Raw genomic sequence first — 105,758 nt, forward strand, 5'->3', positions numbered from 1 at the left:
TTAGGTTAGGGTTTTGGAACGATGGCATCATTGGCTCATTTTTCTTTGAAAATGCTACTGCAAACGCCATTTCACTCAACGGTGAGTGTTACAAGATCGGTAATTGTGTCAGCAGTTGTTTCAGCGATGTTAATTGTCAACATCGCAGCTCTGATCTGACGTCGTTAGATTTTTTTCTTGGTGTTCCGTGAAAGATATATGTATATGAATTCCAGCCCATAGCGTGAATATCGAGCAAGCCATTTGTGCGATAGAGCCAGAAACCGTCCCCAAGGTCTTGAAAAACTGAGTCAACAGGATGCACTACTGTGAAGCCAGTCGAGGCAGCCACATAAATATAATCATGGAAACATTTGGTCTTTCGAATGAACCAGTAATATACCAAAAGAGTTGATTTGGTGAAGCTTGTCAAGTCTTAAACCTGTTCCAATCTTAAACGAATGGAAAAAGAGTATATCTTAATTTGTATTGGTATTTAGACTGGAAGAGTTAAAAGCCATATGAAAACGCATATCAAAAATGCTTATGTGGATTGGATAATAGGGTGATCAAAGTTCTTATCATTTTTCGCTTTATTTCGATGCTGCACGTGACATAGTTACGATTCTTAGATTTATATTACATAAATATACGCCGTTTTTTCCAAAAATGTTTGTCCATTTTGAAGACAATTTCATAATTCCGCAAACGAGGAAGTTATTATTTATATTAGATGAGCCTCTCACGAGGCCAGTTTTGTACCACCAATAAAATTTTGCAAATGCTTGATAAAATTACATACGCTTAGAAACAGGTCTAGAGTATTCCACAGATTATACAGATTTCCCCATCGAAGCGCTCGTAGCTTCGGGTGCGTTCTTAAATATGCTTGCGTTCTGGTGTTGACAGTATAGGCCCGAATTAAGTGCTTGTCTTAGTTACCACAATCTGCTCCCAATCACACCAAATATAGCAAACGTTTCTTGGTTCTTTTTGATTTGAATCGAATTGTTTTTTCTAATGTCGTTCTCATACGTGACCCATTTTTTAACATCAGCTGCTATCCAAATGATTCCAAAGTGTCTTCTGCCTAATCTTCAGACCCTGGGAAATAGAAAAAAAATGCTTAAATTCGATTGGCCTACCACAGCGTACCTCTTTATTCAAAGACCATATTACCAGAACAGAATTCTCGAAACCACTCTTTTTGTAAATAAATAAAAAAATTTCGAGGAAAATAAGAAAGTTACCGTTTTTGTATGTATATATGTATATATGTATATATTCACGCGAATATTATTTTATTAAGCTGTTTGGCCGATCTTCTCCAATTTGTGTTCTGCATGTTGCCCAATTAATGCAGGGTCCTCGAGTTTTAGTACGCTTCCCAAAAATGGATGGTGTTTTTTATGAAAAGCTTTTTCATGGCAGATAGTTATGTATGTATTTTAGAGTTTTTCATCGCTATTAAGAAAAAAATGTTCTATCATTCAATATTTCTTGACTGCAGTGGATTTTGAACTCAATAGAAGTCTCAACAGAATAATAGTCCCGTACAAGTTTGCACGGCTACGGCCGCCGCCTTATGTACATACACAAATATGTAAATATGTATCTACATATGTATATACATATTACAAATTTCTATTGGATGCCGTCACTGTTGACATGACGTAAAATATAGCCGTTTATACTTTTTTTATCTTGTAATATGACGTTTTCGTCACGCGAAATTTAAACTGTTGAACGAATTTCCGCCACCACATCTTTATGGATTACGCCAACAGCGTTTGTTATTCTACCTCATTAATTGATGCGATCACTCTGAATAGTGCTCACTCTGATGAATTTCAAAGCAAAACGTGTTAGGAATGAACACACATACATGCATGTAATGTGTGTGTAAGGTATACGCATGAGGATGAATTTAAAGTAGCTGTGTACATAAACATTCATATTTACCCTCTAGGAAAAAATCCTAGTTGTGAACTACAACAGTTCACTTTTTAGCTTAATTAGTTCGTGTTCTATCTGTTTGCTACCAATTGTTATTTTTAACAGGCCGACGTCCTACGAATTGTCAATTGTCCAGCAGAATACAAAAACCAAAAAAAAAACAAAATTAAAAAAAAAAAATATCCATTCGATTCGAACGTTTTAAAACATTATATCTCATATTAAGAGTGTATACAGAACACAGGTACAGTAATTGATTAAACATTCAAAAATTAGTTCAAACTTACGCAATAAGTAAACCCTAAAAAATTAAACAAAATCTTTGAAAAAAAACAAAGCAATGAAGTTTTAGGTATTCACTTTATATATAACAGGTGGCGCTAAAGTAATCCTCCTATCAGAAAATGCTATAAATTTTGCGATTGCCCCCTAATGTCAGTTCTGTTTTGACATTTGTATAGTAAACACATGTGAAATACACGTTAATAAACAATGTTACGCTACACTGCTCCAGAACGCGGAATATTGCTGACTATTTATTTGACCAATAATCGGTCGGTGACTTTGGCACAACGTGAATTTCGTCGCAGATTTCCTCGCCGTCCATCGCCTACTGGTGAAACACTACGACGTTTAACCGCTCGCCTCGAAGAGACTGGCACAACACGAGATGCTGCCAGGCGTGGCAGACCCTGGAGTAGCCGTTCTGCAGAGAATATTGCTGCTGTAGCCGAGGATGTCATGGAAGCGCCGTCGACATCGACCAGACGACGTGCCACGCAAATGAGTATCAGTCGACGGTCTATAAAGCGAATTTTGGTACAAGATTTGAAGATGTTTCCGTACAAAGTCCAGACGGTGCATCAGCTGTTAGCTGCTGACCGCCAATCGCGTCTAACATACGCTCAAGCCATCCTTAATCACCACCAAGCGGAAGATGATTTTTCATCAAAAATAATCATGAGTGATGAGGCCCATTTCCATCTTAGCGGGTACGTAAATAAGAAAAATTTACGCTTCTGGGGCACTGAAAATCCGCGTGTAACCCACGAAAAGCCATTATACCCGCTCAAAGTCACTGTATTGTGTGCTGTTTTCGCTGGAGGAGTCATCGGACCTTTTTTCTTCGAAGACGTCGCGGGCCAAACGGTTACTGTGAATGGTGAGCGCTATAGAGCAATGATCGACGAGCTCTTTTTGCCGCAACTTGATGAATTGGGATTGGAAAACATGTGGTGCAACGGCACACACTGCGCGTGCCACAACCGATATGCTGAAGGATGCATTTCCCGGGCGCCTAATCTCCCGCTTTGGCGATTTGAACTGGCCAGCAAGATCGCTGATTTGACCGCTTCAGACTTCTTTTTGTGGGGCTTTTTATAGTCGCGGGTTTATGTCAACAAGCCTCAGACTCTTGCAGCTCTTAAAGACAATATCCGTCAAGAATGCGAGGACCTATCGCCGGAAGTTTTGGCCAAAGTGATGGAAAATGCCATAAAAAGGGCTCAAATGGCAATCAACTGTGGCGGCGGCCATTTACATGACATCATATTCTCGACTTGATGTAAAAAAAATTAAAAGACCAAATAAAAATAATCCACAAGAAGAATCAAAGTTTTTCATTTTTTTTAAATCACAGCCAAAAAACATCGCAAGGTTACTTTTGCGCCACCTTGTATAATTGGTGTGTATACCCTTTTTGGGTCTTGATGTTGTTCTACAAATGGAGGGGCCTACAGTTTCAAGCCGACTCCGAACGGCAGACATTTTTTGTGAAGAGCTTTTTCATGGCAAAAATACATTCGTTGGTTTGCCATTGCCTGCCGAGGGCGACCGCTATTAGAAAAAACTTTCTTTATTTTGATCTTTCACCGAAATTTGAACCTACGTTCTCTCTGAATTTCGAATGGTAGCCACGCACCAATCCAATCGATTATGGCGACCGAGGTATTCACTTTAGGAATATAAATAAAACGAATGATATATAGTAAATATCGGATTAACATTTCATGAGTCCAGCTGCTGAAGGATTTTTCTGCGATGGCCCTTTTATTCAATTGAAATGCTTTTCTAAATTGTGTATCTGGTTCACCAGCGCTGAATAGATTGAAAAAGAGATTAATCAAAATACATATTAACATTTACTTTGACATTACGTGAAAGGCCAATACCTAAAACAATATTAAGTAAAGCATTAAGTAAAAGTTTAAAGCATAAAACAACTGCATAGAAATATTTATTTACCTTGTAGCTCTTTTTCCGTGGGTACTGTCTATGTTGTGCTTCATCCTTACATCGGTGATAAATACGCTTTTAAAATGTTTGCTGATGGAATGTTGAAACAGACTTCGTATTGCAGAAATCTGTCAACAATAAATTTAATACTTTACTCTCTTCAGTTTTTTGAGATCGAAGATAATACACTCTTATGATTATGGTTTTCCGGTTTTCATTCATATTAATTAAGCTTCTGTAGAGTTCAGAGGAAAACAAGATTTAAGCGACCCTTCCGCAGAATCTTATCGAATCAATTTTTCTGTAATTATTTTTTGCTTTGTCAGTGCCGATATTAGCGAAGAATAATAATTATTTCTTTTGGCGTTGTAAAGCTTAAACTGAGCTAATGTAGGAAGGTAAGTAGAAGTGTAAGTCGGTCTCTAAATGAACTCACTCAGACCGTTGCCGATCCCTTGTGATACCACAGCAGCAGTTTATCTGCTACTCCTCGTAAAACCATAAAACCAAAGACGAGGCTTAAACTTTTTCGTCTAAAAGAAAAATCAACTAATTTGATTCCAAACTGATCATTTAACTAGTACCATTCTAGTCAATGTCGAACTACTATGAGTCTTATATTAAATACTAGTAACTGAACTAGAAATTTTCCTAGTTTGGCTTTTCCTGCAGGGTACTTACAGATGTACATACATATTTTCTTACATAATATTCCATCATTAGGGCCATTGTCCCTCCGGTATTTACATACACATTAACCAACTGTTAAAAGTAAAAATAGCAGTACTTCCTTCCACGACTGCCCATGCGCAGGATGTGATGCTGTTAAAAACCCCTCAAATGTGTTCTTGCGCGTGAGTTATTTAATTCATATTCCCACAGGCAATATTTTCAAAGATATCCTTTAAAATGGCTATAAATACCACGTACGTAAATGAATGTTATCTATGTGTATCTGAAGTGCTCCTTTGAGGCGTGCAACAGCTGCCAATTTTACAACAGTTTTGCTGATTACCAAATTTAAAGACATCTAAACTCACAGAATTATTTATTGTCTTTTATAAAATCAGGAAGTGTTAATTAGATTACCGTAACTAAATATGCGCGGCCACCTTAGCCGAATGAGTTGGCGGGTGATTATCATTCGGAAGCGTTCTCATTCCAAACCCCAGGCATGAAACACCAATTTACAGAAACAGTGTTTTTAATTGCGGTCAGCCCTCGGAAGGCAATGGCAAAGTTCCGAGTGTATGTCCGTCATGAAAAAACTCCTCACAAAAAACCATCTGCCATTCAGATGCGGCGTAAAACTGTAGGTCCCTGCATTTGCGGAATAACATCAAGACGCACACTACAAATAGGAGGAGGAGCTGTACCAAACACCCAAGAAAGGTGTACGCGCCAATTATATATATATAAATATATTAGGCCGGGTCGATTTGTGGGGAGGCGAAAAAATCGCCCATCGCTCTGTGAAAATCATATTCTTGGGATCAAAATAAGAAACTTTGCCGAAGGAACCATACCTCTAAAACGAATTGTGAAGTCCCCCAATTTGGGTCGAACTGTATAGTTTCTTTTCTATAATTCAATTAATATAAATTTCATTTACATATGTTCTGACAAAATAAATTTCTTAAATATTATTATAAATAAATAAAAATAAAGAAAAAACATAGCCATTTAGCTGATTTTTTCATGTAAAGGCCAAAAATGGTGATATTTTGAAATTGGGGGACATCAGAATTCGTTTTAGAAACTTCGCAACTTCGCCATCGGTTTAAATTTAAGAATTATTCACAAAATATAATTCTAATAAAATATGTTATTTACATTCAAATATTAATTTAAAAATATTTTTTAAAACGTTGGTAGTTTGTTTCCATTTAATTAAAAAAAAAAACATTTTTAACAAATGGGATTTAATTTTTCCACTTTCTTCACCTTTCTTAAATGTAGCCTTTTGTAAGGGAGTATAAAAATTCTAATGTCACAAGTGAGCAAACCTTTATAAATTGAATCATGCATACAATTCTCAGATTCCACGAAAATATGTGAGAATCACTTTGAGGAAGAATAGTTCATTGCTGGCTGCTACGAAGAAGACTGCTAGCAAACTCAACATCTTCAAAAATTTTCTACTCTAATGGAAATTCCAAATTTGAGGAAGTAAATAGTAAATATGAAATAATTTACTGGACTCAAAAATATGTAGACAACAAAATATGTAGACAACAAAATTTAGCTATAGGATATACAGATCGATCCAACTCGATTACGGTAACGAAACTTTGAGTATTTTTAATAGTTCGATGCCTGCACACATTAACAAAAATATGACAACTTTTATTGTGTCTTTCTCCCAACGCACATATGGGTTAAAGCAGTGTTGACTAATCTTTCGCAATACCGTTTTGATATAATAAGGGTCAAGGGCTATCATTACTGAGCACGCTATTTGAATATATTTTAAGCCAGGAAATTAGAAAAATGCTCCTCGACAAACAAAATGTTAGATTTCAGGTGGCAACAGCAACTATTTTATGTTGTTTTCGAGAGCACTTAGCAAATTTCATTATTTTATTTATGATTTGTATTCTACAAAGTTTCACCTCAGCTGAGCTCGAGTTTGAGTAACTCTGATAAATCTGATGAAAGTACAACGCAATGGCCATCAATGCACCTTTTCTTCTTTTTCTCCTAATAGGCGCGATAACCGCTTACGCGATTTTGGCCGAGTTTAACAGAGCGTGCCAGTCGTTTCTTTCTCGTGCTAACCGGCGCCAATTGGACACACCAAGTGAAGCCAAGTCCTTCTCCACCTGATATTTCTAACGCAGAGGAGGCCTGCCTTCCTCTTCCTCTGCTACCACCAGCTGGTACCGCATAGAATACTTTCAAAGCCGGAGCGTTAGTATCCATTCGGACGACATGACCCAGCCAACGTAGCCGCTGGATCTTTATTCGCTGCGCTATGTCTATGCTGTCGTAAAGCTCATACAGCTCATCGTTCCATCGTCTGCGATATTCGCCGTTGCCAATGTGCAAAGATCCAAAAATCTTACGCAGAATCTTTCTCTCAAACACTCCAAGTCTCGCATCATCGGATGTTGTCATCGTCCAAGCTTCTGCGCCATACGTTAGGACGGGCATGATGAGAGTCTTGTAGAGTGTTAGTTTTGTTCGTCGACAGAGGACTTTACTACTCAATTGCCTACTTAGTCCAAAATAGCACTCGTTGGCAAGAGAGATTCTACGTTGGATTTCAAGGCTGACATTGTTATCGGTGTTAATGCTGGGTCCTAAATAAACGAAGTCTTTTACAACCTCGAAATTATATCTGTCTACACTGACGTGGGTGCCGATACGCGAGTGCGCCGACTGTTTGTTTGATGACAGGAGGTACTTCGTTTTGTCCTCGTTCACCACCAGACCCATTCGCTTTGCGTCTTTATCCAGTTCGGAGAATGCAGAACTAACAGCGCGGTTGTTAAGGCCGATGATGTCGATATCTTCGGCATACGCCAACAATTTTGCGCTTTTATAAAATATTTTTACCTTTTACTATATTTAAAATAACTATTCAAGATAGTCCGAGTCTCATTCCATCTACTTTTATGCACACAAGACAACATTTTTTAACAAAATCAACTCCAAAATATATTGTAGTACTGACTGATGTCTATATTTTATATAAATTTTAAGTCATTTATACACACATACATTCATACATGCATATATGTATGCTATTTAGGAACTCCACTTTTGAAAATTTCCAAACACTTTTAGAGCCACTTAAATGTTGTGTCACATCTGATTAGGGCACTAATGTGTTATACAAAACAACAACAAAACTCAAGTAGACACATCCGGATATTGCCAATCAAGTGGGACGCTCAACTCTCTCAAACAAATTTGAGATGGGAATCAAAACAGAGATAGAGCTAGAGCGAGAGAGAGGCACACATATAAATAGTAGGGAAAATGATAAAATTGATGCCACACAGCGCCTTTGAAATTTGATCAGCATTTAATGCTTGAAATGCAACCGACAACAAAACGAGCGGAGCGTGTAAACGTCAGCGAGTACGCGATGGCTCTACTGTTTGACAGCGTTGATCACTCAATTTACGATTTGACATGGGAGCTGTAAAGCGAGTTGGATACAAAAAAGTCACTGAGAAGAAATTATGTTATGTAGGGGCATCAAGGGTGCTGACAAGTCCGCTTGTAACAGCAGCAAATATATTGCATGTACTTGCGCAGATCTCCAAACCTACATATAGGCCTACAAATCAGTGCGTATTATACATATAAACATATATACTTATGTCTGTTCTTTACTTATATATATTACATACATACATACATATTGGCTTTCTAAGTGCCACATCTAGGATGGCTTATACATACAAGTATGCATGACACGGCAGCGCATTCACTGCAAATTGGTCTGACACAATGTGTCAGCTGTTGACAAGATCATGTTGGTGTCGCAGTGATTAGTGATTGCTTTTGGCAACCATCACAACAACAACAAGTCGAAAATGTTGCAACCACCAGGAGAAATGTTGAGTGCTTTCTATACTACGTTTTTGTTTCTGTTTCTGTTTTATGTGCCCAAGGATATCCACACAGCAATCTAAGCAGTCCCCGCGTTGCATTGACCCACCTCTAAAATTCTTTTGACAAGCGACTTGTTATTTCTGCATTTCGCTGCAGACAATATTTATTATTTGGAATAACTCAAAACAAATAATGGAAATATGCTTTGATCTCGCAGACAGTTTGCACACGCAGCAGCTACTTTACGGCACCCTCATACAAGTACGATTACCTTGCAGCGACTCCTCTCTTACTTTGCACAGAATGCGCAGAATGCCTCCAGTGAAGTGCGACGACGACGCATGACTCGTATTTGAGTGTAAATAATATTAATGATGGCTCATTAGCTCCTTCCTATTTCCATGTACATACATACATATGTGTATGTATGAGTGTTCTTGACGACGCTTGTTTTCTTTCAGACGATCACATTGTATGACTGGAGTCGTAGGAGCTCAATTGAAGGGGGTAATTGACACTGCTTGTAAGCATATTCGATTATTTGTTGTTGCTGATACTTTAGTTGTAGTTATTTCTTTATTTTTGTTGTTGCTGCTTCATTGCATATTAAAGTGTTTTAAGATGTTGACAAGTAACATTTACGCTGAGATATATGACTATTGCCGGCGGGCTCCATATGTTGAAGAAATTCCCTTACACAATCAGCGGAAAGATCATCCTATCAACTGCGAAATGCCACCAACGTTTTATGAGTTTTTAAAAGTGGTTTTGGTTTTCTCTCTTTTAATGCTTAAAGGAAACAAAGGATTAATAAATTTATACGAGAATGGAAAATTTCGAGCGTGAAAAATTTCATAATAAGGAAAATCGAATTACGTAGAATTGCTTCCTGCACTTAATAATCTGCATACAAGTTATCAATAATTCTATTGCACCGCTAAAACGTCTTGAAAAACTATTCGCCAAAAGCAATCCCCAACAATAAATATATAAAAGAGAAAATCTTGCAATTGGAAGACCAAACTCATTATCCAAATTCACACATTAATATGCCAATACCGTATTACTTGTAAATTTTGGGTATGGGAATAAGTTTACGACCTTTCTTAGCCAAAGTTACGAATTATTTCAAAAATTAAATTATACATGAAATTATGTGAAGTATGTGCCATTGGAAGCTATAACTTTACTCCATCTTTCAGGCAGCATACGGATTCCTCTGACGAAAAATTCGAGTTCTTTTGACTTTATCTATTCAATGAGCCAGTTTGCGACGCTCTCGTAAGAAGTGCACCGCTCCCCAATTAGACTGTATTCCTCGGAACAGATGGTAATACGAAGGTGCAATGTCTGGGCAAAATGGCGGATGGGGCAAGATTTCCCAACTCAGTCCGTCAGTGTCCTGGCGTTGTCATGCAGCAAAATCAATTTGTCATATCTATCGCTTTTCTTTTAGAGCTCAATTCAAACGCATTCGCTGCAGCCGATAACGATCGCCAGTGATGGTTTCCGATGGTTTAAGGAGTTCATAATAGATGACACCCTTCTGATCCCACTAGATACATAACATAACCTTTGAAGCATGACTTTTTTTTCACTGTCATTGGACCTGGTTCACATGGCAGGCTCCAACATTTTCGACGCTTAGGACTATCATAATAGATCAATTTTTCATCGCGAATTACGATGCGATGTAGTAAACCTTTTCTTTTCTGCCGTTCAGAAAGCATCTTACACGTCAGCGAACGTCTCTCGATATCCCTCTCCTTCAATTGATGTGGCTTCCAGTTACCTGCTTTCTGGACCACTGCCATCACGTTCAAACGTTTACCAACGGTTGATCTGTCAACATCTTTTACAAGGGCGGAAACTTATTCCCATACCCAATATTTACAAATATTCAGCCAAACCTATTAATTCTAAACTACAATTCCACCAGATTTCTTTGCAGTCGAAATAGTTCATCTTCTATCCTTTCTCAATGCTAGAAATTGGTATTTGTACCAACATAATATCACTTAACTAATTTAAATAAATTTGGACAAGTTGAAAAAGCAAGTAAAAATTGATGAATGAAAGTTCCAAAAATTATTTTTTATGAATTGATAGATTATATAAACTTTGTTCTTCCTTTTTATAAAATTTGTTGTTCGCCTTAATATGGTTTTGACTTTAACAATTAGGGAGGCTTTTATTAAAATTTAATAGACAAACTCATAGACAATGAGATTTATAACTTGTATGACCAGATAGGCGGACAGAAATTCATTCTTAACACATAAGAAAATGGGTGTGGTTTTCTCTAATATCAATAATATTTAAAGCGAATTCAAATGAGATGAGAAGCAAATGTACAAATGTACCAAGTTTGGGGGTCATTGAAAGTCCTTATCGTGATAAATGAATTTACGTTCAAGTAGACGTGGCAATACCGATTTTCCAAAATTGCAGTTGTGTCGCATCTCTTTTTTTGGAAGGTGGACGTGGTTGTTGGCCGATTTAGACCATTTTCAGTCCCAGCCTTCCTTGGGCAGGAGTAAAATGTATACCAAGTTTTCTTTTATAGAGCGCACAGAAAGATGCTTGCTCATTCTAAGCATTTTGATATCCCTCCTTGATCAAAAAGCTTCCGGAATATAGTTTAAAAATTCAAAATACAAGTTTACTTTATTACTCAAAAGTGATATTATCGGCTTCAAAGTACTCTCAGTACTCCCCATCAACTGCAACGTACTTATGCCAGCGATGTATTCAGCTCTTAAAACATTTCTGGAACTCTATTTCCGGTATAGCCTCAGAGACGTCTTCGATTTTTCCATTACTTCCTTTCAAATGTTAAAACGCATTCCACGTAGTAGTTTTTGACTCGATCAAACAGAAATAACTCTTTTTTGGCGAATTGCTTCACATAAACGTCTCATAACGCCCAAATAATGCCTTTATTAACTGTCTGACCTTCTTGGGAGAATTCGTGGTGTGTAATACCGTTGTAATCCATAAACACTGTGGTCATCGCTTTCGTTTTTGACTGTCTCACTCGTCACTCGTCTGATGTCTGAATTACGAGTCGTACTCACAAACCCACGTTTCGCCTTCAGTAATGATGTGTTTGATGAATGCGTTCTCGAGTTCGGGAAAAATGCTAGTTAAGTTCGATTTAGAGCTACCGACTTTTTAATTGAAATTCAGATATATTTTTTTCATCGTTGATAGTAATTGACATAGAAAGCATTATTTTAATAAATAAAACAAGTATATTTAAAATTAAAATATATTCAGTTTCTGCAGCAATTTTGTTGGTAGAGGAGGAAAATAAAAAAAGAGGTAATTACGGGATTAGCGCAAAATGTTAAGGGAAACTTGTAATCCCTTTAATTTGGACAATCAAGTATACGCCGTTATAAAAAAATAACAATATCAAATTCACTTGCTTCACATTAAGTTTCATTGAGGATTTTCGATTGAAGACATTTTTTAATTTTTTTTTTAAATTAAACTTGATGTTGTATTCTGTTTATACTTATAATTCATAAAATATCAATTACAAATATTTGTTTTCATTTAATAAGTGGCATTGATTTAAATATTAAAGGTATAGCAAATTTGCGTATAAATGCACTTGGTCCAAGTTATAAATGAGCACTAGGCCTTATAAAGAGTATTCTGCGGTTTCTAGTAGGAATGCCTGGCTATCAATCTCATCATTTCTTCTTTATAAGAAAATTTAAATAAATTATTTTCAATTCATTCTGGTCTTTCTGTCAGCATTTTAATCAACCTCTCTGATCGCTATTGATCGCTGTGTGGTCTAGACTTATGGAAAAAATTAATTGAAAAATGTAAATCATTTAGCATTTTCCTAACATGTTTTTTCACTGTAAACAATTATATAAAACGTTTTAACTATTTTTCTTTATTTCATGTCCCCCCCGACAAAGGAATAGCGTTTTTCCGACATTGCTACGTTGTGATCTCCAACGGAATCAGTAATAGGTCTGTATATTTAAATACTGTCTCGCAGAACATATTCAAAACCAAACCTGCAAACGTGCAAATCCAAACGTTTTGATGTTAAACTCTCATATGTGCATACAAATGTACCGCAAAAACGTATCTGACACTGGAATTCGGGGTAATGAGCATTTTATACGATCTATATGATGTCCAATGCTCCACCAAGAGTTAAAAGAAAAATCATAAAAATTGTTGTTGTTGCATAATGATATTTTAGTCAAAAAAAAGTTCCATTGGAACAGTAGCTCTAAAGAGAATTTCGAGCACCCTAAATTAAACTAGTTTTAATAACTATGAAAAATGAGTGGCAATGAAGATAGAAAGTAGAAAAAATGTGCCTCCAACAAAAAAATTTAAATTAGGATTAGAAAAAATAAAAAACATTATAAACACGTTTTTTTTTTTTCAAAGAAAAAAATTCATACAACTACATTTCCTCTTACAATACTAAAAAATTGCAAATAATTTGCTTTGAAACAACATCATGGGGCTCATTAAATGAAAAATAGATATAAAAAATAAATACTTCGTACCATTAATAATACTTTGGTAAATATTATTGCATATTAACTAGGTATTAATTAAAGTTTGTATCTTTCAAAATTTGTGGAGCTCGAATTTGATTTGCATTGCATTGAACTGATTCCATGTAGAATCTGAATTTGCTCGGAACGATGTCAGAAGAAAATTTGACCGCCATAATGTTCATATGTATATATATATATATTTATATACAGAAATATATATTCATTAAGAAATTCACTATTACATATTTTGTGATTACGGTCCAAATACAAGTTTCTGTTCTGAAATATTGGCTATACTGCCATTCCCTCGAACGCTTGAATGTCGGTCTGAAGAATTTCAAACTTAATTCCGTACAAAGTATTGTCTTTATTTTATTGATGCACGGGCATCAGCTGTATGTTAGTTAGCTAAATGACAGTCCAGAGTATTGTTTACAAGCGCGCGGAAGCATTTTGCCGAGAGTAAAGGCGAAAAAAGACAATCAGTAATAGATTTCAAACGTAATTTTGTGATTGCATTATATTTGGCTGGAAAATCACAACCAGCGATTGTTCGTGACATCACGTGCTCGATGAGAAAGAAAGAAAAGAAAAGAAGAAAGAAAATTAACTTTTTGTTTATCGCACCATTACTCGTTGCAATGACACGTAGCCTAGCGAAATGTCATAGAGGTGGTCATCAAACGACTGCAACATCACGTGAGATGGTTCAAACAGTAAAGAAGCGACTTGAGTGCAGTCCCCGACGAAGTACCAATCAAATGGTAAAAGAAAATATCTAACCGTAGCATCCGCCGCATACTGAAAAATGATCTCAAAGTCAAGCCTTACAAGATCCAAAAGGCGCATGATCTCACACCAAAGCAGCAACAAGTCAGATTTGAGAGAGCGAAGGAGTTGCTTCGCTTGGCCGAAAGCAGGCAATTTCCGAATATTGTATTTTCTGACCAGAAAGTTTTTCAAATTGAGCAATTCGTAAACTCAGAAAACGATGGGGTCATATGATCGATCGTTCATACGAAAATTTGAGTTATCGATTGGCCACCAGGAGGCGGCCCCCGCGCAGGTAATGGCTTGGGCCACTGTAACCGCGGATGAACGCTCCCCAATGGTTTTCATCGAGCCTGACGTCAAGGTAAATGTGAAATATTAGCGGGAAAGTATTCTGGAGGTCGCCTTGAAGCCGTAGGCAGACAAACATTTCGGTGACAGACCATGGACGTTTCAACAGGACTCGGCACCGGCTTATAAAGCTCGAGTGAACCAAGAATAGATAAAAAACAACGTTCCGAGCTTCATAACGCCCACACAACGGCTCTCAAATTCACCAGACGCGAATCCAATGGATTATTCTCTTTGAGCCGTTTTGGAGAGAAAGGTCCGAACTAAAGGATTCACCAGTCTCGAGGCGCTGAAAGAAGCCATTGCCCGCGAGTGGGCCAAAATATCTGCAAGTTACATCAAGATCATAGTCAAGGCAAAAGGTGATCATATCGTAAATTGATTCTTAATTTTGTATTATTTTCAAACATTTTTTACTTTAAATTCCAAACAAAATTCATGGTCCTTTTAATTGGCTACACTTCGAGTGCCGGACCCTGTATTTAAGTGAACAGACCTGTATTGGTCAAACTCGTGACTCAAATAAATGATAGGAGTACACAATTTAATACTCTATTATCCCTCAAAAGAGATATCAAATGAAAATCTATTAACACAAATTAGCTTTTAATGTCCTAACAGTGTAGCTATGCATTTTCAGTTCTAATTGGAAAAAGTGAGGAAGTTTATCAGCGATAATCTCTCAGAATTTTGATTATAGTTATTACTTCATGATGATTCTCCAGATATGCCTGATTGTTATCAAATTGTATTTCAAGTACCTGCCGATTTCTATATACCTATCAACCGTAAAACAAAGAGAGACAATATACAGTGAAAACTCGTATCAAAAATTACACACAAATAGGCTCAACTAACCTACGCGCTATATCCTCTAATTAAATATTCCAGATAATGGATAAAAAATATTTGTATTAATTTCGTATCGGTGTCATCATTTCTGCGGTAAATGAATCACGTATTGTTATCTTTCTATAGACTGAGATCATCTATTTAACAATATATGTATATATTGTACATATATACCAATGTGTACGTATAATCACCAACTCAATAGTACATTAATTAACGAAATTCTTATTTCAAATTAGTTTCAGCCCACTTTCAGTATCGTGCAGACGTGAATTTATTTGATTTATTTAGCAATAATAATCTTCTTTCTCTAACGATGCGTCCTTTGCCACCGGAATTGGCGAAAATTGCACGCGAGGAGTTAAATGAATCACCGGAGCGAGTCAATCAGGATCTGATTATATTGCGCACCTGGATATATCAGCAACGTTATTTGCGGGCACGTACTTCGGCTGATTTCCTGATTGCTTTCCTGAGACGTTGTCGCTATAGTTTGGAAGAAACAAAGAAACGCATTGACGCCTTTTTTAATTTTCATAACAAATTTCCGGAAATTATATCTCATCGCCGTGTGACAGAGAACATCTTAGCAATTAATCAATTGGGGTATGTGAGAGAAGCGCTCAAATATATATTTTTTAAATTTTCTCTTTTCAAAATACAAAGAGTAAGTTGTTGAACCTCCCTTCCCTCTTTACAACTGTTTGTCAGTTTGAGTCGAAGTGGAAATCTTCGCTATTTAGTATTTATAAACTTTTCTTTGTGACGCTTCGCCAACTATTCATACCTAATGACCATCCCGGACAAAATAATAGCACATCAACACTTTCACCAGTTTTAGCTATTTTTCTGTTTGTGTTTAGTATAATTATTTTATTTATAAAATTAGAATTTTCACGTTTTATATAAAAATAAGAATATTAGAAAATTCCACAAACTTTTTTTCCCAATCCCATGGTTTTTAATTACAATTCCTAGAAAGATTTTGGGTAAGGAGTTTTATTCATTTAATTTTTTTTGCAATAAATGGCTAGTCTAAACTCTAAAAAATCTAGTTGAATTTGTATAATTTCTTTCTTCGTCGGTGTTGTGAGCATTTATATAAAGATATATATACATATAATTAGCGCGTACACCTTTTTTGGATGTTTGGCCGAGCTCCTCCTCCTATTTCTGGTGCGCGCCTTGATGTTGTTCCACAAATAGAGGGAGCTACAGTTTCAAGCCGACTCCGAAGATCAATATTTTTATGAGGAGCTTTTTCATGGCAGAACTACACTCGGACGTTTGTCATTATCTGCGGAGAGGCGAACCAAACCACTCAATTCTGGTAAACTCGGTTGCTAAGCAAGAGGTAGGTAGGTAGGTATAGTGGTTGTCGGTTGACACACCTAGGTCTTCTGTAGGCCCATTGTGATACCACCGGGGCTGTCCCCTCTCCTCACTCTACATTGTCGAACCAACCTGTGGCTTTAATATATCTAACAAGACTTGTTATTTTTATATTGACTACTTCTGCCAAGTTATTCAGGGAACCTTTTCTAAAATATTGAACCTTCTTCTATCCAAAGCCAACCCACTTAGCAAGTGTTCTATAGTATCTTCTTCTTCGATGTCGTTACAGCTTCTGCAATAGTCGTTATAGGGCGCTCCCAATCTGCTGGCATGCCTGCCAATCAGACAATGCCCTGTTAGGACCCAGAGAAAATGTCTCATGTTTTTCCTGTTTAGTTTCAACAGTCGGTTTATGCGGCCCAAGTTCCATTCCGACCGCGTCATTCTACTAGTTGCAAAGGCTAGGGATTGAGAGCATAGCCTGTTGGCAGCACTGATAGTGTGTTTATCTATAAGCATCTCACAAGGATCGGTAATGTGGTACCCAATCTCGTTAGTTCATCTACTTTGCAGTTGCCTTCTATGCCTCTATGAGCCGGCACCCAGAGCAGGTTTATTACAAAGTACTGTGATAGTTCTGTCAAAACTTCGATACATTATTTTACAGTATTCGAGTTAATATTAGGCGATTTTGAAGCTTTCAGTACCGATTGGCTATCTGAATATATGTTTATATCTCTTGTTGTGAGCATACTTTTATTTAGGGCTAGCAGGTCTTCTGTTAGTGGCTAAGTTAGAAGATTTTCTTAACCCAAGTGCCGATTTCACCGCCAGCTGTTTGTTGTAGGCCTCAATCGGTGATAGGTGCTGCATGACATTCATCGCTGCCGTGGGCGTAGTCTTTAGTGCCCTGCTTATGCAGAGACTAGCCCCGCTTTGAATACTTTCTAGGGATTTTATTGTTGTTCTTTTCTCGAGTGTTGGCCGCCATACTAAGACACCGTATGTCATGATAGGCCGTACCACTGCTATATATAGCCAGTGTACTATTTTTGGGGTTAGACCCCATTTTATCCCAAGACCACTCGATGCAGCCCCCCGGCCTTCATCGTTCAAAGCATTTTGCATTATTTTGCAGGGGGTATCTGGAAATTTCTCTCTTATTAACATTGCAACATCGTCCACGTAGGCCACTACGTGTTTCCTCCTTTCCTCTAGCCTCTTCAACAATTGATTCATTGCCAGAATCCACAGCAGAGGAGAAAGTACACCGCCCTGAGGGGTGCCCCTCTTGACGAATCTGCGTATCGTCGAGGGGCCCATTGTCGAAATTACAAACATGCCTAGTAGCAACTGTTCTGTAACCTTCACAAGGCCCTCGGCGACACCAAAATTAGTCATTGCGCTTGTTATGGCCCCCGGTAGGAAGTTGTTGAAAGCGCCCTCTATGTCTAGTAAGGCTACCAGAGAATACTCTTTATTCTCTATTTATTTCTCTATCTCTGAAACTAGTGATTTTAATGCTGTCTCTGGGGATCTACCTTTAGAGTATGCATGTTGTGATCTCGCGAGTAGCGACGGTGTCAAGTTTTCCCTTATAAATTCGTCTATTAATCGCTCTAACGTCTTTAATAGAAATGAGGAAAGGCTAATAGGTCTGAAGTCTTTAGGTTTCGTATGCCTAGTCCTACCAGCCTTTGGTATGAAAACAACCCCATCTTCCCTCCACCTTAGGGGGACGTAATTTAGTCGTAATGTTGCTCTGAATATGGTTATCAGCCATTTCATAATGTTGCCCAATGTTTGTTGTAGTTGCGCAGGGATTATCCCATCTGATCCCGGTGTTTTATATGGTTGGTATATTAGTTTTCTATAGCCCAAGTTATCTTGGCTTCTGTGACAATGTTGAGGATGTCGGAACCTAGTACCGCATCCGAAGTTGGGATATGGACGGTTATCTCTTCCTCTGAAATCCCTGGAAGTGAGTATTTAGTAATAAGTCTAATGATACTTCACTGGATTCTATTGAGCAGACTTGGTTAGGATTTTTCTCAGTCGAGATGCCTCTCCCGTAGTCTCGATCTCCCCACAAGAAGTTCTCCATGAAGACTTTTTACTTTCCTTTCTTATATATTTTCAGTTTGTCATAATACAGGTCCCATTCGTTTTCGCTTTGGGAGAGTTTGGCTCTGTTGAATTGTTTCCTGCAATTCTTTTGTAGCTTTTTCAGTTCGGGTGGCTTATTCTTCCCTCTATGCTTAGCTGCTGGACAAGCCTTATGCAGGGCTTGGTTGCAGCAATTAGTCAGTCTATTGACCATGTTATCTAATGTCTCTATAATAGAAGGGTTGAAAGGGGGACCCGTGGGCAAACGTTTTGCTAGTTCTTGAGAATATCTTAGCCAGTTTATTTGCCTAGGGTTCCTGAATTTTCGTGCCTTAGGTTGAATGACCTCTTCCTAGAGCGTGCATTCTATATATCTGTGATCAGAGAATGAATATGCATTGCCATATAAAAAGACCATAGCTGGTGCTAGTTACCACCTGTCTCCCAGCTTATCGCAGTTGTGTCTGTATTGCTATATTTGTGGATCATAAATATGGTTAGTTCTGTTTTTGCCATAATACAAGATCTTGATTTACCTTCACAGTCCGCTGTGTATAACCTATATTTCGGTGTCCTCAATCCGCAAATGCGCCCTTCATTGATCCATGGCTCCTGAATGAGGACAAAATCATGGTTGTCGGCTACCATGCGATCAATTAGGGCTGCTGAGCAAGAGAATCCACATAACTTTTCCCCGTCATATAATTTTTGAAATATCACCAAACAACGGCTTGGGATTAACGAAAAAATGGTAGAAGTTGAAATTAAAATTGGAATTAGAAATTTGCTATTTTATCATAAATAAATTTTATTTATGCAAAAATATTTATATTTTAAAAAAATATGTAAGCAAACGAGTTTCGAAACATTTATTTTACTCATTTCGTAAACTTAACATAACTGGAAAAATTTAAAATATAAGTTGTCCCAAAACTAATCATCCTATCGAAAGGTTTATAATTTTTGCAAATTTTTTTTTTTTTTTTAGTTATTAGTATTTTCATTGCAACTAGTATAACATTACATATATATACTAACGAGCAATTTTTGTGGAGTTTTGTTACAACAAATAATTTGAGTTAATCCTCAGCAAAATACAATTCATACTTTTAACTGATTTTTATTTATTAATTAGTTTAAATCTAGAGGTTTTTTACGTTTGAGCCTTCGTTTCCATTTTGTATTATCGTTAAGAATCAAGGCTTCATTGTTCACATGCTTGCTTAGTCGCTCTGCGTGCGACTTTGCAAATTTCTTTATGGTTGCCGTAACCGAATCAATATTGAGGTCACGTTCTAGATCTTGCGTCCTAATGTACCATGGAGCACAAACTGCATGCTTGAGTGCCTTAGTCTGAAATCTTTGTATATGCGCTGTGTTACTATAGCTGGTGCAACCCCATAGCTGAATCCCATAGGTCCAGATAGGTTTGAGAATTTGTTTGTAAAGCAGTATCTTGTTGAGTGCGGATAACGCTGATTGCTTACCCATTAGCCAATGCATATTTTGGAATTTTAGGTCCAGTTCTTCTCTTTTCTTTTTCACGTGCGCACTCCACCTAAGTTTCGTGTCGAGCGTCATACCTAGATACTTTGCTGTATTAGAGTATGCTACTTTAATGCTGTTTATGTATATTGGCAGGTAGTTGGTCTGTTTGTTTGTAAAGTTGATGTGTACAGGCTTTGTTTCGTTCAGTTTAATGTGCCACTTATCTGTCCAATTGTATATTTTACTGATAGCAAACTGCAGTTGTATAGTAGACTCTATTTCTGTCTTTCCGACGGTTAATATTGCAGTATCATCAGCAAATGTTGCTATAAAGCAATTTCTGCTGTTTGGCAGGTCGTGAGTGAAAAGTAGATAGAGAAGAGGTCCAAGCACACTTCCTTGCGGCACACCAGCTTTTATCTCTTTCACTTCAGAGAACTCATCTTCGTACCTGACGCGAAAATAGCGCTCAAACAGGTAGGTTTTTAAGATATTAAAACATTTTGTTGGCAGTACATTCTTTATTTTCCACAGCAGGCCAGCATGACATACTTTATCGAAAGCTTTAGAGACATCGAGAAATACAGCTGAACAGACATTTTTTTCTTCAAATGTGTTCTCGATGATATGAGTTAATCTGTGAATTTGGTCAAGAGTTGAGTGGCGCGCGCGAAATCCAAATTGGTGTGTTGGTATTATTTGTTTATTTTCTATGATATTGCTCAGGCGCTTTATCAAACATTTTTCCAACAGTTTTGACAAGATGGGCAACAGTGAAATTGGTCGATATGATGCTACATCGTTTGGAGGCTTTCCTGGTTTCAGAATCATGATGACATCAGCTATTTTCCAATAGATTGGAAAGTATTGCAGCTTAAAGCAAGCATTCATTATGATTGTTAGCTTAGTAACGATGTTTCGTGGAACTTGTTTGAGGACTTCGGCAGTTATTAAATCAAACCCTGGAGATTTTTTCGACTTCAACTTTAGTATCTCGGCGCACATCTCATCTTCAGTTATGGGTACTATATCGCCATAATTATCATTGGCTATGCCATCATTATTTAGTATTGGTGATGTGTCGCTATTGGGTGTAAAGATTTTTGCTAGATAATCTGAAAATATGTTTGCTTTTTCTATGTTGGTTTTCGCCCATCCATTATTGCCTATTTTGATTGGTGGATTATGGTTAGCTGGCTGTTTAAGCTTTTTGGTGCATTTCCATAGTGAGTAGTTTGTGTCTCTTTTATTATTTAATTGCTGTGCGTAGTTTGTAAATGATTGATTTTTGTATTCTTTAATTTTATGGCTGAGATCTTTCGCTGCTTTGTTCAAAGCTGCTTTATCAACAGGGGATCTTGTTTGATGCCACCTACGCCGCAATTTTCGCTGCTTTAGCACCATTTCTTTTATATCTTTTGTGTATTTGTGGTCAGCGGAAATTTTCATTAAAGGAGGTGTGCTCGACCAAGCAGAGTGTTGTATTTCTCTCGTCAGTTTTAAAACTTCGTCATCTATCTTTGTTGTTGATTCCATTGGAAACGTATTGTCTTCAGATTCTTCTAACATTTTGCGGAAATAATCCCAGTCGGTAAATTGACTAGTTAATTTGAGAACTGGATCACGTAACACTACCGTTTCGCTGAGAGTTAGATAGATTGGCGAGTGATCTGAATTCATGTCTAGCCCATTTTCAATATTAAGATAAGCACTGGAGACTTTTCTGGTGATGAAGAAATCGATAAGGTCCTGATTTTTTTGTGGATCAGATGACCAATACGTTGGTATCCATGAAGATGCAGTGTTACAGTTTGTTTGTTGAAGCGCTTTGAAGAGCTCCCTTCCTTTAGTGGTTGTTAGCCTAGATCCCCAATGGATATGTTTAGCATTAAAATCACCGCCCATAATGAATTTTGTTTTATGACGCTCAATAAGATGGACATATTGATCGTATTTGATTTGGTGCCTTGGAGGACTATAAACAGCTGTCAATGCTAGATCACCTCCAGCATTAATTGTAATGGTGGTGGCTTGGAATTCATTGGTGCTGACTTTTTCTTGTTCGTAGTGTTTAATATTGCTTGTAATAATTACGGCACTTCCGCCTCGGGCAATTTTTGCAAATGATGTCAAATATCATGCATATTTGAAAGTTGTGAGCTAGACAGCTTGAGCCATGATTTTTACTGTAAAGAACATGGGGCGCCCGGAGCAGTATGGCTTTTTTGCGAGACGCTCAACAGTATCCAATTTAGCTGCCTTCTCGGATGATTATATCGATTGAGGGTAATATTTGATTCGTAGCTCACTTTTGCTACTCATATAAATTTTATTATTACCAAATCTTATGTCATGCTTGCTTTTGTTAGGCGACATAGCTCCGATTTCTCCGGCCGTTATACGCTGAAGCTTTTGTATATGAGGTTTGTGCGTTCCAAACTTGAGTATGCATCCTTCATTTGGCCTCCGGTGCCATGCTGCCGGAATTGAACGAAAGTATTCTGACATTTCGCGTTGCGAAATTTTAATTTACGCTTTCCCTAACTATGAAGCGCGATGATTACTGATTAACTTAAAATCGTTGCAAAACAGGAGAACTTATTTTATCTTTATCTTGCATTTTTTATTTGATCCGCGGTGCTTTGGACTTTTCGATGCTTCTAGAGAGGATTATCTTTAATATTGCGGCCAGAGCTCTTCGTACATCGGAGTTTTTTAATGTCGGTTCCTTAAAATATGCTTATGCTCGAAATGATCCCATTACTATAGCCTTATTTGAGTTCAATAAAATCTCGAAATGTGTTGAGATTTTTCATTTTCAATAGATCACCTATTGAAATTTTTGAATATTTACAATATTATAAAAAGTTTAATTGTACTCTATTTTTCTTTTTATGTCTATTAACCTTAAAATAGGGCTACTTAATCTATAATAATCTACTATACCTATTCATTGACTTGATAAATAAATAAATTAATTAATTAAATAAATAAAAATAAAGATTTCCATTACTCAAAATCAATTTTTTTCATATTCAGTAAAACAGATGATTAATTTTGCGCCATTTTGCAAGTAAAGTATTTTTTTATTTAATTCGTTACGATATTTTTCATTGTTATTTCTATCTCACAGCCTTCAGTACTTCCCGGAATTTCCCAGATGCAGCGATCATGCTGCCATAATGATATCCCGTATGGGTGGATGCTGTCCCAAACGCTGCCACATGCGTGAGATTATGGCCTACAATATGATGGTTATGGAAATGATAGCACAGGAAAATGACAATGCGGCCATAGTCGGAGTTTGTCAGATAATTGACATGTCAAATATGGCTGTTGAGCATGCAGCCCAATTAGATGGAGGTCTGTTTAAGAAATGGTGGTATTGGATGAATTATTGCAGTCCGTTACGCATAAATGTGATCTACTGCTTGAATGCACCAAAAGAGATACAAAATTGGTTGACTGTGTTGAAGACACTGCATGTCAAAAGGGAAACAATTCCACCGGTAAGACACAAGACCTAATAATATTTTTTTTTATGAAATATTTTCGCACTTAAATAAAACAATATTTTCCATTCCTCATCACAGTTATTTATGATCAAGTCTCTGAAGGATCTATACCAGTATGTACCACAAAAGTGTTTGCCTGAGGAATATGGCGGCGTGAATGGCCATCTACATGAATGCATTTCGTATATGGAGGATTTGTTAAGGAGTTATCGTGATTATTTCGAAGACGAAGTCAATTACGGCACAATTGAAGAGTTGCGCTCTGGTGAAGTTCGGCCCTATGAGGCAGAGTTTGGGGCAGAAGGCAGCTTTCGTAAATTGATAGTGGACTAATGGACAATGAAAAATGTGTAACAGCAAAGATAAAGCCAAAGGCTTTTGCTCATATAGGTATATGCTGTTAGATATTGGGTGGCGAGAGACCCCCTTTAATTCACTTTATAATGATCTAATAAACGAATATTTGTGTCACTGTCAAGTTAATCAATAAATTCACACACCTACACAGTTTTTGTTATCAGTTAGTTCAGCTATCGATACTTGATGGAAAAAAATTAGAAGATGTGGCCAATATCAGACTGTTAACCGGCTTATAGTGAATTTGAACAAATCCGCTGATTGGCTGACGGAACCGGGATCATAACAGCGATTCGTTTACGAAACAAGTGAGATTGTGTTGGTGTTATACGAAAGAATCAACACAGTCATTGACTTCGTTACCTTCTGAAAAACAACTGATTGGACGAGTGTATGAGTACGTGTAAAATGAGCTGGCAGAATTTGCTCAATTTCGCTTTTCACCGAAGCTGAAGTAATCGTAATGCTTTAGCTATTTTCACTTTTCATTAGAGCACAAAAGCTTGTCAGAGAAAAAAGTTTTTATTCATCTATAGGGCGTCTCATTTGGAACATATATTTTAAGTTTAGTGTGTTTTGTAAAAAAAAGTAACTTATTATTATTTTTTTAATTTAATTAAATTGGAAATCAATTATATATAAATGTTTTTTAACCTATCACTGCAAAAATACTGTCGCTTAAGTCTCCGCACTTCTAGAAGACGGCCCTCATGGGCATCCACCATCGGAACGAGCCGCATTTTTACCCGACTAAGGACTGTCACTGCAGAAGCCTTGCCCGTACATACCTATGTGGGGGATGTTTATGCTGTTTTCAGTAATTAAGACCTTTGCGTAGTAGTTTACAGCAATTTTTTTTACTAAGAATATATATTTATCTTCTTCTTAATTGGCGCGATAACCGCTTTCGCGATTTTGGCCGAGTTTAACAAAGAGCGCCAGTCTTTGAGGCGAAGTCCTTCTCCACCTGATCTTTCCAACGCAAACATGGCCTTTCTTCTTCGCTGCGCCATGTCTAATATCGTTCCATCGCCTGCGATATTCGCCGTAACCAACGTGCAAAGGTCAAAACATCTTCCACAAAATCTTTCTTTCGAACACTCCAAGTGACGCTTCATTGGATATTGTCATCGCCCAAGCTTCTGCGCCATACGTTAGGACAGGCAGAGTGTTAGTGTTAGTTTTGTTCGTCGAGAGAGGACCTTACTAATCATTTACCTACTTGGTCCAAAGTAGCACTTGTTGGCTAGAGAGATTCTTCGTTGGATTTCAAGGCTATCATTGTTAACGGTGTTAATATTCGTCTGAAACAACATAAGAAATGAAATGAAATGAAGAAGACGGGTAACAGAATGGCTTTTAAACCTTCATGAGGATGGTATATGTAACTGTCGCATTTGGGGAATTAATTATCAAAGAGCGATTTCTTAACTTCACATTCATTCACCACTCACGAACCACTGTTGACGTGCCCTTTGGTTTGGAGGGGTGATTGGAATTCTATTATTCGAGGTTGCAGCTAGCAATGCCTTAAAGTGATGAAATTGATATCAAATGCAGCTCGTTTTACCAGATGGTCTTAATTGTTGATGGAGCACCCTGTGACTAGTGTGACGGCGTTATTTACAGATAAGGTTAAAAGCCCTATCAAACATTCGCGGAGAAGTACCAAAATGGTGCGCCAAGGTATCGAAAAACCAACAGTACGATTGCAGCTACTCAGCTGCAAGTAGCACTAATAATTTATTTCAGTTGTAGTTGATAGATTAGTAAAGTATATAGAGTTTAGACTATGAGCACAATAAGTTTGCACACCCTCAACCCCACACTTCGAGAATTGGCGCGTACGAATTGTAATGAGAACCCGATTACTGTTGTTGATCAAATCCGCATCATTAAAGAGTGGTTAGAAAAGTCGCCATATTTGAAAACATCCACCGACCCCCAATTGATTTTAGCATTCTTACGTCGTTGTCGCTTCAGTCTGGAGGAAATAAAAAGACGAATTGATGATTATTATGCGCTGAAGAATGCCTTTCCAGAAGTATTATGTGAACGTGGACGGTGTAATAACTTAATGGTATGTATGGTAGTATGATAAATATTTATTTGATAGGAATCTTTTCATACGTATCAGTTGCTTTTCATAACCCTTTTTTGGAAATGTCAAATGAAGTTATAGTTGTAATTATCCAAACTCTTCCATCTTTGCTCTGAAAAATCAGTTGATGCAGGAATACTGATTCGTTGGTATAAACGAGATGTAAAACGGGAGATGTGCAAACAAAACAGACTGAGTAACTTTTGAATATCTATCTTATAGAAAAAAGTCCCGAAATACGTTTACATGTAATGTAATAACACAGAGTGCTCCGATCTGCAAGATATTTTTTGCATTTTAAAGCTTACCTATACAGGAAGGTTAATTTAAATATAATTTGAAGCAGTTTATAAAAGATGTGTCAATATGCGAAATTTAAATATCATTAATTGTTGCTGTTTCTGGTTAAACTTTGAAATGTTTTCTTTCGTTGACCATCTAATTCTAAAATTCATTTTTAATTTAACCAAAATCAAAAAAAAAAAACATTTGAATAAATTTGAAGCTCTGTTACAAATGACGATCCCCGTGAATGGGAAAAAGTGTCAAAAAGAAGTTCCATCTGGATGGGCCGGTTGGACACAGTTCATATTTCCATGACTTAAGAAAGGGGGGAAGGTACTTGAGTCGACATCAGCTGTGAAGGTGATGTTAAGGTATGGCGAGCAATATCCTTCTATGGCGTGATTAAATTAAAAATTGTATTGTAGACTACGAAATAACGGAAAACAGCTCTACAGCTAGAATCACATTCTTCCGAGGTTTGTGAAACATTGGATCTTTCAACAGGATAAGTGTGGTCAAAACTTGATTTGCGTCCCAAAACGTTGAAACTTTAGCATGGCCACGGCATTCCCCAGTTCTGAACATTATTTTTTTTTTTATTAACGCATCTTAAAGTATAAGCAGAATAACGTTTAGAAATTAAACTAGTACAACTAAATAAAGATACTAACGAGCAATTTTTATTGACCATATATATTAAAAAAGGAAAAACTAAGATGCCTCAATATTCATAAATTCATTATGAATGTATAAATATATAAGGTACAGCTGCTACTGGGTGCCCATCTGGTCTAAAACTGTTTTACGCTTGAGCCGCCGACGATGAGTACTTGGCTGAAGCAAAGCCAATGCTTCAGCGTTGACATGTGTAGTTAAACGTTGTCTGCGAGCCATGGCGTACTTTTACGCCACGTCAGTGATGGGTAGGATACCAAGATCACGATGGAGGTCGAGATGTCTCACATAGTATAGAGCATTGACGATGTTGCGCAACACTTTATTTTGGAATCGTTGGATAATAGTCAAGCAAAATTCGCTTGAGCATCCCCATAGCTGAATGCCATACGTCCAGACCGGTTTGAGTATTTGATTATATAGCAGTAGTTTGTTGTTCATTGACATAATAGAGTGTCTGCCAATAAGATAAATAAGGTTTTTTTGTTTTCAATTCCAGCTCTTCACGCTTTTTCTTGACATGCGCCTTCCAACGCAGCTTAGCACAAAGGGTTATACCAAGATATTTTGCCTCGTTGACGTACGGTATATTTACGCTGTTTATGTAGTCTGGCTTGTAAATTGTTTTTTTCAGGCCGAATACAATGTGAACTGATTTTGAATTGTTTAATTTGATACGCCATTTTTTGCCCATGTTGCAATAGAACTCACCGCCGATTGCAATTTCGTCGTTGTAGTCTCGATCACTTCTCCAACTGCTAGGACAGCCGTGTCATCTGCAAAGGTTGCGGTAACGTGTTGCTCGTAAACCGGTAAGAACATTATTGAAAATCTATGGGAATGGCTTGTTCGTAAGGCTTATGAGAATGGGCAACAATTTGCAGACAAAAATGCTTTCATTCCAGTAATTAAAATGGCCTGGTCTGAAATTTCATTAGGCTATCTGGAGATTTCTACAAATCCATTCAACGACGAAATTTTCTATATTTATTATTTTTTCTTATTTGGTTAGAGCCTCTAATCAAAAGGACTAATAAATCAAATACTATTTTGATGCATGTTTATTTTCAAGCAAAGTGTAGCCTTCACTTGAATTATAAGAAAACCTTGGATTACTAGATCAAATACGGTTAATTTAATAACCATTTCATTTTATAAAAATTATTGCCTCTAATAAAGTGACTGTATGTACTTACCGCCTTTATTGGATGTGTTTGGCTGAGCTTCTCCTTCTATTTGTGGCATGCGCATTGATATTGTTCCACAAATGAAGGGATCTACAGTTTTATACCGCCTCCGAACGACAGAGAAATACAATCAGAAATACAATCAGAGGTTGCCTGCCGCTTTTTACCAAAAATATTATTGTAAATATTATATTCAAAATTGTAGTTTTATCTTTTCTATCATTTTATTTTATAACTCCATGTTTTGTGTGAAAATATATCTCTCTTCATTCACAGCATACACATAGTGCACAACAAGCCTGTTACACCGGATGGACCCGACCTTATGATGTCGCTGTACTGCAAAATCGATTCAAAGAAATCAAACCCCCGTTTAGCTTTTAAACTATTAATTATGCTATTCGAGGTATTGGCTATAGAGAGTGACAATGCTAGCATAGTGGGTTTGACGTATGTAATTGATTGTCTAGACGTTGGTATCGATCTAATGATGCAGTTTGACCCGTTCCTTTTGAAAAAAGCCCACACTTTGGCGTAGACTTGAAACTAAAAGAAGTTCATAAATTAAATATGAGGCGCGAAGGATTTCCGATATTTAATTTCGTAACTTCCTTTATGCCCAGAACACTAGCGTTCAAGGTATTTATATCTAAGCTGTAAGAAGCAACATATTTACAAATAGAAGAATATGTAATAATTTAATTTTATTATAACCGTATTACGTAGTTCACGGCACACAAGAAAGTGGAAGATTTGTTGGAATATAGTATATCCGACGCGACGCTGTAACAATTGAGTATGGTAGCGTCAATGGTCACATTTCGGAGGCCGTCGAATCCTTTGCGCAGAAATTGCTGGCCTATAAAAAACACTTCCCAGAAGATGTTCATTTTGGCACAAATGAAGATTTACGAGATGGACGTAAAAAGGAATGGAAACTTGGGAAGTTAAGCGGTGTTAGCGGATCTTTTCGAAAACTGGAACTGGATTAGAGAACGTGACAAATTTCTAAGCAAAACACTTTGATATTTATATATGCCATTTTTATTAGCTAAATAAATAATTTAAAAACTAAAATTTAAATTACTTGTAAATACATTAATCTAGTCGAATAAAAAATATCAGTTATAAAAACTGGTATTTTACTACATAAATTGATATAACTTTTTTGGTTGATTCTTACTTCAAGTTTATAAATAAATATATTTACATAAATATTTGACTTTGTATAACCACTGTATCCTTTACTTTAAGTTGGAGAAAAAACTATTTCAACCAGCACAAAAATTGTATACTAATTCGTAACACATAAATTCTTAGTCTAAGGCGTTCTAAGTACAAATATTGCAATATTCATACAGTACTATGCCAGAGCTGTCAAAGTTTGAAATTACTGTATGTATGGATTGTTAAAATTTCACTTTTTTTCTTAAGTTGGATATTGGATCTAGAATTGTTTAATGATGCACTTACTTAAAGGAAATATGAATTCACACTTCAGCATATTCAATGTAAGAAAAAAAAAAAGAATGACGAAATAAACCTTTTTAACACTGGATGATCAGATCAATGCAATATCTGCTGTTTATGCAATCATTCATTCAGTTAAAATAATTTAAATAGTTTAAAGTCACCGTCGCATTATAGATAAATATGCAAAGTTCCATTTTGTGTTGATGATATTTTAAAAGATTTGAAAAAAATATATTTTTTATTGATCCATAGGATACATTTCTTAAATAATTATAAAGTAGTAGTAGGACTGAATGATATGCATATATACATATAAGATGACGCAAAATTAGTGATCCCATCGGAAGATTTATAATATTTGAAAATTGCGTAGTACGTCAATCATATTTGGCATTTGTGAATAAGATAGCTGCAGTATACAAAAAAAAGGTCAAAGGTCATTCAAAATAATTTTCTTTTTACTTAGTAAACAAATTATTACAAAACAAAATGGATGATTAAATTTGCACCACCTTATATGCATACCATCGTTCAGAATATAGCGCGCTGCTAAGCTTTCGACAATTTTATTTTGTACACGCTGTTTGATTGCTGGGTATATTTATATAGTCCTCAAAATTTCACAGTTTTAGCTGCTTAAGTGAAGGAGTTATATTGCAGAAGCCTTGTATCTAAACAAATATGTGATCTTCTCTCACATAAATCTGGGAAAATAGGTCAAATCGGATTTTAAGACGTCGATTTTCTACCACATGACCATCAACAACATGTCAACAAACACGGTTTATGTCAAAAATATTAAAGTGAAACTACCTTCTAAAAATTATTGTATCATGGTATGAACTATATATTAATAAAAATTAATTTATAAATTACAAATTTAAAAAATAGTCAAAAGCTTGAAATTTGTCGCGCTGCTATTGTCGTGAACTCAGATGTAAGTGAATGCAAACACTGAATGCTTTTATTCCATTTAATAGCGCACTAAAGTTTTTCAAACAAAATTTTTTCATTCATTTACAATTTAAAAAAATGGGTTTTGTACAATCCAATAATCACATTTTATAAAAGAATTATGAGTGAATTAAATCTCCATGATTGAATTATTTTACAGCTCCTCTATATACTCGCTAATTTATTCTATACAAAATTACATATGTACATACATTTGAATATATACACAGTTTTTATATTATTATTATGTTGTGCATTTTTGCTTAAAAGTCGCATTCAACGACGATTGCGACGAGCTTTGCGATATATTGCTGGTAATACTTGCTGTTGATGGTGAAGTCGTCACTGGAACAGTGGCGACGGCATTGCTTGAATTGTTGCTACCGTTGTTACTACCACTACTGCTGCTGCTTTTGTTACTTTGTTTGTTGTTGTTATTATTATTGCCCGCAATCGTTGTTAGTGTGGTTTGCGTTGTACTTCGATTAATGTTTTGTACAATCAAATTTAGACAATCCAGACTGGAACCATTTGCTGTGGACGATTCATATTCTGTAAAGAAAAATAATATTGCAAATTACTGGATAGCTCATTTGGGCACTGATGTCTGTATCTACATATGCATACATACATATGTATATGTGAAATAGAGTTTACTGGTATTTTCAAAAATGAATAATGTTTGTTACTGGCTTTAACCCGCGGCCCCGCTCGCGTAGGAATAGTTTTGAGGGATTTAGGATATGTATATAAAAGAATTACAAACAATAATTTCATAGAAAATAATTTTTTATTAATAACCATAATATTACAATACCCGGCATCCGTTGCTATGCCTCGTTGAATAAAATCAAAACAACCAATCAGAAAATTATCAAGCAAAATTATTTTTAATAATTTTCTATCTCAAACCGTTTTTGAACGTTGCATTTGGATCATAGTTGAACAGCTTATGCGGATTATGAAGTCTAGAGTGTGCTATAAATAGTGGGAAATAGGAAAAACTAATATTTTTTAGATTAAATTTAAGCAAATATTCGATTATTAATGACGAATGAGAATGGTGGCGCGCCCTGGGGGCTGTGGGAAGGTAGTTTCATCATAAAAACATGCCTATAACCTTCATTGGGTGAAAATACGAATGTATACAAATTTTTACGTCATTTGGTGTTGTCGTTTCGTAGTGATGCGCGGACAACGTACAGACATTCATCTTTATAGTATAGAAGATTGCGATTTAAAAAAATGCTTCATAATTTTGTCATAATAACAGTGTGCAAAATTTGGGCAAAGGTTTTATTAGTTGAACTTACTTAACATAATTAAGGTTTTCTAAATTAATTGGTGTCACCTGTTTTGTCAGATTGGCTCCAGTTTTCAAGGTAATGATATTTATAAATTCTCCTTAGGGTCGCTGGGAGTAAAAAATGTAAGGTTGTCAAAAAAGTCTTGCGGTATTTTTATTGAATTTTCAATTGTTCATAAAATTGGTTATAATAATGCGATTTAAGTCAAATATGCGTCGTTTTGTTCGATGACGAGTTCCCAACGAGATGCCAACTTCATAATGCCCCTCTTATAGAAGCTCGCTTCCCTATTGTCAATAGACTCGGAGAGCCAATTTTCACAGGACTCTCTTGTGGACAACTTCCGACTACCAAGCTCGTTCGCCATGGACAGAAATAGGTGGTACACACTTGGTGCGAGATCCGGACTATACGGTGGATGCAAAAGAACCTCCCATCCGAGCTCCCGGAGCTTCTGGCACGTCACCAAAGATGTGTGTGGCCTGGCGTTATCCTGATGGAAGACAATTCGGCCTCTGTTGATCAAAGATGGCCTTTTCTGCATGAGTGCTGCATTCAAGCGGTCCAGTTGTTGGTAGTACAGGTCCGAATTGAGCGTTTGGCCATAGGGGAGCAGCTCATAGTGGATGATTCCCTGCCAATCCCACCAAACTCACAGAAGAACCTTCCTGGCCGTCAATCCAGGCTTGGCCACCGTCTGGGCAGCTTCACCGCTTTTCGCCACGACCGTTTGCGCTTCACGTTGTCGTAAGTGACCCACTTTTCATCGCCAGTCACCATCCGCTTCAAAAACGGGTCGATTTTGTTGCGATTCAGAAGCGATTCGCATGCATCCATACGGGCAAAAATGTTTTCTTGCGTCAAGTCGTGTGGCACCCATACATCGAGCTTCTTTTTGAATCCAAGCTTCTTCAAATGGTTTATAACGGTTTGATGACTCATGTCCAGCTCTTGGCCGATGCTACGGCTGCTACTATGCCGGTCTCTTTCGATCAATTCAGCGATTTTATCGCAATTTTTGACGACAGGCCTTCCGGAACGTGGCGCATCTTCGATCACCTCTACACCAGAACGAAAACGTTGAAACCATCGTTGTGCGGTGGAAATGGAAACTGTATCGGGTCCATAAACTGCACAAATTTTATTGGCACCATGAGATGCATTTTTGCCTTTATCGTAGTAGTACTGAAAATATGCCGTATTTTCTCTTTATTTTGCTCCATGTTTGCGACGCTATAACTCACGAACGACTAAAAACAAACAACAATTAATCAAACACGTGTTAGCACGTGAAAAGAGCTTTCCAAAAAGCTCAAGCGTGAACCGATGCGACGAATACAACTAGAACTACGCGCTTGCAAAGACAAGCTTGCCGAAATACCGCAAGACTTTTTATATTATAAAACGGTAGCCTCACACTTGAGAGCTTAGTTATGTCTGAGCTATATATTAAAGTGATCTGATCTTGATAATTTTCGGGAATTACACCGGATATACTAAAAAAATGGCCTGCTGAAATTTAATTAAAATTTAAATTTTAATAAATTTGCTAAACACAAAAAAAATTTGTTTAATAATATAATAAATAAACAAAAAAATTTTAAAAATTACACATATAGAGCATTTTTTCTTGCACCGTATGTTATATTAAGATTTAAATGGTTTTTCGTTTGAAAAATTATGATGCAAACCCTCAGTGACCCCAAGGGAAACTTTCAAATGATGCAAAACTATACCCATACTAATAGTATCAGGGGGGAAAATGACTGCTTCTCTCTACAAAAACCCGTATAAGATGTAATTAAGGAACCATTTGTTCTGCACTTCAGCGACTGTGGAAGCAGCAGCTCTCCTCATGCTGAACACCGGTCTAAGGATAAGCCAACTCTAGCCAACCTCATTTTAAACCAGCTCAATTTAATTGTGCACACAACTGCTATCTGCGAAAAACACAGGGATTAGGAAGAAAATGGAAAACACCTCTATTCTGTTAATTCCAAAAGCAACTTTTTGATTATGAATCTGAAAAACAATGTGCGTATAACCGTAGTTTTAAAGAACAGAGTGGAGTTTCCTGTATCTAAATTCCTCTTATTTGCGAGTGTGGCCGCTCATTTCGTCAGTCATTATTTAACGACAAAAACTCTTCTGGTGGTCATATTTGCTTTTTCTGACTGAAAATATGAACCAGAAACTATCAGTCAAGCGAAATATTTGCGCCGATCACACATGTTGTTTTTTGATATTGATGTACATCTATTGAATTTCAGACGCGTTTTTATATGTGCGAAAATTAAAATAAGTGGAAAATTATCGTTATATGGCAGGTGAGCGTGGTTATTGGCCGATTTCGTCTATTTGTACAATAATACCGATCTACCTTGGACAAAACATAATATTATATATACTTATATGTGTACCAAGTGTTATTGAAATAAAAAAAAAAAAAAAATAAATAATTGGCGCGTACACTTCTGTTAGGTGTTTGGCCGAGCTCCTCCTCCTATTTGTGGTGTGCGTCTTGATGTTGTTCCACAAATGGAGGGACCTACAGTTTCAAGCCGACTCCGAACGGCAGATATTTTTATGAGGAGCTTTTTCATGGCAGAAATACACTCGGAGGTTTGCCATTGCCTGCCGAGGGGCGACCGCTATTAGAAAAATGTTTTTATTAATTTTGCCTTCACCGAGATTCGAACTAACGACCTCTCGGTGAATTCCGAATGGTAATCACGCACCAACCCATTCGGCTACGGCGGCCGCCGTATTGTTATGTGTTATTGAAATACATATATTAATTTTTACCCGAGTTATTGTGTGCACAGAGAGACGGACGGACTGACATGGTTAAATATGTTCCTCTCATCGGTCTAACCATTTTGGTGTACTTATGTTTATATCTAGCTTAAATTTCTCCAGAAGAAGAGCATCAAATGGGCTCCTAGACCTGTATAGATATGGCTTCCGAACCATCACAGGATTCTACACAAGATATTTTAATCTTTATTTTAGAAAACTAGAACTACTAAATATAAGGCGCTATTGAGGTGCATATAGTTCAATTATACGCGAATTTAAAGGAAGAAAAAAAGGGAATTCTCAACTGCTTCCAAATAAGGTTTGAGTGGCACGAGATAGAATAGGCCGTTCAAATATGCCCGAAGCTGAGGCAAAATCAGTCACAAAATCATAAATAGTTTAATGTATGTAGAGAAGTACCGTTGTTACATTGGTTAGTTACGGTAGAAATAAACAGCTGGCATTTTTTAATTCGATTTACAAAGGAAAGTTCAGATGATGTGAGACCCTACATACATTATATGATATAACCACATATGTACATATTAGGCCGGGTCGATTTGTGGGTAGGCAAAAAAATCGCCCATTGCTCTGTAAAAATCATATTCTAGGGATCAAAATAAGAAACTTTGCCGAAGAAACCATACCTCTAAAACGAATTCTGATGTCCCCCAATTTGGGTCGAACTTTTTAGTTTCTTTTTACTATTAGTCACTTAAATTCATTTTTTCATTTACATATGTTCTGACTAAATAAATTTCTTAAGAGAAAAAATAGATATTATTATAAATAAATAATAAATATTATTATAAGTAAATAAAATTTTTGATCTTGATCTACATAAAGTCGATCGTGGGTTAATAAATTTTTAGGACTTCTTTTTGATAAATCCGAGATTAGCAGCGGAAATTACGTCTTCGCTTTGGTAATCAAAACTCCTAGGCTTCTAATCCTAAAACTTGAACAACATTTTTATGCATTGACTACTTAGTTGTATAACATGAACAATAAGCGTTTCAAAGCTTGCATTGAGCTCAAATATTTCTGAGCTTGGAGAATCCCGTCGAGTTTAAAGGCTGAGGTGTGTTCGTGTGCGGAGACATGCATAAAAAATATATACATGTATAAATATACTTTATCAACCGTACAGGAGAGGAATGATGATGTCGTAGACGCACAATATTTATGGGACGAAGGAACCCAACTCTGACTTCATCTCAGAGACACCTGAGAAAATTAAACGTATTATAAAGATTATAAAGAGAAGCAGGTGAGGTTTTCAGCAAAGCGGTATAGTGGGCTAGCTGTAAAAGCATCGATCAAAATGATATGAATGTATTGAGACGTCTAAGGGAGAACGATATGTTTTAAGTACTAGAAAAACAGAAGACACAAACAAAGAGGACTGATCTTTTTAATTAAAAATTTATAATTAATTAGTTTTAATAGTTTTATGAGGAGCTTGTTTCATAGCAGAAATGCACTCGGAAATACACCGTTTGCATTGCTGCCGAGGCGCGACCGCTATAGAAAAAACTTTTTCTTCATTTTGAACGAGATTCGAACGTAGGCTCTCTGAATTCCGAATGATAGTCACGCACCAACCCATTCGGCCACGGCGGCCGTATCATATCATATAACAATAAAATGTGAATTTAATCGAGTAAATATGTATTGACTTTATAACTGTATGACACTCGAAAACGTGAACACTTCTGTTACTGCAAACTCTCTTGGTTCACGCATCCAATTAATTAAAATTTAATGGCGAGTGTTTGTTAAAAATCTGATAATAAAAATCATTTTGGAAAAATCTAAATTAGATAGCATTTAAGATATTTATTTATTTTATAAAGTACAAACCATGCCTAACACTTTTAAAGGCCAATGGATCACTGAACGAAAAAGCGCAAAATTAATCACCCTATCAGAAAATTTATAATTTTTATAAAAGTATCATACGTCAATCATATTTGACACTTGTAAACTATTCAGCTCCACTATACCAACAGACAAGCAATTGCGTGCGTAAAGGTCAAAATAAAGATTTCCATCCCTCAAAATATTTTTTTTATTTCGTAAAAAATATTATTCAAAAACAAAATTGATAATTCATTTTGCACCACCTCGTACAGGTATAATAATAATCCCCCAAACAACGGTCACTTGAAGTAGGTAAAAGATTACACAGGTCAACAAAGTTTTGTTCTAGGAAAGTGTAGGATCATTTTCGAAGTAATATAATTTTTGCATAGAATCCGAATCCGGGGTTCAAATTGCTCTATCACGTCAGGATTTTGAGATATCCTAACCTAAAAGTGCAAAGAACGCTGTTTTTGCCCATTTTTGAAGTTATGTAGCTACGCAGATTTTGCTCTTCATACAACTTTTGTTTTAGAGATAGGTAACACGGATGTGAATATTACTTTTTCTGCACAGATTTTTGGGAAAATATTTAAAGTTATTTCACTTGAAGTTGGGAAACACACCACCTAATTTACTAATATATTATATGTCGTCCAAGAGTAGTGTTTAAAAAAAGTTGGGGTTATATATGTAAATCACCTTTATGTGCCAACAACAGAAAGCGGAAGCTTTTGGATTGAGATTATAAAATAAAATCGGTTAGCAAAAGGGACAGTAGTTTCACTCGTACAACATTAATCGATTGGAGTTAAGACATTTACCACATTTCTCTTTATATTTTGGATTAAAAGAAAGCACGGAGTGGCTGTAGGTTTTAAACATTGTGAACATTTTCTAATTTTAATTTTATTGTTAATTCTTCTATCTAGTATTTTTTAGTAGTCCTTAATTATGTATGTTAATTTTAATGTAAATCATTCTAAAAATAACCCAACATACTACCATGTTTGGCTTAAATAAAATAAAAATGAAGAATAAATATATGTTATGAGGAGGAAATTTTTAAATTAATCGCACAAAGATAAATTATACATTAAACTAAATTAATTTATTTCAAATTCATTAAGTAATTAATACCCTCTTGCATGATTAACTTTCTTGAAATGTTGAAAGAATTCCCTATTGAAAGGGTAGGCTGCGCGTGTTTTCAAAACTATGTTAGTATTAGACAAATTTTGTGCTGTTTAAATATGCATTATATGCTATTTTTAAAGGCGCATAGCTCTATAAAGCCTAATTTGATTCTTTTATATCTACATAATTAAGATGTGTATAAAAAATAGGAGCATTGAAATAACTGCTGAAAGTGTCGAATATAAAGAATTTTGAAATATTATATATACGAGAGTTGCCTTTTATATTTTGCGCCCATATGAAAATACATTAAAATAATAAAATTGATTTATTGTTTTTCCAAATATTCTCCTGGGAAGTCATGGAACTTATGCATTTGCTTAAATCAATTTTCAAAGCACTCAGAAGCGAGTACCTCGAAAACGAGCTGTTTAAAGACTTCAACAGTTTCTTCAGGCATTGAGAAACGTTGGCCTCGCATTTTATTTTTGATTATTGGATTATTGGAAGAAAAAGAAATCATTAGGTGCCAAATCAGGTCTTTAAGGCGGATGTCTCATTAATTCGATCTTTTTAGTGCTCAAAAACTCTCTTGTGTGAGTCGATATATGAAAGCTCGCATTGCCTTGATGGATGATTTGTTTTCGGCGGTTGAGTTTTCTTGATTCTCCGAAAACTGATGGCAAAAACTAGTTTTGTATAACTCATAAGTCACTATTTTACTCTCTTCAGTAGTACCGTTGTGACATGACAAGATTTTCGGCAAAGCGGCCGAACACTTGCTTTGAAGTGCTTCTCTCGCGAGCCACTTTTGTTGGATGAAGATCGTCTTGAAACACGAGAACTTTTTATTGTTGTTTTGTTTCCGATTCATGTGCATAGATCCGAAGTTCGTCACCTATTATGAAGCCATAGACGTGGTTTAAGCCACCGCAGCTGAATTTCTTCAACATCTCTTTACATCAATCGATACGAGTCTTTTTTTGGGCAATTGTCAAATTTTGCGATTCCAAGGAGAACAAATGCTCTAGACGAACAAATGTTTATGCAATATTGAATGTATGCTAGTCCTACTAATGCTCAAGCATGCCTCTATCTCCTGACATGTGACATGACGATTTACGGCATCAATTGACGCACAACTCTGACGGTTTTTGACGATTTTTTGACGGTTTTCAAGAAATTCATCCTGCAAAGATCGATGGCCAATGATTGTACCAGCGTTTCTCAGTGGCTTAGTGGGATGTTTCAACGCCAAAAGTCGAAGTAAGTTGATCAATGCACTCCTGTCTCGATAATCCACGTCAAATATAATAATAAATCATCGCACGCAAGAATTCACGAATTAATTCCATATGAATTTTTCAACTCACTGCAAAAAGTAAATGAAAAGATTTTAAGTGAGTTTATGCTAAAAAATACCACACTTTTCGTTAAAAATATCGAATTACAGCTCATCACATGTAGTGTTGCAAAGGGGCAAAATATAAAACGCAACCCTCTTATGAACGTATATATGTATACAGGGTGTTTTGTTACCGACTACGAATGCTCCAAAGTTATATAATGTGGCTAATTTCATGAGTAAAAAATTCCTGCCCTAGTAATGACAGTCAGTTTTTTTTTGTCCTGTCTTATACTACAATGTGTCTAAAAAGAACTATTGTTTTGATGTACAAGTCTTATATATAAGTAATACATACGATATAGGCTCATTCATTACAACATTCGAAAGCCAGTAAAATCATCTACCAGATAACGTTCAAAATTATTTTTGTCTTTTATCAGACACTTAAAACGAGCGAGCAAAGAAAAATAATAAAAGAGAATTTCCAGTTACGCTTTTATTGAAAGAACTAAAATGTTAACCAACAACTATTTTCACAATTTGTAAGGCATAATTTTAAGAACATCATCAACATTTAAACTTTATGCTTACTATTTTAAGAGCTATAGTTATTTGAACGTGAGCTTGCTTTACAAAGCTCCATAAAGTTTGCGATCTCTAACAGCGGGGTAATCAAGTTAGCCTCTAAAATAAACTACTTATAATCTCAAAATTAAAAAAAAAATAGTCACGTAATGCTTTCAAAAACATTAACTTTTTGTTACTTTGGGACAAATTTTGTTGTATGTCTGTTTTAATTCCTAGACAATAGACATACTCAAGCCCCACATTGCAGCTGTTCAGTTTGATCAACGAGAACTCCAATGCTGCTGTACGCCAATATCAACGACGACTTCCAAACCTTTTTGGAAACCTTCGCCAAGTACATCTATATTTTTGAAAACTCAAAAACATGAATGTTAACGCTCCATACCTGCAAATTACTGCTATCAGGATAGCCATGGAATGCCTGATGATGTCTCCCATGCAACATCTTCACAACGAGGTTTCCATGCTCTCAATCAAGGAGCACAGTAAAATGCTTACTAAAAAATTTCTGTTTGGATGTTACCGCAGACATTTGCTAGAGCCTAAGACACCTCCCAGACGTATAAGGAGAAACTTCTTCGACTACACCGACGAGATCCAGCACCTAACACAACGGCAAGGACTGGACCGGACAGTATGTAAACAAACACTAAACGACATTTATTAGTCGGCTCTCACCACCTTCCTAAACTCTCAATCCCCCAATGCCGTTACCGGAGTCCAACCGCCACCCATTGCTGACGAAGAGCTTCAGCATCCTCGTGAGACTCGCGTAACTCCTACTTATCCAAAATCGTCTCCGACATACTCAACAGCACAATGTTCACGCTTAGTGCAAAGCAAAAAGATTTGGACCGTATTACTCCAGATCCAGCAACAGGGGTTAGGCGAATGGCGAATCCACAAATCTTATACGCATTTTCCACTTAGAATTAACATTTATCGCGATTCTTCTGTGCTGAAGAAATTATAGTCATGCAAATTAAGTAGGTTACTCAAATTTCTTATAGAAATTACTCAAATTTTTTGCAAGAAATAAAATGACACTTTTAAAATAATTTAAAAAATAAGTAACTCAAAAACGCTCAGTGCTGGAGATTTGCCATAAGAAGTATGTGTGATGCACAGGGAATTATTATTAGGGGCTTGTGTTAGTGTGAGTATGTATGTATATGTAATACCTGTAAAGACGGCGAATCTGTCCATACCATTGTGGATAAAATTTAACTTCTGTCGCAAATACGCACCTGTGTATGAGTTCTGCAAATAGATAGAAAATATAAATAGAAAGGGATTACATTTTAGAATTTCGCTAATTTTATTTAATTAAAGGATTTGAACTCGTGCAAAGCGCAAGTAAAATCGCCGGAAAAAATGGGGAAAATTTAAATCCGAAAAACAATAAATTTGGACGAAATGCACAACGACAAACGTCAGTCGGGTGACGCACAACTGGCAAGTAAGCCAACGGTATGTTTGTATGTACATATGTATTTATGTATATACAAATGTATGCCATTCAATGCACGACTTTGGCTGCGTGTCTGTAAGTGACAATGCAAATGACAACGTCAAAATTTCAGGCAACTGTGTTGTTGTCATTAGAAAACATGGCCTAATGATGAGATTAGAAACAATGCGCACAAATTATTGCAATTGTTAAAATTTTATCCACACCAAACATACGTATGTATGTATGTATGTCTACGTATCTAAATATATACTACCTAGTATTTGCATACAAATGTACATTCAACAGCCTTTCAAGACACAGCGCTATCCTTTTCGTCTTTTTATTGCAACAGCAACAACAAATACCTAAAACTAAGCTAATTAAAATGCAATGAACCCCAAAAGCAAATTGTTTCGAACTGCTGTGGATTGTGGTGAAGGGACACAACAACTACCAGACTGACACGTACAACTTGCACATTGTTGCCATTATTTCGACTGATGCAACATGCAAACGAGCACACACAGAAACACTACGGAGCGTTACAATTCCTTCGGCATGCATTATTCAAACGCAATTCAATTTCTTATGAATTACAAAATAATATAAAATTATCGTTAAGGGCCATGGCGTAATGATAAAGGTGAAGTAATAAGACAGCCTGCTCTGTTTATTTCCTGACAATCGGGTGCCTTATATTTTACCACTGGCATTGCCTTTATTCGTTGGACATTTCATGTTTTGCTGCAGGCCTTTACATACAGTACGGTTCACTTGATTAGAGGCAATAATTCTTATGGAAGAAAATGGTTATTGAATCAACCGTGTTTGATTGGTAATCCAACGTTTTTTATTATTTGCTGCAATATTGTGTTTGTCTTAAATTTTCCGTTTGATTTTTACGAAAATGTATGTATGTACATACGTCAAATCTGTGAAATATAATTTATTTATGAATAAAAAAGTAACAATACCTAGGGCAAGTTATGCAATTTGCCAAAAAGTTTAGGCTGATTCAGGCGAAAGTGAGTGGGTAGCAGCAGTGCACAGGATTTGGCAAGGGTGGTCGAAGTATCCATTGATGGCCTGGAAAAGCCTTCACACAAAGCTTTATTTATTGTAAGGGATATTTCAAGTACTTAGTGGTAAAATAATTGCTGCCACTACCAGCTTCTTCAAGAAATTATGTGACAACCATGCAGTAGACCTTCGAAAAATCGTTATTGACGGTATCGAATTGAGCTCGATTTATAAAGTCAGTCAAACGAAATTCAGAAATATCCGGGAATTCGGTTACAGTTTACCTCCCAGGCATAAAGCAATGCTGGCTATTAGAAATACAACTTTACAAAAAATGTTTTCTTTAACTACAATTTCGAACAACTTTGAAATTATAGAAAGTTTAGAAATTGGACCATAGAAGGCAGAGCTTGTCTGGTGGAAATTTGAAGTAAGCGATCTTAAAGTTATGAGCACCAACTCAGAGCGTCGTACCATGATAAAATTGTAAACCTTGAATAAACATTCAAGCGAATGCCGAAGTGTATAGACTTCCACTAAGAATATTTTGAAAAGCAAAGCATTCAGACCAAAAGTAAAGAGATCTCCTTATTGATCAATATAGTCACGAAAACAACAGGCTCATCCTTTATGCGCATATCTACAAATAGTTTATTTCAATTTTGTACCATGTTTACAATATTTTTGATTAAGTAAAAACACACACGATGTTAAATAAGTAGCGTCGTCTAAGCAACGTCTAATGAAGTGTTAGCAAAGCTATTAAATTATGTAAGTAAGTTTATTTGTAACTGCTATCATTTGTTTGGTTTCATGCCCAGTAGATCAGCTTGTTTTAATCTAATTCTAGCCTCTAATAAAGTAATAAACGCTTTTAGTAACCACGTCCAGCTACATGTTTGACAAAGTTGATCACTCAATTTTTTTAAACAAGCTCAAGCATTATGTCGGGAAAAACTCTTAGAAATCTTCGCAAGTTTTCTAAGCAACAGGAAATTATTTGCGAAAATCAGTTTTATTATCTCTTAAACATTAATCGAGGCTTATTCGGGTATTCCGCAAAGAACACAAGTGGCCCTTTGTTGTTAATTATTTTTGCCAACTGTCTCATGTTTGCAGATGATTTAGGACTCCTACTTGAGGTACGCAATAATCTGCAGTCCGATATACACCTATGGACAGATGAATAGCGCACTTCCCACAATAACACATAATAATGATTATTTTTACTGGATGGCCCAGTTAAACAGTTATTTTCTATTACTTTATTTCAGCATTATCAAAAAGAAAATAATCCTAAAACAATTCAATATCTACAATTATAAGGAGTTCGAAAAATTGAAATTTATCACTTTTTGAACTGGATACTGAAATAGCGCACTTTTATTGATCTGCAAGAAAAACAGAAATTAGTTATTCCAAATTGGTAAAATTTGCTTATTAAACTTACTTGAGTAGTACAATGTTGAGTATCCATTATCATTTTTAACTGCTTCACATCTGCGAAGTAAGCTTTCTATTCACTTTTGGCATTTCTGCAAAGAAATAGAGTTCCACGCTTCCTATACTCCTTGCCATATTTAATTGGCATTTTTAAACTTTTTGCCCAACCTTAGTCTTAATATTATTCCACAGATGTTCTGCAGTTTTTTCTTTGAATATCCAATTTTTCACCGCTTCTGTTGTATGCCTGGACCGCTTACAGAACAATATCCTTTTCATGAAATTTTCCATAACCGAATTGTAAATTGGTTGCCCTATGTACTAGATAGCATCACGAATTCCATCTTTGAAGTCTTGAATCGACCCTGGGCTGTTGGCGTCGACCTTCTCTTTCACGTGGACCCAAAGAAAAAAGTCACAAGGTGTTAAATCACAAGATCTCGGTGGCCGATTGTGATCACCTCTTCGAGAGATAACACGGTCCGGAAACTTTTCCCGTAAAAGATAAATGATTTCGTTGCTTGTGTGGCACGTAGCGTCGTCTTGTTGAAAATAAACTTTTTCCAGATCACTACCATCCAAAAAATCGTTAATCATCTCTCGATAGCGCAATCCATTCCAAAATAATACCTTTTATTGAAAACCCCTTTATATAGCTCCATTGTATATTTGAAAATATTAAGACAAGCAACTTTATTCAAATTGACATTTATTCTCACTAAGAGGCATATTCCATTCCAAGAAAATTATCTCCAAACTTTCAAATTACCCTCACCGTACTTGAACTCTTGTTTCTTTTTCCCAATGGCCAAAGTATTCACATCAGGCCCAATTATATTAATTTAGTTTTTTTTTTGTAAGTGGACAAGCCCTTTCCAACTTTCTTTCTTTTAAAAATATTTTTGTATGCACCCAATAACGCTTTTAAAGGAAATAATTATATTTGCAATTATAACAAACAAGAATTTACCGTAAAAATTTGCTTTAATTATCTTAACTAATGGCGGCCGCCGTAGCCGAATGGGTTGGTGCGTGCCGAGCATTCGGAATTCACAGAGAACGTAAGTTCGAATCTCGGTGAAACAACAAAATGAAGAAAGGGTTTATTTTAATAGCGGTCACCCCTTGGCAGGCATACAAAATATCTGCCATTCGGAGTCGGCTTGAAACAACATTAAGGCGCACCACAAATAGGAGGAGGAGCTCGGCCAAACACACCAAAGGGTGTACACGCTAATTATATATGTATATTGTATAATGATGAAAAGAGAAGTGCGCTATTTCGTTGGCCAACGCAATAAATATGCATTTCGAGTAAAACATGTAATGTGTAATTTATGTAATGTAAAAAATTGTATTACGGTAACATTTACCAGAAAGCCATTACGAAATGAAAGTTTTAGGTATTATTTTTGAAGTCAAGCTATCATATCAATTGATTTTATTGTCTTCAAAGCAGTCGGAATGATCGCTTTTCCCAGCAGAAACACCAGCAACTTCAAAGACCCTCAAACATTGAAGTGGCTTTAAATTTCCTCAGAGAGAGATTGTCTCGAATATTGCTCATTAATATGAAACCCTTGCTACGAATTGCGTTATAAAAAACATCGGAAGAGCGTCGATTGATTATACCGGCAGGCAAAAATTGTTAAGCCTACAGTCACTGTCTGATAGAAGAATTTACTTCTTATTAATATTGGTTTAAATTGCTTATTAATATCCTTTTAAATATGTATACTAGGCGCAACTGTACAACGCTTTTAAAAAATTAATAAGAATTTATAATAAAACAATAAACAAATTTTATCAATCGCAACATTAACTGCAAAAAGTATACCAATGTCTTTCAAGCTCATATCTCGCCCCATAGTCTTAGAAATAATGGCTTGTTTGTTCATTCCACTAACATAACCAATTATGCTCGAATGAAGCTGTCGTACAACCTGCTCGATTGTAATAAATACAACAATATTATGGCGCAAAAGCCTGGACGATGACAACTTCCAATGAGGCGCCCCTTGGAGTGTTTGAGAGAAAGACTCTGCGGAAGATTTTCAGGCCTTTGCCCGTTGGTGATGGCGAGTATCGCAAGCGATGGTACGATGAGCTGTATGAGCTTTACGACGACTTAGGAATATTGGAGCGAATAAATATCCAGCGGCTACGTTGTCTGGTTTATGTCGTCCGAATGAATACAAACGCTCCAGCTCTTCAAGTATTCGATTCGATACCATCTGGTGGTAGCAAAGGAAAAGGAAGGCCTCCTCTGCGTTGGGAAGATCAGGTGAAGAAGGGCTTGGCTTCACTTGGTGTGTCCGGTTAGCACGAGAAAGAAACGATTGGCGCGCTTTAGTAAACTCTGCCAAATCGCGTAAGTGGTTATCGCGCCAATCAAGAACAAGAAGAACCAATTGCATTAATCTGTACATTTCTTTGTAGACTAAATTAAGAAACTAGCAATAAAATAAAAACTAGTTCACATTGCCGTTGCTATTAGTATTTACTTGAACGGCAAATTTACTAAATTTCCAACATTGAGGTCTAAACAACTTTTGAGAAGTGAATCAATCGCGTAACCCTTCTTCTTCTTCGTCTCAATTGACGCGATAAACGCTTAGACGATATTGGCCGAGTTTAACAAAGCGCTCCAGTCGTTTCTTTCTCGTGCGAACCGGCGCCAGTTGGACACCTGATCTTTCCAACGAAGGAGGCCTTTCTCTTCCTCTGCTACCACCAGCTGGTACCGCATCGAATACTTTCAAAGCCGGAGCATTTGTATCCATTCGGACGACATGACCCAGCCAAAGTAGCCGCTGGATCTTTATTCGCTGCGCCAGATCTATGTCGTCGTAAAGCTCATACAGCTCATCGTTCCATCGTCTGCGATATTCGCCGTTGCCAACGTGCAAAGGTCCAAAAATCTTACGCAGAATCTTTCTCTCGAACACTCTAAGCGTCGCTTCATCGGATGTTGTCATCGTCCAAGCTTCTGCGCCATCCGTTAGGACGGGCATGATGAGAGTCTTGTAGAGTGTTAGTTTTGTTCGTCGAGAGAGGACTTTACTGCTCAGTTGCCTACTTAGTCCAAAGTAGCACTTGTTGGCAAGAGAGATTCTACGCTAGATTTCAAGGCTGACATTGTTATCGGTGTTAATGCTGGTTCCTAAATAGACGAAGTCTTTTACAACCTCGAAATTATAACTGTCTACAGTGACGTGGGTGCCGATACGTGGGTGCGCCGACTGTTTGTTTGAAGACAGGAGGTACTTCGTTTTGTCCTCGTTCACCACCAGATCCATTCGCTTTGCCTCTTTTTCCAGTTTGGAGAATGCAGCACTAACAGCGCAGTTGTTAAGGCCGGTGATGTCGATATCATCGGCATACGCCAACAATTGTACGCTCTTATAAAAAGTTGTGCCTGAGCGAATAAGTTCCGCGGCTCGTACGATCCTCTCCAACATCAGGTTAAAGAAGTCACACAACAGCAAGTCACCCTGTCTAAATCCTCGTTTGGTATAAAACGGCTAGAATAGGTCCTTCCCAATTCTGACGGCGCTGCTGGTGTTGAGCAACATCATCTTGCATAGCCGTTTTAGTTTTGCGGGGATACCAAACTCAGACATCGCGGCATTTAGGAAACTGCTTTTCGTACTGTCGAAAGCAGTTTTGAAGTCGACGAAAAGATGGTGCGTGTCGATTCTCCTTTCATGAGTCTTTTCCAAGATTTGGCGTATTGTGAATCGAATAACCCTTACTAAATTTTATTATTCCTTAATTTTCCTACAGTGCACACTTATTATTAATTCAATTTATTTGCCTTAATATTTGCCTGGTTGACACTCGCAAACTTTGGCATACCCAGACGACATGACGACCACATTCAATAACACAATTACTTGTATGCACATACATACATACGAGAGTATTTAATTGCGTACGTAATAAATGTAAAAATATACGCACACTCATAAAGAGCGATTCGAGTCCCATATGCAAAGAAAAAAATTGTGAACTCTATTTAAAGCATTCTATTGTGTGCACAAAGTGCTCTTTCCGGCAACCATAAATCTGCGCCATTGAAGTGTTGTCTATGAATTCTGGGTGGTTTGCATGCTGAGTGTTGATGCCACGTCACAATGCATACGAGTGCGTAGCTATCAAATCTCCGGCTACATTATTACAGCGAATATTCTGCTACCCACACTCCTAGATTCAGTAGCAGCCAAGAGATGACTTACATAATCCCATTGCCACATGGATATTTATATTGTCGCATACTCGTATGTTTTAATTGCATTATAATGTGTAAGTGACTTTTTAGTGCTGTTGTAAAATTGTATGGATGTATATGCACATGGGTTTATCCGTTCAACAAGTGCATTTGCAGTCTCGAGCTACACGCACATTAAAGGATCACGGTGATGGTCTGGCGGCGGCTGCACATGTGGCATGGACTTTTCCAGAAATCCGCCGTAGGAAGATATTGAAGCAACTTCTTATATCATTCATTTGGTTGCTATTTATTGCTATCGTTTTTTTTTAATGGAATCACAAGTGGTCTTTTATAAAATCATTCATCATGCTAAGCTCGGTTAATGTCAGCTCGCGCTTAAGTTCTTTAGTCTACAAATGTTTAATGTTTTTCATCTTATTTCATTCATTTTACTGAAAATTGTAGACAACAACGTTCACAGGAGGATTACTCGGTGTGTAGTAAACCACTAAGAAAAAATGTATCCAAAATTTAATAATTAAAAAAAAAACACATACAAACCACATATTGGGTAGTCGAAAAAGTCTTTTCGTATTTTGTCAATAGATGTCGTTGGAGTCATCTACCTCCAGTACTACCAATCACACTTTGTCATTTCATATGGTGTTAGAAAGGTGACATTTTAAGCTTCATTTAACCAAAAAAAAATTAAATTCGGAGAAGTTAAAAAAAAGTTTAGCTGTTCAAAAATGATTGAAAATAAAGAAGAAATTCGCTATATTTTAAAATGTTTGTATAAAAAAGGGAAGAATGCCACGCAAGCCACCAATGAAATTTGTGAAGATTACGGAGACGATGCTGTATCAGTTCGTGTAGCACAACAATGGTTCGCTCGCTTCCGTTCTGGTAATTTCGATGTGAAAGGTGCACCTCGCTCCGGTCAACCTATCGTTGAAAAAGTCGATGAAATTATGGAAAAGATTGACCAGGATCGTCACATAAGCTGCCATGATATCGCCAAGGCACTAAACATTCATCATCAAACGGTTTTGAAGGCTGGTTACAAAAAGAAGCTCGATGTTTGGTACCACATGAATTGTCAGTGAAAAATTTAATGGACCGAATTAACATCTGCGATTCTTTGCTGAAACGAAATGAAATCGAACCATTTCTGAAGCGAATGGTAACAAGAGACGAAAAGTGGATCAAATACGACAATAATGTGCGAAAAAGATCATGGTGCAAGGGTGGTGAAGCTCAACAAATGGTCGCAAAGCCACGATTGACGCCACGAAAGTTATGCTGAGTGTTTGGTGGGATTGGAAAGGAATCATCCACTATGAGCTGCTCCATCCTGTTCGAACGATTGATTCTACACTTTACTGTCAACAACTGCTGAGATTGAAGCAAGCAATCGAAAAAAACGGCCAGCACTGATCAGCAGAAAGCGCGTCGTCTTCCATCAAGACAACGCTAGGCCACACCCATCTTTGATGACCTTGCACCATCGGACTACCATTTGTTTCGGTCAATGCAGAACTCCCTTAATGGAGTAAAGTTGGCTTCAAGAGAAGCCTGTGAAAATTACTTATCGCAGTTTTTCGCAGATAAACCACAAAAGTTTTACACTGATGGAATAATGTCTCTAGAAGAAAAATGGTACATATTTGGTTTAATAAAGTTCATTATAAATATAAAAAAATTAGTTGAGGTTTGATTAGAAATACGAAAAGACTTTTTCGACTATAAACATATATGTATATACAATAATATATAACTTCCTTTAACTTCGGTTGGAGCGTAAGGCCACAACAAAAGTATTGAAGATATTTCGATTGCGGGAAGGTGTTTTTAAAGAATTCCAGGTTGTACTTGACTTTGATAAGTCCGTATCCACCATGCGACGCCAGCATATTTTGGTCTTCCAATGTTCCTAACACCTTGGGGACTCCATAGGTCCCAGCATACTTCGCCGGCATCTTTGCGAAATCGTATGCGTTTGATGGTGAGCTCGTTTGGGAGTTCTTTGGTCGAATTAAGCAACTCCTGGTTTGAAATAACACGAGGCCACCAGATTTTCAAACTTTTGCGCAAACAGGCGTTAACGAATATTTGCAGCCTTTGAATAAGCACGGACGTAATCGACCAGGATTCGTAGTCGTATAGCACGTTGGAATTAAAAATTCGTAGAATAGTTTTGACTGATAAGGAATTTGAAACCCATTGAAGAACTGGGAAAACACTGCTCGAACTTTGTTGATTCGGTGTGAAATGTCTTCAATCGTTCCACCTGCTGGTGTTATTTTACTCCGAGGTAGCAAACATAAAATAAACATATAATTAATGTCAATAATTGAGGTTAATAGTCAATGAAGATCTTCAATATTCATTTGTTAATCTTCGTTTGTTGATATGCCGTATTCTAAGTGCTTTTCAGGTTTTGACTTATGATTTATGTATTCACTCCCCTTATTGGGGTTTTTTTCCGAGCTCCTCCTCGAATTTGTTATGTGCGTCTCTCAGAAGAAAATAGTGCAAGGGCATCAGAAAAGTCCTAAATCTTTTTGGTGAAAGAGAAAGTTATTAGCCTTGCTTTGTTGTTGTTGTACCGGCATAAACATTCCTCATACGGAAAATGCTGCTGGAGTGACAGCCCTTGGCCGGATATAAATCCGGGTCGTTCCGGTTACGGCCTGGGCACTTTTGAACCATTTGACTATGGTTACCAAAACTCTACAAAACAGTTGGGTCATTGAAATGGGCCATGCTTTGTAAAGACACATGCTGATCGATTCAACTTTGGTGACAACAAATGTTAAAAACCGATGTCAAACTAAATATAAAAAATGAAAATACAATACACAGAATGATACAAGGCACATTCATTAAAGGTGGTGGCACTAGACAAACAACAATATTTTGTACGTTTGATTTTCAAAGAAAGCAAAGTATTGGGAAACTGAAAAAAAAATAATGAATTCGCCTTATTTCAATCGGAGCTAACAGGCACATTGACACGGCGAAAGAGAAACACAAATCAGCTGATTTACCAACAGCACCTTTAATAGATTCGCCTTGAAAAGAAGGTGTTTACATTTCAAATTTGACACTGGCATAGAGATTTTTGAAATTTCAAAATTTGGTCATAATACTAGCAACGTTGCCATATTCTTATAAGTTCGGTTATTTCGCAATATAAAATACTGTATATCGGCTTCCGTGTATTGGTATCTAGTACTTTTGCATTTTTTTAATTTTTTTGTATTTTCTTGTAAATGCAGGACTAATTTCTTTCTTCTTTGCATTATTTTATAAAATTTACTTTAAATATAGTTTAGATAGTTGATAAAACATTAATTTAAATTTTCAATCTGGTAGTATTTTGTTGAAGATGTCATAGTAACATATTTTATTATATTTTTCTAACACCAACTTCAATAACTCAACTGCCACTTTTTAAATTTTGGCAAATAAACAAATCGCAAAAGATTTGCAACAGTTGAGTTGATGTTTGTGCTTAGTATTATGACTCTTCGTCAATATTTCAACATGGATAATTCGTACTCAAGCATGAGCCCACTAAATTATTGGAAGGTAATACTTTAAATAGTACTTTGATAAGTTAAGGGCTTATCATTTTAGTCATATGTATGTTCAAAGTTCCTCTGTGATGCTGCGATGTCCCCTGAAAGCGACCGAATGTTTAGTAAATCATTCTTCTTATGAGTTGTAATGAATGCATCTCCAATTATAAGACCGGACCAGAATTTTGTTTTTATTATATTTTGTATTGTTTCGTTTTTATTACCTTCCATTCGAACTAGGTATTTTCATACTTTGCAAGTACGTGATTGCTCCCTTTTACTCCCTATACTTTTGTCTATAAGCATATTATTTTTCATATTCGCTTCTTACATTGCTTATCCCATGAGCGCGAGTAATGGAGTTTTTGGAATAATTTAATAATTTCACATCCATTCCAACCGCGCAATGGAGAAGTTTTGATGAAACTTCACGCAAACCTCCCGAATGAGTAATGAGGGGGTATTGGAGAGGCAAGCTTCAAGCCTTCCAAGTTGCATTCATTAAAGAAGGCGGCGCTAGACCAACAACGCTTTGTAGATGGAACTATCACGGCAAAAGAAAACAAAAAGGGCAAACAATGTTGCACAGCCGATATGAAGTTGGAGCTAGAAGCAAATGCAACGATAATGCAAATGGAACGGCTTTGCGTCATTTCATTTTATGCTGATATCCGGATCAGGATTTAATACAGCTGATGGCATCCGCCTAGCTGATTTTTTTGCCGTAGATATGAATAACGTCTAAATTATATGCTTTGTTTACATCTGTGTTTTTTTACTTTGCCATTTGTGTACATTGAGAATTTGTAGTTGGTGATTCAAATAATATTTAAAATGAAATATTACAAAAAAAACGCAAACATGAAAGTATATATATTTGGATTCAAAAAAGTTGAGCGGGGGCACTTTTTTGACGTTCCTGGAGGGGAACCGATATGGCATGCTGATTTTGAGGTGATGGAATTAAAAAAGCAAAACCAAAATACACGTAAGCTTTTACTTACTTACATCACCTGTAATAAATTCGCCTTGCTCCAGATGTAAACGGCGAAAGGAAAAAAAACAAATCAGCTGGTCTACCAACTTTAACAGTTTTGCCTTGAAGCTTCCTGAGTTGAAGAGCAATTTTTTAAACCTCATAGACGAGCAATAAGAGAGAGAGAGAGCAAATAAATGATGATAGATTACAAGGTTTGGGCCTCCGAAGCAAAACTATAAGAGTAACTTCGGCTGCCACATCACCGGAGATTTGGCAATAGGATTCTACACGCACATTCCACACGTATTCTTACACTCTTCCAATCAGACGTTGTTCAGAAGGCAGCGAAGTAAAATGAGTGAAACTCGACACAATCTTACTTGTCTCGTAAACAAACTGTTGTCATAACCCCAGTTAAGTCAGCAAATGAGCTGATCTCTTCAAAATCGCTAAGAGCCGGTTCGCGGTCTGATGTTGGCCACACCTCTGCATCGTGTCAGTAAAGCAGAATAAATATCTATTTGTCAAAACAAGAATGATTTTTGTTCAACTAATTAATTTAATTCCGACACAATTTAACAATATTATTTTTTTACAATGAACGATTTTTTTTCTGTTAATGAATTAAAAAATAAAATCGACGGAGAATTCTCGTCTATTGCCTTAATCTATTGCCAAAGGAAGTACTATTTTATTCGCCGCTTTGGGAGATCTCTTTTGTTCCACAATAAGTAGCATTGGAATAAAAAATGGCGACATCTGTTCTATGAGACAAATTAATGACAAAGGGAGTGCCCTTTTATTGATCGCTTGGCGAGATCTCAGTCCAAGTTCAATTCCACTATTGTATTTAAATCAACAAATTAAAATGAGTGTACATTTTAAAAAACTCGCTTTTAAAAAAAGGTTGATGCATCAAAACATCTCAGTTCTTCTCTAGAAAACATGAAATATGGATGTGAGCCAACGTCGACACTTTTCCAACACTAGTATACTCGCACATGACATTTTTATACTCCTGCTCACTAGTGCTGTAAGGTAACATAGCTTAGCCCAAGTAACGTTTGCTTGTAACAGCCTAACCGAATCGAGGGAGATGTAAATGCTTAGACACCTTCCAGGTAGCTATTGCTATTCAGGTCGGCTATTCTTTTAACACATTCTTGATTAATTCAATCATTTATTATAAGCAATCCAAAAGCGTTTTATGAATCACTTATGGAATTTTGAATCATTAGTAAGAGTATCCACTCTTCAATTAAATGATTCTAAAGGCGAAATCAAACCATTCATTTCATACCAGAAATACATTTGCTCATAATTCCATAAGTGAAAATTTATAAAACTTCCTGAAATCCTTAAGTAATTGCAGCGACCGCAAATCATTGCTTCGTTGCAATTGCAGTCCATTCTGGCGACATGCCAGAATTCAATCAAAATCGTAAAAGCGCAACCATTAAGGCTTGCGCCCCTTTTCTTTCATTAAAGTTTTAGCTTCGCAGCGCTTGAATTTAAAATCAAACGTTTTATGGTAAATTAGCGAATTTGTGCATTTTGTAATCTAAATTCAAGCATCTACTTATGCAGCGCATTGGGAGCCATACACAGCACCACTGCATCAACTGCTCGTATTCGGGCTATGGGGTAGCACTTGCTTCATGAAGAGCAAGCAATCGCTCAAGCATTCACTTGTTGCAGATTTCGGTGCGGCGGAAATTTTATCGGATAGCATTCAATGCAACGCACAGTGATTATTGTGGCGGATTATTGTCACAGTAAGTAAATGTTTTTGCGAAGAAGCTGTCTGCCTGCCAGTAACTGAAAGAAGTAACATCATTTGGGCCGTTGCGCCTTATCGTGGCTCTGTGGGTAAAATTTTGTATCATTATTTTGCTTTTGTTTTTTATTTCATGTTTTTTATTTCACGTTCTGTTTTCTTTTTATTTTTTCTCTTTTCAAATGCAGCCAACATTGAAAAATTATCACCCAAATGTAATTTGTAAAAACTTAAGTGAGAGAAGGTGTGAATTGAATGTTGGCCGCCCAAAAATAGACTAGGCGGAAAGTAGTCTGCACTGCACTCACTTTTACTTTCTTCAAAATTAGCAACATGTTTTAATTGCAAACAATTTGTTCAGCTGTCAAATCGTCAGATTGTAAATGTCGACCTGCAACTGCACGATCAATGAAGTCGTCGGCATTCATATGCACGAATACATATTTACATACACACCGGTACGTACAAAACGTGCGTGTGTGATGTTGTAACTGCGACAAGCGCTCACAGTTCCATTTTCGGTGTCATGTTTTTCCTGTGCAATTTGTCATTAACACCGACGCCCAAAGCACCCCCACTGACTGCTGCTTCCTTACCCCAATCTCACTGTCAACCAGCATAAATAAATAAAATAAAAGAAAAAGTACAGTTAGGAGTAAATATCTATACAATCTATACAAACAGCTGTCGTCAAAATAATAGCGCGAGTATTTTAATACTGGAATATCATTAACGACGATTTCGTTTCTCCCAAAAAATTTTGCCTTTTCATGCCCTCCTTTTTTTCGTGTTCCGTTTCTAAAATAACTCTACTACGGCGAGAAAATTCTATGTTCGATTTTAAAAATCCAACATTCAACGAATGCAAAAGAGATAAATTTTCACCTTTCAGAAGCTTTGTTGTAGAAGCATAAACATTTCCCACACATGTACGGAGAACGCTGCTGGAGTGACAGCCCTTGGCCAGATATAAATCCGGGGCGTTCCGATTACGTAGAACTGATCGTCGTGGGAACGTTTAGAAGTTTTGTCAAGGGAGTTGGTTTCGCCGAAAATCAGCTAACTACTTACAAGGTTAATATTAAGAAATGCGTGTGCCAGCCAAAGATGGATACATACCCGCAGTATTTTGTGCTTTTTCTGAGTAGACAAAACATACTTTTTACAGGGATAAGTGCATCATTGAGCAAATTGTACACCTTGGAAGTGTAACATTTTTACAATGAAGTGCAAACACAATTTAACAGCGTATTTGTAGTTATAAATAATAACCGTTTACATGGACTTCAGAAAGAAATGTGTTATAAGAGCATATTCGACCCAATCTACTGACAACACCCTATACTTACATAAAATCATTATTACTTGGCCATTGTTAGGAAAACTTATACATATATTTATATAAATTTGTATCGAAAGCCTTTCACTAATTAGAACCAATAAATATTTTTGTAATGCACCAGCTGAATCTCTTGCGAATTAGTTCCGTTTTATTCACTTTAAAAAATGCCCCTGAAATATCAAATTTTGAACGGTAAACATAACTTTCTTACTTTTTTTCTTAACTTTTACATTCGAAACATACATTCTGCGCCTGACCATCAAATGGCATATGTATGTCAAACAGCTGATTGCTATTTTGCCAACTACCGAGCGCTTAGACGCTTTCGTTGGGTTTACAAAATCAAAATGTACCTAAAACTGCCAAAGAATGAAGCGAGGAGCCCAAAATGTTTTATTTGCAATTATGTTTGATTAAATTACAAATTTAATAGTGGTCTTAAGAATTGGAGTGACTACCTTACAGTATAATTCATACAAAGCGGAAGAGGAAAGTCGACACTTAATACTACTACTATTTTTCTAATCGCCACTTTATATATGCAAATGTAAGTATGCGTATGCACATGTGTCGTTGCAGGCAGCCGATGCGTTGATATCATCGATGTGCTGCCAAGCGCTCAACTGTTTGCCACAATCAAACAACCCAACTCGAATTCTATAAATTCCGTCATACTAATGTTCCTTTACGTTTATATCGCTGATTTCTCGTGCCCGTAGCATATCAAGGTACGTTATGTATTTGGGAGCACGCGACACAGCCCATTTGCCGTGCATTCATTCAGGTCGATCTATGTATGTGATACTGTGAAATTATTTAAAACCAACTGAATTTGTAAAAATTAATTTACAACATGGCATTTTTGTCAAAAATTTTAATGTTTTATAGTCACTTCGCCAAAGGGGGATGAGGGCATTTAATGCGTTATTACTCGTATTTATGGATTTATGTATATATGCATATGTGTAAGTGCGTATGTATGTATGTATGTATGTAAATACATATACAAATTTAGATCTGAATGGAAATTATAACACAGCGTGTTCCCCTTTTTTGAGTGCATATGCCATTGTAACAGTAAAGCGTCTTAAGAGATGATTTCATAATAATTTAAACGATCATAGGTTACAGTGGCATATTAAGTTGAGATATTATATTATTATATTCATGAAAGACAATTTTACCTTTTAAAGAGCCAAAGATAGAATATGTAGAATATTATAATTTTAATGGCATTTCGGCTATCGAGGAATTAAGCCACATTTTTTAAGTTTTCCTTCACGGTTGCAAGACTTCAGAGAGAATAGTAGAGGCATAATACTTATTTCGGTAAGATTCAAAACTATTTTTTATAAAAGTTTCAGAAATCATAGGTATTGTTGTGCAACTGGAAATTGGACTCACTGTTATGTATATATAGGGTGTTTTTCAAGAGCTTAGGAACTTAAGAAAACTTAAGCTTAGGAACTTAACTTAACAGAAATATTGTTGAAATGAATTTGTTATTATAATCTGGTAGATAATTTTGTGCCATTTAATTTTTGAGTATGGTAGCCGACATATGTCCGCTATAGCTGCGAGTTACAAGATCCATTCGATGAGTCCAATAAATCGATTGTTAAGCGCGCTGCATGGCAAGTTGCGCCGTCTTGTTGGAACCAAGTATCGAATAAAAGAGGAAAATTTATTTATTCCATTTCGAATCACAAAAAAAAAAACGAAACGAGTATAAAAAATGTAATATATATTTTATTGCTTTACCTAAGCAATTGTTGCTTTATATAAGCATATTTTTAATAATGGAATAAAATGAACAGAACTTATATTTTTGATTTATTATAGCACGTGTTTGATAATATTACGAAGAAACTAAACATTTTAAGTTTTCTAAGATTTTATTATAAATTAAAATAACCGCCTGATGAGATTAAGCCACGACAGTCGGCTCTACGTAACCGGAACGACCTGGATTTATATCCGGCCAAGGACAGTCACTTCAGCAGCACTCCCCGTATACTATATGTATGGGGAATATTATGCTGCTACAACAACATTAATCTCAGTTCTATAAAATAATCAATACGGAGAAAATATCGGAAATAGATATCTACAGCGGCCACCGTAGCCGAATGGGTTGGTGCGTGACTTAAATTCGGATGTGCACAGGTTCGAATCTCCATGCATGAACATCAAATAATATAAAATGCTTTTTCTAATAGCGGTCACCCCTCGGCAGGCAATGGCAAGCCTCCGTGTGTATTTTTGCCATTAAAAACCTGTAGGTCCCCCCATATGGGGAACAACATCAAGACGCACCCCACAAATAGGAGGAGGAGCTCGGAGCCCAATAAAGGCTGTAAGCACCAATTATATATATAAATATTAGGTATTTTTGTATTCCTTTTTATAAACACAGGACGCCAAACAGATACTAATAATAATACAGATACAAAATAAATTTCAGTACTACATCGGAAAAACTAAATAAAAAGCGGCCGCTTTTTAAAATTAAAGTGCACCACCCGTAGAAAAAATCCTAAATCCACTAACAGATAAACATATTTCTTGGTTTTGTTTCAAGACAGGGGTAAATAAAAAATAACTTTCCGACATTGAATATTTTCCTGGTATATACTGCAGTAAAAAAAACTATTTCATAAAAATTCAAAGTTAACAGTTTAAATTATTAAAATAAATTAAAACTAAAATAAAATTATTTTTTAAACAAAACTGTAATATTTAGAAATACTGTTATATAAAGTGAATTAAGCCTGAATACAAAATTTTGAGCTAAAATAAAATACCCTTTTCTGGTTAAAATAAACATTTTTTGTAACGGTGTGCAGGTTAGTAACACTGTTCAAGTTCAAAATTTGGACAAAATTTAGCCGAGGCCTTCTAAATTTAATGGTATCATCGGTGTTGACAGATGGTCTACAGTTTCTAGGCCATGGTATTTGAAATTTTTGTTGTTGTAGCAGTTCCCAATTTGAAAACTGTCCTTAGGGCCACTGAGAACGCATTTAGAAACAACCTTGCATCAAAACTTTTATATCGAAAATCATTTAAATCTCAATGTGGATGTACAAGTATACATATATTTAATATGTATTCGATACAAAAAAATGGGGACTACATTTCAATGTGTTTTTTTTTTCTTTGCTTAACAAATTTAGGTAAAATTTACCTTTTTGTAAATAACTCCCTTAGTTTTAAAGTTATTATGCACAGCAGTTATTTCTGATAATCATCAAGACCTATTATGTACTTTAGCATGTGATGTAAAGTTATTTTAAAAGAGCTTTCAGTGGCCCAGCAGGCATTTTCAAATACCGTTGCCTCGAAAACAGAAGCTAATCTAACAAACGAACGCTTTTGAATTTAGAAGACGCCACTTTTTCCACAAATGTTTTGTTTTCCTGCCTTTCGAATTGACGTGACTCTTTCGATTTTGTTACAATCATTTGCAATCAAATTAAACTTTTCAAAATAAAGTCTTCTTTGCGTTTTCCAAAAAATAAAAGTTTTGAAATACTTCTATAATTACTACATTATCAAACGTGCGAAAAGTCTTTTAAAAATAACATTTCCATTATTTATTTATAAAACACGATTTTATTCACGTGGCTGCCTCGGTTAGATTCCATATAGCGTTTCAGTCATCCCACTTTTCTGAGAACCTGAAGATGGTTTCTGACGCTAGCTCACAGAATAGCTTGAACGAACATTATGCACAAACTTCAACTAAAATTCTTTTCAACGACCTTCGAACTGCATCTGGTTCTAATGTTGTAGGAAGCAATGGCTGCTGCCTCTTTCAATTTTGAAGAATTATCAAATTATCCTTTTTTAATTTCTGAACAGGCTGACTTTGCAATGCGATTGCATTGACTGGGAAGACTCAATATATATATTTTGAAATAATAAATTTTCTTAGGTTAGGGAAGGTTGAAATAGTTGCTCATAGAGAGGGCACACTTGGACGAAAATCAAAAATTCATCCTTATTGATACTATTGTAAAGAGGATAAGAAAAGAAGAATGAGGCTGGGAACAAAGGAGGAGGGGATGAGTATTTGTTGAAAACAACCGAACGACAGCTGATTTACGGTGGTATTCGCCTCTTCGTACTGCTGATCATTTTCAACAGGTTTTTAATATCCATACCTGCTATGTCAGCAGACGTGGCAAAGAGATGAGAGCCAAGATGCTTAAATCTTAGCCCTGCGAAAGCAGTGCAGTTAAGGAGAAAGAGCTGAAATGATTCCACCTCATCCTACAAGCAAGTGACGCAAAAAGAACTCGAAGTAATGATGAGTCTCACAACAAGTATACCACACGGCCAATGCGGAGCTGAGATTTTGTTAACCGCAGGAGATCCTTCGACCACCTTCGATCCACCAGCCAGAAAGATTTGGCGACGTTACAAGTTTGTTTACTTGCCCAGCGCTCGCTGAAGCCCACCTCTCCAGGAGCAGAAATTTTGTTGTTAAGTTAAGAGTTTCTCGTTTTTTCTCGCACCGAATTTTTCATAAACAAAATCTGTGAAATACTAAAAATGTGTGTGAACAACAAATTTAATAACACAATTTAAATATTAGTTGCCTTAACTACTTGGTATGTATGAACATAGTCTTACAGCGTTTTCTTTTCTCGCAATAATATCTCAGTTATGCTGCTCTGCGCCGGGGCTGTTAAATTTTTTTCTCAGCATATTCATATGGTTGCTTGTTCTTTTCTCAAAATCTGCACTCTGATCAGGCAAATGTGTAGCATTTCCTACCCTCTGCGAAATGTGAGGGTGAGCGTTATCCACCTGATTTTAGTTGATCTGTGTATGCCCACATGCATAGATACAGAAGTTAGTTCTACGAAAATTTTAATTTTTACAAATAACTTTCACTTTTGATTATTACACTCACTAAATAAATTTATTAAAGAGTTAGTGAAGTTTATTTGCTCTATCCTCATTTTACGCCACATTTTAGCAAAGCGCCTCCCAAGATTTTCGTAATACTGCCATATAATGAGGTGGCATTTTTTTCGAGAAGAAAAACACTATTAGTAATGCAGGATTTGGATCTATACTAAATCATTCCTAGCGAAGCAATGTAGATCTAATGGGTAAGTTTGAGCATCTTAAGGCTTCTGACTATTTATTCAATTATTTTAAGAGCACTTAATGTTTAGTTTTACCGAAAATCCCTAATATATTCTATTTCAAAGAGACAAAATTTTGTTAATCACCATATAATCTTGTATATTTGAAAAATCTACCGCATAAAGCCCATAGAAAATATGCAATATAAACCAACTCTTCGGGATTAAATTGACAGCAAGCAAGAAGATTAAGAGAAAAAAAGAACAAACGTATTTGAACCGAATATCCATTGGTTTCTTGCAAAAATAGCCAAACCATTAGAATTGAGTAATGAATAAGGTGCCAACAAATGTAACAAATGAAAAGAAAATGCCCAGACCGCCCAGGCGAAGTAAGTACCCAAAGCAAACTCTGGCGGAACGTGTTTCCCCAGCTGTTCGAGTGTGTGTGTTCGTGTGCATACGTGAGAGTGGCGCGATCTGACACAGAAATAATTCATAGATAAATGCAAACAACAAATATCTAATTCATAAATAGGCGACACGACGATTATTAAATGTGAACGTCAGCGTAAACATAAATATTTTCCAATTGTTGGAAGATGTGTACATTCTTACATACATATTTACATACAAGGAGGGGACTCCGAGAGGGCGAGAGATGTGAAAGGGGCTGAACGGAGTGCTGCCAAGCCAAACAAATTGGTTTGTTATGTCACGAGAAAAGTTTGGGGGAAAGGTTGGAAACAAATGCACACGCACATATTTATTCTATGTTTTTTTATTGGTAATGTGGAAATTCTTTTAAATGCGTTTATTTCGTAACACTTAAAAATATTCATAAAAAAGTATTTTTAAGGTTGCTCTCATAGATTTTTTTTATTTTTTGCATATAATTTCAAATTTAATATTTCTAAGTTTAACTGTTATTACTTAATTTAATACATATTTTCATTTTGAAATGATTTATTTAATTTTGATAAGTTTTCTAATTCGAGTTGACGCATCACTTTTACTATTTTTCGTTTGTTTTTTTAATTGAAGTGGGACTACAACAGCGGATCTAGGGGGTTTCCGAGTACTAACACATTTTTTATATTTCCTTTTATTTTACAACGATTTGTTTGCTGTTTGGCAAAGGGCAAGTATTCATTCGATAGAATTCTTTTTGCTCTACAAAACTATGTTAATTGTGTTTTTGAGTTATTTAATTTCTTATTAGTTTTGAAGCTTAGAAATTGAACACCCAGAAAGCAAAAATCAACATTTTAGACATTTGCTCTTCTTTGCTTTTCGTCGAGATCGAAAAGTCCGGGACATTTTTGACGTCTTGGAGGAGGTGTCATAGGTGAGTCTACAAAACGGAAATGGTTTACAAAGTTCAAAATAGGGACTTTGACGTCGATGACACGTCCCGCAGCGGAAGACCTTCTGAATTCGATGAAGAACGTCTCAAATTACTTTTGAAGAAGAACGGTTGCCAAACCAACCGTGAATTGCTGGAAAAATTGTACTGCGATCACAAAACGATTCTCAATCATCTTCATTCAATAGGATTTACCGAAAAATTGGAACCTAGTTGCCTTACGAGCACAACGAAAAAACAAAGAAAGTCGCCTTGCTTTTTTAGCATCTCGCCCGCCATCGCGCAACACGCGGTCATAAAGAGCACTTTTTTACCGAATCGTCACGGGATATGAGAAATGGTGCCTATACATCAATATGAAGCTAAGAAAGGAGTGGGTGGCTCCAGGAGATACGCCAAAGTGGAGGGTCTGGCCGGGTCTTCATCCAAAGAAGATCATGATATGTCTTTGACGGGACTGGGAGGGCATGGTGCACTGGGAAATGCTCAAAAATAATGGCACGGTCTGCAAGGAGCTCTATAATGCCATACACCTCGTGAATGAGTTATTCGAGTGAAAAGGCCTGATCGGCATGGTCCAACCATACATCTTCATGACAACGCCAGGCACCACGTTGCACAAGTCTCAAAGCCACACTCCACGAGCTCGAATGGGAGGTCCTGCAGCATCCTCCGTATTCTCCGGACCTTGCACCGACCGATTACCACCTTTCTACTCCTTGTCAAACCATGTTGTGGCCTCCTATTTGTAGTGTGCGTCTTGATGTTTTCCACAAATGGAGGGACCTTCAGTTTTAAGCCGACTCCGAACGGCAGATGGTTTTTCATGAAAAACGTTTTCATAGCAGAAATACACTCGTCGGTTTGCCTTTATTTGCCGAGGAGCGACTGCTATGAGAACAACTTCTTTCTTTTAATTGGTGCTGTATACCCGCAGCTTCCAACCTGTGCACTTCCGAATTTTAGTCACCCATCAACCAATATGGATAGTGGCTCCAAAAAATATCATAAGGTACAGAAATAAGGGCATCAAATGAAAGAACGATTGTTGATTGCCATTTTCTACAAAATCATACATACATATGTGATAACTCGAAAACTAAAGCTTATTTATCAATCAATGGTTTTAATTTTCAAAGTCATGATGTAAAATATGTACAGAAACGCTAATGACAAAATCGATCTATAGAACGCGGAAAACAATTCCGCCACGAATATTCATGAAAACCCGATTACTTACAAAAAGTTAAGACATTTTTGTCAACACCCCCTTTCCATAATACTGGTCCCCCTTTGCTGCATAACAATAAAAGCATATCTTATTCCTTAAGCGTTTAACCATCTATTAAAAATGTCTCTCTTAAAATTCAAAATACAAAAAAATAAATAAATAATGAATTCAATGAAAAATATGTCTTCGTTTCACTGTTATAAATCAAAGCAATGCTTGTTGTGACACTCCATCCTTTTCTATCCACTCAGCGTACAACACGTAGCTATGTAGACAGCATACTAATCCACCAAACAATAGGCAAATGTGTCTCACACTTCCCGTAATACTAAAATAAATACTATACGTATGTATATACTCGTACGATACAAAAAACACTTCAGTTTTCCTCTTCCTCTCTGAACACGGCCATTCATTTTCATCGCACAACACACAACGAAACTAAATAAAGAACAAAGCGATGTCAACTAAAATAAAATAGTAAAACTTACGACAACCTAACAAAAAAGATTTAAAATTTTACTAGCAGTTAGCAGCTATCCCTAAAATAATCTTAATTTGCTATACATTGTATTAAAGTAAGCGCTAAAAAACAGCTTTCAATTTAATTTGAATGAAGAAAAGCATAAACTTACAATTCATTTAATTCACATACATTTTATTGTTATGACTTGGCAATTTATTTTTTAGTTTATTTTATTAACAAAAAATCACTCACCAAATAGTCCTGTTGACACGCTTTCCCACTTATACCATCTGCAAGACTGTCTATGGAACGTGTGGGCGATGACTCCTAAAATAGATACAAAATTTAAGCGAGAAAAAGTTATTGAAGCTGTGAATGTTAAAAAGAGGGTATTTAGATGTAGTCGAGTATTTCGGTGATGTCCGAAAATTCTAAGGGCATTTTCTCTTTACATACCTGCAACAGATCTTCGAGACTTTCAATGTATTCGATAGCATTGCGAAGTATTTCAACTTTTGGTAATCTTTGATTTGGATTCGTTGACGTGCGACGCTTAAGCACCTCAAAAGCCTCATTAACCTATAAGAGTCATAAAAAATCACAATCAGTTTCGTTATTTAGAGAGAAATGAATACAACAGCATTCCTTCGAAATTTATTTAAACTTTATTGATTAAATAAATCTAGATTAAAGGTATTTGTATTTTATTTATTAAAAAAAATGAGATTGTATCTGTACGAGTTTTTAGTTTTTACAATGCATCAACTGGTTGGAAGTTCAAACTCAAATATTAAAATAATATTCTCAAACTTAACTAGCTGTATATATATAAATATATATATAATCAAAATTGAGTGATAAATATGGGAATAGGGAGACACACAAATAGCAACAAGCAAGATGAGGATTAATAGTAAAAATAAGAGAGCCAGATAAATGGTAACAGTTTTATCACACCCACATTCATTAAATATAATGAAAGTAATCGTGTATTTCTCCTAGTGATCACACCTTTGACAGATTCAGGTATTGAATTCCAAAGCCTCACACCATTAATGAAGAACAGCCTTGTTGAAGATACCTGTAAGTGGGAAAATTTGGAGACAATCACTTTGATGCTTCTTAGATATCATATCTTAATTTCTTGTAAAGGTATTGCGGAGCTTTAAATTCAATTAGCTTTTACATAAATATTCAATTTCCAGCTGTCAGATAATCAAAACTGCTGCATCCTAGAATTTTGTTTTTCGACAAAGAAATGTGGTCATATCATCAAAGTGCGTACATTTTTACAAGCGCCATCTATTTTGTGAGATGAAATAGAGTCAAGCTTACTAAAGGCTGGTTAAGTTTCAAGGACCGGTGCTGATTTTGAATAAAATACAATTTTGTTAGGAAATTATTATCATTTCTCTTTATTATGATCATATTGGTATAGCTCAATTACGCATGGAAGAAAATATTGGCCAAATAGCCGCCGCGGCCTCGGCGGCACACCTCCATCCGATGGTCCAAATTTTCGATGACGCTGAGGCATAATTGAGGTTATATGCCGTTAATGTGCCGAATTATCTCATCCTTTAGCTCTTGAGTTATTCTTGGCATATCGACGTACACCTTTTCTTTCAAATAACCCTAAAGAACCCATGATCTTGGCGGCCAATTGACATCGACGCGACGTGAGATTATTCGCGCAACTGACCGGCCTCATTTTGGAAAAAATGCGCCTCAATGAAGCCACCGGCCCATAAACCGCACCAAACGTCAAACGTTTGGGGGTCCATTGGTTTTTCGGCAATCACTCTTGGATTATCATTCGCCCAAATGCGGCAATTCTGCTTATTGACGAATCCACTGAGATGAAAATATGCCTCATCACTGAAGATGACTTTCTTCGATATGCATTTTGATTTGAACGCCCGTTTTCATAATAAGCCTGAATAACTTTAATGCGTTGCTCGATTTCGTATCTTTCCATGGTTTAAATTGAGTTAGTCTGAAATTGAAAAATGTCAAACGAAATGCAAAAAAACAATTGACGCTTTGGTGTGGTTCACATTCAACATCGGCCTTTGAAATCTAACCACCCTTTATATACGTGCTCAGAAAATGTGATGTGATTCACAATGAGTATAATAGCTAGCTTTCTTCTAGTCTCTGATGCCGTAAATCACGCTGAAATTCTTAATCTACGTAAAACAGCATACGAGGTGTGTTAAAAACATGAGTGAATTTTCATTTTTCTCAAAAAATATTTTTTTATTCATCAATTTCTATTTTATCTCCTTCAAAGTAGTCTCCCTCAGATATAATACACTTGTACCAGCGTTTTTAGAATCCTCGAAGCAGGAGCACTTTTTGGTATGTCCTTGAGCTCTCTCAGCGATTTGGTTTTTATCTCCTCATTCGTCGTAAATCGCCGTACTTTCATGGGTCTCTTCAATCTTAGGAACAGGAAAAATTCACAGGGGGCCAAATCTGGTGAATAGGATAGCTAAGGCACGCTAGCAGTGTTGTTTTTGGCCAACTCTCACAAGCAAAGATGAGGGGGCAGATGCATTATCATGATGCAAAATCCATGCTTTTTTTCCACAATTCCGGGTGTTTTTTTCGTATTGCTTCATGCAAACGACACCTAAGAAGGTAATACTCCTTATTTTCCGCACGACCTTGTGGTAAAAACTCCTGATGCACTACGCCATAGTAAGCGAAGAAAACAGTGAGCAAAACCCTAACATTTGTTCGAACTTGGCGTGCTTTTTTTTGGTCTTGGCTCTCTTGGACTCTTCCATTGGACGATTGGGTTTTGGTATCGATGTCATAACCATAAAGCAGTTATAACCCTTTTAAGCTAATCTGGATCATCGTTGACGTCATTCAACAATTCCTGAGCGATGCTCATGCGACGTTGGTTTTGGTCAAAGTTCAGCAAATTTGGAACGAACTTTGCTGCCACACGCTTCATGCCCAAAATTTCCGAAAATATTGCATTTAATGAGCTAACTGATATGCCGACATCTTCAGCAACTTCTCTTATTGTGATTCGACGATTCACCATAACAATTTTCTTCACTTTCTCAACAATTTCATCGGTTGTTGATGTTCTTTTTTGAACACATCTCGTATACTCAGGTCTAAACCCAGATCGCAGTGGGTGCAAAAAATTATTTTCCTGAAGAAATGATGAACCTTGTCTTACCATCAGCGACTCGTACACCTTTGAAAAGGCTGGTAAAATGCTTACAGGTCTACGAGTATAATCACTTCAGCTACTAAAAATAAAAATAAATAATTGGCGCGTACACTTCTGTTAGGTGTTTGGCCGAGCTCCTCCTCCTATTTGTGGTGTGCGTCTTGATGTTGTTCCACAAATGGAGGGACCTACAGTTTCAAGCCGACTCCGAACGGCAGATATTTTTATGAGGAGCTTTTTCATGGCAGAAATACACTCGGAGGTTTGCCATTGCCTGCCGAGGGGCGACCGCTATTAGAAAAATGTTTTTATTAATTTTGCCTTCACCGAGATTCGAACTAACGACCTCTCGGTGAATTCCGAATGGTAATCACGCACCAACCCATTCGGCTACGGCGGCCTTGAGCTACTAGCATTGCTTTTTTGGCGATTGGAATGGATAGCCTTTTCCACTCCGTTGGAAAACATGAAGTTGTGAAGCAGGGATTAATAATATGCTTTAAAGTACCCAAGTTGCACAAATTTCAGGATATTTCATTGTCTGCAATGGCATTCGACTTGATGCCCATGACAGACATCAAAACTTCTGATTCCGATAGCCCGTCAAATTCAAACTTATTTTTTAAGCCAAAACTGCTAGTAATAGGTATGGTATTTAAAGATATAATAACAATTATATGTACATATTTCGCAACAATGTGTTTAAAGAAATTTATTGAGGTAAAATTTGATAGTTAGTTTAGAAGATGAAAAACCAAAAGCCAAAAAAACTTGAAAAATTGTTGAACTCATTCAATGTCTTTAATCAAAGATGCATTCGAGCCATAAACTATTCTAGCATAATATATAAAAAAAATTATAACTGTATAAAATGCGGCAAAATTAATGCACAGTATTATGAGTATATGAAAGTAGCTTATGTACCTATATTTTTTATAAATTATACCTACGTGAAATGGTTTTCGAATTTTCCGCAAACGATAATCAGCCCACTAACAAATAATCTCGGTGGGAATTTATTCTCTTCAATTCACATTTTCTCAAGAAAAAAATCCTATAATTCTAAACTCTCTTGAAGAAGATTTTTCCTCGAGAACAGACCCAATAGTTTATGAAGCTAATAATTTGTAACGATTCTTACAAACTATTAAGTTTTGGTGTTCATGTATCCAAAAAACATGCAAAGTAGGGGAAGTTGCAAGTCTTTACTGGATAAATTTTTACTTGTAAGAAAGTCATACATTCATATACAAATGATCCTGCAAATTCCCAGTAACTTAATTTCCGAGTATTTGCTCTCAAAAAAAAGAAAAATATCACAAAAAAGTACATGAACGCAAAACCAGTAAAGAGGTGCAAGTTTTACGAACTGATTAAATTGCTGGCGGGGAAAATCCAAAAGAATTAATTTTTTTTCAGTTGACCTATGTCTTATTAAATTAAAAAAATGAATGAAATAGAATGCAAAATTTGCTTAACATCACATGATTTTATTTTGTCCACAATAATTTGTTCCATTTCATCATTGCTGTCAAATGAAGAACATTCCATTATCAATTGTATTATTGCATAGCTTCCTTCTATGAACGTACATATATAAAGCGTTTTTCAGTAAGAGCGCTTCAACTTTTTTTTTGAATAAAACACAAACGGTTTGACTTTTTTAACTAATTTTTCTTTTATTTTCGAGCTTGAACATATACATTTAAGTATGAAATTCGATTTCGTTTGCATGACCACCGCGTGCACGTTTTACGAAGTCCAATCGTTGAACCCAATTTTCGACCACTTTTTTGCATAAATCGGCCGAAATTCCAGCAATTTCGCGTTCAATATTGGCTCTGAGCTCACAAATCGTCGCCGGCTTGTTAGTGTAGACCAATGACTTCACATAACCCCAAAGAAAATAGCCTAGAGGCGTCAAATCACACGAGCGCGGCGGCCTTTCGACCGGTCCATTTCTGGAAATAATGCGCTCATCGAACTTACTCTTCAACAAATCAATTGTAGCGTGTGACCACATGTCGTCTAAGTCCATACCATTCAATTGCGGCCAAAAATAATCGTTTATCATGTCGCGGTATCGATTTCCATTCACAGTAATGTGGCGATCGTTCTCGTCAACGAAAAAATATGGGCCAATTACGCCGCCGGCATGTAAACCGCACCAAACAGTGATTTTTTCGGGATGCAACGGTTCCTCATGAATCACGTGTGGATTGCTTTCTGCCCAGTAACGCATATTTTGCTTGTTGACATTTCGTTTACAAATGACAAGCGAAAAATAAAAAATATTGCGTCGTTCGTCTTCCCTATCGGAAAAAAGTTGAAGCGCACCTATTGAAAAACGCTATACTTAGTCCTACCATAAGTTCTGTTACAAGTTATGTCCGTTATAGATATGAAAGTATAATACTTTTTTTAACTACGTTAGTTTTATTTAACCACGTAAATATTAAAAAAATTTATTTCGAATTTTCATTCAAAATGGTCACCCTTTGCTTTTACACAAGCCTTCAAACGATTAGGTCATTCAGCTATTGCAGCAGGAACGGTTTCCACGGATATTAACGTCTCTGCTCGAACCAAAGATTGTTTGAGTCTCTCCAAATTTCTGTGTGCTTTTCATCAGGCCTTGTTCTCCAATTCTGACCAAAAACTGTAGTCCAATGGATTCAGATCTGGACTTCCAGACGGCCAATCTTCTGCGGCTATGAACCCAGAAATATTTTTTTTGCCACAGCTGGGTGATTTCTGCCTTATGGGCTGGAACCTTGCTGGAAGATCCATTGCTCTCCATTGAATATACATAATACTGCTCAACTGCTTCACCACGCCTTCCAAGACATGCTCCTGGTACACTTTTAACAGGTCTTAACAGCTTTTTCGCTGAAATGAAGAAAGATGTTCAGTTGAGCGACGGAAGGCCTTCATGTGGAGGCATCTGTAATTCGTCTTGACATGGATATGTCGATACATTCACTTACTTGGACATGATTTTCTGCTTTCTAAGGGGATTTCCGCAAATTCTCTCTGCTTTTATTGCTGCACTCGTTCGAACCACGCGAGGACGATCACTTCTTTTTTTGTCTGTGGTGACTGGAGGCTTAGGTTCAGTCACCAGTCAGGAGTACCTCTATATCATTGGCCATTTCCTATTTAATATATGACTTCAAATAAACTTTATAAATTTTATCTAAAATATGTTTGCTTACATTTTCCATCTTAATAACTATTTTTATTTAAATTTAGAACTTTGATTTAACTCGGAAATTTTGTTTCGTGTTTATATTTACTTTGCGAACAGCTATTTTTCGCATTTTTTTTTTTCAAAATTAGATGTCATTTTGCTCTCTCACTTTACCCTATTTTGCAAGTTTTTTGGATACATCGACACCAAAACTTGATAATTTGTAAAAATTTTTACAAATTGTTTGCTTCATGGACAGACCTAATGTCTGTGTGATTCTAAGAAGACGCTGAATTAATTTGCCTACTAATCTACTTACTGTGAGCGTCAAAAAAATGTTGACGCCTATTTTATTTGTATTGAAGCTCTTGAATATTTTAGTACAAAATACAAATTTCATGTAACAGAAGTTTAATTTCGTACAAACGGTAACCAAAAACAAAAAATGTTTAACTTTAGCAGTGGCAGAATCCTTAGCTTCTTATCTTAATAATTCCGATAAACAGTCAAAATTCGCTTATTAGTCAATGGATTGACGAAGAATACTTTTTTCGCAGTCTTACATTGAGACGAGATGAGAGAGAGCAAAACATAGAAAATTTAAAAACGCATAAAACTATTTTAGATTTACATAAAGAAAATATATCTACGTGCGTTATTGGGGAAATTTTCAGAAGGAATTATTATATAATATATGTATATAATTGGTGCGTACATCCTTTTTGGGTGTTTGGCCGAGCTCCTCCTCCTATTTGTAGTGTGCGTCTTGATGTTGATTCTCAAATGGATAGACCTACAGTTTCAAGCCGACTCCGAACGGCAAATATTTTTTTTATGAGGAGCTTTTCCATAGCAGAAATACACTCGGAGGTTTGACATTGCCTGCCGAGGGGCGACCGCTATTAGAAAAATGTTTTTCTTAATTTTGGTGTTTCACCGAGATTCTCTCTTTGAATACCGAATGGTAGTCACGCACCAACCCATTCGGCCACGGCGGCCGCCCAGAAGGAATCATTGCTCGATAAAAAAAATCCGTAATTAAGAATTTACCACGGTCTGGACGCCCAAAGTGATTTACTGCCACGGAAGTGCCTGCAGTAGTGCGAGAAGCCAAGGCTAAACCAGCTTCAAGTACAGTTTAAATTTCGAAATATATCACAAAGTCATGGGTCTAGCTAGTGAGCGCCAGTAGAATACGGGGAGCCCTCCACAAGAATGACCTGTATGGCAGAATGCCACACAAAAGCCTTACAAACATGCATATACTAGGTGCAATTGCACAAAGCTTCTAAAATTTGAATGTGAACCCTTAAAAAACAAAATCGTATAACCAGAAGCGGTCGATGGAGCAGCAAAATGAAAGAAAAAATGTTTGGAACAACATTAAGACGCACGCCATAAATAGGAGGAGGAACTCGGCCTAACACCTAACAGATGTGTACGCGCCAATTATTTATTTATCTATACTAATATTATAAAGAGGAAAACTTTGTTTGTTTGTTTGTTTGTTTGTAACGAATAGGCTCAAAAACTACTGGACCGATTTTAAAAATTCTTTCACCATTCGAAAACTACATTATCCAAGAGTAACATGGATTACATTTTATTTTGGAAAAAAATAGGGTTCCGTAAGATATTTGCATTTTTCGGACACAAACTGAAAAAATCTTATATATAAAATAAAGTCAACTTTTTGTGTGTGTTCGCTAACCGGCCGTGTCTGCACCGAATTAAACCAAACTTACACACATTGTTAAGAAGGTATTGAAGATGGTTTCCGTATAGTTTGGATACCTATTGGTGGATAGGGCTCGAGATATAGGTCAAAACGTGGACCCGGGTAACCTTCGGACGTGTATGTGTAATATGGGTATCAAATGGAAGCTGTTGGTGAATGCTTTAGTTCAGAGTATTTTTCATGCCGCTCCGTGACTAGGGTCTCGAGATAGAGACCAAAACGTGAACCCTATAATGTGTTTGTACAATATGGATATCAAATGAAAGCTGTTAATAAGTGCTTTAATACGGGGTAATTTTCATACCTATTGATGACTAGGGTCTCGAAATATATGCCAAAACGTGGACCCGCCGTGTCTTTGAATCGAATTAAACCAAACTTACACACATTGTTAAGTAAGTATTGAAAATGGGTTTCGTAAAGTTTGGTTGTAATTCGGAACACTGGCAACGCGTACAGCGTTCTTTTGAGCCAGCCATAATGTCGCTTACTTTTTTAACGCTTGGGGCGGAATTGAACTGTCAAATTGACAGTGTGAGTTACAATGTGTCAATATTTCTTTCTGATTTGGATGCCATAAGGAAAAAACGTAAGTGCAACATGTAAAAATTGTTTGTGAATTTTTTTGGAGTGGATTTTGGAACAGTGAATAATTTCTTACGAAATTTGAGAATTTAATGTGAAATCCGAATGAAATTATGTGTTCGTGGAAAAAACAATTTTTTTCGTTTTTTTTTTTTGAAAAATATAAATGGATAATGGTTAAAAAAGCTCCAATGCTTAATAAAACATATAAATTGAAACGAAAAATTCATGGATGATCAGGAAAAAAGACGATTGTTTATTCATATGCGTTGATTTGAAATTTAAAAACAATCTTCTTTTTTCCTGATTTTCAATTTATATTTTATATTTACTCAAAAACAAATAGAAAAACAAAAAATATTGTTTATGCCAAAGCGCTTGAATAAAGAATAAAGAAATAAATAATATGAAAACCATATATTTTCTGTTCTAAACCATATCTATTCTATTTTAGTGTGCCCAGCGAAGGGGGCCGGGTTTGCTAGTTTTAAATAAAATTGATTGCATTTAAAGATAAGAAAGGAAATTTATCACTTATTAATTACAAAATATTAATTACAATTTTCGAAAACAAATTGATTTGTTCTAAAATCCTTTATTTTATTAAAATGTCCGTCGAATAAAAACACTTATACTCTTTAATAAACATAATTGATATATCTGCTATTCATTAAAGGCATTCTTCTTATGGCATTAACGTTCAAAAATAGCACGAAATTATACACTTTCTTTTGGCCACACACAAACACAGACATTAAATCACGACAAAGTAGCTGCTACAGTAATTAAATGCGCACATAAGTCACCTTAAAATAAGCATTAATTCGAATAATAAAACTAACATAATTGCCACTACTTCAGGGGCACTTTCGTTATGGTGCGGCCTTTCTCCCATATACATAAATGCTTACGAAAAACAAAAAACACAAACGCACTCTATAGATACAAGGTCTGGGATGAGAGCTAGCGTACCTCATTGACACATCTCCCCCTTTCACATATAAAGGAGAAATTTTCTCCTGCTTTATGCATTTTTTTACGATTATCTCAACCAGTTTCTCTATTTGTTTTACATTTACATTGGTTGATTTGAAGGGAAACATAAATGAACATTAAATTCGGCATCATCCTTCTCCACCCCCCCCCCTCTGTTTATAGGGGACTTACTTCGGTGACCATAGTTGTTATGGAGTCCCGCTAAATCGCTCGTGTAGGCCAAATGTTTGTTGGTTGTGTTTTATTACGTTTGCGGTGACTCGTAAAATGTGTAACCATTTGGCAAATCGCTGGCAGGCGCTTAATTCATGTATAATGCACCCACATGAACCGCCTACCTCGCACATTCAGCACATACAGTTTTCTACTTATTATCGCTGTTGCAGTGCATTGCGGTGTGGCGGTTTGTATGCGATTTCTAATGGATTTACTGCGCTGCTTTGTGACAAGCACCGCCAATGCATTTTAGTACATTTTTATAAGTGCTTCAATTGCATTACTTGCGCTTTTTAGTGTCGCAAATAATTTGACAACATTGTTGCTAATTTTTAATGGCGATGTACGCGCATATGTGCATATGTGTGCATGCAGCTGAATAATTGAAGTGTTGAAATGTTTATACGGTGTAAATTTTTCTCTAAGTGCTGTGTTAATTTTATTGCTCAATGCAATGTTCTTGCTTCTGAAAATATTTTAATAACAAATATTTTAATGTTGAGTTTTTAAAACCACCAAAAAATTGGCTTATATTTTATTTTATAAATTGTTTATGCAAATTCCAAAATTTCTGTCGTGGCTAACTATGCCAAGTTGGTAGCTTTAATTTTTTATAATATATATTTTTATGCTGCACTCAAATTTCTCCAGTTTTTATGTGTCGCACATTAACACTGTGCAATAGGGTGAAGTTAATTTGAGCGGTGGTCCACTATGGGACATACTCAGGCTCATAAGCCCATTGTGATGCCGCGGAACTTGTCCCTATCTATCCTAAAACCCGTGTGCACTTTTCAAAAATTTTAGAAGATGCCTGATTTCCACAGTACTACCTAAAATGGTAAATCTACGTCTGGAAAGAGCAGAGCAATGACACAGGAGGTGCGACACCGTTCTACCTCATCTAGAGAGCTTCTGCAGAAGCCGAGTTTCGAACCTGGGCACTACGTAATATAGGGTTTTCCAATAACAGGTGTTATTTTGAATAGCCCGCTATTTCGGTAGATGTCACTTTTGAAGTTGTCATTTTTTGATATCTGACAAGTACAGGGTGGGTCATATAGCGTTTCCTTTTTGAACCATTTATTTTTTTAAGAATGGTAACACAAATGGCATGTCAAATGTGTTCATAATTTACTTAAAGGTTTGACATTTACGAAATGGGTCGCTATACGCTTAAACAAAATTGGGAAATATCGAAAACCTATTTCCAAAGTGGTGAGTCTTCTTCTTCTTTTCTGATTTTCACATCGGTGGCTACGTCAATAAGCAAAATTGTCGGATTTGGGGCTCAGAATATCTACACGTTACTGTAGAGAAACAAATGCATCCACAACGAGTCACGTTTTGGTGCGGTTTTTGGTCTGGCGGCATCATCGCACCATTTTTTTTCGAAAATGAGTGAGGACCCGCGGTTACAGTAAATGGCGAGCGTTACCGTGACATGCTCAACGAGTTTTTGTTTCCAAAAATTGAAGAGGATGACATGGACGACATTTGGTTTCAACAGGACGGTGCAGCTTGTCACACTGCCAAAGTTACATTCGAACTTTTGGCTACCGTTTTTGAAAACCGAATAATCAGCCGAAATTCCGATATGAATTGGCCGCCTCGGAGCTGTGATTTAAGCCCGTTGGACTATTTTTTGTGAGGAGCCGTTAAGGACAAATGCTATCCGAACCATCCAGAGACGATTGATGCTTTAAAACACGAAATTGAAGTTGCCATTCATGAAATTGGAGCCAAAACAATCGAAAATGTGCTTAGAATTGGGTTGTTCGAATGGCCTACTGTAAAGCCAGTCGTGGTAGTCATTTGAACTATTGCATATTATTTTTCATTCATAAATGACAATGTTCAATCTTCAAAATAAAAAAAAAGTTTGAAAAAATATTGATTAGTTTTTTTTATAGCCGATTCAAAAAGCAAATTTTACATGGCCCACCCTATAGAAACTACGCCATTAATAAAAATGGAACACAACGCATTGAAATGATTGAAATTCACTATAAAAAGGGTGAAAATTTGCGAGAGACGGTTCGAAAAACTCGAATAATTGTGGATTATCGTGAAGCACCTTGTCGGACCGCAATACAGAAATTGGTGAAAAAATTCGAGCTGTTGGGACAAGTTAGTGATGTGAAGAATAAAACTCGTGCACGTTGCTCAAGAACAGTCAAAAATATTGCTGTTGCAGCCGAAAGTGTCGAAGAAAACCCAGGTTTGTCCATTACTCGTCGTTCTTTGGAACTAGGCATTCCACAAATGTCATTACACCGTATTTTGCATACAGATTTGGGTCTTAAGGTTTATAAAGTCCAGTTAATACAAGAACAACATCGTGTCTTTGCTGATTGGGTCGTTGAAATGCATGAAAATTCCGAATCAGAATACCATCGAAAAATCATTTTGAGTGATGAGGCCCATTTCCACCTATGGCTTCGTCAACAAGCAAAATTGTCGGGTCTGGGGCTCAGAAAATCCAAGTGTTATTGTTGAAAAGCATCTCTATCTTCAACGTGTGACTATTTGGTGCGGTTTATGGTCCGGCGGAGAAATTGGGCATTACTTTTTCGAAAATGAAGGTGGAGCAACAGTTACGGTGAGCTATCGAGAGATGATTAACGATTTTTTATGCCCGGAATTGGATGGTATTGATTTGGACAACGTTTATTTTCAACAAGACGGCGCTACGTGCCACACAAGCAACGAAACCGTTGATATTTTACGGGAATAACACGTCTTATTGGAAAACCCTTTAGTTGTCATAAATAGTTCTTTTATGAAAGTTTAGTTCATATTCCTACAAACACCATATAAATCTTATTTTCAAATTATTATATTACAAATGTTCCTTCAGATTTTAAATTTTTTAATCAGAATTTTTAGAAAAATTCAGTTTTATAGCCCAATTTGGTACAATAAAGTGCAAGTATGATGTAACGCAAAAATTGTATAAATTTCCCGATATTATTATTTTTCTGACGGTATTAGCTGTTTTCTTCCATATAAAAAAAGTTAGAGCACCGTTGCAAATATGTTTCCTATACGAATATGTGTTCAAATCCGTATTCTCTCAGTGATTCTACGCCTTTCACGTGATTCTGAAGAAATTCCATAATATATTTCTTCCTCACTCCCCAGAAGATGTGGAAAGCGTAGAACGAGCTACATTGAATTCATTCCTGGAAACCGACAAACTCATCGAATGCTGACCTTCAAGCCAAACAGTATTTTCTTTAAAAAATCGATCCTTTTTGCGACAAGTCTTCATCCAGTGTCTATTGCATTGTAATATCATAATAAGTTTTTTTTTTTGTTCAAATGGTTAGTTATCAATTATGCATTGCCGACTCATTTACTCCGTTCTCTATATTAAAAAAAGTACATTTTGAAAAATTTAATGAGCTCATTGCTTCAAATTTTATGCTCTGAATACATAACTTTTTCTTCGAAAAAGAAAAAATGGAAAAACAGGGTATGCCGAGATTTCATTTATTTTGTTTTATTTCAAGTTTCAATATGAAATACAAATAAGTAAAAAAAGAAGCATACAGAGAATACACGCCGCAGCTTAAATAAACAGCAAAAACACGCAACTGTTTATTTCTAATTTTTAAAGTTTTGAGGTACTTAGTACTTTGTTGGACATGCTTTATTATCAATTACAGCTTGAAGATTACGTAGCATGGAGTCAACCAATTTTCTTGTGTATTCTGGACTAATTTGGTTCCGCTCTTGAAGTATCGCCTTTTTAAGATCAGATTTGTTATGGATGTCATATTTTTCATAGAAATAACGGCGTTTTTACAGATTTCTTTATAAAACAGAAACTACAAGTGCTACGTTTATATTCAAGTTTCATAGCTTAACTTAAAGGCAAAGGCATTAGCAACATTTCCAAAGTTTGCGAATGTTTAGAAATATTTGAAATACTTTTAAATGATTTCGCAGTTTCAGTTTTCTCAGATTTTCATATAAAATGAGTACTGTAGCCTTTGAAGTGGCATAAAATGAAAAAGATTATTGTTACAAAAATACGTGACTTCCCACTTTCCATAACTTATCAAAAAAAATACTGTAAGATGCCACGGACTTACATTTTTTTAATTTCGTTTCACTCTGTTATTAGAGAACGACCCAACTTCGGCTTCTGCTCGGTTGCGACCGAAAATGGCTGAAAGTCGATTCAGTGCGTCCTTATATGATTTTCAAATATGGGAAATTTACTAAAATTCGTTGGTGAAGCATATTTTGTCCGCGTTTCTGACCCACCACTGTATTTAATTTTATCAGCAGGTCGCAATGCAGCTGTGTGGCTCTCTGTCTGTCATGATAAGAAACCGCTACACTTAGCGACCCTCTTCGTAAATCACCTGAACAACGTGGCTACCCTTTTGAACTTCTCTCAACAAATTATTAATAAATCACCCGTACATCCTCTTCGCTTATCACTCTTAATACATGGGCTGAAAAGCCCCAGATGTAACACATAGATGGCATTGTTATTGCATTCACCTCTTTTTCAATTAGTACTAACCTTAAAAATACAGCTGCTAAAATTTCATGATATTCTATTCACTAACTCGTCAGTTATTGTGCTAAGAGTGGCGCTACTTTTGTTGTTTTCAAAACAATGTATCAAAAAGGCCTTCGTGTTTTAATTTTACACTGCTTCTTGATGGGATAAAAACCGTTCAAGCAAAGCAATGGCTTGAAAAGTATTTTGGGGACTCCGCACCATCAGAAACAAATATAAACGAAAGTTTGCTGAATTCAAACGTGGTCATAGAGACACCGATGATGTACAACGCGGTAACACCAGAAAACATCAAAAAAATTCAGAAAATCGTTTTGAATGATCGAAAAGTGAAGTTGCTTCAGTTACATGACATCGTAAAGAAAGTGTTGGCTTGATATTGCATGAGCATTTGACTATCAGAGAACTCTGTTCAAGGTGGATGCCGCGTTTGCTCACTATTTCGTTTCATCAAGACAATGCACCGTGTCACAAGTCAATTAAAACAATGGCAAAAGGACATGAATTCAACTACCACCTCTATCGTATTCACCAGATTTGGCTCCCAGCGACTACTGCCTTTTCGCAGACCTAAAAACTGCGGAATGAAATTTCGCTCAAATGAAGAAATTGTCGGTGAAATTGAGGCCTATTTTGAGGCAAAGCATATATCGTTCTACAAATGTGGTATTGAAACGTTAGAGCGTCGTTGGAATGATTGCGTTGTTCTGATGTAAATTACGTTGTTGAATACAGCTAATTTTGAACAAAAAAGCGTTGTCTTTGTTAGGCCAGGGGCTTTCCAGCCCATGTGTTATATCGTCACTGCTTGACACAAGGTGACTCAAGCCTCTTTTTGATGAGGCTTAAAAAGCCCAGTAACCTTAGGAGTGCACGAAATCCTTTAACACGTACTGTCATAACTTCAAATTGTGCAAGTCTTCGCAAAATTTTTTTATAATGGTGTGTTTAATAGAAGCGTTACCGACAAATTCAAACTTAGAGTTCCGTTATAAAAAAATTAAAGACTGCTAAATAGGCGTATCCTTTTCGCAATATGCGTTGTGCAATGTGTGAATTTTGATAGGCTACGTGTCTTTACAAAATAAGTATGAGCAACGACAACCCCTTAAGGTCCAAAAATGTCACGTGTATCTGCAGACAATTATTCGAAGAAATTGAAGACGTTCATAAATAAATAGGTGCAATGGTATCCGAACTCAAAAACGTTGACGACTCCCAGGCCGAGGATTCCGGAGCACATTGAAAAACCGCTGTTCTCATTATTACATAGTGAAAGAAGACCTGCATGGGGTAAGGCAAATTCAGCACGGAATTGGGCAAACGTACTAGTCACGAATGAATCTTCCTTTTGGACGAATAATTGCATACGTTGGTTCGGGTGTACTGCTGATAATCCACAACTTAATTTTTTTTTAATTATATCTTATCCCAATTTTTGAGCGACCCTTCCTTAGTGTTGGCATTTTTACCAAACTACTTCAAAATATGTAACTGAAATATAATAAATAAGACGAACAGGTGACACCCCTAGCAATCGGTTGATAAAAATAGATGGGTTTACCAGAATGAAGAAGACGACCAGGAAGACCATAAAAACGATGGACAGAAAATCAAACTCAACAATGATACAATTTATGTGTAATTTCTCTAAATATTAAAATGTATTGATATATCAATGTATATGTATAAACTTTAACTAATTTTTGTGAACAGAAAAGCAGACAAAGCCTATAATAAAAGATAAAGAAGATATATAATTCGTTTAGCCGGCATAAATTCTCCAGATTTTCACAAATCATAACTGTGTATATTTTTCAAATTGCTTGTTAGCAGATGATACAACTTTCTAATATTTTTTTGTATCTAAATCTAATTGATTCATTATAGAACCTGCTTATTTGGCTTCGAAAACCCGCCCACTCACCTTTCTCAACCGCCGACGCTCCCGCAGTGTTGCAGCTTTTCTGCGATCCACTGCAACATTCTTTTTCTTGCATGCCTTACAGGCCCATGTCAAACAGGGCCGCGACGTTTGAGCCGATGAACACACCAACGGTGCCAGCACATGCTCTTCCGAACTCAGGCTATTTTCGTCGTAATCCGTAAATATGGGCGAAGGTGTCAAGTTGAGTTTATCGCTGTCACGCGAATTGGAATAATTACAAGCGTTACCGTTATCAGCAAGGAAAGCACTTGCCGCAACGCGGTCGACTGGATCCCCACCAAAGTTTAGACCGACACCAATGCCGACGGCAGCGCCATAACGGCTGAAGAGTGTATGTAAATGTTGCTGATGAGAATGTTGTTGTTGCTGATATTGTTGCGATTGTTGATGGAGAGGGTGGTGATGGTGGTGGTGATGATGGAGGCGTTGTGTGGGTGAGCGTTGTTGATGTATGAGCGTTGTCTGCTGATGGCCATGGTGCAAAGCTGAATGTGGAAAGGGTGAATGTTGTGCAAAGCTGCTGAATTCCTGCTTGACGCTAACGCGTTCCATGGCAACTGAATCCGAAATGTTCTTGCTTATGTTGATTTTGAAGCTTGAGCTGTTTTGTAACACTGCATTTGAATTGTATTTCGTCATAACAAACAACAAAACATACTTTTTAATTTAATTAATTCTTTCATATATATGAATGTAATCAAATAGCATATTTTTAAAATTTTTACACACTTCTTATTTCTTGCTTCATGAAACGCACACTCAGAATTAACATCACTTTCACAAATATTCACAAAGTACTTAAAATGCGCCAATGCGAAGCACCATACACAACGGATCGGTATCACTCCGCACGTTGTTTGCGTTTCTTACGCACCAAACTGCAAATGATTTCTTCCGAAACTTATGTTCCGACAACGACGGCATCCACGACACTTTTAGTTGACAAAATTTCAAAATTTTAATTTCTCATTTTCTTGGCGCTGAGTTTGGGGTCTGAGATCGATCGACGTAGTGTGTCTTCATGTTTTTAAACACATTTATGTCATATGTGCAAGTGTGTGTTGGCGTCTTTTTTGAGCACAACACTCAAGATGCTCAAGAAGTGCAGAGTCTTCGAGTAATTTCTATTTATAAATCGTCTCGCTATTAGACGTTCTCTAATATGACACAGGGTAGAATTCGAGCCAATACAACCAAGCCACGCCTTTTCGTTCCTAAATACTCGACATGATTGCGTGCATACTTCATTTGTGTGTAGACTTGTAAATACACACATACATGTATCGTATATTTGTACATACCTATGTATGTTACTAATTATTTGCATAATGTTTGAGTGGAAGTTCAATATGCTTTCAAGGGATTTTAATGAATGAAATTTTTTTAAAATGGTGGAAGATTTTAGTGGAGTCCGTCAATTAAGTTGTATGGGTATTTATCTACATATGTATGTATTAGAACAGAAACATCAATGGGGAAAAGTTAATTTATTGTTCTACCGAAATTCTTTATAATTGAGACTAAATTTACTTAACTAAATGACGAAGTATAGTTTTCAGATCCAAGCAGTATTTTCTTTTCTCGTAATAATGTTGCATTTATTTTGGCTTTCGTCAGGGATATAAAATGTTCTTATTAGTTTCTCAAATTTTCTCTTTGACCAGACAGATATGCAACATTTTCTACGCTCTATGTACACAAAATAGTTGTGCAAAAATTTTAATTGGCACGAAAATGGAAAGAAATCCTTCAATTTTATTGTGTTTAATTCAAAAAACGTCTCTATACCGCTGATTTTAACATTTATACTGAAATAAGAGGTTTCTATAACTCATCGATTTTTCAATTAGAACTTAAGAAGTTTTATAATTGGTGTGTTGGAAATTGACTATCTCTTAGTAACAAAAATAGTCCCAAAGTTGTTTATTCTAAGGTATTGAAATCTTTGACCACTTCTCATTTCACAGCGAACTCTTATTTTATTGTTTCATTAGCCATTTGTTAGGTCACTCTTCTGATTTAGATACATATTAAAAAATATTGGATTCCGCTTTTGTTCATCCCAAGCTTATATATATTGCAAACCACATAAACCGAATGGAAGTACTGCATTTTTATATTATTTTCACTTCTATGACCCCATTACAACCTAAGATCATGCTGCCGAATAATCAGTTTATTATCACTGATAGATGGTGGAACTCTTTTCTCAGTTCCGTTAATTTTTGATCTGATATCCAACAAGATTGATTGCCCTTTTCTTCTTCAGCGATTACCAACTTGATCAAAAAGTTCCCGGAATAATCGCCAGGTGACGTTCTATGTCAACTGATTTGAGTTCTGTTTTTTGTTTTTTTTTTTGTTAAGTTGCCACATCTGTGACTAACATCCCTACCACAATTTTTTCGCCATAGCTTATATGTAGCTTGACATTTGTTAAAGTTACGTCGTTCTGAGTAAAAATGGATTTGATAAAAAGCTTAGAAATGGTAGGAAACAGCTATTTATGAGTGACTTGAATGCTTCAGAAGAGGTCATGAGTCTTTCGGGTATGACGAACGTAGTAACAGGCCGTCGATATCGAAAACTGATGAAAACATCAATAAAGGGAAAGAAAAGTTTATCAGTAACCGCAAATCAACCATCAGAAAGCTGACAGAGGACTTGAGCATTGCTTATGGATCCATTCAGGATATTGCAATTATTTGGTCGCTGCAAAGTGCGCGTAAAGGACCTGAATTTCGTGGAAAACTGAGACTGCGTTAATATCGCCAAAGACGTGATTTCCAAGGCTGAGTCCCACCCAACATTCATCAAACGCATTTCAAAGGACTTTAAAGCTTCACAGGACTAAATTTAAAAAACAAAATTGTCTTAAATACTCGTACTCATTCTAAGATGCGAATATGGATTGAAAAAAAATGTTTGCTTACTTTTCACCCAGACAAATATATAGATTTTATATAATATAATATCCATTGCGTATACTTTATCTTATAGGAGGAAAGTTCAACTCGGCCCTTATAAAACCTATGTTATCTATTCAAAACACCATAACTTTTTTGTGTGAAATTAGTTTTTATTGATTTCAAAGACAAAATTGTTCAAAAATGATTACAATTTTTACATATATTCACTTTAGCTCGATATGACCACCTTTTGCCTTGACTATAGCCTTCAAACGGTCAAAAAATTAGTTGCATCCTGCACCAATATGATCTCGAGGTATTTTGGCCCATTTTCGTATAATCACTTTTTTCAGCGCATCCATACTGGCATATTTTTTAGTCCTCACCTTGCTCTCCAAAATGGAGCAGATGGAATAGTCCATCGGATTTGCGTCTGGCGAATTCGAAAGCCATTGTGTGATCGAAATGAAGTGTGGAACATGATTTTTTAACCATTCTTGGTTCACACGAGCTTTATGAGACGGTACCGAGCTCTGTTGGAACGTCCATGGTCTACGACCGAAATGTTTGCGTGTCCACGGCTCTAAAGCAGCTTATAAAACATTTTCCCGATAATAAGTCGCATTCACTTTGACCCCAGGCTCTATAAAAACGATTGGAGAGCGTCCATCAGCGGTCACTGCGGCCCAAACCATTACTTGCGATGAAAAATTGCTTCGAGTGGCCATACGTAGGCTCAAATTCTCGTATGAGCGTTCGGTCAAGTAAAGACGGTCATTTTGAGTTTTTATGAACTGCTGAATTGAGAAATTTGTTTCATCAGAAAACACAATGTTAGGAAATTCGCCACGTTCGTGCAAGCGCAACAACTCCTTTGCTCTTTCGCACCGAACTTTTTTTTGCTGAGGTGAAAGATGATGTGCTTTTTGGAACTTGTAAGCCTTGACCCTGAGCTCATTTTTCATTATGGGTCGAATGCTGTCTTGCGATATTTTCAGTTCTTTGGCCATTTTTCTTCCACTTCGAAGTGTATTTCGTTCAAGTCGAGCCTTCACTTTCCGAACCATTTCTTGTTGTTGTTGCGTTTTTTTTTGGTCCATCTCCATACCGTTTTGCAATGCTACCAGTATCATTGTAACGTTTTATAGTGCGATACACAAGCATATTATTCACTTTGAGGTGACTGAGCTCACGAACAATGGCTGGTTGTGATTTTCCAGCCAAATATAACGCAATCACACTATTACGTTTGAGTTCCATCACAGAAAAAAAAATTAAACAAAACTGAGACGCAAATGCTTTTGATGGCTTATAAACAATATATTGAACTGTCATTAGAACTATTTTGACGTTGATGTCATAAGCTGTTTTACAGATACAAGCAGTGTGAAGTTGGTCACACTTTATATCGTTCACCCTGTACACATACTAAATAATATACCTACCTACTATATGCTTTTACAATCGTACCTGAATAGTAGATATTTTCTCATCAAAATAAACCATGAAACTACCAACCTCCACAAAATTAAAGCAAGGAAGGATTCTAGGGCCCATTTTGTACGAAACCAATTCTATGCTGATTAATTTTACGCGTCGCTACGGCTTATGCCCTGTCGCTGTAAAAATAAAAACGTATAAAACAATGTACATATATATATATAATTGGCGCTTACACCTCTTTTGGGTGTGTGGTTGAGCTCCTCCTCCTATTTGTGGTGCGCATCTTGATGTTGTTCCACAAATGGAGGAACCTCAGAAATACACTCGGAAGTTTGCCATTTCTTGCCGAAGAGCGACCGCTATTAGGAAAAACTTTTTCTTCATTTTGGTGTTACAGTTTTTGCGACTTTGACTTCAAATTTATTTTTATCATATTCGCTAATTTTCTTTGGTTCGCCATTTTCCCTATTTTCATAACATCCCGATCGCACATTCAAATAATGACAGAAAAAGGAATGTGTACTCATCATCAGTCCTAGTTGAACCTTCGACCAAAAATGTCTATGCTTTGCAGACCTCCTCCAGTTTTTCAGTTCAAAGATCTTGGAGCTGTTATTAACTGTATCAATCCATGTTTTCCTTGGTACCCCTCTTATAAGTTACATACAACTCTACCCTCAGAGCATGTCCAGCCCTCTTAAGATGCTGAAGCTTGAATGGAAGTCGTTGATTAGATCTCGGTGATTGATTGAAGTGTTCCGATTTCAATATCTTCTACTGTAAGTTACATGCAGTACGCACCATCGGACGACCCGCCAATCGACCGTCTATCAGGTATTTGAGGATCCCACATCCGGTTGAACAATATTTTTACTGTTGAATAAAGTGGGTAAAGCAACAAACCCCACTATCATTCCAAGCGATTTTACACTGTCAAAGCAAAATAAGGTCTTCTGAAATCCTGGTGGAAAATGAAATGATCATATCTGACACATTCTGGTAGTTTTCATCAGTTGCTCGCTTTTTGACTGCGATAAACCATTTTCAATGGGCTGTCCGCAAATTTTGTTTGTTTCTGAGATTCTCGAGGTGGATCCACCTTTCAATAATAGTTTGATGTAAAAGAAATTTTGCGTTTTGCGAAACCTTCCATTTTCTATTAATTTTAAAAATATTTATTTAAGTTTTAAGGATTTAAGGCTAAGAGACACATCAAAATAGATTTGGGCTAGGTATCCTTCTAATCGACCGTTCGCTTGTTTTGTGAGAAATATTACGAATTTTCCAATTTTCCAACTCACAGGAGTTGTTGATTTAGTGTTTATTTTGCTAAAACGAGCACCAACACTATTCAGTTAATAACAATTTTTAAGTTATTTGTTTGTAAAATTTGTCTTTTACCTTCACCAAATTTTAATATAATATAAAAAATGCACATACATATCACGTTTGTTTTATTCATTATTACAACTGTGTAACATAGACACACTTTTCTAACTCTTTTTGTTGATATTATATATACCATAAATTAACAATTTAAGTTGCATTTTTAAGTTGCAAACTCCTAATATGCCAGCCAAATTAACAATAACTAAAAAGCATCGGTGAAATGGAGTGCTGCCAGAAGTAAAGAAAACAATGTGAACGCGAATTAAAACGAAGCAACATAGGAACATAATTTCCACACATTCTTTTCTGTTAGAATAATGAGAGGAAATTCGCCTGCAGCGCTATTTTTTTAAATATAACTTATACCATGTATAAGTATATCAAATATTAATTAATATAGTGAAAATGAAAAATAAAAATACATTGCATATAAAGGGTGGTTAAATTTTAAGGGCCGATGTTGAATGTGAACCCCCCCTAAACGTAAAGTTTTTTCTGTATTTCATTTGACATTTTTCAATTTCAGGCCAACTCAATTTGAACCATGGAAAGATACAAAATCGAGCAATGCGTTAAAGTTATTCAGGCTTATTATGAAAACGGGCGTTCAAATCAAAATGCATATCGCGCATTTCATCTTTAGTGATGAAGCACATTTTCACCTCAGTGGATTCGTCAATAAGCAGAATTGCCGCATTTGGGCGAATGATAATCCAAGAGAGATTGCCGAAAAACCAATGCACCCCCAAAGAGTGACTGTTTGGTGCGGTTTATGGGCCGGCGGCATCATTAAGCCATATTTTTTCCAAAATGAGGCCGGTCAGGCAGTTACTGTGAATAGTGTTCGCTATCGTGAGATGATAACGAACTTTTTATGGCCCGAATTGGAAGATATGGTTGTTGACGATATGTGGTTTTAACACGACGGTGCCACTTGTCACACAGCTAACGAAACAATGGCTCTTTTGCGTGAAAAATTTGATGGCCGAATAATCTCACGCCGCGGCGATGTCAATTGGCCGCCAAGATCATGGGTTCTTTAGGGTTATTTGAAAGAAAAGGTGTGCGTCGATAAGCCAGCAACAATTCAAGAGCTAAAGGATGAGATAGTTCGGCACATTAACGGCATAGAACCTCAATTATGCCTCAGCGTCATCGGAAATTCGGACCATCGGATGGAGGTGTGCCGCCGAGGCCACGGCAACCATTTGGCCGATATTTTCATATATATCTACACATATATATAAATATGTCTACATATATACACATAGGCAAATATAATATAGAAATGAACCATATAATTTCTTATCTTCTAAAGCCTTTCATATTGTTTATTTTTAAGATATCTGGCAGCACTTCTGCTTGCTGAAATAGCCAAAATAGAGGAATTGTTGGTCAATTTTGAAATCAAGTAACTTAAAAGCTATAACCCCCCAAGATTGATAGAAAGAAGATTGCGCCCATCAGAGAGTGCGTGACGTTACGTTTTTCCGAGTTGTGCACACAAAAAAGGCTTCAACAGACCACTTTTCTATAAGTGGACTAAAAATAGAAAATATTTTTCTTGGACTTATATTATTAGTTATGATTCAGTTCATTTATAGAAACGTATTTAATCTATGTCATTTATGTATGAAACACAATGTCAGTTAAATGCCTATGACTCCCCTGCTAATATAGAATGTCCATATCACAATTTTCCATGAATTCTTGGTTAGTTCGGGTGTATGTCATTTATAACGACGTTCTTCCACTTTGAAATCGTCTCGGGCTTATTACCATACCTTTCATGTAACCATAGAAAAAGAAAGCCAAGGGTGTCCAATTATCGGAAGTTCTTGGCGGCTACTTCATCTAGTTGTTTCGTAAGATACGTCCTGAGATAATTCGGCCAATAGAAAGCTTGTTATCATATTACGGTAACACTCAGACTTCACCGTGACAGCATTTCTGGCATAATTTCCGAAGAAGTACGGTCCGGAAAGCAGCGGCACTGTCTCAGGAAGGCACAGATCAGATGAAGCTCAATCTCTTCGTGTGGTATTTCGAAAATTCTATGGTCCCAGTACAATGGGGACTCCATGCCATTCAAAACTTTTAACTGTGCTTTCCGGGCATTGGACGATCGACACTCATGCAGAAAAGCTGGGTTTACCATTTAAGGGGAGAGATACCTGTAAACGGCCATATTTTCCCTGATTTTCATTAAAATTATTTTAAATGAAGAAGTCAATATATTTTTTTTTAAATTGGCATACAGTTTATTTATACATTAAAATAATATAAACTTTTTTTTTATTTTAATCATTTAAAATGGAGGATGTACACTCAATTCTTCCAGTAAGGTCGCAGCGGAGCCTCTCAATCGGCAGGCATTGTAGCATCGGTGTCAGTGACCTGAATACAAAAAACCAAAAATTTTTGTGTTTATTAATGTCATAATTTATTGAATTAACAATAAATGGAAAGAAAAAAATCGCAGAATAAAAAGCTTAAAAAAAATTAATTTTGGGGCGAATTTTCCTACTATTTTTGCTTCGAAAAAATTTTTTTTTCGAAAATTTTTCGAAAACTTGAAACACATAGAAAGTAATACCATAAAAAAGATGTGTGCAAAATTTCAGGGAGATCGTTGAATAACCTTTCGAGTTATCGTTTACGCCAATTCAAAAAATATAATTTTGAGCAAAACGCGAAAGTTTGCATACAACGTAACTATACCTCTCCCAGCGCTCGAACGCAAAGAATAGAGTCGTCCCGGTAGACGATCTATAATATAAGAAATACTTAAATTTACGTTCTAAAATTTTTTTGAAAATTCTTATTAACATTTTATGAAAAAAAAAAAATTGTTTTTTCTAAATTTTACTGGTATCTGTCCCCTTAATCCCCATTGCAGAAGCTGTGGGGGCCATTCAGAGAAGGCAGCCAGACGATTAAGGTGCACTTTTCTTCGTGCTCCAACCCGTATCCAACTGTGTTAACACAAAACCTATTGTCCAATTGTTTGAAAAAAAAAGAATAAACAAAAATTTAGGTCACAAATAATTGCTGTCCAAGATCTGCATCACGCTTGGAATCACCCTATATGTACGTAAACTACAAAGTTGTTAAATTTTCTGCCAAGCTGAAATCATTTCGCTGTCGAAGGGCACCCACCATATTTCATATGTTCTCTATTTGACAGGACTGGACAACAAAAACGTTCGCCCACCCTAAATTCAATAGTGAATATGAATTAAAATATTGTGTGACCCGTTGCATAGCACGCATTACATACATATGTATACACAAATTTAAAGATGTAGTATGGCATTAAAACAATGCACCTGTCTCGCCATTATACTCAGCTAAATGTAATAGTTCATCTCAATTTCTAATTTATAAATTCCAAGACTAATTTAACTCCCGCCTAAATATCGCGGAAACTAAGAACAATATCATAAATCGCTACCTTCTGATCAATGTGCCGCCAAAATTTGTTTTGACAAAAAACTTCTACAACGCCACTTATTTAAGTATCGCAACAATTTTCGTTTCAATAACTCACGCACGACGAAAAGTAAAAATATTCGTGCATCCATACATATATATGTACATACATACAAAGCATATCGATTTGTTTAAGCTTCAACTTTTGTACGGTCACCTGTGGAATCTCCGATATCTTATTCCTTCTCCGCGTACCACAGACATATATTCACACACTTAACTTATGTATGTGCTGCATCCCCCACCTCTCTAACGACTTCATCTTATTGTTTGTGTAATAATTTTCACTTCCAATAAATTAGGAAAACAAAAAAAACGGTAATGTGACATTTTTGGTGGAGCCAACCATGGCAACTAAATACCAGCGTTTCCGCTTCTCCAACATCCGTCAACATGATGCATAGCGGCACGGCTCTGCCACCTCACAATAGTTCCCTGCCCCCGCCCGCTTTCCAACAATCAGTGTGTTATCCGCACACACCTCCTACATAACTACATATGTACATACGTACATATATTCTTAGTTTCTTTTTCGTATGAAAAGTGCGTGGAAATTTATGCACCACCCTACAGGAATTCGAACTTCTAATTAATTCCCGTTCATTCTCTTTTTTTGTATAAGCAGTTAGGGAATTGTGCACTGTTATGTCCTAGAAAGTTTTGTCTCTCGGTGGATCCCTTCTGCGATAGATCGGAACACGTTCCAAATTTATACATTCTACAGCTCTTTTTCCACAGTCTGTTAAATACGGCAGATTTCATCGATAAAAAACAAAAGTAGATACAACCTATCTAGCGAAGTACCAGAAAATTGTTTAACTAATTAAGTTTTTCCCTGCAGGGAAGTTTTTATACACTTACTCGCTCACTCATTTAAATTGAGACACTCAACCGCAACGAAAATCTACGTGTCTGAAAATAATTTGTTTATTTATCGTTGCCTAAACAAAAAATATATCTTTAGAAATCGTATCTAAATCTTTTCGAATTGAATTGTAAATCTTTTCAACTTTGTGGCGATTTTCGGTGTATTTTGGCTTTCTGGGGATAGTAAATGTTGTTGTTGTTCGTTCTGCTTTTCGTTATCTCTGTCACATAAATTTAAAATGGCTGTGATAGATGCTTTGTTTTGATTCCGAGAAACATTTTCGAAAGAAATCGTATGAGAAATTTGGTGAATGTATGTATGTATTATGTATTATACATACATACACATAACTTTTTAGTAAAGCTTTATGGACCTATGTATGTACGTGTAAATGAGATACATAAATAGGCCGTAACACTGATTTTGGAGTGCTGCCATTATTGGCCCCGTTTTCGAAAATTGTACAGAGACATAAATGTCGATTTTTATTGACTGAAATTGTAGAACTCGAATGATCAGGTAATAGATCTTGGCACCTAATACAGCTTAACCGTCAGTTATCCGCATAGAAATTGCGATTTTACCTAGTTATATCGTTCGTTGTAGTCCCGACGTAAAGTGAATGTCGTTTTGGTGTTTTTCTTATCTATTAACTTCCCCATTTGATTGCTCTCAATTAAAAAAAAATTTACTTTCGAATAAAATAATCTTTTACCGAAACACACCATTTGCTTCTAAATTTATATCGAAGAAAATTTAATGGGGTCATAAATAAAATAACCAAATTGCCTCCCAAATGTTATGTTTGCAAGGCACGTAATACGTCCTCTAAGCAGTTCTGCGAAGGTTGGTGATGGAGAAAAAAGTAAATTAAGACTAAGATTTTACTCTATTTTGTAAAGCGCACAATTCATAAACAAAGGTCTTCTAAGCAGCCGAAAATTATTTTTACATAAATGAAAGTTCGCACTGGCAGTCTGTCTCCTAGAACGATTGAGTTCGATCGTAATACAATTGTAATGAAATATTTTATAAAAATATTCTTCAGTTCATATAAACTTTTCTTCAGGTTCAACTTTCAGAGGTAAACGATAACTTCACAAATCTTGGAAGATGCTTCTCAACAAGTTTTTATGGAGGTGGAACAGTTCAATTTGATCCCCTCTACAATTCTTGAGCAACCTTCTATGTAATTAATAATATTTTCGCTATATATTTTGTTTGCTTCCATTATAAAAATTTAACTTTTCTGGTTATTGTTTTGTTCTGGTTTACTCTTTTGTTTTAGTTTGACAGCTAATTTTGAAAAATTTACGGTAAATCACAAAATTGTGTCTGGCGAATTACGTAATTCGAAGGATAATTAGGAAGTGAATGATAATCGTTTCACATGAAGGTAGTCGCTGTCTGAACATGATAGAAGAAGATCAGGACCCCCGACATTAACTGAGATAGTAGAAGCGGTTAACCAAATGAAAAATTTTAAATCTCCTGGAGAAGACGAGATTATGTGCGAGTTTTTGAAAAATGGAAGCATGGTATTTACGGAAAAATTACATCATCTGATATGGAAAGATGAAATCATGCCTATTGAATAGAACACGGCACTTATAATATCAATCCTGGAAAATGTAAAAACTACCACGGAATATCGCTTCTCAATACATCATACAAATTACTAGCAAAAATCGTCAACAAAAAGGTTATTAATTATGCCCAAAAAGTTTTAGAAGAATACCAATGTGGTTTGAGACCCGGAAGAGCGACAACGGATAAAATATTCTGACTAAAAAAGCCTATGAAAAAATGCTGTGAGCACAACATCAACCTACACATGCTGTTTATTGCGCTATGTGGAATCCCCAAAAAAATTACGTAAATGGTAATGATGACTTCGGCGGCCGCCGTAGCCGAATGGGTTGGTGCGTGACTACCATTCGGAATTCACAGAGAGAATCTCAGTGAAACACCAAGATTAAGAAAAATATTTTTCTAATAGCGGTCGCCCCTTGGCAGGCAATGGCAAACCTCCGAGTGTATTTCTGTCATGAAAAAGCTCCTCATAAAAAATATCTGCCGTTCGGAATCGGCTTGAAACTGTAGGTCCCTCCATTTGCGGAACAACATCAAGAAGCACGCCATAAATAGGAGGAGGAGCTCGGCCAAACACCCAAAAAGGGTGTACGCGCCAATTATATATATATGTATATATAACGATGACTCTGCGCAATACCGAATCGAGAGTTTTGTTACAAGACAGATTATCTGAGGCCTTTATAACTCAGACTGGAGTTAGTCAAGGCGACACGCTTTGCTCAACCGTTTTTAATCTTTTACTGTGCTTCGCAATAGACGAAGTAACCGACGCAAAAAGAAATGGGCATATACTTAACAGAAGAACACAAATATACGCGTACGCAGATGACAATGCGATAATCCCCAAAAACTTTAATGCATTGCCAAATAATTTCTGTGACATAGAAAAGGCAACCGGTAAAATTGGATTAAGAATTATCGAGGAAAAAACAAAATATATGCTGTTGTCCAGAAAAAATGATATTGTACTTGGTACAAGCAAAATCGGAGCTTGTGAGTTTGAAGCGGTGAAAACTTTCACGTATCTGGTGCTTAAACTAAGCCACAATAACGGAATGAGCGTCACGATCGACGAGAGAATACAAGCAGCAAATAGAGCATTCTACTCACTTACTCTTTAAATCGAAGCTACTGAGCAGATCTTGCAAAATTTCGCTGTATAAATCTATAGCCCGACCAGTTCTTTGCTACGGCTCGGAGTCTTGGACAAATAAGTGAAAAAGACAAAACCAAGCTCCAAGTATTGGAGAAAAAAATTTTGAGGCAAATCTACGGTGCAGTCAAAGCTACGGCGAGTGGTGTATAAGATGGACCATACGCTGGACCAACTTATAAGAGGGGAAAATGTTGAGCGGTTCATCAAAGCTGAAAGGCTAAGATGGCTAGGCCACACCATAAGAATGGACCCCACACGAGATCAACGAAAAGTAATTGACGCTGAAGCGTTTGCAACGAAAGCATGAGGAAGACCAAGAACAAGATGATTTGACGAGCTAGAAGATGATATGAGGAAACTCAAGGTCACCAATTGGAGGGAAACAAGAAGGATCGGGTCAAATGAAGACATTTTGTGCCGCAGGCCAAAGCTCACATAGAGCTGTGATTCTTCTTTGTTAAGCAAGGAGAAGAACAGTGAACTCTGCGAAAGTTCAGCTGGTGCTCCTCAAGCAATGTAATGGGTCCTATTCTATATCTGCTTTTCACGCCTGACTTATCAGCATCCGAAGAAACAATTGTTGCCACATTTGCAGACGATACGGCTATTCTCGCATTGGACACACTTCCAGAATTGGTTTCACTCAAACTCAAAATTGCGCTTAAGAGATAACCTAATGGCTTCAAGATTGGCCAATTAAGCCAAACGAGACAAAGTCTGCCCAAATTATGTTCTCCCTGTCCTTCTGTTAAACTCAATAACGTGGATATTTCCCAGTGTAATAACACTAAATACTTAGGCATGCACCTCGACAGCAAGATCACGTGGAAAACTCAAATCTTTATAAAACGCAAAGCGCTAAGTATATAACTCGGAAGCCTACACTGGTTATTTAGCTCAAAATTTCAGCCCCACTAGCGAGAATCCTCTTAATCTACTCAGCTGTTTTAAAACCAATATGGATCTATTGAATACAACTGTGGGCATTCGCGGGAGCCTCAAATGTAAAAATTCTTAAAAGATTCCAATCGAAGACTATTAAAATAATTGTGAACGCTCCATTTTACGTCACAAGCAATGAAATTCACCGTGTGGTTGAAATCCCAATTGAAATAAGGGATTCGATTGGTCGAAAGTTGGTCTGCTTCATTTAAAAAATATGACTTAGAATCAAGATTTGACACAGAAAATAAAACTGGCTCAATGTATAATTTAGGCGAGCTTGAAAACATAGCACATTTCCTGGCCTAGCACAATCCACCTTAAATGATTCACAACTGATTGAGATTCTCAATGGGGAAAATAATCGTTGGGATGAACTTTTGCGTTTTATTAAATCAGTAACTTCCCCCACTTGCGTGGGCTTCTAAATATGGAACCATCCTCCTGTGGCTGTGACATCATTAGTGTGTTGTTTTTGGCCAAAAAGTCGCGCACAAGCAACGATGTGTGAGCAAGGGCGTTATTTTGATGCAAGAGCCAATTTTTGTTCTTCCACAAATCCGGGCGTTTCTGACGAATTGCTTCGCGTAAATTGCGCATAACTTGCAGGTAATATTCCTTATTGACCGTTTTATCCTGTGGCAAGAACTCATGATGCACAAGGCCCCTGCAATCGAAGAAAAGGTAAGCAAAACTTTTACGTTCGACCGAACTTGGCGCGCTTTTTTCGATCTTGGTTCGTGCGGCAGCTTCCATTGAGATTACTGAGCTTTGGTTTCCACGTCATAACCCACGATTCTTCACCAGTTCTGACCCTCTGGAGCAAATTTGGGTCGTCGCGGACAGAGTCCAACATCTCATTAGCAATGTTCATGCGATGCTGCTTTTGGTCGAAATTGAGCAGTTTTGGTACGAATTTTGAGGCGACCCGTCTCATGCCCAAATCATTGAAAAAAATCGAATGGCACGAGCCAATCGATATGGCCAATACCATTTTCTTCACTTCATCAATTTTTTCGTCTGTTGTTGAAGTGCTCGGGCGTCCGCCACGCTTTTCGTCGTTTACATCTTCTCGGCCTTCTGAGAACATTTTGTACCACCGATAAACGTGGCTTTGGTCCAAAGTAGCTTCTCCGTATGACACAGTCAGCATTCGGAATGCATCCGCGCACTTCATTTCGTTTTTCAAACAAAATTTGATACGAGTTCTTTGATCCATCTTTTTGAATAGGTAAAAATCGAAGACGACCCGAAACACGCGCAAGCAAAGCAGCTGTCAACAATTAACTGAACATTCAAAAAGAAACTCGTAAAACTGCAATACGTAACCAGCAAAAATTCGGAATTCGCGACACTTTTTGAACACACTCGTATGCCGGAAATCATATAAAAAAAATAAATGCCATGAAATTATAGGCCAGATTATAATGAAAACAATGACAAGGGAATAAGTACTCCGTGAATATTCCCCACCTATTATAGGTGACAGTAAAAAATGCGAGCACAGAACTTAATTACAAAACACTTGGCACGCAACGTAGTGAACACTCTATTTTCAAAACATGTCAATGAGAACAACTTAATTTTCTCTAACTTTCGGTCTATTTAAATCTTTTCAAAATTTTTTAAAAACAAAAATCTATTTAAAAACTCTTTAAAATCAAATATCTCTTTAGCTTAGTATCCACACAAAATCTTAGGAACAGCATGAGTAGGAGATCTTTTGGTGAGTTGCAAGGAAAGGAGGTCTTGAATAAAATTTATTGCATTGAGCAAAAACCGCACTGAAATTATTTTGTTTATGGAACAGGACCTGGACCTGCAGCTTATATGTTGCCCTCGGCCTTTGGTTACTACAGCAGGGATCAAACTTCTAAAAGTTCGCCCGGTTACACGTTCGGTGTCCCGCACTCAAAGGTTTTAAAACAAGTTGGCCCAGGGCCGGGTGCGTACAAAACGGATGCGTTAACGCGTTATGGGAAGAGTCGATACTTTAACTATTCATAGATGGCATAATATGGCTACGTGTATTGGTATACTAACGTATGTATGTACATACATATAAGCGTGTTTTAATCTGTTTGGATTGTCTTATTTTAATACTGTATGCATTTGTTGTTGCAGTTGATTGTCCCCGTAAAACGTTGAACGCAATGTTTCAAGCTTTGAGTACAAGATTAAATAGAAAATGTATAAACTTGTTTTCCATTTGTGGAACAACAACAATACGCATGCCACAAATTGGAAGAGAAGCTCGGCGAAACACCCAAAGAGGGTGTAAAAGCTAATTATATATATGTATATATATAAACGTGTTCTAATAAATACTGCCACGTGACTTCCACCAAAGGATTTTTTTTACGTATTTCACCACATTCTTTACTTTATATATACAAGCCATGCATAGAAGCATATATATCTCGCCGAAAAGTATGCAACTTTTAATAAATATTTCTCCACCTTATGATTAGAACCGTTTGCAAGAAGTTCGTTGCCGTTCAAAGAAATAGAGAAATACTCTCTCTATCTTTCTCTGCCATTTATTTGTGTGTGCGGATAAGTGGCATTTCAAGCTCTGTAAATCGCAAATACATACACTGCCATACTTACAAATATGTGTCGCAAGCTACTGCAAACATTGCGTCAGATTTTTGTGTTCACATTTCTTCCATCAAACAATGATGCTCTTTTAGAGTTTGAGAAGAGAGATGATGAAAGTAGTTCGTAAACACATACGCATTTGTTAACTACTTTGAGTTTAGCAAATATGTCCGTACGTTCTCTGATATACACATGTATGTACATATATATACTACTACTGTTCACCAACTTTAAAAGGTAGGAGATGTGATTTATTGTTAAAGTCCGATACATTTTTTTTATTTGAATTCATTGATAGGAATTCTTTATTAAAATCCGGCGGTAATAATAATAATTTATCGTATTATCGAATTTTAAAATTTAACCACTATAGTATGATACAAAACAATCTCACGATGTTGTTGGAAAACACTTGGCTGGATTTGCACATGGACCATATTGAAGAAAATATTTTTACTTTTAGGGTAGTTTCAGGCGCGAAATGTACGTTACCCAGAAGAGGCTGCTGACGGGAATCATATCACTCTGTGGACAATTGGCTGACAGAAATATAACAACATCAAATATTCGAAAAATTAAAACCATTTTCGACACTTGCAGAATTGGAAGTTTTTGAGAGAAAATTAAAAACTCTATGGATTGGGCGCATCAATTGGTTATTTTTGTTTTTATCGGTATTGCAATAGTTATATGTCGGCGGCCGCCGTAGCCGAATGGGTTGGTGCGTGCTTACCATTCGGAATTCACAGAGAGAACGTTGGTTCGAATCTCGGTGAAACCAAAATTAATAAAAACATTTTTCTAATAGCGGTCGCCCCTCGGCAGGCAATGGCAAACCTCGGAGTGTATTTCTGCCATGAAAAAGCTCCTCATAAAAATATCTGACGTTCGGAGTCGGCTTGAAACTGTAGGTCCCTCCATTTGTGGAACAACATCAAGACGCACACCACAAATAGGAGGAGGAGCTCGGCCAAACACCCAAAAAGGGTGTACGCGCCAATTATATTATTATATATAATAGTTATATGTCAACTACGGGGTCAATTGAAAAATCCGTGGAAAAATAAAAACTACTTAATTGTTTGGAGTTTAAGTTATCCTTTTTTATTTTTCGACATAGTCTTCTTTCAGACTTATACACTTCGTCCAACGCTGCTCTAGTTTGTCGATCCTTTCCTATTAATAGGATTTGCCCAAGGCCGAAAAATAGCCATTCAGGATAAAATATTTTTCCCACCAGCCATTTCTTCAGATTGTGGAACCGAGAGATCCGAGTCTAGAGAAAAGAGGGGATGTAAGACGAGTTGGAACCCTATTCCCATTAATTGTGCGACCACAACTGCTAAAGCGTGAGCTGTTACGGAAATTCACTAGACATCCTCGAATGCCAAACACAAAGAAATAGACCGAGATGGCTGGAACTTGGTGAGTGTTCTTCCAAGAGACACTACAAACTAAACATAACCTCGATAAGCACCGGTAGTAACATCTCTCTGACTTTGCACGGACTCTTCAAGCGGCCCTCGTATTTATATAAGTGCATATATTTTCTTATTGTTTCATTAACAGAAAGAGGACTTTTTAAAAATATCTGTCACCAGCCCATCAAATTTTGTACTTGAGTGCGGGAAGCGGCTGTTTGATGGAGAAATTTCAAAGTTCTGCTCTTGGTGAGGTACTTCGTCAAAATATTCAATTCGATTGTTAAGATTGACAAATGGCATACGAGGTGGGTATATAAATATGTATGTATGTGAAACGGTTTCTTATATGTGCTTCCAATTAACGTTTGTCTGTTGGGCAAAAGGAACTTGAAGAAGTAATGTTTCAAACTTCCGATCGCTATGAGAAAGGATGTGGGGCCATTTTCTCACTTAATTTTATGTTTATACCACCGGAATGGCAGAAACAAGGTTGCGCCCATCAGAGAGTGCGTGGCGTCCCATCGATGCAATTGCATGAGAGAGATGTGAAAATGCGAACAAGAATGCAAGAAGAACAAATTACACAAACAACACACCAATAAATTGCACACAGCGATTCTGTCCAATTCGGTGAGAGCAAAATAGCGGTACCACGATCGGTGCCACCCAAGAATGATAGAAAGAAGATTGCGCCCATCAGAGAGTACGTTACGTCACGTTTTTCCAAGTCGTTCAGTATCGCCAACCATTTGCTCTTCGCAATAAATTTAGTGATTTTTTATACCGAAAATGCGAAAATTTTGAAGTTTCGTGTTTGTTTCTTTTTTTTAATTTAAAGCTAGCGAAACTTTAAGTTAAAAAAATGTATTATTATACAAAAGAAGGTTAAAAAAGGCCACTGAGAAGATTTTAGTGCTAATGAAAATTAGTTGGTTCTTATAAAATGTGATATTTTGAGAGTGTGAATTTAATTTTTTGCTCCTTTTAAGGTTATGCAAGAATATTAAATGCCCCTCTCTCAACTCTTCTTAATATTGAAAACCTTTATACACATTTTAAAAGGCGTTTGAATTTACTGAATGCGGATTAAAACCATAGAGGTGTAATCGTTTGTAAGTGAGACATAGGGCATCAAGAGGTGTATTTATTGTAAAAATAAGCCGCAAAATACTAAAAGATACTGAAGAAACTATAACGACAACACTGCAGTAGCGAGAGAGAGATTTGACTGTCGAAAGCAGAAGAACACCAAGAACACCTGCAATCGCGGGCAATGCCACCAGATGTTAAAAAAAAGTAAAGCTAAATAAAACTGAGTGAATTATTTAGCAAATTATTAAAAAATGTATATTTTATATATGTATATGTATATTTTACAAAATTATAAACATTAAATTTTAATTAGAATAGGCTAGAAAAATGTCATGAAGAAAGAACTAAAACTCCGAGATTAAATAACAAAAAAAAAAATGCTAAATTAAATTACGAAAATGGTAATCTGGCCATTCTGGAGCTAAAATCACGTAACTCGTTGTCAAATTCGCTGAGAGCAAAGTAACGAGACCACGGTAGGCGCCATCTCATTATTCTTTCCATCGTGTTTATGCGATTTATTTAAAGTTGTCGAAACCGTTATTTTTCCTTAAGTGCTAAAACAAACAAAAAATGCTCATATATGACTCCAAAAAAGCTCCCAAATGCACCAAATCCATCGGAGTCGGAGAAATTTCGGATTAATTTTTAGGGATTCCGAAAAGAGATCATTTATGACGGAAAAGGTCCAATATAAGAAGATAAAAGAAGAAGGTCCGATAAAAAAGTACTTTTGATATTTTTAGTTACCCGCTATGTTTTGCTTAGCAAATATGTAAGTATGTATGGGCGTACAGACCCACACAAAAGCAGAGCCTCAAAACAGTAATTTCTTTGTGGTCTAAACTTTAATTTGAAAGCAAAAACGTAAGTAAATATTGAAAAACAATTATTTTTAACTAATGTCTAGGAGCGTATACTTTCCTTTTAAAAACTTCTCTTAATCTATTCTGCTTTGAGAAAACCAGCTATCACGTTCTCACAGCTGACGTATCTGCCCATTCTTTAAGTATCGTTGCTTTAACGTTGTCCCTTGACGTAATTTCGTGTTTCCGAATGGTACGCTTCAAATCAGCGCACAAGTACTCGATCGAACTTAGAACTGGCCACTGAGCTGGTGTTTCCAAAGCATTCGATGTGTTATATAATATCCAAAACTTCATATTGTGAGCTGTATGCTCTAGTTCTTTATGTTCTTGGAGCATATAAAGACCCGAAAACCCAAGTTTATTGGCGCTAGCACTCAAACTCTACTTTAATATTTGAATACAAAGTTGCGATTTTTCTAGCGGAATTTTAAAATTTATTGGCCCCTAGTCATAGTTCAACGTTAAAATTAAATTAACTTAAAATCAGTTTTAAAATTTGCCAATCACACAAAGTGACACAAAATTACTCACCCTTTTGAAAGATTTATATTTTTGCACGTACGACACGCTAATCATATTTGACACTTGTGAACCAGACAAGAGTAGTATACAAAAAGACAAACAATTAAGCGCATAAATGAAGATTTTCATCACTCAATTTTTTTTGTTTTTTAGTAAAAAAGTTATTCGAAAACAAAACTGAATGATTGATTTCGCTCCACCTTATAAATGTACTTACCATATACAATATCTTCAGTCTACAAACAGACAAGCAATGGAATGCATAAAGATCAAAAGACAGATTTCATCACTCAAAATAATTTTTGTTATTTAGTAAAAAGTTTTTCAAAAACAATTTTTAAAACTAGTTCCGAGCTAAAATGGAACGTTTACTTTTATTTACATTTCGAAATGACTTAAGTTGACTATACCAAAGTTACAAAACGAAAATTTGTGTACAATTGACGTTGACAAATCCATTTTTGAGTAAATACGCGTACCTCGAAATCTACTTAATAACAGTCACGTGGTGAGCGCTTCACTCCCCATCACATTTTGATCCGACATAAGTATTGCTGCGAAGGGATAAAACCACTTTATTATATGGTAAGACAAAATTTGTGTCCGTCTGATGGTGCCAGCTATTGCTCGTATTGTTCATGAATTTGTTTGATTCCACAAATTAATAGCCAGCCCAAAAACGCGTATTGATGTTGTTATAAAATAAAACATATAAAAATTTAGCTTCTTTCAGGTTTCACTATTTTTATTCAAAATATGGCTCCTAGCAATTATATGTTGAGAACGTCGAGGTATCGATCTTGAAAGTTGTTCAACAACACTTTGCGCTGCAGCAGCAATATCATCAACAGATTGTCCAGTTTCTGGTCTGCCAGTCCGTTTTCTATACTCGACAGAACCAGTTTTTTGAATTTTTCCACCTTGAAATTGTCTACACATTTGGACATTTCCACACAAAAAATATACGAATTTTGCGATATGTTTTTCTGTAGTATCGACTGTTGCGAATATTGTTTTTATTACAGGGTGTTAAGGCGAAAATTCTTTACATTGCACAGGTCCATGCATAAAAGCATTTATATCACGCCAAAAAGTATGCAACTTCTAATCAATCTCCACCTCACCATTAAAACCGTATGCAAAAGTTTTTTTTGCCATTGACACGTTTCAGCCATTCGAATGTTTGTATGTAGTAAATGAAACACAAATGTATGTAATGTATACATTAACGTTCTCTGTGAAACATATGTGCAAAGAAATGAAAGCGAAAGGGTAGAAAGAGAAGAATATTTTTACTTCAGCAAGCTACCAAAAGCATTCAAAAAACCTATATTTTAAGGTTTATATTCATTTGCTCAATAAGCTTTTATTAATAAGCTGCATTTAAGAAAAATATTTTTTTAAGAAAATAATACAGCTTGAAATTTTTCTACTAACTTTAATTCATTTATTTTAGTTCATATTAAAATTGTTTACATCCGCTCTCATTGGAAGAAATAGAGAAATACTCTCTCTATCTTTCCTTGACATTTATTTGTGTGTGTATAAGTGGCATTTCAAGCTCTGTAAATCGCAATTGCATTTACGTATACATACGTACGAATATCTGAAACTGCTGCAAACATTGCGTCAGCTATTTGTGTTCAGATTTCTTTCGCGCATAATTTAATGCTCTTATAAAGTTTGGAAAAAGAGATAGACAAAAGTAGTTCATAAGCACACGCGCATATGTTAACCAATTTGAGCTTAGCAAATATGTACATACATATATACTACTACTGTTTGCCAACTTTAAAAGGTAGGAGATATGACTTCTTGTTAATATCCAATAAAAAAATTGTTTTTAGATATTTTCTCAAAAGGTTTGAATTCGTTGATAGTAATTCTTAATTAAATCCGATGGTAATAATAATAGATCAGATTATACAAATTAGCAGCTATAGTGTAAAAACAATCTCATAATGTTGCTGGAACTCTTGGCCAGATTTGCACATGGGCATTTCCATGAAAATTTCAACCGCAGCTAAACCAACTTAAATGGTTGCACACTTTTTTTATGATTCGTAAATAAGAGTAGAGCACACAAGTTTTATTGCGTAGAAGTACCCACAGCTTACCACAATTACAAAAACAAAAAAAAATTACTTTAAGCTTTCCCTTACTTTCGGTTCAATTTTAAGTTGGTACATAAAATATTTTCTCTGTCTTGTTGGAGAAATTAATAGATTAGAATTTGGAATGTCCTTAAATTAATGGTACAACAAATAATTACCATAACTAGAAAAAGCAAAAGTTAGTGTTTGAATAATGGTTATCTTCGTGTGGTATTTTGTAATATTGTAATTTCACTTTCGGAATACAAAAACACTACTTTTTTAAATAATATTTTTAATCAAGTAACACTGGTTTAAACATACATATCTACACATATAAAAAAAAAAATTATCAATTCAACTTATCAAAAATTGAAGTTTGACACGCCCGAAATTGTAAGTAAATGTGTTCAAATGTTAATTTTTTGTATTTATCTCGTTATCTGAAGAAAAATATATACTTTTATTTTGTGTCTTAATTAAAAGCGAGGGAATACAAAAAATGTGTTGCCAGTACTGAAAAACCAAATTTTGCTGAATAAGTTATGTTGAACCGCTTTTTACGGTTAGGTTTAAGGTAGTCAATCGATATGGTGGACGGTTTTCCATTAATGCTGACTTTAATTTTTTATAACTCGTTCTTATAATAAGCAAATGGTCCGTTGTAAGGCTTTAACAGCGACTAACTTATAGGTCAGGACGCAAAAATTTTTCATTCAAAATAGGTGAATAAATAATATGTCCGCATTATTCTCTGAAGGCTATCTTTGCACTTAGAAACTTAACTTAGTAGTCTAACATCCACAGCTCTCTAAGTTGTTTAAGTTTTTTCTGGCTTATGCGATAGGATAACCTGCTTATCGTCCAGCAATATTAGAACCATAGTCCTAATTTGCCATTTAGATCTCCGATGCCAGTGATGAGTTCTTAGCAGTAGTGAATTTTATTGTGATTTCTCTTGATTAGTTGAATCACCAAGTTTCATATCTCAAAGCTCCCTTCATAGTTTACAATGAACTGTTTAATAAGTAAGAAACGACAGAATTCATTCCGGACCGAACTTTATATACCTGCGTACATTTTATAATAAAATTTTATAAAAAAAAAAAATTATGAACAATAAGAGTTACTCTTTTACTTCGTATCTTAATATTTACTTCGTATCTAAATGAAATGGGACTGAATACGTGCTCCAAGTTTGGGCGAGTGTCATTAAGTGGGTTGGTGTCGAAATTCTGTATGTACAAAATTCTAAAAACAAAATTCTGCCTTTCTAAAATTCTGCTTTCAAAATTCTGTATTACAAAATTCTGTATTAAAATATAATGTTAACAATGTTAAAGAGGGAATGTAATTATTTAATTTATTATTATTATTATTTTTTATTATTATTCGAGATATTAAATAAAAAATAATAATAATAATAATAATAATTTTTTCTTCAGTTTCGATAGAATCCACCGTATTTTTGCGTAGAACTCTTCTAAAAAAACGAACAGCTGCGAAAAATTATTAAGAAAAGAAATGAATTAAGTCACACTACATATTTAAAAAGAATTCCAAAAAATATTGTAATTGGCTAAACTAAAATATTGTAATCGCTTAAACATATACATATATATATTTATGGAATAAATGTTTATTTTGTTACTTCTTGTATGACGAAAATCACAAAACTTGATTAGAGCAGAATTTTTCGCATTAAACATGCAGAATTTTGAAAAAGCAGAATTTTAAAAAGCAGAATTTAAAAAAAGCAGAATTTTAAAAAGCAGATTTTTTTTGCAATTTACAGAATTTTGTCACCCAGAATTTTGTAATTCAGAATAATGACACGCTCCCTCATTAAGTCTTTATGGAGATACACGCATTTATCCAAAAATGGTTGTGACACTGCCAATTTTACAAAATTTTTCGCGCATAGCATTCTTTTTTTGCTTTTTCACTTTCACCAAATTTTGGTAATTTTGCTTTTTTCGTATCAGAGATATCACGTCTCAATATTTTTTTTAATGGGAGGTGGGCGTACTTTGAATAAAAAGAAATATGTGTTCCATATTTCATGACATTTCAAACATGGCTAGCTCAACTCCTCTTTAGATTCTGAGTATTTTGTTAAATATACATAAGAATGTTATTATATACATCTATCTCGATTTCTTCACGTATTATCTATACAACATTATAAATAACACTCATGTGCAGAAACATAGATGACTAGATGTGAAACTCTTTTTCTCGTGAGAGCGTTGACAAATGTGCATTTTTTATAACATTTTCCAATATTGCCACACCGGTAGAAACATTAATTGGTTTTTTTTTTGGGGGAAAATTGGGAATTTTTAGTTTCCACACCACCATTGAGGTTAGTATTTAGTGTGCGGTTGCCCAATAGTATATTACTCGTAAACACCTATGTACATATACTAAAAATAAGCCCAATCCATATGAAATATGTACATAAATGAGCAAAAAATTTAAAAATTTATATGTAAATGAAATTATTTAAAACTGAAATACAAAAGTAATTTAATAATAATAAAGTAATGAACGCGAAAAACATAAGTTATAATTAAAAACATGACATATTGCGATTTTTTAATATAACACAGAAAGTGGGTAAAAACAAAAAAAAAATCTCAAACAACGAACAGAATAAGTTAAAGCAGATTACCTTTAATTTTTGTAAAATATCTCAAACTAAAATTCAATTCCCTTACCTACTCTTTTCAACCATAAAATATTTACGTATATACAAATTTACAACAATTTTACCAACACACAGTTTTCAATAAAATTACATTATGCACATAAGACTAATTAAAAGTAGAAGTCGAAAAGGATATAACGAGCTTTGGATTCTACAAACTCACTTCAATTCAAATTATTACATTTCAATTGAATTAATTTTAAGACAAATAGTTATAAACATTTCAACACGTCATTTCTCCATTAAGCAAAAACGAACTGTTTTCGTCTGTTATTTTTGGCGCGTTTCTTCTGGCAGTCTGCCATTTCGCCTATCAGCTGTTCAAAATCCCATAATATGTGAGTGCTGCCAAGTTTTTAAACGTCCTCATGGGCGCGCTCTCTCTCAAAATGAAGAAGTTTTACATCTTATTATCTATGTGCAGAGCTGTAAAAAATATAACTATATTATATTTTGCGTCTTCCCTTTGATTCTGCCCAATCACAACGGTACAGTCAATGCCCA

The 105,758-nt window shown here is 36.1% G+C and overlaps 3 protein-coding genes across 3 annotated transcripts; 2 read left to right on the plus strand and 1 right to left on the minus strand.

Annotated features, from left to right (window-relative positions):
* The first annotated feature begins 15,524 nt into the window (after window positions 1-15,524).
* Window positions 15,525-24,184, plus strand: LOC128858317 (uncharacterized). Its single transcript, XM_054094486.1, has 3 exons — window positions 15,525-15,857; window positions 23,314-23,689; window positions 23,774-24,184. Exons 1-3 carry the CDS (start codon window positions 15,568-15,570, stop codon window positions 24,026-24,028), a joined length of 921 nt encoding a protein of 306 aa, XP_053950461.1. The 5' UTR covers window positions 15,525-15,567; the 3' UTR covers window positions 24,029-24,184.
* Window positions 24,185-25,844: 1,660 nt separating this feature from the next.
* On the plus strand, window positions 25,845-29,292 carry LOC128868745 (uncharacterized). The gene is given in 5 exon segments (XM_054111242.1): window positions 25,845-26,116; window positions 28,577-28,833; window positions 28,836-28,939; window positions 29,027-29,062; window positions 29,065-29,292. Coding segments are annotated over 5 exon segments (897 nt in total).
* A 1,397-nt stretch (window positions 29,293-30,689) lies between these two features.
* On the minus strand, window positions 30,690-81,087 carry LOC128871973 (myogenic-determination protein). The gene is made up of 5 exons (XM_054114189.1): window positions 80,128-81,087; window positions 64,199-64,321; window positions 63,995-64,069; window positions 40,951-41,029; window positions 30,690-31,279 (listed from the first exon to the last, which is right to left on the minus strand). Exons 1-5 carry the CDS (start codon window positions 80,785-80,787, stop codon window positions 30,972-30,974), a joined length of 1,245 nt encoding a protein of 414 aa, XP_053970164.1. The 5' UTR covers window positions 80,788-81,087; the 3' UTR covers window positions 30,690-30,971.
* Between the last annotated feature and the right edge of the window lie 24,671 nt (window positions 81,088-105,758).

Source organism: Anastrepha ludens, chromosome 2 (genome assembly GCF_028408465.1).
Source record: "Anastrepha ludens isolate Willacy chromosome 2, idAnaLude1.1, whole genome shotgun sequence".
Lineage (NCBI taxonomy): Eukaryota > Metazoa > Arthropoda > Insecta > Diptera > Tephritidae > Anastrepha > Anastrepha ludens.

Excerpts from the sequence above, each read along its gene's own strand:
- LOC128871973 (XM_054114189.1), bottom strand. The coding sequence starts at position 80,787 with ATGACGAAATACAATTCAAATGCAGTGTTACAAAACAGCTCAAGCTTC. Across the intron at positions 64,322-80,127 it reads AGCGTCGGCGGTTGAGAAAG|GTTAATGAGGCTTTTGAGGT; the intron begins GTGAGTGGGCGG and ends TGACTCTTATAG. Across the intron at positions 41,030-63,994 it reads CGTGTCAACAGGACTATTTG|AACTCATACACAGGTGCGTA; the intron begins GTGAGTGATTTT and ends ATCTATTTGCAG.
- LOC128858317 (XM_054094486.1), top strand. The coding sequence starts at position 15,568 with ATGCGTCCTTTGCCACCGGAATTGGCGAAAATTGCACGCGAGGAGTTA. Across the intron at positions 15,858-23,313 it reads TTAGCAATTAATCAATTGGG|CCTTCAGTACTTCCCGGAAT; the intron begins GTATGTGAGAGA and ends TCTATCTCACAG. Across the intron at positions 23,690-23,773 it reads AAAGGGAAACAATTCCACCG|TTATTTATGATCAAGTCTCT; the intron begins GTAAGACACAAG and ends TCCTCATCACAG.